This window comes from Bos indicus x Bos taurus, chromosome 9, assembly GCF_003369695.1.
Source record: "Bos indicus x Bos taurus breed Angus x Brahman F1 hybrid chromosome 9, Bos_hybrid_MaternalHap_v2.0, whole genome shotgun sequence".
NCBI lineage: Eukaryota > Metazoa > Chordata > Mammalia > Artiodactyla > Bovidae > Bos > Bos indicus x Bos taurus.
In genome coordinates this window covers 84,754,090-84,898,268 of record NC_040084.1, presented here as the reverse complement: position 1 = coordinate 84,898,268, position 144,179 = coordinate 84,754,090, and the positions used below count along the sequence as shown (strand labels likewise).

At 40.8% G+C, this 144,179-nt stretch overlaps 1 protein-coding gene across 2 annotated transcripts; it reads right to left on the bottom strand.

Annotated features, from left to right (window-relative positions):
* Window positions 1–27,502: 27,502 nt before the first annotated feature.
* On the bottom strand, window positions 27,503–89,243 carry SAMD5 (sterile alpha motif domain containing 5). Of its 2 annotated transcripts, XM_027551794.1 has the most exons (3): window positions 88,477–89,243; window positions 39,596–39,653; window positions 27,503–28,762 (listed from the first exon to the last, which is right to left on the bottom strand). In XM_027551794.1, the coding sequence occupies exons 1-2, from the start codon at window positions 88,939–88,941 to the stop codon at window positions 39,630–39,632; spliced, it is 489 nt and encodes a 162-aa protein (XP_027407595.1). In that variant the 5' UTR covers window positions 88,942–89,243; the 3' UTR covers window positions 27,503–28,762; window positions 39,596–39,629. The 2 variants fall into 2 exon arrangements, with proteins under 2 accessions (XP_027407595.1, XP_027407594.1); XM_027551793.1 differs by lacking the exon at window positions 39,596–39,653 and having other exon boundaries at window positions 88,477–89,233.
* Window positions 89,244–144,179: the final 54,936 nt, after the last annotated feature.

Below are 144,179 nucleotides of genomic sequence, written 5' to 3'. Positions count from 1 at the left end.
TTCTACCATATAAAATTAAACTAATAGCTTTACCAAGGTTTTCTTCTGTAGCTTTAGAGAAGCTACATTCTGTCCTCCATTTGTGCCTGGAGGAGGGACGTTCAACTGAGTAAATATAATAGAATTGTCACATTTTAAGGTACACACATTGACTTCTAGGGAAAGCGTGAAAGTGTTAGTCCCTCAGTCATGACCAACTCTTTGTGACCCCATGGACTGTAGCCCACCAGGCTCCTCTGTTCATGGAATTCTCCTGGCAAGAATACTGGAGTGGGGTGGGTTGTCATTTCTTCTCCAGAGGAAAATATACACACGTACTACACACACATTTTAAAATGACATAGAAGTTACTTCAGCGTTTCTGTAAGTCTTCGAAGATGCTTCAGGCTCTTGAATTACCCAAGGACCAGTCAGGTTGAACCTCAGTTTTCCTCTAATGGCCAGAATTCACAGACATGCAAGTTGGTGACAATTTCTGATTAACCGACTGTTAGTAAAGACTGTTCAGAGTTTCCTTTCCAGTAATATGTCTCAAGTGTGGATGAGCTCCGAACACCCACCTCCTTGCTCCATACTCCTGCCTAGTATCTTTCTCCTTTCACTTCTGAAAAGAATCAGCCATCATAATAACTCTCTGAAATCCATTTAATTATATACCTTCAAGTGGAAACAGCTATTTACCAATACCTACCTTTGTCACATAATGGATTAGATGAAAACTTGTAAAAATCCACTCAGTTTCAATTACCTCTGCTGCTCAGAACTTGGTATAATTAAAGTCAATGGCATTATCTGTAAACTTCATTATAATCTCATTTTACCTTCAATGTTCCCTGCCACCAAAACCTTTTACAAGAGCTGTTAATAAAAAGGAAAAGAGACTACTGCATTCTCCTCTTTCTGCTCTTCCCTAACCTCTGATGAAGTCTTAACAAGCAAAGAAATGAGAGAAAGAACAAGGGAGGGGCGCAAAGAAGATCAAAGTGCTCAGATAATACCAATGGATAATTAAGGCTGTGAAATGCAAGTGCTCGTGCTTGTGCTTTTCTCTTTGGCTTCTGGTGCTTTGTATTTTTACCTTCACAGAAATGAGTTTGCAGAAAGACTAAGTCAACCTCCTACAATGGATGTGTTTGCTAAGCCTCAGGACATAGAGGCGGAAAGTAACTACAAGAGATGATCTGGGAGAAGAAAGCACAATGGAGTCTGATGTCAGTGAATGATTTTGCAGTTTTAATTCTTCTGAAGTTCAGGCTCAAGTCATGCCAGTATCTAGGACAACCTTTCAGACACAGACAGCCTGAAAGTACTGCATTCAGCCAACTGCGGAGAAGAAATGGCAACCCACTACAGTATTCTTGCCTGGAGAATCCCAGGGACAGAGGAGACTGGTGGGCTGCCGTCTGTGGGGTTGCACAGAGTCAGACACGACTGACGTGACTTAGCAGCAGCAGCAGCAGCCAACTGCAAATGCCTGGTACCCAACACCACTATACAAAGCTTGGGCATTAGCTACAATTTCAAACACATTAACTATAAGGAATCCACCAGAAGTACTAACCAATCATTCTGTAGTACTAATAACAGGTCTATTAAATTGGCAACTTTTTGTACGGAAAGCCTTTCTTGTTTCCTTGGTCTAAAGTAGGTCACCTACCCCTCCTCCTAGTCTCCTGTACTTTGGTTTTAGTACACTGATCATATATTTATTTGAATATTTATTCATATCAGTATTTTGTCTGCCTCTCCCCTAGATGGTAAGCTCTGTTAGGACAGGGAACCAAGTCTATTTTGTTTGCCATTATAAATTCATATATTTTCCAGGGTGACAGAGGAGGCTCTCAATATTCAATAAAATAAATGAAAGAATGAATGAGTGGGCAAATACACAGGTACTAGAATTCAGCCCTGGCCACGAACTTCTGATGTGACCAAGTGAAGTCACTCCCCTTCACCACAATTTCTCTTCCCTCTGTTGTTGTTATTGTTGTTTAGTCACTAAGTTGTGTCTGACTCTTTTGTGACCTCATGGACTAGCCCACCAGGCTCTTCTGTCCATAGGATTTCCCAGGCAAGAATACTGGAGTAGGTTGCCATCTGCTTTTCCAGGGATCAAACCCACATCTCCTGCATTGGCAGGCAGATCCATTACTGCTGAGCCACCTGGGAAGCGCTCTTCCCTCTACACAGCCTTAATTACCTCTGCAGTATCCCAGGACATGACTTCATATTTTTAAAAAAATCATCATAAGCTGATCACAAAGAAAATTTCAAAACTTTTCATTTAAATGTCACTCAGTGAGGTCAAGCCGACTTCTGACTACTGAAGTTTGTTCCTGGTAAACAGGAAATGGGAAGAAAAAAAAAAAAAGACCATGAAATCAAGTAATGGCTGCACCCCACATGTGAGGTGTGACCTCCTTGCCTTCAGCAAATGCTCACTAGTTTCTGATATGTACAGGACCCATGCAAGGCACGTGAGGGATACGAAATACTTCATTCACTGAAGGAACTTGTATTCCACGGGAGTTATACCTTCTTTGAAGAATGCTAAAGAAAAATAATTTCTCCCAGTTTCTATGTGAAAATAGCTATGGGCCATTTAAGAGATAAATACAATCTTTCTCTCCTGGAAAAACCCAAAGAAATATTTGGGAGCATTAAACCATCACAATTCTGGCTCTGACTTCAAATAAACAGGATCAATAAACCCTCCCTTCTCTGCATTTCTAATTTAGCAAGGCCTTTATACACCCTCTAAGAGCAAGTGAATTTCACATTTGCATCTTATTCAAAATGTGTTGGCATTTTGCTAGATTTTTTAACTGTAGTTGGCAGCACTGAACCATCTATTTGGGAATATAGAGCAATATCTGCTCAGAGCTCCTATTCTGGGCCCATATACACACACACATGAATGTACATATTTAGAATATCTATGATGAATGTTTTTTTGATGGAATTAGGGAGGGAGAAAAACCAGAGACACATCAGGTTAGTGTCCAGTAATACCACTAGATCTCATTTACTGAGTGCTGACTATGTGTTAGGCACTTGCATTTATATCATATTTAATTCTCTCAGAGCACTAGAAACAATTACTATCACATACCTAGTACTGGTGGCTCAGGCAGTAAAGACACAGCCTGCAAGGCAGGAGACCCGGGTTCAATTCCTGGGTCGGGAAGATCCTCTGGAGAAGGAAATGGCAACCTATTCCAGTATTCTTGCCTGGAGAATTCCATGGACAGAAGAGCCTCACAGGCTACATTTCATGGAGTCGCAAAGAGTTGGACATGACTGAGCAATTAACACTTTTATTTTTCCATGAGCCAGGTTCTATTTTAAGAGCCTGTAAATATGTCGTCTTATTTAAGGCTCTCGTAGTCTTATGTTATGGCAGAGCACTCAGGCAGTTGGGCACGAGTCAAGGCCTGCAACTACCTTTCCACGAAATGCTGCTGTAATCCCACGTGCAAATGAAGGCTGGGGCTTGGCAGGCTGGCTGGCTGGCCCAAGGTCACGTACCCTGCAAGTGGCCAAGCTGGGCTCTCAAACTAGGTCATCTGTCTCCAGCTCCCAATCCTTTATGTCCTGGTGGTATGATGGCCATGCTAGATTCGTCTCTGTGGCATATATGAGGAAGAAAAGCTTGATGTTTGAGAAGCAGAGTTAGAGAAAAGAGGGACATGTTTAGAGTATGAAGAAGTTGTTCTAAAAGGTCTTACAGACTGACTAACCACAAAAGTTACTGTCCAAACTTTTGAAAGTGAAATGGATGCTGTTAATAATAATACCCGGACAACAGGCATAAACCAAGAGGTGTGATCACCCAAAAGCACTCTGATGCGATTCACCTTATTAGTTGAAGTGAGTAAAAAGATGCATAGGAAAAATAACCCACATACCACTTTCTCTAGGTTAGGTGATCCTTATGAGCAACAAAAGTATAAATTATGTTGACAAACAGATGATTTTTTTTAGTAGTCCTCTAAAATGTATTTCAAAATCATATCATAGAGTAAGAAAATGAATTTTATTCAGGGAACTGAAATAATTGCCTGAAACCAGGTAATATCATTCACATGATATATTTGTCTAAAATACTTGAAAACAAATTAGATGTTTCAGACTCCTAGGAAGACTTGTTAATTAGCATAAAAATGATTCTCAAGAATAAATGAGATAAATTGAAAGCAACTTTACCCTGGCCTTTGCTTCTCATCTTCCTATTGACTCACCTTATTGCTTGTTTCACCTTAATTTCTTGGCTTCCATTTTAAAAATCCTATAGTAGCAAGTATCTACCACTGTAAGAAATCAATAGAATTTTAAAAGTGGAAACAGATCTTCATTCGTTTTGAAAAATTCAAAGCTTCAAACATGGAAAGTTTCCAGGTTGTAGACTATCTTTCCAGCAAATGAGTCCTCACAGTCCAACTTTATTTGGTATTATAAACTCAGAAATGGAACAGAGGGAGAGGCTAAGTTCTAGGAGACTAAACAACAAAAATAAGTCATTGCTCTGGCAGGCTGAGAGGGGCAAAGCATTTTAGACAGTGGAAGGGAAAACACAGAAGCGGAGAAGTCCCATCAAGTCTGGAAAAGGCTGCAATAGAAAAAATTATCACACAGTCAGTTCAAGGGCTTACAGGTGCATCTCTGCTGGTGTTAGTAAATTCACCATGACTTGAGTGGAGAATATCTAACTATCTATATTCATTTATTTTACAAGATTTTAGATTTATTATACTTGATGATACTTTTACAGAACAGCATGTCTTCAAGAGTCATTAAAAAAATATCTTTAGCAAGAAATAGAGTTGTTTAAGGAATGACGCTGAGGCTGAATCTCCAGTACTTTGGCCACCTGATGAGAAGAGCTGACTCATTAGAAAGGACCCTGATGCTGGGAAAGATTGAAGGCAAAAGGAAAAGAGGGTGGCAGAGGATGAGATGGTTAAATTTCACCACCAACTCAATGGACATGAACGTAAGCACACTTCGGGAGATAGTGAGGGACAGGGAGACCCGGCGTGCTCCAGTCCGTGGGGCCACAGAGGCTGGACGTGACTTTGAGACTGAACAGTAACAGCATAGTTGTTGCAGGTGATGGGAGAATGGTGAAGAAGTTACAGGCCCTATCGCTAAAAGCTTACAGTCTAGCAGAGAAGACAAGAATTAAACAAGTGCACACTCCAGTGTTCTTGCCTGGAGAATCCCAGGGACGGGGGAGCCTGGTGGGTTGCCGTCTATGGGGTCGCACAGAGTCGGACACGACTGACGTGACTTAGCAGTAGCAGTTAGCACACACAAATAAAGACTGTCAAACTCCCTAAATCTAACAGGAAAACAACATTCATTTTATTGGCATTCATGTTACAATCAACGTCACAGGAAAACAGCTATTTTCTTCAAAGCTTAAAATAACATATAAAACCATAGACGAGGTGCAGCAGAATACATCATTTATGTGCTAATAACTCTTTATTATTTCTCATAATTGTTTTTTTTTTCAGCCTATTAGAGAAAGGCCAGTGAGGAGCAAAAAAAAAAAGGAAGAATGTTAATTTTTTTTTCATTTTGACTTTTATTAATTGGCCTTTATTTTTGCTGTCAAGGCCCTTTTCCATTCTTTCTGTGTCTTTATATTTATCTTTATATCACTTACATCTTTATATTATTGCAATATGAATTATAATGGCTAATACTTTAACCCCTATTATTTTCACAGAGTATGGAGGAAATGATAAAAAGAAAAACCTAGGCAGTATGGACTTATTTAGAGAAAGACCATGGTATTATTGATTAGTTTAAATGTGGGGGGATATTCAGGCAGAAATATTCTAGACTCTCCACTCGGCAATCTCTCTGTAAACACCCAAAGAGCTACTAACATCAACATTAATACAGATATCCCTCCTTCAGTTTGTTTCCCTTTCGAAAGGCAGAAGCATTCTTATTAAATATTTATATGAGTGAAATTTCAGAAGATTGGGTGTTTTCGAATATATGTACACAAGGATTCTTCCCCACCCTTTAAAAAATAAGTCAAATACGTCTGTTTCCAAAGCTTTCCAAATACACACATCCTAACAAATTGGTGTGTGATGATATGAAACGAGGCAGTTTGCCCATAATTGAAGACGTTTTGCCAACAAGCCCCAGGCTGCCAAGAGAAGCGGTGACAACACTCTGAATATGAGTGTATGATCCCTGTGTAAATATCTAGGCATTCTGCCCTTTTGAAGCCACGATACAGGCCCATATGACTGGCAGATTCCTTAATTAATCATGGCGCCCTGTGATGGCCACCCTTAAGGATGACTGCTACCTCAGCTCCAAGCTAATATTCACTTCCCACCCCATTCTCTGATCTGACCCATTTCTTTTTGTCATGACCACATTGTTCAGAAATGAGGCCCCAAGAAAATTTCACTTAAACTACAACTCTTATCTTTTTGTGGTCCTTACCACTAAAATAACTTTGATTTTCTTAACACGTAATTTTCACTTTTCACTAGCTGTTTTCTGCATTCATGGTGTGAATATATGTATATATTTCCTCTCTCAAACTGAGATGGTATTAGGACTTAAGAAAATCAAAGTTCTTTACAAATCCATAATTTAAGACCAAAAATAAAAATCCTTTAAATGACACCAAAAAATGGCAGGTTCTTCATACTGTATATAGGGTTTGTTCCTCCTGAAAAGAAGGAAGTAAATTGCTACTCCATTGGAACACTTTTTCAAGCTATGAAGAAGTAATTTCTTATGCTAGAGTAGTAATTTATTAAATGAATTCCTAGTGACCTGAACACTCAATGCACCTACTAACAGAAGCACTTTGCTGCCTTCTCATTAATAGTTCTTGCCCATTTCATAAAGTTCATAAGAGGCAGGAGCAAGCCCATTGCTGCTCTTAAGAGCAACACCTTACTCTCTTTGGTGAGATTAATTATTGACTTTGGGAGCATGTTTTCTGACTTAACAATCACTGGGGAAAGGGTTCATGCTATAACTCCATCCAGCCTCATCCTTTCCCTCTGATAATATTTACAGCAGCATTTGGAGTTATCTCTGTAGCTTTTTATTTGAAACTGTCAATGTTTAAAAATCCTCCACGGGCCTCCTGTGCTTAGTCACTCAGTCGTGTCCGACTCTTTTCAACCCCATGAACTGTAGCCCACCAGGCTTCTCTGTCAATGGGGATTCTCCAGGCAAGAATACTAGAGTGGGTTGCCATGCCCTCCTTCAGGGAATTTTCCTAACCCAGGGATCAAACCCAGGTCTCCCACATTGCAGGCGGATTCTTTACCATCTGAGCCACCAGGGAACCACTGGTCTCCATCCCTCTCCATTAATAGATCCTCAACTAGTTGCCACGACATTCTCCAGATTCTTGTATCACTATCAGTGGTTCTCAACCTTTTATCTGCACCATATACACCTCCTATAAATAAGAGACACTCATTCAAGGGCTAGGGCATTGGTGGTTGGGAATAAAACTTAATAAGTCAGTGTGTTGGTAATCTGAGTTGCTCAGTCATATCTAACTCCTTGAGACCCCATGGACTATAGCCCATCAGGCTCCTCTGTCCATGGGATTCTCCAGGCAACAATACTGGAGTGGGTAGCCATTCCCTTCCCCAGGAGATCTTCCTGACCCAGGGATTGAACTTGGGTCTCCTGCACTGCAGGCAGATTCTTTACTATCTGAGCCACCAGGAGTCAATGTGGATGGGTGCAATTTTTAGAACTTCCCCTCCAAAATATGGTTAACATAGCTATGCATTTATATATCCTTGATAATATTAAGAACCATTTGTTTGTTATAGCTATTTCTATCAGGAAGCTACTTTTGAAAACTCAATGATTTTCTCTCATGCTCTTTTCTTCCTGTCACATTTCCTATTAAGGGTTTTATAGTTGATAGCACATTTGCCAAAGATAACACACAAGTTACATTCTGCCAGGCACTCACAGAGCTAATCTAATTAGTGGCTTGAAACCCTTTAACGATAAGTATGTGTCCTCATTTATTTATTCTAAGAAGGTATGTTACACTAACAAAATAAGTATATAATTGGAATTTATATAATAATTCATCAGTGGTAAGACATTGTGTAGAATCAAGGAAGCAAATGTCACCCAAAGCCATGTTCCCACGCTGCCTGGCATGGTCGCTGGGCTTCATTATCCAGTAATAAGCAGAGGGGTGTGGGCCAGGAATTGGCCAGCGCAGCAGCTGTGAGTACAGAGCAACACTGGCTGGGCTAGAAAAGCAAGTGGAAGGCGTAGGCTCTGGGCAGCTTCAGGCTAAGTAAGCCCTACCCAGAACCAGCACTGGGTCTCTGGTATCTTAGGATAAGGAATATGAGTGGCAAAGAGTTAAAGAAGCAGTGGATCACACTATAGAGATTAAAGAATTCCTTTATAAATATAATGAAAAGACAAATGACAGTTCTTTGAAAAACAAAAGAAAGTCCTTAGTCAAGAACATCTGAATGGTCTCCATGAACTGTCCATAAAAATGTATGAAACAGGTTGGTTTGGTTTTTTTTTTTTTGATGGGCTGTCTTTTAGTAATCATGGAAGCAGTACACGCTCAGAGCTAATATTCATCAATAAAGGAAAAATCATAACAATGCCTATAAATCCAACCAATCAAAGATAAAAATTGTTACATACTGCCTGGTATTTTTCCTACATGGATAGGCTGTATAAATTTTTACTGAAATCCTATATGCTCTGAAACAGGTTAAAGTATTTTAAACTTGATAATATAACTGAACATTTTAAGTATATACATCTTAGACAAATATTCCAGAGATGTAGCTTTATTTGCAAAAAATAAAATAAAAAATGAACAAGTTTTTTTTCTAACAAGTTTCTTCCAGGTAAATTGCCAATTTTTGCAGACTTTTTTAAATTCCACATAATTATCAGGTAACTCATTCCAGAGCAACGGAATCCTTCCATAAATTTCCCTTGCTCTTCATTTTACCACTCTTCGAGCAGAATGGCAAGAGGTTATGGACTACTTTATGAGCAGTTTTTCATTTCAGTATAGGGCTGATGGTTCCTGCATAAAAATTACCTGTAACCTTCTGGATCTATCTTTCAAGTAGTTATGCATATGATTTAATATGCTGGCCCAGGCATACTAGAGTCAGCTAAATATATGGATTGTATGTGTCAGCTCTTTCTCATAAATAATAATGTTGTACTTTCTCTCTCAAAACAATTGGCTGCCACAATGACAACTGATTGTAGGAAAAACAAAGAGGGTTTCTTGCGATGGATCCTTAATAGGTTTTAAATAATAAAAATTAGAACATGATAAGCTCAAAAACATAGCGATTACATTTCCCTTGTTTAGAATGTAATCCAAATTCTTGCATTAATTCCGTGTTGTGTGTTTATATTTTGGTTCACTGAGGCTTACTGATTAGACCAGATACATCTTGTAGCATTTTTTTCAATATCCAGCTCACTGTGGTATTGGATTGAGCAACTATTCCCTCCAGAGCGCTGATCTGGCATCTGGAGAAACAGCTGCTCTGTTTCATATTGGAAAAATATTCACATAATGAAATGTTTATGCTTAAAACTGGATATGGATTTTATACATCCTGTTTTTATGTAATGAAAGGGGTATGTTATTTTAAGAAATCATTAAGTATTCTAATGTTTAGTCAGATTTTCATTTCGTGTAACAAGATTTTCCCAGAAGCTGATGCCACACAGACCCCAACCCACCCTATCCGCCTAAAGCAACTGTGTTTTCTAGCACCTGCAAAAACAATGAAGGTTTCAGCTGTGCACCACAGCAGGCAGGCAGGCAGGCACCACGGAACCCCATCGCACACAAGCAGGTGCAGCTAACACCAGGCCTCTGGATGCAGTACTGGTACAATCCAAAGTCTTGCTCACAGCTTTCGGGGCTCTGCACCTTAGAGACTCAAACTTGGGTTTCCCCGTTGGCTCAGTGGTAAAGAATCCACCTGAAACTGCAGGATTACAGGAGACATGGGTTTGATCCCTGGGTGGGGAAGATCCCCTGGAGGAGGAAATGGCAACCCACTCCAGTATTCTTGCCTGAAAAATTCCATGGAGAAAGGAGCCTGGTGGGATATAGTCCACAGGGTCACAAAAAGTCGGGCATGACTGAGCACACATGCATACTATGGTATGGTATGACTTAGAAACTCAGGGAGGTATTTTCATAGAGTTTTTAAAATTAAAACCACACATTTGCAATACAAAGTGCAGAGAGGAAAAGCCAAAACAGTTACTGTGCTCATTTTCTGCTTTTAACATACTCAAGGGGGATACCTAGAGCTCCCCTTGATTTGAGAGCCTGCATACTGCCTGCTGCCAAGAAGTCCTTCTGCAGAGGACAGCAGGCCAGGCCCTTTCGTAAAGCCCTGGACCAACTTCGGGAGCACAGCCTATTCCGATGGGGACTCTTTTGATGAGCATATTACTATTTCTATTAGGTCAAATATAAAGGTCACTTTAGGGATACAGAGAATCTTAGACATAAAACTAGCTTCACCAAAACCAGCACTCAGGATTTTCTCACTATCTACTAGCCTATAAACTTTCCACACTGGTCCTTTCTATCTTAGATGGAAAGACACCCTCCTCCCCCTGCCTAAGGTTGCTGTCTCCCCCTCTACCTGTACCCTTCTTAGGAGCCCCTCTCTGGATGATCTGCTCACTCTATTCCCACATCTCACCTTTAACCCCTCTCTACAGACCCTCAACCATCGCTAACCTACCTGTAGAACTAAACAAAACCAAATCCAAACACCTCTCCAGCCATCTCCCCACCGCAGCTCCAGCCATTCCAGCTCCCGCCCCTTCACAGCCACACTTATTCTAAGTGGACCCCTCTTGCAGGCCTTGTTTGCTCGTCTTCCATCCATCTGTCAAAGCCACGTCACCCTTTTTCATTGGAGTCTCTACCTTCCATGTCGTGGGACTTTATCTAATGGCTACTTTTCAGTCCTTCCTTACCTAGACCTTTCACAACACATGACATTGTCAAATGTTCTTTTTCTTGGAACTGTCTCTCTTTTTGTCTTTGGTGACCATCTTCTCTTGGCTGTTTCCTCCTACCTTGGTCAAAGCTCCTATGCTTCATGGGTTCATATGAATACTGATGCTTAGGGCTATGTGCTGTCTCTTGGCCTTTCCTTCTCTCACTCTCCACACTGTGCCTGGGCCACCCTATCTTTCCTGTGGTTTTAATTAGCATATGCCAATGACTCCCAGACATTTATCTCCAGCACAGATCACTCTCCAGAGGTGCAGAAATCCATTCTCCATCCAACTGCACATCTCACCCCAAAGACCTCAAACTCATTGCATCCAAAATGGAGTTCAACATATCCCTAGCCCTGCTAACAGACTCCTTATCTTGTGCATCCTTCACGAATGAATGACATCATTCATGGAGATACCTGTCAGGTCATATATGACCCCTCCCTCTCCTTCATCTCCCATCCCCCAACCAGCAGGAGCCAGTAAAGGGGAATCATATCACTTTTCAGAGTACCTTTTTGTCTCAACAGTACTATCTCTTCTCTCTTGCAACTCTTACCTTGAGGAAGCCTGTTTAAAAAGAGAGGAAGAAAAAAATGCTGTTCTTTTCCTTGGTGAGAGACTGACAAGAGGTAGAATAGAATAAAAAGCCACCACAAAGCTGTACCCCCAACATGGCATCTTTTTCCTGCCTGCTGCTATGGCTGGAAGGCCATGTGTAGACAAACAGCAAGAGGTAATGTCACCTTCCTGCTCCTAGATCTAGGTGAGAATTTTCATTAAAAAAAAAATCATAGATTGGCTGCAAAAAAGGAATTCCAGGTACATGAAAACTAGAAAAATCGAATGTATGAATTTTCCAGAAATATGATTGTCAACCAAACAGAATGTGGACTTGGATAGTTTTTATGAACATCTACTTCTATACTGTCTAACATGTTACTGCTAGCTACCTAAGACTATTTAAATGTAAGTTAATTAATTTTAAAAAATTAAATTAAATTTTAAAATGTTGAATCCTCAGTAGCATGAGCCATACTCCAAACAGTCAGCAGTCACGTATGGCTAGTGGCTACAGTATTGAATGGGGCAGAATAAAACATTCCCATCACCGCACAGAGTGCTACCTGACAGGGCCAGTCCAGACAAATATAATTAATGAGAATGGGAAATAAAATAGAGGGAGCTAAGATTGAATGAGAGGAAAAGGCCAGTGGTAGATTGGCGCTGACAAGAGCTGTGCCTTTGGCCTTTATAAAGGTGGTGACGACCAAATAAGAAGGAGGAAGTCTCAGGGGAGAACCAGGGAAAGGCTGTCATGAATTCTCAGAATAATGGTGCTCACAGGAAGACTAGCATTTTTTTTTCCTTAGCCGCAGAGCACAGCGTGCAAGATCTTAGTTTCTGGACCAGGAATCAAATCTGTGCGCCCTGCAGTGGAGGCACAGAGGCTTAACCCCTGGGCCACCAGGGAAATCAAGGCTAGCCTTAATATTAGCATGCTCTGGTTTCTTCTCAGATGACATCACTTCCCTCCTCAAAGACCTGAGCAGCAGTTGTCAGTGCTGGGAGCCAGACACCCAGAAGAGCTGGTGTGGATTTTCAGTGTACCAGTAATCTGCTGACAAGAATATTTAAAGCGGCAGTTTGTGCATAATTGGTGATTTTATGCACTAGGCTTTTCCTATCATAACCAGATTATCATGGATTTGCATTCTAATACAGCACTAAATGACCCACACCTATATTTCTTCAGAAAATCACTCTCCATGATGGCAGGATTATGTCTCGTTTTCCCTAGCACTTAGAACAGTGTCTGGCATGAGTAAGGCATCAATACACATTTGTCATATGAAAATACGTTGGGCATGTGAATGCCGACAGCCATACACCTTGAGAAACAAGAGCTTGAAAATATCCAGCCTAAAAAATAAAGTAGGGCCTCTCAGGATATTCATAATATTTAGGAATCAGAGACCACTTTCCAAGCCAACAGACACATCTTCCCTTTATTCACCTATTCGTCCTTACATGCCTAGGCTCCAGAGCCACTGGCCGACATCCTTTCCTCCACATCCCTTTAGGCCTCAAGCTGCTCAAGCAGCTCCCCTACTGGAGAATCCCTCCCCCTCACTCCTCTTTCACCCTCCCAAAAATCAAAATCCTACCCAGCTTTTAAGACTGTTCATCTAAATCATACACATCATGCAACAGGAATTTACTTGGCACAGCAAGATCAAGCCAGTCAATCCTAAAGGAAATCAGTCCTGAATATTCATTGGACAGACTGATGCTGAAGCTGAAGCTTCAATACCTTGGCCACCTGATGCGAAGAAGTGACTCACTGGAAAAGACCCTGATGCTGGGAACGATTGAGGGGAGGTGGAGAAGGGGGCAACAGAGGATGAGATGGTTGGATGGCATCATCAACTCAATGGACATGAGTTTGAGGAAACTCCAGGAAATAGTAACAGACAGGAAAGCCTGGTGTGCTGAAGTCCATGGGGTTCCAAAGAGTCGGATAGGACTCAGCGACTGAACAACAAGCACTGTTGTACACCCACCTCCTTCCTACACACAGTAAATACTTTCTTCATTCCTCCTTGGGGTCCCTTCAGGAGCCCACTGTGGTACCTGCAGGAACACTGCTCAATAAACTCTCCTCAAATAGCGTCATTTAGGAATTGGGCCTTGGTTCATCACACAATCTTAACAGCAAAGTTGTCAAATATGAAAGTGAATTATGATGGAAACTGCTAACATTTATTGGGCACTTACTATATGCATCAGTTCAGTTCAGTCGCTCAGTTGTGTCCAACTCTTTGCAACCCCATGAATTGCAGCACGCCAGGCCTCCCTGTCCATCACCAGCTCCCGGAGTTCACCCAAATTCATGTCCATCGAGCTGGTGATGCCATCCAGCCATCTCATCCTCTGTCGTCCCCTTCTCCTCCTGCCCCCAATCCCTCCCAGCATCAGGGTCTTTTCCAATGAGTCAACTCTTCGCAGGAGGTGGCCAAAGTATTGGAGTTTCAGCTTTAGAATCATTCCTTCCAAAGAAATCCCAGGGCTGATCTCCTTCAGAATGGACTGGTTGGACCTCCTTGCAGTCCAAGGGACTCTCAAGAGTCTTCTCCAATACCACAGTTCAAAAGCATCAATTCTTCGGCACTGAGCTTTCTTCACAGTCCAACTCTCACATCCATAAATGACCACTGGAAAAACCATGGCCTTGACTAGATGGACCTTTGTTGGCAAAGTAATGTCTCTGCTTTTGAATTGCTATCTAGGTTGGTCATAACTTTCCTTCCAAGGAGTAAGCGTCTTTTAATTTCATGGCTGCAATCGCCATCTGTAGTGATTTTGGAGCCCCCAAAAATAAAGTCTGACACTGTTTCCACTGTTTCCCCATCTATTTGCCATGAAGTGATGGGACCAGATGCCATTTTCTTCGTTTTCTGAATGTTGAGCTTTAAGCCAACTTTTTCACTCTCCTCTTTCACTTTCATCAAGAGGCTTTTTAGTTCCTCTTCACTTTCTGCCATAAGGGTGGTGTCATCTGCATATCTGAGCAAAGAACTACATAAACAGTTCATATAACCCTGACATAGGTGAGGTAACTCACCCAAGGCCACATGGATTTAGGTGGCAGAAAGAAGTCAAATCCACGTGTAACTCTTTTCTTTCCACTGACATTTGTGTTTTCTTTTCTTTGCACTGTGTTTTATGATCTGTAATAAGTGTGGATCAGCTTAATTTTTTCACTTTGAATATATGACTCTATAAAATATGAATGAGTGTTACCCACAGACAACTCTCAACCTCTGCTGTATGTTTTTCCTGTGGATGTTAATTCCAAAATGTTTGAAAGCATTTTTAACTACAGGATGTGGATTATAACCTATTAATATTTATCATGCTCTATGTCTACTGTAACCAAGTTTACCATCAAGGGGAAAATTATGCTTAATTTTTTTCTATAACCAGATAATGCCTTAGAATTGTTTTTGAATCATGCAAAAAATAAACTCATCCTTTATTGTGAAGACATATTTATACTCATGCAATTTTTCAATAATTAGAAGCTCCCTTGGGATCCCCAAGGTGAGCAGAGAGGTGTACTGGGTAGTCCAAGTTACTCTCCTAACTGGAAGTCAATCTTCGTTTGGGAGGTGGGAATGAAAATGGGCATAGCATTTTATTTGCCCAAGATTATTTACTATTTATGAAACAAGGTGAATTTATATATAAGTAGACCCCGAACGTGGGGCTTCCCAGGTGGTGCTAGAGGTAAAGAACCCACCTGCCAATGCAGGAGGCATAAGAGACTGGAATTCAATCCCTAGGTCACGAAGATCCTCTGGAGGAGGGCATGGCAATCCACTCCAGTATTCTTGCCTGGAGAATTCCATGGATAGAGGAGCCTTGTGGGCTACAGTCCATAGGGCTGCAAAGAGTTGAACACAACTGAAGCGACTCAGCAGGCACACAGACCCCAAACATTCTACTAACACCACAGCTAAGCAGCAGAGTATCAAAATGAGTAAACCTTAAGCAACTATTAATTAAGAGTTAAAAAAATCTAAAGGCAAGATTCAAAATATAAAGCAGAAGGGCAATAAACTTCTGATGGCAGTAAGCTTAATTCCCAGCACTTTCTTGTCCTTATTCCGTCAGCTGTACGTAACTCTGTGAAGCACGCTCTGTAAATGTGTTCCAACTTCTCCCCATTGAATGATACAGTCAGAGGCCTTGCCTTATTCCTATTATTGCATTTAACAGACCTATTATTTTGATAGATTGGACTTTTTAAATACTATACTCCATGCTAGAATATAGCCTTCATCAGTTTATTCAAGTATTGGTTGAGATTTATACTACGGTTTGTGTTTTAAAAACACCAAACACTAGATTTATATACAGATTTAGTTGCTACATGCTTTTTAAAAAACTCATTTCTCTAAATCACATACAACTGGCTGTTTTCCATACTACAAACACTATTTTGGTTTATATCAATGAGGTCTGGAGATTTTAAATCTAAGTAGAGATTTAATTTTTCATTCAAAAGTCACTTCTTTGCCAACCCTTTCCTCACACCTCTAAAATCTAGGAAATGTGCCAAGATTTTCAAAAAACATATTTACTTATTCTTTGAATGTACTTGGAGGGAGATTAAAGCATAGAAAAATAAAAGCAGATGAATAGGACTTGTGGGCTAAAAGAGATATATTTGACTCATTTTGTTGTCAGTTACAAGAAGGAAAGAGAGAAAAAGAAAGAAGGAAAGAAAACAGCCTCAAAAATTTGAGGCAATGAGTCCAGTGTTTCCTAACACTATGCCTTAGTCAATTACCTCTATCAAACTCTTCAATGAACTCCTTTGTCTTAACATGTACATAAATATTACCCTGTTTTGTATTTCATGGGGGGCAATAAAGTAATTTTCTAAAAATAATATTTCTAATGCTAATATTGGGATTTTATCAAGATGAGATCTATTGGAAGTTATAGTTTGTTATATGTCTAACTGAATGATCATCGGTTCATTCAAAGTAGAGAAGATACTACGTTTTCTCCCCAAAGGCCCAATTTAAAAAAAATTTGGTCACCAAATTCCTTCAGTTCAGGCATCATGGAGAATATTCACAGACATGTGGAAATGTTTGGATCTTGGTACAAAGCTGCCCACTGGGTTATATTAGTAAAAAAAAAAAAAAAAATTGACATGCACACACTGCTATACTAAAAATGTATAACCAACAAGGGTCTACTATATAGCACAGGGAACTCTGCCAAATACTATGAAAAACCTAAATGCAAAGAGAGTTTGAAAAAAGAATAGATACATGTATATGTGTAACTGAATCACTCTGCTATACACTTGAAACTAACACAATGTTGTTAATTAACTATACTCCAATATAAAAAAAGGTTATCAATTAAGACAAAACAAGAAGAATCAATATGTGTAAGAGAAAATTATTTGGGGGAGGGTCAAAAATTCCAAAATGTTTGTTTTCCTCTCAGATTGTATAAAGTGATTTCAAATGGAAAACTATTATACCTTAGGGGGCACTCATGGAGGAGGAAAAAGTAATTAAAAACCAGTGTAATAAAATCAGTTTCCATTTCAATCACCTGATATATGCAGTGTGTTTTCAGGATATGGCTAGTACTCACAAGCATACCTTTTATAAATCTAAGGACACCTGAAATCAAAGAGGTGAAATGAATTTCCTAAGACTTAAAAAGTCTCTGTGTCTTAGCTTCCTTACCTATAAAATGGAGCAGCAGCAGCAACTACCTTATTGGGTTATTATAAGAATTAAATGGAATTTGTATACCTTGCTCTGACCAGTGAAAGCACTGGGTATTTTTCCACCAAGGCCACTCAGTAGGGAGCTGGGGTTCCTTTCTCCCAATGCCCCAGCCTCTTTCTGCTTCACCACACATCCTCTGAGCATAAGGCATGGAAGACCAATAGTTCCTGTGGACATTTAGAAACTTCAAATATTTTAACAGGGTCCTAATATTTAAAGGTCAAATAGTAAATTATGAGCTGCCACTTGGAATTCTAATTACAACATAGAGTATTTCTTGCCCTGAAGCATTAGTGAGAACAAACTCCTGGTTTCAGCAGTGGTTGGGGACACTGGTGCTATGATGGTTAACTCTATAATAAGGCATCATCATTAAAGGACTCGGGCTTCCCTGATAGCTCAGTTGGTAACGACTCCATCTGCAATGCAGGAGACCCTGGTTCAATTCCTGGGTCGGGACGATCCCCTGGAGAAGGGATAGACTACCCACTAGTATTCTTGTGCTTCCCTGGTGGCTCAGCTGGTAAAGAATCCGCCTGCAATGAGGGAGACCTGGGTTTGATCCCTGGGTTGGGAAGATCCCCTGGAGACAGGAAAGGATACCCACTCCAGTATTCTGGCCTGGAGAATTCCATGGACTGTGTGGTCCATATGGTTGCAAAAAGTTGGACACAACTGAATGACTTTCATACACCATTAAAGGACTCAAATGAAAAATTATCATTCCATAGCAGAAGGTGCTACATTTTATAAAATATAATATTTAAATCATCATTTAAAGACTCTCCATGAACCAGAGATCCCCACGAAATACAGAATACAGTAAACCAAATTTACCAGTATGTATTGTGTGTGTATGTATGTGTGTGTTAGTTGCTCAGTCCTATCTGACTCTTTGCAATCCTATGGACTATAGCCCACCAAGCATCTCTGTCCATGGGATTCTCCAGGCAAGAATACCGGAGTGGGTAGCCATTCTCTTCTCCAGGTTATCTTTCAAACCCAGGGATCAAACCTGGGTGTGTCTCCTGCATTACAGGCAGATTCCTCACCACCTGAGCCAACAGGGAAGCTCATATATGCCATGACTGTAGGGTAAATCAGATCAGAAGACCACAGAATAATATTAACACAGACTCAACTACAAAAAAGGTCAAAAGAAATTCTTATGCAGTCTAAGGTAGTTACAGATGAAATTACTAATATAGAATTATCAAAACTTACTAATATATAATACAGAGAGGAAGAGAAAGTAAAATGAGATGGGTGGTCTAATTTTCCTCATAATTTTACAGACAAGTGTATTTTGTGGATTTGAAAGCACACTTTGTCCCGTTTCGATGACATCAGGACAGAGAACGATGGAAGGGAAGCTACAGCTGACGACCCAGGACTAGTGACACAATTGCTATGAGGTGTGCATATGCAAACTCGGATGCCGTTCCTGGTAGGACAATTGCAGAGACTCCAGCCTACACTTCAGCTAACAAACCATTTAATCACCATTTGAAGAAAGAATGAGACACTGTCTGGAAACCTTCTGCAGACAAGTAAGATCAAGATAGTACCACCATCTAAACTCGTATGAATAGAAGGGCTTGGATGAAATCCAGTGATGACAGGGGCTCTCAGACAGGCTCCGTCAGCCATCCTCCTGCGGACCAGGACACTGTGAAGACAGACCTGAGTCCAACCGTGACTCAGAAGAGTCTGCCTAGAAAAACGCTGGAGGATGACCTCATGCTTCCTTTGCTTTACTTTTACAGCTGCGTGTGTCTGAGTGATAAAGCATAAATATCAAGATAGCTCTGCCGATAAGCTAAAAAGAAAATCTTAATGAAAAAGCTGTATGGTGTACTAGTTGAACATTTCTTCTCTTCCAGTGGCACTTACCAGTGGCCTTACCCTCTACAGCACCTTAGACTGGCAGTATATTTCACCCCTTCTTCCCCTTGTCTCCTGACCCCTCTAACACACTGTCTTTTAAGATAAACTTTCTCTCATACATCTGACCCCTCCTGCTTCTTAATGTAAGGCCCTTATAACGGAGGAGCCTGGCAGGCTACAGGCTATGGGATCACAAGAATCAGACACAACTGAACGACTAAGAACATGTGTGGTCTCATAATAATTTAACCCTATAAAACGTAGATAAAGGTTAAGGAGCTCAGTCATGCCTGACTCTCTGCAGCCCCATGGACCACAGCCTGCTGGGCTCCTGTGTCCATGGCATTTTTCAGGCAAGAATACTGGAGCGAGTATTACTCACTCCATTTCCTCTTCCAGGGATCGTCTCAACCCAGGGATAGAACCTGTGCCTCTTGCATCTCCTGCACTGGCAGGCAGGTTCTTAGCCACTGTGGCACCTGGGAAGCCTCACTCTTTGTGTAGGACAGGTTATCAAAGTATCTTTGCATCTTCTCTAGTAACACAGCATACACTAGCATTCATGTGATAAGTACATTCATCAGAGTTTGATTAACTTTAATTGCAAGAATAGATTTATATTTTATTAACTTTAATTGCAGGAATAGGTGATATCCTTTTCACAATCCATGTTAGAAAAATATAACCAAAGGAAAATCATAATTCCAATAGTGTGGCAATTTGGTACTTTCAGACGCCTTCACAAATTATATTTGATATATTTCTGCAGAAGAAAACTTAAATGAGCATGTAAATTTTTATTTTATAAAATATTTGCATTTATAGTTTTATACAAAAGGAAACAGGAAACCCAGAGGATTTGAACAACAATAAACCCCACCTCAAGGTGAACTTCTGATAAAGAGAAATTTGGTTTCTTGGGTCCTGGAGTGAAAGGCACGTATGTGTGCTCAGTTGTGTCCGACTCTCTGTGACCCCATGGACTATAGCTCTCAAGACTCCTCTGCCCATGGGATTCTCCAAGCAAGAATACTGGAGTGGGTAGCCATTTCCTTCTCCAGCGGATCTTCCTGACTCAGGGACTGAACCTGGGTCTGATGCCCTGCAGGTAGAAGCTTTACAATCTGCGCTACTAGGGAAGCCCCAGTGAAAGGCATGCTCTCCTTCAAACACAAAGGCCATCAAGTTCCTGCAAGTTCCCCGAGACCAGAAGTGCCCTGGTAGAACCAACTGACACAACTTGACTTCAGTTTCCTTATGCATGTGAGCAATTCACTTGGCTCTTCATTCAACAACATTACTGAACACCTACCACGTACCAGAAATGCACCAGAACTACATAAGGATCAGTCATAAGCAGGGAACAACTCTAGTGGGGGTGAACCAGATGTGCTCACAGCCTTGGGGTGGTCACAGTCAAAAAACAGACCATGCCGCTCAGTGACTTTCTTCTCAAGGACATGATGTTATTCACAGATACCATCTGTTTCCCAGACCTTTCACAGGGTGTGTTTAGGCAACGCTATCCAGTGGACATGTTTACAGACCTGAGAGGAGCAAAGGGGTGAAAGGAAGTGGTTAAACAGCTACTCACCAGAAAAACCAAGACTAGATTGCAATCAGGGCTTCTGATTTACAGGTCAGGATTTAGAAAAAAGACTAAATGTATATTCTTCACTCAAAATGGCTATTTTTGCAAATGCTAGTATGTAGATTGATTAATTTCCAAAATGAAGTTGAAGTTGAATTGATGGAGCTCGGCAGATGTACAAGAATGCACACCGAATATATACAACCTATGATTGGTGTTCATTACTCAACCAAGAGACAGATGAGATTCCACAGATATCCTGTTAATGGTATGTGGATGTATTAAAGTGGAGAAAGTGGGCCAAAAAAGTGTCCATAATTATATGAAGACGCTCTGTCCTCAGAGTAACTCTAAGGTCAGGGAGGGAGGGAAGTAAGCTTTTCACTAAAATTGTTCAAGATTCCTCTTATAAATTAAGAAATCCTCAATGGGACAGCATATGACCTGCAATCAAACTAAAAGGTATTCATTTTCCGGATTCAGTTGACAGACTTTAAAGGCTGCCTTAGGCGAAGTGATTTTACTAATAACATAAACCATCTTATTTTCTATTAAATCCTCCTTACTTGGGATCACTACCGCATGCTCGTAGGGGAAACGTTTTTTAAAAAATACATTTTGCAGCTGCTCACCAACATTATTGACTTTTCTAAATAATGCTCAACAGATCAAGGAAGATTTGAAGCATGAGATTTTAGAGCTGAAAGATTAGGTTTTCATACCATAATGCTGGCTCCCGCAGAACCCAGGGGCTGGTTGGAGCTTTAGTTTATGAACAAAAGCATGTCTTGAAAACTTCTGAAACTAAGTTGAAATTAAAGCCAGTCTACAAAGATGGGTCTTTTTTCAAGATGCCACAGATCCCTGTAGGTATCTTTCTAGGACCTGACATCAGACAAAAAGCCAGGATTAGAGGATCTGGGAAAACCTCAACTGTCTATCACCAGCCCAGTGTCATGGTGGGCTTGTCACACAGTCCAGGCTCCAGTGTGTCTTAACTACACAATTTCTGAATCTGTTTAGGTCTTCCTCAGGTCCTTTTTCGTTTCTAAAAATCAGAAATCTGCACATTTCTTCCTAATATTTATTCCACATCTTCCTGGTTTTAAATTTACTTTCCTCTCATCTTGTATTCAGTGTGAATAAAAACAGCTATTCATTATCATCAAAACATACCACATGATACCATATATAGAGAACCCAAAACACTATTTCAAAACTTCTTTGAATTAATGTTGGGGGCTGCTTATCATGTGCTAATTAGTGTGCTAAGCATTTACAGTAATTATTCTATTTGTTCAAAGGTCCTGGAGGCAGAAAGTGGTAAGGCTGGAATTTAAATGTTTAGGTCTCATGACCCCCAAGATGCCGCTTATTTATAGTTGAATCACATCAACCTGTGGGTGATGGAGTTTCAGGGACTCTGGGAGCCACAGCAGAATCCATGGGAGAAACTCCACAAATGACCCCACTGACCCCCTAATATATCCCAGCACTCTCCCTCCCACTCTGGGGGGCCACAATAACTGGAACAGAATTGCATGCTATTTATCACCCTCAAAAGTACTTTTTTAATCAGAAGAGAGGTGGGGAGAGAAGGGAGAAGCCACAACACACATATACATAACCATCACATAAAAGCATCCAGGCAAACATCATTAAGGATTTATTTGAATTTTGCATGCAGTGTGGGGAGCCAGGCTTTCTCCTTTCTTCTGTGTTAGCACTCTGATTTCCCATGCTAACCATAATGCTCCAGTATCGTAAACATTTATATATCATCCATTTAAATAACGCACATACTAGGTCCCATTCATTGAAATGTAAATGATCACAAAAGAGCCAAGGCGGGAATCGCAGTGAAAGCTGTAACATTTATTGAACAGAGGACATATGTTTGCAGATCACAGCGTTGCATGAGCATACATTCCAGGATTCATAACATGGTTCCAATTCAGCTTTCTCACACAGTCCCTTTTTCAAACGGTAACTGAAAGGAAAAAGGTGTCAACTGCAATTACATATACAAAACCACAGGGCAACTTTCATTTAGAATGCATCTCTGCTCTACTGCCTAGACAGACACGAGGTGCTTTTTCAGGCCTGTGCACACATTTTTGTATGATTAGAACTTTTCAAAGAACAATGCTTTCATAACCCACAGGGTATCTGAGAATACTGTCCAGTTTATCAAGCTGAGCAACAACTTCAATGAACAACAGAATTTCTAACATTTGTCTTAATCAATATTCCACTTTGCCCTCAAGATACTCAATACAGCATCTCAGTTTTTGGAATAACAAAGGAAAATTCATCTGACAAAGGGCATGGTACAGAATATATCTATAAAAGGTATTTCTCATCAACATTAAATAGCCAACTTCTTTCCTTTTGTTCTAGTGGAAGAAATTTTGGCCAAATTGTAAAAAGAAAAAAAAAAAACCCACCAAGCTCTTGAAATAGTCTTTAACCTGCAATTTTCCTCTAAATATTATCTTTAAATAATAACAATAAAAAATAAAATTTAATTTCTAGGAATTTAAACAATTTAAAAGAAAATCTCTATTTTGATCAGTTAAAAAATAAGGTTGTTCATTTTTCTGAACTACTGTTCTTTTTTCTTTCCTTTTATGGAAACATCTAAAATAATGATCATGAAATACAAAATGATTATATTTTATCTCCTTAAGAGATTAATAACAGAAAACTGAAGAGGATTTTTGAATCAAAGAATCTGATAGGTAAGACATCTGATATAGGAATGTTTCATTGATCACCACTCAGACTATTAATAAGAATAAAATTAGGAAATTTAAAAGAGAAAGCCCAGCTGATTCACTTTGCTCTGCAGAACTAACTTTGTTTAATTTAATACAGCATCTATGATCTATGATGGCTTTCTTCTAAGCACAAGTTGTCAGCTGATCTACTCTAAGAATTCCCTATGACTCCGTCCTTGGTATGAATGGAGATCTGGCCATTTTTAAGGTGAAGCTCTTGCTTATGTCTTACATATGTCTCTGGATATAATCTTCTTCTCTATTTTGAAATTCAGAAATGCTATGCCTGTCTGAACATGATATTTTAACACATAATTAAATATTACATGTAAATATTAATCATTTTGTCCAAGAACTAAATTTTCTTTGACCTTTTTTTTGTTACTGCTCAGTGCTCATGCAAAGACCTTTTTATAACACCCAGACTCTTCACTGAGAACAAACCAGAAAGGCTCTTCTGTTTGCTGGCAGGTGCATCCCAGGCATAGCACATCTGGTTTCTCTTCATCTAGAAGATTTTGCTGATCCGCCATCATCTGCTTCGTGTCTTGGCTGGATTCATCTCAGAAAAGGCTATGGGGGAATGCCCACGTGCACTCCTAATTTGTAAATCACAGTCATAAAATGAAAGGAAAATGCACATTTGCCCTCACTAATTTGCAGAGCAAATTTATAAATCTAGAGCTGTTTTAAAAAGAGGTAAATTAAAGAGTTCCTTTATATGTGACTATTACCCCAGACTTGAAAAACACTGATCTTAGTCATTGGTTCATTGTTTTTAAAAATCACAGCCTTTTCATTCTATCAATAAACGCTTCTTCAACCCTACTATGAGCAGGCACTGAAATCCTGTTTTATCCTTCCTAAAAGAAAGCAAGGGTTTCCCAGGTGCCACAGTGGTAAAAAATCTGCCTGTAATGCAAGAGATGCAAGAGATGTGAATTAAATCCCTGGGTGGGGAAGATCACCTGGAGAAAGAAATGGCAACCCACTCCATATTCTTGGCAGGGAAATCCCACGGACAGAGCAGTCTGGCGGGCTACCATCCATGGGGTTGCAGAGTCAGACAAGACTGAGCAACTCAGCACACACACAAACACACACTCCAAAGAAAGCAAAGGGCCTTATTCAGTGGGTTGAAGACAGCCACAAGGACATGTCAATTTATGCTTGAGTGGTCTAGTTAGTTTCAAGGTAATCTTTTATATAAGAGAAAAAAAAGAAGGCAAGAGAGTGAGGCACTGTGCACCTACTATGCGTCAAACACCATGAACTGTGTGGGTTTGTTGCAGAACTCTTAAGCCGCCTAAGAACTAAGGAAGGGTATTTATTCTTCCCATTTTATGGACAAGGATTAAAAAGTCTTTGATGAGTTCAGTAATTGTTCAAGATCATTTCCCGTGCTAAAGTCTCAGCTTGTCTTCTTTTTTTTTAAATTTTTATTGAGGTATCATTGATTTACAATGTTGGGTCAGTTTCATGTGTACAGTACAATGAATCAGTTATACACAGGCATATATCCAGTCTTTTTTCTAGATTCTTTTCCCATATAGGTCACTACAGAGTATTCACTAGAGTTCCCTGTGCTATATAATAAGTAGGTCCTTATCAATTATCTATTTGTATATATAACAGTTAGCTTATGTTCATAACACAATCACCACAGGAAAAAGCTATCAACATGATTCTAGAATTTGAACTCGGATCTGAGGAACTCCAAAATGAAAACTCAATGCTTACTGTTTCTGTTATTAATTTCACAACATCAAGATGCTATAAATTTCTCTAGACAGAAAAAATGCCTGAGTAACAGCTATTCTAAATTGATATAATTTCCTTTGTGAGGAAAGAACTCTTAAAATTATGCATTCACTCTGCCAAGAATATGTGAGTAAGTAAAATCTTCATTTCAAAAATTTTAGATCAAATGAAGAAAATTTTGCTATAATCCTCCCAATTCCTCAATATTATGAAGTCTGTAATTAACCTCTCTCGATGGTCTAGGAAATACAAATCAAGATAATCCTCTAGTTTTGATAATATATTTATTTATCCCTCCATTATTTCCTTCTCCTTAAAAAATTAAGGATACCATGAATATTAGATAAAAGAAAAAAACACTGTGAAAAATTACTCTTCTTAAGCATTATTATCTCCAGATACAATTCATGGTAAGATTACTTCCTTTCTCATATCTATAGTCTAACTCTTAACTCATCTTCATTTAATGCAAAGGAATTAATGGGCTTCCTCCAATACTTTTCTGCTTAAAGCTTTCTTCCTCTACTTTCAGGTAAGAAATCTTTCAACTCCATAGGCTATTTCACTGTTCTAGATTGTGCCTCTTAATTTAGATTGCTGTTGTTGTTCAGTTGCTAAGTCATGTAACTCTTTGCCACTTTGTGGACTGCAGAACACCACAGCTCCTCTGTCCTCCATTCTCTCCGAGTTTGCTCAAATTCGAGCCTATTGAGTGGATAATGCTATCTAACCATCTTACCCTCTGCTGTCCCCTTCTTCTCTCGCCTTCAGTCTTTCCCAGCATGAGGATCTTTTCCTACGAGTAGGGTCTTTTCCAGTGAGTCAGCTCTTCGCACAGCTGGCCAAAGTATTGGAGCTTCAGCTTCAGCATCAGTCCTTCCAATGAATATTCAGGACTGATTTCCTTTAGGATTGACTGGTTTGATCTCCTTGCAGTCTGAGGGACTCTCAAGAGTCTTCTCCAACACCACAGTTCAAAAGCATCAATTCTTAGGCACTCAGTCATCTCTATGGTCCACATCCATACATGACTACTTATGGACTTTGACTTTATAGACTTTTGTTGGTAAAGTGATGCCTCTGCTTTTTAATAGGCTGTCTAGGTTTATCATAGCTTTTCTTCCAAGGAGCAAGCGTCTTTTAATTTCATGGCTGCACTCACCATCTGCAGTAATTTTGGAGTCCAAGAAAATAGTCTGTCACTGTTTCCATTGTTTCCCCATCTATTTGCCATGAAGTTATGGGACTGAATGCCATGATCTTCGTTTTTTGAATGTTGAGTTTCAAGCTAGCTTTTTCACTCTCCTCTTTCACCCTCATCAAGAGTCTCTTTAGTTCCTCTTCACATTCTGCCATTTTGCCAGAGTGGTATCATCTGCATACCTGAGGTTGTTGATATTTCTCCTGGCAATGTCGGTAGAGGATTATCATTTTCAAATTTTAAGAGCAAACCCAAAGAGAAGATTTAAACTTGGCAAAATAATTGAAGGTACATATTATACAAAAAGAAAATCAAACTTGAAATGACTGAAGAATTTTCTAGTTCCTGTAGGTCGCATCATAATGCCCAGGGTGAAAATAATAGATTTTTCAGAAATCGGGTCCTCTCCAGCAACAATTCAATAAATGCATGAAAATGTACATCTGTGAAATAAATCTGCCACAGATGCTGCACCTGGAAATGAGGTCTAGAACAGGAAGCCATTTATTATCACAATAAATCATATCTATAAATCTATAGAGATCCCCACTCCATGAAAAGAAAGAAAACCTAGTTTGGAAATTTTAAAGACTCTAGTTCACTTAAAAAAAATAATGATGAAAGATTGGTTGGAATATAACTCTTACAGAGCTGCAAGCTACAGCACGTTGTTTAAAAGACAATGGATACATACTTTCAGAGCTTAATTTCCTTGCATTTGTACTTAAGAATGAGACTGAATTTACCCAGTCTAAATTAATCTTTAGAAGTGGCTGAACTATGTAAACCTGATATTTTTAAAGTGATTAAAATGGCCCTTGGAGACCTTAACTGCCTACCCATTCCAGTATGCACCAGGAAAAAATGAAGGTAAATTTCTTTTTTTTTCTGAGAGTTTCCTACTCTTGAGTATTATGTGATGTAAACTTTTATCTCTTATGTATATCTAAGCAGTCCAGAGAAGATTTTGGAATACAGTTCTGCCTAGCTGTTCTCAGAAGCTGTTTGACCGTGGGGCTGGCTGTGTTTCTAGATCTTTTTGATTGTCTCCTTTCAACTAAGTTTTTGGTCTTCTCAACATGGTTGCATTTTCTAAGCAGAAAAGAAAACTGCCAACATCCAAAGGCAAGAACATCAGGAAGCAGAAAAAATTCAAGATTCATCTTCATTTCCTCCTCTCACCTCCTTCTACTCTCCTTTTAGTCTCTTGTTATAAAGGGCTCTTAATATCCACTCCCACTGCTCACCCCCCGCCAAAGGCCTGAAATCAGAATCTGGGGAGGCAGTCTGGGACATAGCAGCGTCCAGGGCTGAGGAAAACCAGCCATCAAGCCACACAGCTGGCCCTTGCTTAACGTACGTCAGAGTAAGACACTCTTACAGGTCCCAACACTCAAGTTCAGTCAGATGAAATTTAAAAACAGAAGTTAGAAAAAAGTTTCTTCCTTTGCTTTTCTTTCTTTATAAGTATATCTTATAAGGAACATAAATCTGTCACCTTTATCATTGTACTTATATGTGAAATAACTATATTAAAGCACCTAAAGTAAGAGCTCCTTCACCAAACTATTCTATATAGAATTATGCAAAATATCTCAACCTATGAAAACACAATCTTATATGAAGCAGAAAAAAAATGTTTAAATACAAAATTAAAATGACTGTTTTCAAGTTAAAGGCTAATTTAGAAATGATATAATATCTAGCTATTGCCAGAAACTTTTTTGTCTTGTATTACACACTTAAAATTAGTCAGATTAACCAAAAGCTTAGCCAGTCTCATTTGTTTTCATCAAGAATGTATAGTGTGGAGGGCAGAACCCTCAAACACGCAGAAGACTGTTTCTAACAATGGTATGTTTTTAAAAAAATGAATTCAGTACTTCTTTATATGTGATATTTCACTGCCTTTTGTCTAGCTATTATGAATGTGTTACCCAGTGTACTAAGTTGATAATTCCAGAATTTTTCCAAGCAAAAAGTTAGGCTGATGAGTATTTCCAGGGTCATCATCCATTTCCCTTTTTGAAAGAAGGTTCTAAATATGCCCTTTTCCAGTCTTCAGGCACCTTATCAGTCCTCCACGAGTTTTCAAAAATGATATCTAGCGGTTCTGTGATGACTTCGGCCAATTCATTAAGAACTCTAGGATGCCAGCCATTGGGACCTGTGGATTTGAACATATCGGGGTTATTTAAGTTCTCCTTTACCCATTCTTCCCCTAGTCCATCACGGATTTCTGCTCCATTTTTTAAGTCATATTTGTCCTTTTCTGGTTACCATATGGACTTTTGAAAACTAACTTTAAGACTGTTGTTTATCAATCAATTTTCTCTTTGAAGCTAATAATAAGAAAATGTATTTTATTCTTCTCAAGCCTATATCTGTTTTTTTAAAAAGGTCTACTTCTCTTTCCTTTAATGTTTCTTATGAGAATAGGAAAGTAAAACAAAATTAAATAAAAATATATCTTGTAATAGTTTGCCTTCCTAAATCACATCACTCAACTCTACACTTTGGTAGCCTTAGTCATAGAATATCAGTCAACATACCGCAGAATATTTGAAATATTTGAAACGCTACCTAGCTCGTGCTCAGGAGGTATGTATCTATCCAGCTTGTCTGTGTAAAGGCTAATTCAAAATGCACCTTCCTAAATAAAAGATTCACAATCATCTTTAATCATAATCATTTGTGTGCACAAACAGTAACTTTTTCACACAGGCTTTTAAGCATATTTGTGCATAAGCTGGAAAGAGATGAATAAGGATTTCCTACAAAGCAGTAACCTAGCAGAATTCATCTGCTATTGTGTGGTCGTCTGCACCAGTGTTCTGGGATTGATATTACACTAATTATCGCCAAGCTCTGATTGGTGTTGACACTTTTAACCCCTTCATGGTCACCATGATTCCTCCACAAATGAAAAGCAGCAACAGATTCCAGTTTCCTGCCCATCTGTCACTGTTGTGTCCTGGGCCAAGAGTCCCTTGACAGATCAGAATGGACAAAGGAGAAGGAAAAAAAAGAGTGTAAAGGAAGAATGAGGATGCCTGGGTCTCTCCCTTGATTTTTGATACGACAGGCAGACTGTGCTGCTTGTATTGAACCATTTACTTGTTTTTTGGTGTGTTTGTTTTTATTGTTGCTTAACTGAAAATGCTTTTGGAAAAGGCTGAATCACTTATGCTCTCTTTCATTTTTGTTTTTCTAGTCTACAACTCTCCAGTGTTACCCCCAGTTTTATCTCTTGCAGAAAAATTGTATTGCAGGCATTATCGAAAGACTTTAAAAAATGATTCTGCACATTTCTCTAGGGTACAATAATTTGTTTTAGCACAGGCTATGTTCACCCCTGCTCAAACAGCCACCTGCTGATAGCAATATGTTAACTAATGTGTCACTATTAATTACTTTGGGCAAAATCATCCAACAATTGCATCTAAATGGACAGAAAGTATTACTAGCCATGCTCAGAAAGTTTCTTTCCCCAGAGAATCAGGCTGTTTTGAGATCTTTTTGTCCCTGTAATACCAAGTAATAATATCTTAGTACTCACTAATATATTCAAATAGTCACTCAGATAAACCCATCTCCAAGCCAATCCATTCTTGAAAATTAAGCTCCTATTATAAACTATGTAAAAGCAATGTTCGATCTAACTTGACAAGCTAAGTTTTTTGGTGTTTTTTCTTTTGAGGGGAGAAGTGAGGGAAATTTAGCTTAACATGAAGGCAAAACTGTTTCATTTTTAATGCTCTAATAAATGAATAAATGAAAAAGAGCTGCAACAAAAATGTATTTGCTTTAGAGTGTGAGTTAACTTGCTATTTCTACCTGAAAAACCAGAAGGAGCCTCTGATTACAGCATTAGGGCAACTAAGAGCCGACTCATTAGAAAAGACTCTGATAGGAAAGATTGAAGGCAGGAGGAGAAGGGGATGACAGAGGACGAGATGGTTGGATGGCATCACCAACTCAATGGACATGAGTTTGAGCAAGCTCTGGGAGATAGTGAAGGACAGGGAAGGCTGGAGTGCTGCAGTCCGTGGGGTCGGAAAGAGTTGGACACTACTGAGCGACTAGACAACTGAACAGCAAAAGACCTTCAGGAAGACTACAGCTGAATTTTGACAAAGTCACCAAGGAAGGCGACACCATCCTGAGAAGACTCTTGTTAAAACAAAAGATTCTCAGGTGTTGCACCGTGCCTGATACAGCTCTGCCTGGAGTCAGCAAGATACCCCTGCCAACCATTAAAGGTCACTGTGTTAAAGATCATCGTCTTCCAGGAACCTATGGAAAGAAAGAAAACGCCTTGGCCAGGCTGTCATCTAGTAAACGCAGGCACCCTCCACATTAAACTCAGCTAAAGATGTGGGCCACGAAGTCATCCACAAATACAGCATCAAGCTAACAGCCCCAACTGAAACCTCTCGCATCTTAGGTTCAGCAAAAACAAATTGCATTGATTAAACAAGCCCAGCCTTGCCATTTGCTAGTTTTCATTCTTTGGGGGAAAGGGTGGGAGGCAGACAAACAGGATTTCCGCAGTTGGGTCATGGAGAGTTTCAAGATGTGAGAGCAGTCTCAGAGAACAGTAATTAGCAGAGCACATGTTGCTTCATGATCACAGGAGACATTAGTAATTTCCCTGCTAGGAAGGCTCCTTGGCGCTCTGGCACCTGGCATGCACCGTGACATCCTAGATCCTGCTCCTTATAGATCCCACTCTTCAAGCAGAAGAGAAATGAACACGTTTACAACTCTGATCAGCATTAAGGAGATAACTGCTAAAAAGACGTCTTATGGGCAAACAAGCGATGTCAGTCCAGTCTCACTTCACAGAGCTGCCCCTATCAGCTCACATTTTTCCATTTCATTTTCCCCCTAAATTGTCCAGCATATTCCTACAGAGAGGAAAAAAAAAAAAAAAGCCCTTTCTTCATTCCTCCAAGGAACAAAAATCTGTTTTATATAAGTTTGGGCTCTCCAGGTGACACTAGTGGGAAAGAATCCGCCTGCCAATGCAGGAGACACAAGAGACGCGTATTCATCCCTAGGTCAGGAAGATCCCCTGGAAGGGGAAATGGCAACCCTCTCTAGTATTCTTGCCTGGGAAATCCCATGGACAGAGGAGCCTGCCAGGTTATAGTCCATGGGGTCACAAAGAGTCATACATGACTGAGAACACACACATACACACACCTTATAAGCATTTACAGCCTTCTTTGGATATAGGACTAGGTTGACTTAGAGAAAAAAAATCATGAAAAAAATTGCCTCAAATCTGGTCCTTTCTCAAAACTCGCAAAATTCCATCTCTGGACCAATAAATAAGTGAGTGAGTGAGTGAAAGTTGCTCAGTTGTGTCTAACCCTTTGCGACCCCATGGACTATACAGTCCATGAATTCTCCAAGCCAGAATACTGGAGTGGCTAGCCTTTCCCTTCTCCAGGGGATCTTCACGACCCAGAAATCAAACCTTGTCTCCTGCATTGCAGGCGGATTCTTTACTAACTGAGCTATCAGGGAGACCACAAGACCAATAAATGGTAAATTATATTTTTGGTTCTACTAACGTTCTTGAAGCTTTACTGTTTTTAAAGACAGAGTTTATAAAAATTGAATGGCTGTAGTCTGTAATGTGCCAAATTATTATCTATTTCTGAGAAGATATTACTAAAACGTTTATAACCCTAGCTGGCCTAATTCTTCCCCGACCTGCTTTGAGACACTCAGAGTTCTTACCTCAGGGCCATACAAACCTAATTCCTGGGCTGAACTGTGGGTTTCTCAGTTTTATTTGTTCTAGGCTATTAAGGAGGGTGAGAGAAGAAGAGAGGAAGTCTTTCATTTCCCACATATCTGGCAATTCTAATCTGTTAGAGTTCCAATCGGAGAAACGAAGGGGGTGCACGATGGCACAGAAAAAGTTATTGATAGAATAAAAAACTATTATCCTGTGGCTAAATATTAAGTTTTATGAGATAATGTGTGTTTTTTTCTTAGCTGATTATTCTGATTTTTAACTGACTTCAGGTCTGCTACACTTTTTAGCTTCTAATTTCCCCCTAATTAAAAGGCAATCAGTGTCAGATGCAAGATAAGCCATTTAGAAGTTATTTTGCTATTGTGATAGTATTTAAAAGGAGGTAGCCCCACTGCAGATGTAGAACCAATAAATTCTCCACATTTGGTAGCTGAGATTTAAAAAAACAAAAAACTGGTGACTGTACAATAATAGTCCATGCAATTTCCTTACAACTGGGGGTGGGTCAACTGTCTCTCGAAGGCAATGGCACCCCACTCCAGTACTCTTGCCTGGAAAATCCCATGGACAGAGGAGCCTAGTGGGCTGCAGTCCATGGGGTCGCTAAGAGTCAGACACAACTGAGCGACTTCACTTTCACTTTTCACTTTCATGCATTGGAGAAGGAAATGGCAACCCACTCCAGTGTTCTTGTCTGGAGAATCCCAGGGACGGGGGAGCCTGGTGGGCTGCCATCTATGGGGTTGCACAGAGTCGGACACGACTGAAATGACTTAGCAGCAGTAGCAGCAGCAACTATCTCTTAGGAAAAATAAATTAAAAATAACAGTAAAAATTTTGCCTGGATGGCACACATGCACTAATCTGGTGATACACATGATTTTTTTTACCACATGACTTTCTCAACATTTAGCCATGTCACACTACCTATCATGATGGACCCAAGGAAGATTGGTAATACTCTAACAGACTGGGGAGGTGGCAGGTGTGTATAAATCCAGCCTCATTTTAGCTTCAAATTTCTCCAAAGGCATAACCACATTTTACACTTCTTTATATCCACTGCAGCCATGAAATTAGAAGATGACAGCTTCTAAGAAGGAGAGCTATGACAAACCTAGAGAGTGTACTAAAAAGCAGAGACATCACTTTGCAGAGGTCCATATAGTCAAGGCTATGGTCTTTCCAGTAGTCATGTATGAATGTGAGAGTTGGACCATAAAGAACACAGAGTGCCAAAAAATTAATGTTTTTAAACTGTGCTGCTGGAGAAGACGCTTGAGAGTCACTTGTCCAGCAAGAGATCAAACCAGTCAATCCTAAAGGAAATCAACCCTGAATATTCATTGGAAGGACTGATGTTGAAGATGAAGCTCCAATCCTTGGCTACCTGATGCTAAGAGCCAACCCACTGGAAAAGACCTTGATGCAGGGAAAGACTGAAGGTAGACGGAGAAGAGGGCAGCAGAGGATGAGATGGTTGGATGGCATCACCAATTCAATGGACATGAACTAGGGCAAACTCTGGGAGATGGTGAGGGACAAGGAGGCCTGCCTTGCTGCAGAACATGGGGTTGCAAAGAGTCGGACAGGACTTGGCCTCTGAGCAACAACAGCAATATCCACCCTGGGAATATTATAGAGCACATCACATACTACTGCTGCTGGCTGATTCAACTGTCCACAGTAAAATTTTTACATCCAATTTCTCAGTAAACTAAGTTGCTATCAAGAAATTTAAGTCTAGCAAGTCAGACAGGAGTATAGATACCTTTGCCTCCATGGCCAAGAAAAAAATATCAATATGTTCACTAATCCCATCAGTATCTTCATGGTCACCTTTCAGTTCCTCCAAAGGCTTCTGAGGGGTGCCTCTGAGCTCCTGGGAAGGTTGAGGCTGCCTCCCAGAACAACAGTCTGGAGTACACGATGTCGTGTTACACAATGAGCTGGCATGGATGTTCTTTTTCCTGCTACAGGAGTTCCACAGGGTAGATTTCCTAGGGATTCTATAGACCAGAAAAATGTTTGCCCGCTCCAGAATGATCTGTGTATACTTTCTTTTTTTTGACTGTAAACACAAATACCCAAATGCAATATAAACCGTTATTTATCACTATCCTGTCTTCATAGAAAAACATCTATTTCTGCTTTATTGACTATGCCAAAGCCTTTGACTGTGTGGATCACAATAAACTGTGGAAAATTCTGAAAGAGATGGGAATACCAGACCACCTGATCTGCCTCTTGGGAAACCTATATGCAGGTCAGGAGGCAACAGTTAGAACTGGACATGGAACAGACTGGTTCCAAATAGGAAAAGGAGTACGTCAAGGCTGTATACTGTCACCCTGCTTATTTAACTTCTATGCAGAGTACATCATGAGAAACGCTGGGCTGGAAGAAGCACAAGCTGGAATCAAGATTGCGGGAGAAATATTAATAACCTCAGATATGCAGATGACACCACCCTTATGGCAGAAAGTGAGAGGAACTAAAAAGCCTCTTGATGAAAGTGAAAGAGGAGAGTGAAAAAGTTGGCTTAAAGCTCAACATTCAGAAAACTAGGATCATGGCATCTGGTCCCATCACTTCATGGGAAATAGATAGGGAAACAGTGGAAACAGTGTCAGACTTTATTTTGGGGGGCTCCAAAATCACTGCAGATGGTCACTGCAGTCATGAAATTAAAAGACACTTACTCCTTGGAAGGAAAATTATGATCAACCTAGATAGCATATTCAAAAGCAGAGACATTACTTTGCCAACAAAGGTCCGTCTAGTCAAGGCTATGGTTTTTCCAGTGGTCATATATGGATGCAAGAGTTGGACTGTGAAGAAAGCTGAGCGCCAAAGAATTGATGCCTTTGAACTGTGGTGCTGGACAAGACTCTTGAGTGTCCCTTGGACTGCAAGGAGATCCAACCAGTCCATTCTAAAGGAGATCAGCCCTGGGATTTCTTTGGAAGGAAAGATGCTAAAGCTGAAAGTCCAATACTCTGGCCACCTCATGAGAAGAGTTGACTCATTGGAAAAGACTCTGATGCTGGGAGGGATTGAGGGCAGGAGAAGGTGTGACAGAGGATGAGATGGCTGGATGGCATCACCGACTCGATGGACGTGAGTCTGAGTGAACTCCGGGAGTTGGTGATGGACAGGGAGGCCTGGCGTGCTGCGATTCATGGGGTCGCAAAGAGTCAGACACGACTAAGTGACTGAACTGAACTGAACTGTCTTCATGTATGGAGTGTCCTTGCTAAGTACTGATTTACTAGCTAGTTCCTGGACAAAACTAAATGGGTTATAACAAACTGCACTGCTACTTACCACTTTCTCTGGACTCACAGAGTTCTAGGCTTCACTCAGGATTAAATTTGCAGGTTTTCAGCAAATTGAAATATACTGGAGAGGATGGAAATTTTTCTACCCCTTCTTATTCAGCAAACCCTCAGGAAAAAACTCAGAGGTTAAAAGACAAAAGTGTCTTTGTTTATTCTCTCCTCCAGGCATTAACTGGCTTTATAATTTTTCCAACTGAATAGCTATGTAAATTCCTGATTTCTTAAAAGCACATTGTTGCAGTCATTGCATATTCCAAATATGCTAAAATTCCCCCACATGGAGAGCAGCCCACAGGGCTGTGGTCTGCAAGCTGCAGAAAACTGGAGACAAGAGGCCTAGGACCTCCCTCACTGCCCAGAGTTGGTCCTGACTTATCTCTACCAGGAAGAAATTATCAGGAGTTGAACTGTTAGGAATTCTGAATTGTTCTTTCAGCAATTTTATAATAATTAACAGCCGGTCACAACATGAAGCTGGGGCTAGGTCACCACACTTTCAAGAAGTATAATAGCACAGTTAAGGAGGCAAAATAGTAGCTGGAGGGGACAGTGCTTTTAAGAACAAGGAAGGATCTGGGCACGTTTACAGAAGGAGTGGAAGGGTTCCATGGAGAGAGACCAAATGCAAGAAAACAAAGGGATAATTATGGGCCATAATTATGACTAGGGCCATGAGTAGATACCCAGAGGACAGATTAGTCTTAGAGGGGAGAGGGTAATTCTTCACCAGAAACAGGGAACAAAGAACAGATGGGCAAAGATGCCAACACACTTTGAGATGAAGGAGGGGAGAGGCAGGGAGCTCTTGTGCAGCAGACTCGATGTTCTAGGTAATGACGTAGCCAAGGCCGTCTGCAGAAGGGGAAGTGAGGGGGCAGGGGTAGTTTTAAGGCACCCGAAGGTGGCATGGGGGGATCTGGAACAGTCACCAAGAGAATTGTGACATGAAATCAGTTTGACAGTTCCAAGAGGACAGATTAGGCTGGGCTGGGCAGGACTGGTACAGAATTACAAAGAAAGGGCTTTTAGAGACTTTCTGTACTATGCTTCAAAGTCTCCAAATGCTACCCAAAATAGTGATCAAGACACAGGCCTAGAAACGCTCAATAGAAGTCCAGAACAGAAACAATGATAAATGCTACAGGATGCTGAATACTAGGGCTTCCCAGGTGGCTCAGTGGTAAAAAAGACCTGTAATGCAGGAGATGCAGGAGACATGGGTTCTCATGTCCATTGAGTCGGTGATGCCATCCAACCATCTCATCCTCTGTTGTTCCCTTCTCCTCCTGCCCTCAGTCTTTCCCAGCATCAGGGTCTTTTCCAATGAGTCAGTTCTTCACATCAGGTGGCCAAAGTATTGGAGTTTCAGCCTCAGCATCAGTCCTTCCAATGAATACTCAAGACTGATTTCCTTCAGGATGGACTGGCTGGATGTCCCTGCAGTCCAAGGGACTCTCAAGAGTCTTCTCCAACACCACAGTTCAAAAGCATCAGTTATTTGGCACTCAGCTTTCTTTATAGTCCAACTCTCACATCCATACATGACTACTGGAAAAACCATAGCTTTGTTGGCAAAGAGATGTCTTTGCTTCTTAATACCCTATCTAGGTTTGTCCTTACAAGGAGCAAATGCCTTTTAATATTGTGGCTGCAGTCTCCATCCACAGTGATTTTGGAGCCCAAGAAAATAAAATCTGTCACTGTTTCTACTTTTTCCCCATCTAATTGCCATGAAGTGATGGGACCAGATGTCATGATCTTGGGTTTTTAAATGGTGAGTTTTAAGCCAGCTTTTTCACTCTCCTCTTTCATCCTCATCAAGAGGCTCTTTAGTTCCTTTAGTTCTTTATCTTTATCGTACATACTATGATTATAAAAAGTCTACCTCAGTAACAGTCAACAGCTACTAATATTAACTGAATAAACTTCTTCTGTGCCAGGCACTGTGCTGAGGACACAGCATATTTAACATAATCTCCTTTACTTCTTACCATAAGCCCACATGATGGCTGTCCTGAACTCAGTTTTACAAAGAATCTGAGGCTTTCAAGTGTAGATATCCTGAGAGTGTCAAATTAGTGGCAAAACCGTTCTATCCAACAGTGAAGCTCACCCTTGTAAAAGTATGTCTGCACTCCCCATCATTTTTGTTTTATTTTATTTATGTATTTACTTATTTATTTTGGTTGCACAGCATGCAGGACTCAGCCAACCAGGGATTGAACCCATGCTCCCTGAAAAGGAAGTAAGGAGTCTTAACTACTGGGCCACCAGGGAATTCCCCCCACCATTTTTGATTGGGAATGTACAATAGTTGAATAACATCCCCCCAAACTCACAGCCACCTGAAATTCCAGAATGTGAACTTGGAAATACAGCCTTTGCAGATGATGTAAGCTCTGCAGATGCCATCACTGGTGTCCTTTCAAGAGGAGAGAAGACACACAAAGAAGAAGGCCATATGAAGATGGACATGCAGAATGCAGTGATGCAGCTATTAATACAAGCCCAGTGATGCCAGGAGCCACCTGACGCTGGGAGAGAGGCAAGGAAGAATTCTCCCTTCAAAGCTTTGGAAGGGAGCATGGCCTCACCAAAACTGTGTTTTCATACTTCTGGAATCCCAAACTGCTAGAGAGTGAATGTATGTTGCTTTAAGCCACTCAGTCTGTGGTACAGCCCTCAGAAACTAATATGGAACCCTTTCATAGAAATATATAATTTCTCAAATGAGCTTAGGAGTATTTTTAATCACTTCATTTTCAGCAGTACATGCAAATGTGATTTTAAGCAAAAAGTATTTCATTTTTATTCAGGGTAAGAAATGTGCATAATACTTACTTAGATATTATATTTAATGTCATTCATAATATATAAGAAAATTTTAACTTCATCCTATTAAATAAATGATGCCAACTATTTAATTATATAGGAAAAATATGATTTATAAAAAATACATTAAAAACTAAATACTGTGTTTCTGCATGGCCTCCACGTATATTAGGATGCAGACTGAGATTTAACTATTTCCTACAAGATCAAAAATATAAAATAGTCAGCAGTTGGGGTGAACGTTTTTATTTTGCTTGATGTCCACTAGTTTATATACCTGAATATTTATGATTTGCTTTAAATTGCAAGATAAGAAAAAAGGTTTCAGTGACTACCTGTAAGTATTTCTCTACAAATCACATACTATATACGTGGGCATTTTTATTTCCAATAAGTTAAAAATGAATGTAAACGCCAGTATTTTTCTATTCTGCTATCAGTTATTGAAGAATTGAAGAATGAGAGTTTAACGTGCAATGTAAGCATATTTGAGCTCCAAGAGGTCTTCATTTCACAGAGGAAAATATTTAAATAATTTCCATTGTACACTTAAAGATATGTAATGAAGGAGTTACTATTCCCAACCTGGAGAACTTTTTTGACTCCTTTAACAGTTCAGAAACCTCCAGCTAGTCAACATGGCAATTTCTATATTAGCAGTTCTCAAACATCTGGTTCCAGGAACAATTTGTAGTTTTAAAAACCACTGAGGATTTCAAAGAGCTTTTGTTCATGAATTGTAACTCATATATATATGTGTATATATATGTATTATATATGTATATATATGTATATATATATGTATTATATATGTATATATACACATATATAAATAAAATAACTTGATATTTACCATATTTGAAACTGCAAATGTGAAATATTTAAAATATTAAATTCATTTAAAAATTAAGATAGTACATTCATCATGTTAACATAAACAACATTTTTATGAAAGATAAATATATTTACCCACAAATTAATAATAAACATGGCATTGTTTTGCATTTTTGCATATCTCTTTAATGGCTAGTTTAATAGGCTACCGAGTACTTACATCTTCCACACTTGAACTGTGATAGTATGTTGTTTTAGTTGAAATATATGAAGGAAATCTGTCATTAGAAAGAGGAAAATATTTTAATAGATTTTCTAGGTAAACAATTGTAGACTTCTTATGATACCATGCCAAAATTGATAACGTATAGTTTCTTAAGTCAGTTACAATGTGAAATCTGAAACCGTATCAATAAACTTTTTGTACTCCATTAACTACATGAAAATCTGTCTGTCTTCTACTATTAACAGATCCTTTCTCATATGTGACTTGGTAATATCATGCATTAATCATCTGGAAAGTACTGGGTTCCTGAGTTATGCAAATCTTCTAAATGTTAACACTTAATCATCATTCAATGTCAAAAAAGAAACATATGCTACTATCACCACCCACCCCATCAAAAAAGGCTTCAAGTCTTGGGAAACTGTCAGTTTTACTGTGGCATACACAAGTTTTTAATGTACGTTTTACTTAAATATTCAAATTTTGTCATTAACATATATTGTCCATTGTTTTTCTTAAAATATTACTAGTTGCTCAGTAGTGAATGATTCTTTGTGACCCCATGGACTGTAGTCCACCAGGCTCCCAGGATTTTCCAGGCAAGAATACTGGGGTGGGTGGCCATTTCCTTCTCCGGGGGATCTTCCTAACCCAGGAATCAAACCTGGGTCTCCCACATTGCAGGCAGACTCTTTACTATCTGAGCCACCAGGGAAAGGTTCACTTTACTCACTTTCAAGAAATTTAGCTGCCAAATATCCAATAGGTAACCATAGTTTGTTCCATAGTGTTCTTCTAAGTGAAAATGATATTCCACGACTAAAGCAGCTAGTTGAGCTAGTAACTTAGACAACAATAGAAGGGATTGGTAAGAGAGACAAGGTTCACATTCATTTCCATTTGCAACAGAAATCTTTGTGAGTGGTTATCAAAAAACATGTACTCAAAAGTTGAGAGTTAATAAGCTTACTAATTTCTACTGCTTCATCAAGGACATTTTAAGAAAAATGGTCATTTTTTTTGGCATGTGTACAAGAATGCCGTAAGCACTACCGTAGTTTAGTGTCACTGCCTTGATTGGCATTAATGTGATAGCATTTTTACACTTAATGGCTTTTGTGCTACTAATGCAATTGTCCACAAGGTGAAAAAGGCAAATAATGTCAAAGAGTATTGTTATGAAATAATTATTACCTTGCAAACTTAGTCTTGGGGACCCCCAGGGAATCTGTGGACCACACATTGAGAACCACCAGAGTCAAGATACAGGCCACACACACACACACACACAAAATCACCAGTGGATCTCAGACCAGTGCATCAGTATGGAATATAATTCTGCCCTTTGCAATAACTCCTTCCTTCCAACCACTCTTCATTTACCTTCCTGGCTCCCTACCTGCCTCAACCTCTTGAAACTAGGAAGTCTGTAGATAGTCTTTCTGCCTTGAAGGTGAGTTGACTTTCCTCCTCTGGGGAGAGGGTTTGTAAAGACAGCTAGGCTGGCTTGGGTGGAAGGGGTGGGCAGGGAAACACTTCTCAAAGGGACTGTGCTTGCCAGCCTTTACAAAAGCAAGAGCTTTTGAAGTGACTTAGGCAATTCTGATCAAAAATAACCCTTTGTCTCTTGGCGTCCAGTCCCAGCTCCCTGAATACTGAAGCGTGGCCTCCACTGGGCTTTAACCTCACCTGCCAAATTGGAATGGGCAGGGAAGCAAGACAACTGTCATAATCCTCTTTAGCAATTCCTTGGAAAGCACATTTGCATGTTCAGTGGCAGCAGAGTGAAGCACTACTCAGGGGATCTCTGCTATTTTCCATCACTCCACTTCTCTGATTTTTGCAGGGGAAAGAGGGACACTTTCAAACATCTCAAGAAAGCCACAAACTCTGATGCCCTTGTTCTGGGTCTTAAGAACCATCAGCTAACTGTTTTTTTTTTTTTTAAAGAAATCAACAGTACTTATGAAGTCTTCTGAATAATCCTCAAAATGTTAGCCTTGTCCAAATGAACTCTGAGGACATGTAAATGGGTTACCTGAAGCAGCAAAACATGTAAATAGGACTGAGTTCCATCATACACTGAAGGTCTTTTGCACACATACACTTGCTGTTATGAAGTGGTACTCTGAGAAGGTTTGGGTGCAAAACACAAATCAGAGGGCTTCAAACAGTTACAGTTCAAGGTAGCCTAATGTCAGGTGTCCAGAGTAAGTCCAGGGTGGCTCTGTATGTGTGTATGTGTGTGAGAGAGATGTTGAGGCGGGGAGGGTGGGGGAGGATGGAGGAAGCATGGGTCTACTTCCTCAAACCAAACCAGCCTATCCTCCAGGTATTCCTCAGCAATCATCACATCCCTTCCTGCCAGGACAGAAGTGAAATCCTGGGGGAAGCAGTGCAGGGTTAGAGATCCATGCTCAGACTCTGGAAGGAAACTCCAGGCTGACGACTTCCTAGATGGGTAGCCATGGACACAGAGCTTCTCTGTGCTTCTTTCCCATCTGAAACGGGAACCACAGTGCTACCTACATTTCAGAGAGTTATTATCAGAATTAAAAGAGAAAATAGTTGCAAGACGGTTTAGAACAGTATCTGGCACAGTGTAAGCCGATATAAGTGTCTGAATGTTTTTTCTAACACATGCCCCATAACAGGCATGGAATTCTATTTCTTCATTCAATCAGGGAGTGATATAAACCCACCCCTAAGGAGGCACAGATACTTAGACACATCTTCAGAACAAAAACATAATGGATGTGCGGCAACATTATTAAGTTAGTCATCCACAAATGTTATTAGAATAAATCAGGAATAATGTGTATGCTTTAAGCACTGTCTAGCCATTAACTTTTAAAAATTTCATTTAGCTTTGTGAAGCATGCTCTATAGAACATAACTCCCATAGCAGTCGTTCTCGGCTTATTCAAGCATAAAAACCTCTTTTTAATTGTTTTAAAACATAAGACCGCCCACTTTTGCCATAGGGTATGTGTGTATGCACCCCCACACCCCCACTATACACCACAAAAAAGAGTAACTTCATATTACATTCTTCTTACTTTCTTTCCACTGTTTGAGAAAAATTGTTGCTTTAAAAGTGACCAAGAGGGAATTCCCTGGTGGTCCAATGGTTAGGACTCTGAGCTTTAGCTGCTGAGGATGTGGGTGAATCCCTAATCAGGTAACTAAGATCCCACAAGCCCCATGATACAGTCAAAAATAAGGAAAAATAAAATAAAATGTACATTGTTGTATAAAAAAGTGACCAAGAATTCAAGAACTCCTTCAAATAAATTTATATGAAACATAGTATTTATGTAAAAATCCACTGAGAATAGTTGGTACCCAAGTAGGTTCCAAGACCCTTGGATTAATTCCTAAGAGTCTCGGTTTCTCATGTTAGAAGATGCTTTCACAGAAGAAAGGGAATCATCAGAAACTAAGATCATGTTCTTAAAGAAATTCAAATACATTAAAATAAAAGATTAACCAAGTGAAAGTCAAATGCCAGAATTGCAACTTCTTTAATACTGTGTGGTTGCTCCAGTCATGCATGGGTGAGTATGCCAGTCAAGAAGTATTTCAGTACTTCTTGAATACAGTTCAGTACTGCTTGAATACAGCAGTATTTCAATAAGCTAAAGGCCAACATTTTTTATGACTTAAATCAGAATAGTTTGCTTTCATCTTCACACAATCTTCCACAGTTGAGCCTGACAATTTTTCATTGTTTACTCCTTTAGGAATCTGACCCACTGTAACAAAGATGTTAAAAAACAGAGAAACAGATAATCCCATGTAGTTTCTGCAAGAATCATGTCTGGTTCCAGAGATAATAGAAAGGACCGAAATTTCCTGAAACTAATACAGATCCATGGAAACATCCCCAAGCAAAAACAGAGAAGTTCAATGGACTGCACATCTTTCAGACAATTCAAAACTAGGATAACAAGAGATTTCAGAAACCCCCTATTGTTGATAGGAGTTTCCCTTGTATGACATGGAACACAATCCCAAGAGCTGACTTTTTGTCCCTCAGATAAAACTGTATTTAAAATATGTATAAAGTGAAGTCGCTCAGTCGTGTCCGACTCTTTGCTATCTCATGGGCTGTAGTCTACCAGGCTTCTCTGTCCATGGGACTTTACAGGCAAGAGTACTGGAGTGGGGTGCCATTTCCTTCTCCAGGGGATCTCCCTGATCCAGGGATCGAACCCAGGTCTCCTGCATTGCAGGCAGACACTTTACCCTCTGAGCCACCAGGGAAGCCCATTAAAAAATATGTATAAACATCTGCTGAAATCACATTTAGGAACCAGTTCTTCAGTTATTCTCTTCTGTGTTTCTCATTTCCTTTGGGACCTAATGTAAAATCACCTCTCACATAACTGCATTCTACCATCACTTTGAAGGCAGAGTTGTTTTTATTTTAGGATATCATGTGCAAAATCATGTTATTTGACACTACATTATATTCACAGATGATGCAAGTTAAATAAAGACACCTTGCTGATTTCTTAATATAGATTCAGCTAAGATTAGTTATGCATCTGCCACCTTAACATTCAGATTAGGGGGGAAAAAAGCCTTAGTTAAAAATCACACTTGCATCGGAAGCACTTAGAATTTCATGGTTCATTTAAGAGCATCACAATCAAGAATTTAATTATGTCAGAAAAGAATGGTAGCTTCTTAACAACCAAAATGGCACCCCCTCCATTTCTCTTGCTTCTACCACCAAAGTGGGTCATTTTCCTTAACCTTTACAGGCTTGTCCTCTGATCTATGGAACACAGAGTTTGATGAGATGATTTTCAGATACCCTCTGGTCTTATCATGCTGTGATTTTAAGACTTCTAGAGAACAGACTGACAAGGAGGTGAAGGGGAAACAGAGCCAAGACGCTATGGGACCTTGGCCAATTCAGTTCCTAAGCAAGGCAGTATCTCCCACGATGCAGACACACGTTCCACTTGTCTCTGTCAGTGGACTGGCCACTTGGAGCTCCCCAAAGCAACAGTTTCACCAAAACCACAATTCTGTATTAACATTTAAACATCTGCCTACTTTATTCAATCCATTCCATTGTTCATGCAAGGAACTCTGTGACACCTGTTATAAAAGAAAATTCAACTGAGGAAAGGTGAAGATCTAATTGGCTTTTAAAATGAATAAATAAAACTTAAACAAATAAACATTCGCCTAGTAGTAATAGTAGTAGTGTTAGTCACTCAGTCATGTCTGACTCTTTGTGACCCCATGGATTGTAGCCCGCCAGGCTCCTCTGTCCATGGGATTTTCCAGGCAAGAATACTGGAGTGGGTAGCCATGCCCTCCTCCAGGGGATCTTCCCGTCCCAGTGACAGGACTTGGGTCTCCTGCATTGCAGGCAGATTCTTTACCATCTGAGCCACCAGGGAACCCCAACAGTATGTTAGTCAATAAATCACTGAACCTCAAAAATACATGATTCCTCCCAAATAAAGTCTGTGTTACAGCATCAGAATGGACTGAGAACTCAGGACAGGAAATTAATCTCTGTGAGGTGGAGGGGAAAGTCGTGTTTTGGAATCAGCAAATCTAACAATAACTTCCAGGCTGAGTAACAAAGTGCTTATGCTTGCTTCACGAGCTTCTATAAATGTAGTAAAATCCTTTACAGTGTCAAGTTAAAGTTGACACCACTGAATTACTTAAAGAATTCACTCTAGTGGTAGATAATGTTCTAATTGGGTCAATTAAAAAAATGTCTGACTGGCTCCTCCAAAAACAGAAACTGAGATGAAAGCTTTAGGTACAGTCATTTATTTGAGAATGTGATCCCAGAGAGCAGAAATAGTGGCCAGGGAGAGTGAAATAAACACAAGGATGCAACTGACCACTCTGTGATGTGCTGTTTGATTCTGTAAGATGGTCAGAGGAACCTCAGGAAATGCATTTCAAAACCATGCATGCGAGAGAAGAAAGAAGAAACATTTAGCCCTCATCTTCTATTACCCACTTGTCAAGGTTTGCTTCGTGGGTGGTCATTTTTCTGCACTTCGTGTTTACACACGTTGAGTGCCCAGTCGGCTCTCATAGGAGCTACTGACAAAGTCAAAGGAGATCCTGGCTATAAAACAAGAAGCACAGGCTTGAGCCAATGAGCCGTCAGGCTACATCTCAGAGCTACCTGTTGAAGCTTGTGCAGAACTGTTCACTCAGCAGTGAGTGGGATAAGAAATAAGGCCAAGATGATTTGAACTGATGTACACAAGCGTCAGCATGTGTATGAGTGAGGATGGGCCACTTATGCTGCAGTAACAAATGACCCCATGATTTCAATGAATTCCAACTACAAAGCTTTCTTTTTACTCATGATGCAATTCCAAGGTGGGTATGCTATGATTCTGGGACATTTTCATGACTCCAGGACCAAAGCTGACAAATCAATCTCCATCAAAAACATAGCCGATTATTGCGGTTTGACGGAAGATATTAAATTTGTGAACTCTGCATGGTTTTATAAAGCTTTTGCCTGGAAGAGGTCCGTATCACGTCTACTCACCTTTCATTGACTAAAACATGCCATCTGCCTAAATTTAATTCAAAGGGCTGGAATATATAATCCTTCGGGAGAAAGGCATATAATGTAGCAAGGTGACTGAGAATACAGTAACACAGTCTATTACTCTATACTTTCATTTTCACAGGAGAAAAGCCAAGGGTAAGAGGAGCAATTCACTTTAAGGAACCCTGTGAAAATTCTTTCATGGTACCATCTTTTCTTTGAGCACATGGCAATCAATATTTAGGAATATTAAGTCTCAATCAAAGAAACTAAATCTTTTTCCAATGAAGAAGAAAAAAGCATGAGGGATACCTCACGGGGAAGGATAAGAAACCATCACACGTCCTATGCTGTGAATTTCTTCATCTTATGGATGTTGAAATGATTCTCAGAAATCACAAATAATGTTGACTTCTAAGGACATTAATGACAGACCTGGGCCGAGGCTTCAATTCTCTGTATTCCCATTCCAGGGCAAGGTTGATAGGGAACATTCATCATCATTTTATATTCAAGTTACCTGAAAAGTATAAACACTTTACAGAAACTCTCTTTTTTTTTAATTTAACAACTTAATGTAACAATGAAACAATTTAAATAGCAAGGCAAGCATTCCCCGACAAGACAAAATTCAATTTAATTTATTAATAAATACCACTGCAAGTAAGCATGTTACAGTTAGAACATTTGATATATCAGCCTGCTGACCAGAAACATCGAGGTCTTTGTATGAATACAAACTTAAGTATCATCAGAATTCTATTAGATGAAACAACCAAGTGGGAAGAGGGAAGAGGTTAGAAGAGCCTCATTGAAATAAAGGGAGTCCCTATTTGGGAGAGAAAACTGTAACCTCCAAGCCTTTATTTAATTTGATCTGCCTCAGGGGCCAATGATGAAAGGGTGGTAGACCATTCCAGTCATTTATTCATTCCATCTGTATTTCCTGAGTGCTCATCCTGTGCACAGCACAGTTCTAGGCACTGGGTGCAATGCCTAGAAGAGCAAGGCAGCTATGCCCCTCCCTTCATGGAGTGTACACTTTAGGGAGGGGGACGGGATAGAGAGAATAAACAATGAGATGTGCAAATAACCGAGACAACTTCAAATTAGGGCAGGTCTTTAAAGACAGTACTAGCAGTTTGAAGGGGAGAGGTGGGATGCCCATCTCTGAGTGGTGATCTCTCTGAACTGGCAACATGTAAGAAAATTATGACACTGTGTATGTAAAGAGCAACCTGGCTGTTAGACACAGCAACATTATCCTTTAAGGGCTATTGCTACTCTACTAAGATTTCTGAATGTTTCAGTCTCTGTGCTCTCCCCCATGTCCCATTCTCCACTAAATCTCTCTTTTAATTGCCCAGTATTTTATTCTTTCCTCGCTTTATTTATTAAATGCATTTTTATGATTATAGTCTTAATTTTTCCAGTGTTCTTGCCTGGAGAATCTCAGGGACGGGTGAACCTCGTGGGCTGCCATCTATGGGGTCCCACAGAGTCGGACACGACTGAAGCGACTTAGCAGCAGTAGCAGCAGCAGTCTTAATTTTAAAAAAAATAAGCTATTTTATATCCCCATTATCCAAATTAAGTTGCTTTTTAAGTATTTTGTATACATCATGAATACTTTGCAAGAAAATTCATCCTCCCACCTCACCAACCTCAGTTTCCTCCTCTTCCCCTACCTGCATTTAACTCCTGTTGTAGAAAGATTTCTTCCCTTTCAAAGCTGTGTTTGGGGGAGGAAAAAAAAACAGGTTCTGCACAACAAAAACTTCCTCTCGAACCTATCCTGGGCAGAAACACCTAAGGGAGACAGAATTCGAAGAATGTCATCACTGACTCTCGCCTTTGTCTAAACCCCTTGCCCTTTGAGTAAGGCTGACACCCATGAAAACATGATGTCACTCCCATGATTAAATTACACTATATGACAAAACGCAGATTCTTTGGGTTGGCTTAATCTAATTCTAGTCATTTTAAAACACAATGCTCCTCTGGCTAGAAGACAGAGAAACTGGGAGCAAGAGAAGGAGTTGGCTCACCACTTCCAGTGTGAAGATGGAAGGGCTTACATGAGAAGGAATACAGTCAGCCCCTGGTTGCCCAGCACTGCTGCTAAGTCACTTCAGTCGTGTCCAACTCTGTGTGACCCATAGACAGCAGCCCATCAGGCTCCCCCATCCCTGGGATTCTCCAGGCAAGAACACTGGAGTGGGTTGCCATTTCCTTCTCCAATACATGAAAGTGAAAAGTGAAAGTGAAGTCACACAGTCGTCTCCAACCCTACAGCCAGCAAAAATGTAGGAACCTCGAATCTACAGCTGAACAAATTGGATTCTCCCAACAACTTAACGATCTTAGGAGCAGATTCTCCCCCAAATCCTCCAGATAAGAGCCCAAGTTGACTGATACCTTGGCTTTGGCTTTCTAAGACCCTGAGCAGAGAATCCAGCCAACTTGCCCAGAGTGTGGACCTACAGAACTAACTGTGAGATAACCAATGAGGGTTATTTTTAACCATTAAGTTGGTGGAAACTTGTCATGCAGCAAGAGAAAACTAATACAACATGTAACCAGATTTATCAACCTAGTGTTCTATTGTTCAGTTCTGTTTCAGTCGCTCAGTCGTGTTCGACTCTGTGACCCCATGAACCGCAGCATGCCAAGCCTCCCTCTCCATCACCAACTCCTAAAGTTTACCCAAACTCATGTCCATTGAGTCGGTGATGCCATCCAACCATCTCATCCTCTGTCGTCCCCTTCTACTCCTGCCCTCAATATTTCCCAGCATCAGGATCTTTTCAAATGAGTCAGTGGCCACCTATCGATCTGGGGAGCTCCTCTTTCAGTATCCTATCTTTTTGCCTTTTCATACTGTTCATGGGGTTCACAAGGCAAGAATACTGAAGTGGCTTGCCATTCCCTTCTCCAGTGGACCACATTCTGTCAGACCTCTCCACCATGACCCACCCGTCTTGGGTGGTCCCACACGGCATGGCTTGGTTTCATTGAGTTAGACAGGGCTGTGGTCCATGTGATCAGATTGGCTAGTTTTCTGTGATTATGGTTTCAGTGTGTCTGCCCTCTGATGCCCTCTCGCAACACCTACCATCTCACTTGGGTTTCTCTTACCTTGGATGTGGGGTGTCTCTTCATGGCTGCTCCAGCAAAGTGCAGCCGCTGCTCCTTATCTTAAATGGCTAAATAATGACTCCTTCCCACCTTCAGAATGTGCATCATTAATTCTAATGAAATGAGGGGAATTTTCTGGGAACAAAAAGGGAGGAGGATCAGCGATGAAAAAGTGGGAGCCAATGTGGGACAGATTCAGGGCGAACATACTGTATGATTTACCCTGCCCAGGTGCAGTGTCTCAGCTGTGCTGGGTCACCAACTTCTCTAAAGGAAGGAAAGAGAAAAGCTAGGAAAAACTAAAATGTGCCGCAGCACAAGTGACAGGAAACTGGGTACAACCAGCTGATTTTCTTATCGATTCTTGGCACATGGAGTAGGGGGATGGGGGGATGATAAAACTGCTCAAATGATGTCATGCCTTCCTGGCATTTTTCCAATGATAAATTCACATGATTATACACAGAGTTCAGAAGTATTTGCATATTGCAGCAGAGGGAACACGCTGACGGCTCTGCCTTTTCCTTGGCACAAAGGAAGATTACTGCTTCAGGCTCCCCTACAAATATGTTAGGGATATGATGGAGTTCTGGCAAACAGGATTTAAGTAGAAATAATAGAAGTCATCTCCAGGTCACACTCTTTAAAAATAGCAAGATCCAATCTCAAGCACTCTTGTCCCTGAAGAGGCCTTGTGCTGAGATGACAGGACACTAGATAGAGGGAGTCTGGATCTCTGAGTCACTGTGTGGAAGACAGCCTCCACCAACAAATACTAGACTTTCTTGGGGCCATACATAAGTATCTGTTAAGGTTTTGAAATTGAGTAGGGGGTCATTTTCTCATTATGGCACAACTTAATAATATTAATTTATCCTAAATAATACATGTGTATTTGCTCATTTGATTTAATTTAACAAGTTTGGACAGAATCTCTTTATCTTAGACTTTTTCTTGATTCAGTGCAACATCTAAGCATTATACGAGGACATTAACACAGGAACTTGAATATCAAATTTAATTACTGTTATGAGAAACTCACATTCTGACACATCTGATATTTACACTGGATAATTTCTGTCTTACATAAAACTACAATGAGGAGCACATATACACATGCAAATTTATAACATACATGTAATTATCAGCAGTAGGAATAATGACAAACTCCTTCCTGCAGTACCAGTTTTAAAAGTGTATTGGCCTCAACCACATCTCTGTCCCACACTGACCCTCACGTCAGAAGATGGGGCTAACCCTATGATCTTCTCAGCCTAATTTAAGCAATGTCAACCTGGAACAAGGACAAGTTGAAAGTAAAAACAAGCAATTGTTTAGCAGAGAGAAGGACTCACAATGAGAAGTCAAATTATTTCCCTGAACATTCAGAAAAGGTGTTTAACCATTTAGAAACCAGGAGAAGCAGTGAATATACCAGGATTTCTAACCTAATCACCCATCTGCCATTTACTTGAAATGAATTTCAAAAGACCTAAGAAAAGACAAAGGGCTAATACATATTCTTAATGTACAAGATTATAATTAACCTAACGTCTGTTTCAAATTTACTATTATCTATTAAAGAATAAATAATTTCACAGCCCTCTAATACAGCTCTTAAGCTTTAAATCACTGACCATAACTAATAAGCAGCTTAATAGCAAGAATACCCTAAATAGAGCCACAGACCGCAATTTCACTGAGTGTAAATCATCATCATTTTTAATGCAAAGGCAACAGCAAATCTCTGTAATTACTGGGTGCATTTTGAATCACTTTTATTATTACTGCACTGGCCCCATTAAAAGTCCAAAACACTGAACTGCATGGAATATAAAACTGGAATTATGATACCCTACAAACTCTAATTGAAATCCATAAATTTTCTGCTAGTATTCAGAATTATTTTGTTGCCAAAGAATTTCAGCTATTCAGAATTAACTTTGAAAGCATTTGCTTTGTCTCAAGCAATAAGAGCATTTTACACTGCCAAATTAGGGGAAGTCAATTTTGGAGCAAAACTATGTGGATGGTTTCTTAATCACCAGGATTTTACATTTCTAAGGAAAATCATAATATGAAAAAGAAAAACAGAACAGATAAATAGAATATACCATCCACAAAAGCATATTAAACAGTGCATCCCTCCCCAAACCACATCAAAAAACTAAGATCATGGCATCCCATCACTTCACAGCATATAGAAGAGGAAAAAGTGGAAGCAGTGACATACTATTTTCTTGGGCTCTAAAATCACTGTGGATGGTGGCTGCAGTCACGAAATTAAAAGACGCTTGCTCCTTGGAAGAAAAGCTACAACAAACCTAGACAGGATATTAAAAAGCAGAGACATCACTTTGATGACAAAGGTCCGTATAGTCAAAGCTATGGTTTTTCCAGTAGTCATGTATGGATGTGAGAGTTAGACAATAAAGAAGGCTGAGAGTCAAAGAACTGATGCTTTCGAATTGTGGTGTTGGAGAAGACTCCAGAGAATCCCTTAGACAGACAGCAAGGAGATCAAACCAGTCAATCCTAAAGGAAATCAACCCTGAATCTTCATTGAAAGGTCTGTTGCTGAAGCTGAAGTTCCAATACTTTGGCTACCTGATGCAAGGAGCTGACTCATTGGAAAAGACCCTGATGCTAGGAAAGACTGAGGGCAAGAGGAGAAGGGGGCAGCAGAGGATGAGATGGTTAGACAGCATCAGTGACTCTTTACATGAATTTGAGCAGACTCCAGGAGATAGTGGAGGACAGGGGAGCCTGGCATGCTGCAGTTCATGGGGTTGCAAAGAGTCAGACAGGGCTCAGAGACTGAACAACAAACAACAAATCACTGCCACAGCCACCCTCACCAATCGGATGTGATGGGGACTGCAACAGTCCCAACAGCAGCAGCATCAATCTCCTTACTAAAAATGACCAAAGGATGTCACTCCATTTACAAAAAGTTTATAATGACAACATTCTCGTCAGCACACATATAAGCAATGAACAGGGCCACCAAGCCACTGGAAGGGATGGTGATATTATGAACATAACTTTATGTGCAAGTTTAATAGCTAATGATGTAATAACTGCCTCTTAAATATATTCCATAAATACTGGCATTCACATGAATGCACATATCTGTGTAGCTATAGTATTTACTATTACATCACAGGGTTCAGCATGCAGTGTAACCATCCTATTAAAATTAAATTTCCTATATACTAACTCCTACTAATTTGCCTAATGTCCATATAGAGGTTACAGCCCTGCAAAACTAACAATTTTCTTTTAATGAGGTTGTGCCACCATAGGGAGCCTTTTTATAAACTGCATGCATTATAATTTTCCAATCACAATGCACTGGCATCTGAAGGGCCTTAATCTCCTTTGAGTATCTTATTTTTGAATATACTTAAAAAAAAAAAGGATTTTGCTCTCCCTTGAACATTCCTTTCCCACTGCTTATATGTGTTTGCTTATATTTCAGGTTCTCCTGGAATGCTTCCATTCCTCCTCTCAATTCATATCTAAACCTGACTCAAATTTCATCCTTTATGTTAGAAATTCCCAGATCACCCCACCCTGAAGGATTCATCCTCCTTATTCTAAACTCAGTTCAACTAGCAGCCCCCCTGCTTTCCCCATCTTTGCTGCCTTAAGCTATCACTTAATTTACACATGTAATATTTCACAAATTTTTCTTATCAACTGTAAGTTCATCAACAGAAATCATGCCCTCATCGTGCTGAAGTATTTTTAAAAACTGCCCATAATTCCCAATACTCCAGAGTTCCATAATTTTAGGTTTAGATGTTCTTCCTCAAGTTATTTAGACCTAAATGTTGTCATAATATCCAGTTTGGCTCCAAGCAAATCAAACCTATAGACATGGCAAAGCAAAGACTCTGATAGTAAATTTTTTTTAATTAAAATTTTCTCACTTTTATATAAGTTCAAGTAAGTTCTATAATTCTGACTTTACTATCCAGTAATGACCTATACCGGAAAATAATAAAGAGTGGTTATATGCAGATGTATAATTAATTCAATTCACTTTGCTAGACAGTAGAAACTAACACATCTTAAATCCACTGTACACCAATAAATTTTTTTTTCTAAGTTTCTGACTTGCTCTCACTAGAACTTTCTCCAGAGGAGTGAGCAGAGGAAATTCTCATTTAAAAATCATAAAAAAATGTTTCTAGATGTCAAAATGTACACTTGTGTTTACGCAAATCAGTGCAAACCAGGGTAAATGACACAACTTTCAACAGAGAATTTTCTAGCCAATTTTGCAGCCAGGAGAAATGTGACTTCAAATCTTGATTTTGTCAAAGCCAGGATGGGAAAGAGGGTTAGAATGACATGAATCAGTGATTCTCAAACCGATGAGTTACCCAACCTGCTGTGTATGTGTTATCTGACTCTTACTCCTTGCCCTAACTGTTCTTTCAGACAAGCTCCTGTTAACTCTGCTTGGGAATTCCTTATGAGATTTTTGCTTCATAAAGGGTACTACAAAAAAATTGAAAACCCCAGCCATTTCACTTCTGACAAAGCATGTCTCTACAAAAACTGTCATTTTATAAGGAAGGAGACAGGCTGAAAAGGCTAAAGCGTTCACCTCACTCAAGACCCCAAACTAAAGTAGCCAATGGCAAAGCAGGGATCAACCCCCCCAAAATCCACCTGTGTCGTTCTGCTGCGTGCTAGGTATGGCAGACCATCACACTGTGGCAGGAGGTGACCTGACCCCCTCCCACCCTTTGTTGTGTCCAAGTGGGGAGTTCACATTGGGGTTTGCGATGGTTCATTTTCTGTATCAATGTGGCTTGGCTATGGTGCCCCAAGACAGTCTGGACATTGCTATGAAGATATTTTTTTTTAATGTGGTTAACATTTAAATCAACCTACAACAGACTAAAGCAGTTTTGCCTGAACAACATGGGTAGGTCTCATCCAGTTAGTTCAAAGCCTTAAGAGAAAAACCAGGTCTCCCAAGAATGAAGAAATTCTGTCTTCAGACTGACTTTGGACTCAAGACCACAACATCAGCTCTTTCCTGAGTCTCCAGCCTGGCCTGCAGGTTTAGACACGCCAGCCCCCACAATCATGTGGGCCAATGCCTTAAAATAAATCAGACTTTCACTCTCTCCTTCTTTTTCTCTCCACACATACATGCACAAACACACACACCATGCACACACCCTACTGATTTATTCTGATCCTCTAATACAGAATCCTCACCCTTTTTCAGTAAGTCTCTTACTGTCTTTTGCCACCACTAAGCTTCCTGGGTATCATGTCTTACAATCCTGTTGTCCCTGAAAGCTTTGCCTGATCCCTAAAATGCTCCCTTTACTTGATCAAAGTCAGGTCTGCCATGAAGGCTTCATTGGTGACTCAGATAGTAAGGAATCTGCCCTCAATGCAGGAGACCTGGGTTCAATCCCTGGATCAGGAAGATCCCCTAGAGAAGGAAATGGCAACCCACTCCAGTATTCTTGACTGGAAAGTCTCATGGACAGAGGAGCCTGGCAGGCTATAATCCATGAGGTCACAAAGAGTCGGACATGACTGAGTGACTAACACATACACACTGAAGCTTCTGGGCTTCATACCTGGGCTTTTCCCAGGGCTTTGACCTAATTGTGCATTTTGTTCCTTGAAAGTGGCCCACCCACTCAATTTGGCAAGCCTTCATCTCCAAAAGACCTGGCTCCATCCCTGGGTTCCACAGATGGGTGGGCCTGGGCCCCCAGTTAGAGTCTGAGCTCCTAACCTGCCCACCTCACCTCTGGCAGTGCCACCAGACTCCTCCCCTGCCCAAGGTCTGACCATTCCTGGGACCAAGCTGCATGGCAGGTGTGTAAAATCTCAGCTCAGAAGAATTTAAGTTAACTTTGACTACTTAAATTCCTAAAGGTAACTCACACAATAAGGCCTCCTCAGTGGAGTTCAGTTAATATTTAATAACTGGCTCCCCAGGGGTCAGGACAAACCAAGGCAGTGCGCAGGTGCCGGCAGGGAGGTGGTAACCGTGGTTGCAGCAGTGGGGACCCGGGGTGGCGACCATGACCCAGCAGGGCACGGTGCTGCTGAATTACAACAACAAGCTGGAAGGGCTTCCGTAGTAGTTCAGCCGGTAAAGAATCTGCCTGCAATGCAGGAGACCCTGGTTCAGTCTCTGGGTTGGAAAGATGCCCTGGAGAAGGAAACAGCTACCTACTCCAGTATTCTGGTCAGGAGAATTCCATGGGCTGTAAAGTCCATGGGGTCGCAAAAAGTCAGACATGACTGAGCGACTTTCACTTTCACAGGAGGGAAATGAATGCACACAGATACATTCATAAACATATTACACATGTAACTGATATAAATGATGCATAGCACATCACTTACAAAAAGATATCCAGTATCCTTGTCTGGAAAATCTCATGGACACAGGAGCCTGGTGGGCTGCAGTCCATGGAGTAGCAAAGAGTTGGGCACGACTGAGCAACTAACACTTACACCCCTTATGATAAATTCCATAATACCCAAGTGATTCTCACAGTATGCTTTTGTTGCTTTGGGCTGAATGCTTGTGTTGGAAACCAACCCATAATAATAAATAGCATGGTTCTGACTTGAATGTTGGTTGCTCGTTTGTTGAAATTAATCAGCAAGATGAAAATGGAGGCAAGTGTCCTCTTAGCGCACATTCCATTCAGTGGGTGCCTGCCAGGCACCGGGCATGGTGTCCTGCCTTGGGGTTGAAGAGGTAAATAAGACAAGGGCCTGCCTTCACATCTTATAGACTGAAGAGACTTAAAACAGCAATTATCCTGACAGTCATCTAAGATTACAATTAAGTACTGCAATTTCAGGCAGAATATTTTAAGTGTTGCGCCAAATTCACTTCTACAATTTACATAATCATAACTATTGTGACTTGGGTATAGATTTCATATGTGGACTGGACTTCATTCACAAAAACAAGTTTAAATTTTTTTCGGAAACATTAGAACAAAAACCAATTGAGCATTTTCAATCCTAAAGAATCTCTTTGGTTTCCAAAATGGAAAAGAAAAATATATACATTATTTTTAAATCCTTGAAAGTTCAAGTGCCCTGGGATAATTGAAATGTATATTCTGGTTTTGTTACAGAGACTTCTCAAGCCAGAAGGGATCTACAGTGGGGAGAAAAAGGCATGTTTCATAAACAGAACACTGTTTAATGTGCCACAGTCAAGACAGTAGTTTACAATTTTAAATAAGGCTAATTCTAAATGAAAGTAGGTCAAGTTCAGAGGTTAACTTGGATTAACTTGGATCTGTGTAATGTGATTTGGTAGTTCTTAGAATAACAGATTAAGACGTCAAATGGCAGAAATTGCAAAGAAGGCTGGTTATGCAAAATGCCCAGAGCTCAGAACCAAGGACTTTTCTCCCAGAGTTTAGGAAGCACAGCCCGGCCATGCATCTCGCCAACTCCTCAACTCCAGCCCAAGCCACTCTGCACCCCTGATTTCTGCCTTTTAGTTGGTGATCCTTAGCATTTACAGCAAAGCCTTGGTAAGGTTTGCTTCTCACTGTTTGTTCTGCTTAATTAATTAATTTCACAACCCTCAATAGTCACCACAAAGATTTAAAAAACAAAAACGACCAGCCAGTTGTGGTTGAGAAGGCAGGGGTGGGGGCTGGATGGCACATCTCTAGGATGCCAGCAAAAGGAGGGAGTTGGCAGGCCCCAGAGGGTACCGTGGGCTGTTTCACTTTGCACTTCTCTGCAGAAAGGAAATGAGAACTGACATGCCCTATCACTTACAAAAAGCTCTCTGCACCTGCCTCCTGCACACTGCCCACCGGCCCTGCTCCAAGGTAAATGCCAACAAGAAAAATGTGCATGTGTGTATGTGACACACGTGTATAAGATCGTGGTAAGTAATTATTACTGAAAACATTCCTACACTAGTATTAACCTGATTCCTTTCCTAGTCACCTCTACTTGTAGTTTAAAAGGTTAATTTTTTTTCATTTGTATTGGATGGCTAAGCAGCTAAAGAATCTGCCTGGCAAAGCGGGAGACATGGGTTCAACCCCTGGGTAGGGAAGATGCCCAGGAGAAGGAAATGGAAACCCACTCCAGTATTCTTGCCTGAAAAATCCCATGGACAGAAGAGCCTGGTGGGCTACAGCTCATGAGATCGCAAAGAGTCGGACACGATGAGGCACACACACAGCATAGTTGATTTTCAATGTTGTGCTGCTTTCTGCTGTACAGCAAGGTGAATCAGTTATACATATGTCCACTCTTTTAGATTCTTTTCCTATGGAGGTTATTACAGAATACTGAGGAGAGTTCTCTGTGCTATACCGTAGGTCATTATTAGTTATCTGTTTCGTATGTAACAGTGTGTATAGGTCATTCCCAGGCTATCCCTAACCTCTTTCCCCCAGTAGCTATTAGACTGTGTTCTACACCTATAACCCTGTTTCTATTCTGTAAATAAGCTCATTTGTACTTTTTCAGATTCCACATATAAGCAGTATCATATGATATTTGTCCTTATGGTAATTATTGCTAAAGAGAAATCCCAATCACAAAGAACAAATACTTCCTTTCCTGTGGCAGAACCTCTGAATATGTTTGCTGGATAGCTCTGTTTGTAGGATTGTTTAAAGGAGATGATAAATATTAGAAAAGTACCTTTTCCATATGTGGTAAAGACTAATCTATCTTAAGGGGAAAAAAAAAAGATGCTGAAGAGTCCCAACTATTTATGACATTTTTAAATGTCCTTTCAATCTGTTACTAAAACTAACAAACCTTTTCTGCTGACTTTATTCTTTTAAACATGCAATACAAATCATAAGTATCTCAGTTACCATTTGCATTGTATAAACTGGGCAACTTTTGAAAGAATTATTTTATGATACTATTCGAAATAGCCATATAGCTCTTTCCTTCTGTGGCCATCGCTGAAGCACGAGTGGCCAAAATGAAATCCAATCCCTTTGTTAAAAAAAAAAAATAGCCATATATTACAAAGTATTTATAAGTGCCCAACTCATTTTTATTGGATGTTTCAAAATATGCTAAAGTGAGTATAGGACTAGCAAAGTGGTATGAAAAGCATTAATAATAAATTGCTTTGCTCAAAGTGGGAAGAAGTAGGCAGAAAGCACAAAAGGTTCAAGAAAATCATTACCAGTGAGTTTATTCAGCATTTTCTGTGAATGCCATCCTTTCTTTATGCAAACCTTCCTATAACATTATCTGTAACAAAATGGTAATGGTATCCAATTGTTCTGGGTATCTTAACACAAAGAAATAACTTATTTGCATCTACTCCACATAAGTAAGACAATTAAATTTATACTGTTAACAGAATCAAATGTTCAATTCTAGAAGATAAATCTACCTAGGTCAATCCTAAAGGAAATCAGTCCTGAATATTCATTGGAAGGACTGCTGCTGAAGCTGAAACTCCAATACTTTGGCCACTTGATGCGAAGAAGTGACTCATTGGAAAAGACTGATGCTGGGAAAGATTGAAGGCAGGAGGAGAAGGAGACAACAGAGGATGAGATGGTTGGATGGCATCACCAACTCAGTGGACATGAATTTGAGTAAACTCCCAGAGTTGGTGATAGACAGGGAGGTCTGGTGTGCTGCAGTCCACGGGGTTGCAAAGAGTCGGACATGACTGAGTGACTGAACTGAAATTGAAGTTACATCTAAATTGATATTTCTCAAATTGTTGGATTAAGGCCAAGGAGAGTTATTTTTCAAAAATATTATGGTGTACACAAGAATAAAAAGTACACATTATTTGATAAGGTTACCAGAACTATATTTAAAATATTTTTTAAATATATAAGAAAAAGTTTACTTTATTTATACAAATATGGCTGGAAAGACAAATATTTTGCTAATAGTTCTCCTGTTAACATGCCTGTGAAAAGATTCACCATTTTTATCTCTAACAGCAGCTAAACATTGAACACATATTAGTTAACTTCCTGAATGCTTACTATGTACCAAGCACTGTGATAAATGCTTGGTATACATTTTCTCCTTTAATCTTCAGAACAATCTTATAAGGTAGGGAACATTATCTTTCATTTATAGATAAGAAAAGAGTGGCAGAGAAAGATTAAGCCATCTCTGTTGGAGGTTACACAAATCAAAAATGATGGAGCCCAGGGCATCTAACCTGAGCGCCTGAGATCTCATCAACTATACATGCTGTCGAGCACTTGCTTAGTTCGTTGTTCTCTAGTAAACATCATGCAATCGTGCTACGGACTTATCTTCTTCCTTTCCAAACTTACTTAAAACTATTGTAATAAGGACTGCTTCTGGATTTGGGAGAGACTGAGCTCTTCAGACAGAGAAGGCAATGGCACCCCACTCCAGTACTCTTGCCTGGAAAATCCCATGGACAGAGGAGCCTGGTAGGCCACAGTCCATGGGGTCGCTAGAGTAGGACACGACTGAGCCACTTCACTTTCACTTTTCACTTTCATGCACTAGAGAAGGAAATGGCAACCCACTCCAGTGCTCTTGCCTGGAGAATCCCAGGGACGGGGGAGCCTGGTGGGCTGCCGTCTGTGGGGTTGCACAGAGTCGGACACGACTGAAGTGACTTAGCAGCAGCAGAGCTCTTCAGAACGGATCACCTTCACTGAGCAACCACCTAGATCCATCAGCTTCTGAGCAACTAGCCACTTTCAGCCTTAGAGTCAAGCTCAGATCCCAACACATACCCAGATTGACTTAAACCCCAACAGCATGACTGCCTGTCAGGTAGTAGAATATAGATGCAACCCCTTTATGTCAGTGTTATGGGTTGAACTGTGTCCTGCCCAAAATTCACATGTTGAAGTCCTAAGCCCCAGAATTCCAGAATATGACTGTATTGAAGATAGGGCCTTTAAGAGGTAATTACAGGATAATAAGGTCATATGGGTGGGCTCTCATCCAATAGGACTGGTGCCCTTATAAGATAAGAGGCGATCAGAAGATTAGGACACAGACAACGCACAGAGAGGAGACCCAGGGAAAAGATGGCCATCTGCAAGCCAAGAAGAGTCCTCAGAATGGAATGAACCCTGCCCACACCTTGACCTTGGACTTCCAGCCTCCAGAATTGTGAGAAAATAAATTTTTGTTGTTTATATCACCCACTCTGTGGTATTTTGTTATAGCAGCCCCAGTCAACTAATGCAGTTTAGCAATTAAATCCATGTTCAACCCTTGCAGGAATATCCTGAATTATATGCTTTTGACCAACAAAAAAGGCAAAGTAGTTGATTACCATTAGAGAAATATAGGAGACAGTTTTTTAAATCAAAGCCCCAAAGTTGGAGGGTAGCAACCCAATAAACTGGTGCTTGTGGAGAAAGAGAATCAGAATTCCTGAGGAGATAACAGGGAAGAAAACAGAGAATGGTGAAAGCATAAAGAAGCTTTGTAAAATAAACAGGTTTAGGTAACTGTCCTGGTCAAACATATCTGACAGGTCCCACGCAATGGAATAAATTCTACACTCCTTAGCACTAAAGCAAAGCACCCCAAAAACCCAGCCCAGCCCTAAGCTGCATCCTACACTAAATAAGCCCCTGGAAGAGGAAATGTCAACCCACTCTAGTATTCTTGCCTATATAATCCCATGGACAGAGGAACCTGGCGGGCTACAGTCCATGTGGTCGCAGAGTCAGACACGACTGAGTGACTGAACTGAAATGAACATCATAAACCATCTAGCTTTCCAGATGGCATACTGGCTGTCTCGGTTGTGCTTTTCTACCTGTAGGTAAGCATATCAACAGACTGATCCTTCAAAAGCAGCAGAATTTGTCAAGCACATTCAGGGACACTGACAATAACCAGCACTTCTCTAACACAGGTTGACAGATGCTTCTCTCTTCATGAGACTCTGTGACACAGGTTTCAGCTGATTTTGCCCACACAGGAACCAACCACCATGGTTCACACCTCAACTTACAATCCTAACTGCTCTCTTTAGCAATTTGAGGGCTTTGGTTTAAGTCTGACCTTTCCATTATGACTAACAATGATGCCAAGTCACAAACGGGAAAAGGTTTGAATCAGATCCTTTGTAAGCTCTAGCTATGGACACTCTGGATATCAACTGATTTTACTTAAAGACTGAAGACTATTTATACAGATTGAGTTCTATTTTTTAAGGTTCTATTCTCTCTGTATGGGTGTTCCATGAAGTTTTAAAAATGTATTTCCACTCCCAAACAGGCCAACTGATGACTAGCTTGCATCAGGGGTCAACCACATCATCACCTCCTCCATAAGATCTTCCTGCTTTCCAGATCAGATACCCACTCCATTGACTCTCATAACAGGCTCCCACACCTTCTCACAGTACTTATCACAGTTAGAGCATTGTAATTCCTTATGGAGTGGTCTGTTCTCATAATAAGTTCTTGAGAGCACAGACTGAGTCTTATTCTTCAAGATAATTCCACCACCGAACAAACAAAGTCTAACAGACAGAGTCAAAAAATGTCAAATGAATGCAGAAATGAGTTTATGCACAGCACAAGCAAACATCAGTTTTGCAGTAAAACAGCATGGACAAAGAATGGCACCTGCCTTTCAGTAAACAAAGGGTGTTGCAGCCATCAAGTCATCAACCTCTTCAGCCACCCTTGATGGTGAACCTAAGGGGAACACAGGCTGGAGAAAAACAGGATACTGGCCCTAGATAGTTAAAGTGTATATCAAAGGAGTAATTTGAATAAGCTCAGACTCTTGCATCTTCCCATACAGAGAAAAGTGCTAAACTCATTAACTTGAGGTGTCTGTTTTTTCTTTAATTAGCAGTCATCTTTTGATACTTCGACTACCTGGATTTTTGTTTGGTTTGGATTTTTTTTTTTTTGGCAAAATCTCCTATATAGCCTGGCTCCTCACTTACCTCTTCAGACCCTTACCTCCCTTACCTCCTCTCCAAGTTATCTGAGAGGCTATATCCCATAAGGCCACTAAATAAAACATAATCCTCAACTTTTAGGTTGCAGTTTTTCAGTGATCAATAGTAACATTTATCTAGATTCTTACTTCAGGTCATCAAGAACACATGGAGATCTAAGTCTTCTGTCCCCTATTACATTCAATTGCTAAAGCAACACAGAGATAACATTATTTGAGTCCTTACTGTGTTCTGGGAATTTTTCTAAGTCCTTTATGTGTATTATTTAAATGCTCGCAAAAAAAATTCATATAAGGTATCAAGGATTGCTATCCCATTTTACAGATAAGGAAAATAAGGCCCCAAGAAGAGCGGTAACTTATCCAACCCTCCTCACATAGCACAGCATTATTGTAAACAGGAAGTATCACACGATCTCAAAATTATATTTTAAATTTTTTCTAAGACCTTACTATGTGTCCTTCTAGAGTATACTAGCATTTGGGGATAAGTCTGTTTAAATATAATTTGCATACAACAGTGTATCCTTTTAATCTATTTGTCTCAATGAGTTTTGACAGACATATACAGTCATGAATCCACAACCACAATAAAATATATAACATTTTCATCATCTCAAAAATTTTCTATGTGCCCTCTGGCAGTCATTCCCATCCCTCCATCCCAGCCCATGGCAATCACTGGTCTTTTTTTCTGTCACTATACTTCTGTCTTTTCTAGAATATCATACAAATGGAAGTATACACTATATAGTCTTCTGAATCTGGCTCCCTTCATCTTGCATAAGGCTTCCAAGGTTATTGCCAAGGGTCAGTTATTTGTTCCTTTTTCTTGTTTGGTAGTATCTCACAGTATGAATATATGACAATCTGTTTCTACACTCACAAGCAGATGAAGATTCGGGCTGTTTCCAGCTTGGGACTATTTTCAGTAAAGCTTCGATGTATATCCATGCACAAGTTTTCGTATGAACATACATTTAACGTCTCTTGGGAACAGCTATGAATGAGGCTGCTTAGTTGTGTGGTAAGCTTATGAGTACCTTCATAAGAATCTGCCAAACTGTTTTCCAAAGAGGTTGGACCATTCTGCATTATCAGAAACATGCATTCTACTTGCTTTATATTCTTAACAGTGCTTGGTTTTGACAGGCTTTTTCATTTTAACCATTCTAAGCTGGAATCAAGATTGTCAGGAGAAATATCAATAACCTCAGATATGCAGATGACACCACCCTTATGGCAGAAAGTGAAGAGGAACTAAAAAAAAAAGCCTCTTGATGAAAGTGAAAGAGAAGAGTGAAAGGGTTGGCTTAAAGCTCAACATTCAGAAAACTAAGATCATGGCATCTGGTCCCATCACTTCATGGGAAACAGATGGGGAAACAGTGGAAACAGTGTCAGACTTTTTTTTGGGGTGGGGGGTCCAAAATCACTGCAGATGGTGATTGCAGCCATGAAATTAAAAGACGCTACTCCTTGGAAGGAAAGTTATGACCAACCTAGATAGCATATTCAAAACCAGAGACATTACTTTGCCAACAAAGATCCATCTAGTCAAGACTATGGTTTTTCCAGTGGTCATGTATGGATGTGAGAGTTGGACTGTGAAGAAAGCTGAGTGCCGAAGAATTGATGGTTTTGAACTGTGGTGTTGGAGAAGACTCTTGAGAGTCCCTTGGACTGCAAGGAGATCCAACCAGTCCATTCTGAAGGAGATCAGCCCTGGGTGTTCATTGGAAGGACTGATGCTGAAGCTGAAACTCCAATACTTCGGCCACCTCATGCAAAGAGTTGACTCATTGGAAAAGACCCTGATGCTGGGAAAGATTGAGGGCAGAAGGAGAAGGATGAGGATGAGATGGTTGAATGGCATCACCAACTCAACTGTCACGAGTTTGAGTGGACTCCCAGAGTTGGTGATGGACAGGAAGGCCTGGCGTGCTGCGATTCATGGGGTCGCAGAGAGTCGGACACAACTGAGGGACTGAACTGAACTGAACAGTATCTCACAGTGGTTTTAATCTGCATTTATCTAATGACTAATGATGCTGAGCATCTTATCATGGGCATAATTGCAATCCATAAATCTTTAGTGAAGGTCAAAATGTTTGTCTATTTTCCTGCTGAAATGATTTTATTCTTATTGGTGAATTGTTAGAGTTCTTTCTATATTCTAGTCAGTCAGTTCATCGGTTCAGTAGCTCAGTCGTGTCCAACTCTCTGAACCCCATGGACTGCAGCACGCCAGGCCTCCCTGTCCATCACCAACCCCCAGAGCTCGCTCAAACTCATTTCCATCCAGTCGGTGATGCCATCCAACTATCCAACCATCTCATCCTCTGTCATCCCCTTCTCCTCCTGTCTTCAATCTTTCCCAGCATCAAGGTCTTTTCCAATGAGTCAGTTCTTCGCATCACGTGGCCAAAGTATTGGAGCTTCAGCTTCAGCATCAGTCCTTTAATCCGACAAGCATTTTTCAAATTCTTTCTCTCAGTCTCTGGCTTAAACTTTAATTTCCTTAATAATATATTTTAAATATGTTCTTTAACAATATAATTTTTAATAAAGTTTATTTTAGAAAAGTTTCAGATTTATAGAAAAATCAAGAAGGTAGTATAAAGAGTTTCCATATAATCCCATACCCATTTTCCCCTATGGTATTTTTTTTATAATTAATAGCCATTTTTTAACTTTCAGTTACAACATCCTGGTCATTCCTAGGTCTGGTTCTATTGAGTGCTTTTTCTCTGCTAAGTCAATTTACTTTTCCATTCCTTTTGCATATCTATGAGTTTTGATTAAATGCAAAACACTGTATGTAAAAGAGCAGCTGAGACTAAGGTAAATGAATTTACTTCTGGGAGGGGCACATCTCTTCTGTTATCAGGCTATTATTGTGAGTGGCTGTGTTAATCTAAGAGTACTGAAGTAGATGCGTGTTTTGTTGTTGCTATAGTAACAAGGTACAGCAAAAACTATGAATTCCTCTAGCAGTGGATTCCAGCTACCTTATGTTTAGTGAGAGATCTGGAGTAAGTAACAGAGGAGTTTTTCTTAGTGTTCCATGGTGGAGTCAAAAGGAGTTTTCTTTATTCTCCTGTTGCACATGTCTTTGACAGACCTTGTGCACCTAAGCTTCCGAGGTGAGGCTTTCTCAGCATCCCTTCCTTCTCTACCCATGAATGACAGCCAGTCTCTACCTTGCATTGCTGGAGGGCCGTGGGTCCATGCCTGCTCCTCCCCAGCTATGGCAGACCCCCGGTTAATGTCAGTTCAGATCCTGGGCATAAATGGATTTCCCACTCCTCCCTTGGTGGTGGTTGTTGTTCAGTCGCTCAGTTGTGTCCGACTCTTTGCGACCCCGTGGACTGCAGCACACCAGGCTCCAGTGTCCTTCACTGTCTCTCAGAGTTTGCTCAAACTCATGTCCTTTGAGTCAGTGATGCCATTCAACCATCTCATCCTCTGTTGTCCCCTTCTCCTCCTGCCTTCAGTCTTGTAGCTCCCTTGGTACAGATGGGCTTTATCCAGCATCAGTGCAGGGCTGGAACAGTTATTTTCTATACCTAAACAACTAATCTGTAAAAAAAGAACCTGGATCCAGGTGGTTGGGCAGCTTTCTTGCCCATCCTCTGCCTATGACACCTTTTGTATCCTATGACAAAAGTTCTGGGACTCTGGGGGATTTTGTGCCTGTCTCCCATCACCTGCATGCCTGCATCACTGACAGGCTCTCTCTGGTTTTCTGCCCCCTCCTAATCTTTCTCATGAGTATTGAGTGAAGGCCTATGGAAAAGAGTGGCAAGCATATACAGATCCTCTTTGTGTCTGGGGTGTGTTTGTGTTTGTGACCACTTAAAACTGTTCTGCTAGCCCATACTAGCTTTTTAAATTTTTCAAAAAATTTTGCTTGTTGTCTTAACATCTGCGTTGACAGCTGGTAAAAGCAGGGACATTACTTTGCCAACAAAGGTCCATTTAGTCAAAGCTATGGTTTTTCCAGTAGTCACGTATGGATGTGAGAGTTGGACTATAAAGAAAGCTGAGTGCCGAAGAATTGATGCTTTTGAACTGCGGTGTTGGAGAAGACTCAAGAGTCCCTTGGACTGCAAGGAGATCAAACCAGTCCATCCTAAAGGAAATCAATTCTAAATATTCATTAGAAGGAATGATGCTAAAGCTGAAACTCCAATACTTTGGCCACCTCATGCAAAGAACTGACTCATTGGAAAAGACCCTGATGCTGGGAAAGTTTGAGGGCAGGAGGAGAAGGATGAGGATGAGATGGTTGGATGGCATCACCGACTCAATGGACATGAGTTTGAGTAAACTCCCGGAGTTGGTGATAAACAGGGAGGCCTGGTGTGCTGCAGTCCACGGGGTCACAAAGGGTCAGACATGACTGAGCGACTGAACTGAACTGACCATGATGTGTCTCTTCTCTCCTTGGAATTTGGATCACCTGTTTGCCTTTAGAACTCAGATCTCTGATGGAACAAAAGATAGGCATGATATTGTACATTATGCATCTTTTTCTCATGCTTAAAGTGGGAGCAGTGTCTTCTTGTGGCTTTCTATACCTTAAATGAAAGCAGAACTATAGAGCTTAATATTATTTAAAACAAGTTATTGATCCTAATGGACATTACAGTATAACCAAAGGCTTTCTCATTATTTTGAAACTTTCCTTCTTTCCAACAAAATTAAGCCTCATATTCAGTATGTGAGTCTTTTTTTCAGACTGAAATGATCTGAAGGTTTCCTAGGCATATTCCAGTTAAGACACACATGGTGCTCACAGATGTAATGTGGGCTGAGCTTTACTGGAACTCAACAATATGTCAACTAGTTCTTCAGATCAAGACAGCTTATTTCCCCAAGTTTGGAACTGCTACTCAATTTCAAATATCCTTAATTTTATTGCAAAGTAAGACCATTAAAATGGATGAACCTAAGCAAAGGGGGTACTTATTATAAATGAATAAATATATTTTTTAAACAAACAAATCAAGACACATGTGCTAAAAAAAAAAGTATCCTTAAAAGTAATTTTTGTAAACAGTGCTGCAATGAACACTTGTGTGCACATATCCTTTGGGGCTATTTATAATAACGAAGACATGGAAGCAATATAAATGTCCATTGACAAAAGAATGGATAAAGAAGATGTGGTATACACACACACACACACACACACACACACACTGGAATATTACTCAGCTATAAAGAAGAATGAAACAATGCCATTTGCAGCAACATGGATGAGATTATCACTTCAGCAACCTAGAGATTATCATATTAAACGAAGTAAGTTAGAGAAAGACAAATAGTGTATGATATCACTGATACATGCAATCTAATTTTTTTTAATGATACAAATTTGTATCATTAAAAAAAATTAGATTGCACGTAAAATTATTTACAAAACAGAAACAGACTCACAGATATCAAAAACAAACATATGGGCTTCCCTGGTGGCTCAGATGGTAATGAATACAGGAGACCTTCAATACAGGAGACCTGGCTTTGACCCATGGGTTGGGAAGATCCCCTGGAGGAGGAAATGGCAACCACTCCAGTGTTCTTGCCTGGAGAATCCCATGGACAGAGAAACCTGGTGGGTTACAGTCCATGGGATCACAAAGAGTCGGATCCGACTGAGCGACTGAGCACAAGGTTACCAAAAGGGAAACACAGCAGGGTAGCAGGAAGGATAAATCAGGAGCTTGGGATGAACACACAGGAACTATTCCATAGAAGATAGATAACCAACAAGGGCCTACTGCACAGCACAGGGAACTCTGCTCAGTATTCTGTGATAACTGTATGAGAAAAGAATCTAAAAAAACAATGAATATATGTATAACAATCACTGCTGTGTGTCTGAAACTGCTGCTGCTGCTAAGTCATTTCAGTTATGTCTTGACTCTGTGTGACCCCATAGATGGCAGCCCACCAGGCTCCCCCGTCCCTGGGATTCTCCAGGCAAGAACACTGGAGTGGGTTGCCATTTCCTTCTCCAATGCATGAAAGTGAAAAGTGAAAGTGAAGTCGCTCAGTTGTGTCTGACTTGTAGTGACCCCATGGACTGCAGCCCACCAGGCTCCTCCATCCATGGGACTTTCCAGGCAAGAGTACTGGAGTGGGGTGCCATTGCCTTCTCCAACATCTGAAACTAACACATTGTAAATCAAACATACTCCAATAAATTAAATTTTTTAAATTTAAAAATAAAAATCTTTTAAAAAGTAACTTGTTGGGAGACAATGCTTATTACAACAGTAGCGCTATGTACATGATAAAAATATTAATAAATCATTTCTCCCTAGAATGCACATTTCTAAGAAAATCAGCTTTGTCTCGATACAGTCACATTTTTTGTTTGTTTGTTTTACTTTTTATTTTTTTAAATTTTATTTTATTTTTAAACTTTACAATACTGTATTGGTTTTGCCAAATATCAAAATGAATCTGCCACAGGTATACATGTGTTCCCCATCCTGAACCCTCCTCCCTCCTCCCTCCCCATACCATCCCTCTGGGTTGTCCCAGTGCACTAGCCCCAAGCATCCATTTGTTTGGGATTTGGAACTAAAATAGGACTACCCACTAACTAAATGGGAACCCACTCCAGTGTTATTGCCTGGAAAATTCCATAGACAGAGGAGACTAGTATGGGATTGCAAAGAGTCTGACATGACTGTGTGACTGAGCACACACTAACTAACTTGTTTACTAAAATGACTTGCAATTGTTTCAGAACCCCACCTCAAACACCAAAATGCCATTCAGTTCAGTTCAGTTCAGTCGCTCAGTCGTGTCCAACTCTTTGCAACCCCATGAATCCCAGCACGCCAGGTCTCCCTGTCCATCACCAGCTCCCGGAGTTCACTGAGACTCTCGTCCATCAAGTCGGTGATGCCATCCAACCATATTACAGATGTTCAAAACCTGTCTTGGAGGCTCCAAAAGCAACTCAGAAGAAGTATTCCAAGAAAGAAGAGAATCACTTGATTAAACGTCCGCTTCCCATGCTATTCTACACTTTTTCTAAATGAAGAAAAGCCCTGGATCTTAAGAACTTATCTTAAACTAAAATTGGGCTTCCCTGGTAGCTCAGTGGTTAAAGAATCTGCCTGTCAGCATGGGAGACATGGGTTGGGTCCCTGATCAGAGAAGATGCCACATGCCACCAAGCAACTTAGGCCAAAACTACAGAGCCACGTGCCCTACAGCCTCCACAAGAGGGGGAGCATGCTCAGTCGTGCCCAACTCTTTGCGACCCCAAGGACAGGCACCTTTGTCTACGGGATTATCCAGGCAAGAATACTAGAGTGGGTTCCTATTTCCTTCTCCAGGGCATCTTCCCAACCCAGAGACTGAACCCAAGCCTCTTGCATCTCCTGCACTGGCAGGCAGATTCTTTACCTCTGCACCACTTGGGAAGTCCCACAACAACAGAAACCACGGCAATGAGATGCCCAAGCACCACAAAGAAGAGTAGCCCCCACTCACCACAACTAGAGAAAGCTGGTGAAGCAACGAAGGCCCAGCACAGCCAAACATAATTAAGAAAAAAAAGAAACTAAAATCACAAGTTATATATATAGCAAAGACAGTAATACAGTAAAAACTGGGACTTCCCTAGTTGAGACTCTGTGCTCCCAATGCAGGGGGCCCAGGTTTGATCCCTGATTAGGGAACTAAATCCCACATGCCACAACTAAAGATCCCATGTGCCACAACCAAGATTAAAGAGCTCAGTTGCAAGCAACAACTAAGATCTGGCACAGCCAAATAAAAAATTTTTATTAAAAATACAGTAAAAACTCTTGAAAATCAGAACCAAAAAGAACTAGTATTTGCTGTGCAGAATATGTTCACAGTAACATTCACAGTTAATGATGACTAATTGCTTCATCAGTGGATTAACACTGATGAAGATTAACACAAGATTAACAGGGTCTTGTGTTACCAAACTGATGTGATTCAATTTCTATATGAGTCTCTTTCCAGTCTCCTTTTGCCAATCAGTATCTGTAATGCATGTTGGAAGAATGAAGGCATTCTCTTTGTCTTATCAAACATAAAATATGGATTCATTCTATCATGAGCCTGTGGAATTTACACTGATTAGCATGCTATTAAATTTTAAAAATAAAGTGAAAATCTCTAGGACATATCCACTGCCTTCCCCACAACTAGTCCTCATCTTCCTCACCTATAAAACGGATAGCACAAATAACGTTGCTCTCAGAGACCTGTGATGAGGACAAAATGAAATACTGTGATAAAGCACTCAAATAATATAGACTGTTACCACGATTATTATCCTGCATGAAGGAGGTAGTTCAGTCAAGAAGTCCCCTCCTGATTGAAGAGGAAAATCAGACATATCCATAATTAATTCATATAAGGTTAAATCAAGAATGTATATGTATTCAGTCGCTAGTCGTATCTGACTCCTTTTTGCAACCCTATATGGACTGTAGCTCACAGGCTTCTCTGTCCATGGGATTTTCCAGGCAAGAATATTGGAGTGGGTTGCAATTTCCTCCTCCAGGGGATCTTCCTGTCCCAGGGATCAAACCCACCTCTCTTGTCTGTGTCCTCTGCCTTGGAAGGTAGATTCTTTACACTTGAGCCACCTGGAAAGCCCTTGAACCAAGAATACGTCTAAATCTCACAATGAGTGAATCGAAGCACACTGAAGTGGTCATATTACAGGGTTAGCTCGCTGCTCTAGGAAGCTCCTGCTTTTTAAGTTTGCTGCCTCCAAAAGCACACCTCTCCTACTTTTCCTGCAAATCACTTGTAACATAATTCAGCATGTGCATCCCAAAACAGCAATCTTGGGGGTGATAAAGAAGATCATGCTTCCTGTCAGACAGCAGGACTAATATGACTCAGCAGGTCAAGCGTGTCACTGTCACAATGTTTTAATAAACGATTAGAAGATTCAATTCACCACTATTTTCAAGGTGAGTATATCAATATAAGGAACCATATTAACAGAGATAAAAACATGGCCCAAACTGCTCTGCCAAGAAGTGGCAGTAAAAACTCTGATTTAAAATGACATGGCAATAAAACTCAAAGTTAATGTCACCAACCTAACTCCAACTCTCCACCACCTCTCTATAATGAAGTCGGTCTCAAAAGAATAAATTACTTTGCATACCCCCTGGCTCCACTCTAATCTATAATGGATGTAATATGCATATCCTGAATTCTTCTTCTACTGCGCAAGCCTAAGCAAGCCGGAGATACAGGGGGTTTGTGGGACCCCAGACAGGAACTAATCCCATCTTTTCTTTAGATGCTTTACAAATGACGGTGACTAGAGCACTGGCTTTGGATGCAATTAACAACTCATCGAATTCTTTTTTTTTCTTTCACATTTAGGTAGAGCCAGAAATAGAGGAAAACAACAGAATGGGGAAGACTAGAGATCTCTTCAAGAAAATTAGAGATACCAAGGGAACATTTCATGCAAAGATGGGCTCGATAAAGGACAGAAATGGTATGGACCTAACAGAAGCAGAAGATATTAAGAAGAGGTGGCAAGAATACACAGAAGAACTGTACAAAAAAGATCTTCACGATCGAGATAATCACGATGGTATGATCACTCACCTAGAGCCAGACATCCTGGAATGTGAAGTCAAGTGCACCTCAGAAAGCATCACTACAAACAAAGCTAGTGGAGGTGATGGAATTCCAGGTGAGCTATTTCAAATCCTGAAAGATGATGCTGTGAAAGTGCTGCACTCAATATGCCAGCCAATTTGGAAAACTCAGCAGTGGCCACAGGACTGGAAAAGGTCAGTTTTCATTCCAATCCCAAAGAAAGGCAATGCCAAAGAATGCTCAAACTACCGCACAATTGCACTCATCTCACACGCTAGTAAAGTAATGCTCAAAATTCTCTAAGCCAGGCTTCAGCAATAAGTGAACCGTGAACTTCCAGATGTTCAAGCTGGTTTTAGAAAAGGAGAGGAACCAGAGATCAAATTGCCAACATCTGCTGGATCATGGAAAAAGCAAGAGAGTTCCAGAAAAACATCTATTTCTGCTTTATTGACTATGCCAAAGCCTTTGACTGTGTGGATGACAATCAACTGTGGAAAATTCTGAAAGAGATGGGAATACCAGACCACCTGACCTGCCTCTTGAGAAACCTATATGCAGGTCAGGATGCAACAGTTAGAACTGGACACAGAACAACAGACTGGTTCCAAATAGGAAAAGGAGTATGTCAAGGCTGTATATTGTCACCCTGCTTATTTAATTTATATGCAGAGTACATCATGAGAAATACTGGGCTGGAAGAAGCACAAGCTGGAATCAAGATTGCCAGGAGAAATATCAATCACCTCAGATATGCAGATGACACCACCCTTATGGCAGAAAGTGAAGAGGAACTCAAAAGCCTCTTGATGAAAGTGAAAGAGGAGAGTGAAAAAGTTGGCTTAAAGCTCAACATTCAGAAAACGAAGATCATGGCATCTGGTCCCATCACTTCACGGGAAATAGATGGGGAAACAGTGGAAACAGTGTCAGACTTTATTTTTTGGGGCTCCAAAATCACTGCAGATGGTGACTGCAGCCATGAAATTAAAAGATGCTTACTCCTTGGAAGACAAGTTATGACCAACCTAGATAGCATATTCAAAAGCAGAGACATTACTTTGCCAACAAAGGTCCGTCTAGTCAAGGCTATGGTTTTTCCAGTGGTCACATATGGATGTGAGAGTTGGACTATGAAGAAGGCTGAGCGCCGAAGAATTGATGCTTTTGAACTGTGGTGTTGGAGAAGACTCCTGAGAGTCCCTTGGACTGTAAGGAAATCCAACCAGTCCATTCTAAAGGAGATCAGCCCTGGGTGTTCTTTGGAGGGAATGATGCTAATGCTGAAGCTCCAGTACTTTGACCACCTCATGTGAAGAGTTGACTCATTGGAAAAGACTCTGATGCTGGGAGGGATTGGGGGCAGGAGGAGAAGGGGACGACAGAGGATGAGATGGCTGGATGACATCACTGACTCGATGGATGTGGGTTTGAGTGAACTCCAGGAGTTGGTGATGGACAGGGAGGCCTGGCGTGCTGTGATTCATGGGGGTCACAAAGAGTTGGACACGACTGAGCGACTGAACTGAACTGAACTGAACTTTTCATCTTAACTGGATCCTGTAGTTAGCAAGTCCTAAGAATTACTCAGGGACTTCCCAGGTGGCTCAGCAGTAAAGAATCCATCTGCCAATGCATGAGACACAGGAAACACAGATTCAATCCCTAGGTTGGGCAAATTCCCTGGAGGAGGGCATAGTAACCCACTCCCGTATTCTTGCCTGGGAAATCACAAGGACAGTGGAGCCTGGTGGGCTACAGTCCATAGGGTTGCAAAGAGTCAGATACAACTGAGCAGCTAAACACACACACGCACAAAAATTACTCAACTTTTTTAATGTAAAATATTTCCCCTTCATAAAGACCATCTACCACTTTATTACTTTCTGGCCATGAAAATATGCCTAATACTTAAAGCAGTACTACTTTTGTCAATCAAGAGTTTCCCAAGAACAGCATCCTAATCCAGCAGTATTTCATTTTGCATTGATACATGACTACCTTGCTATACTAATGCTAAGTCGCCTCAGTCGTGTCCGACTCTGTGCGACCCCATAGATGGCAGCCCTCCAGGCTCCCCCGTCCCTGGGATTCTCCAGGCAAGAACACTGGAGTGGGTTGCCATGTCGTTCTCCAATGCACAAAAGTGAAAAGTGAAAGTGAAGTCAGTCAGTCGTGTCCGACTCTTAGCGACCCCATTGGACTGCAGCCTACCAGGCTCCTCCGTCCATGGGACTCTCCAGGCAAGAGCACGGGAGTGGGGTGCCATTGCCTTCTCTGGTGCATGGCTACTTTAAAGTGCCTATATCTTTACTGCATGATTGATGGCCAGCTTGGGAAGCGTTGGGTGCATCCATTTCTACAAACTAAGCAGAATACAGCAACTGAGGTAGCTGTTTCATCTAGAAACATACCATTCTTGTATCCCATCTTTAATATTCGCTTCAATGGCCTTTTTAAATGAAAGTCATTCTATTTGACCTTTCCACAAATGTTTGTCAATCAAGGACTTGCTCCAATAATATTTCTTACAGAGTTCTCCAGTTTTATCTTTATTATAAGTAGACTGTTGTTTCTATACAAAGCCAAACATTCACATTAAAATGAATGCCACTTCCATTTCTTTTATAAGGGTTTTCTATTTAACATGGCATCTGACAAGCAGCCCCATCTGTATTTTCCACTAAAAGGGGTGGGGTGGGGTGGGGGCAGAAAGGGCGAAGACTAATTGATCAGGGAATACAAGGTATGTGGGGGAAGTGGAAGAGTAGGAGGAGAAGAATGTAATTCTAGAATCTGGGAGCAATTTCCTGAGCTGCACATGGTGGTGAGGGGGGGAGCCCATTTTGGCTGTGAAAACGGTAAAATCAATAAAGATTCAAGTTAACCCCTCACCCCCCTCAGAGTCTCTGCCCTCTGGTTCAAAGACAAAATGTCTCCACAAACCAGAAAACTAAATCATTACTCACAACTCCGTGTCAACTGCCTTTTGAGTAAGAAGAGTGTGGCACTGGTCCCCCCATCTCCCCGCTGTCACTGCCTCTCCTGCTTGTCTAGACAGAGATGACAACCTCCAAAAGCTACTGGCAGAAGTCAACTGTAATAATATCATGACAACAACTGTCGCAGCGCTTACCAAACTGAAGGTAAATGTCAAACATCATCGTGAAAGGAAAGATACGTAGTATAAAAGAATGTGACAATAATCTGGGCGTGAGATCACAAAATTCCTACCCTCACACCCAGGTTGCTTCAAAAGACATCACTTAAGGATGGTTTCATGTCAGGAAATCTGTTCATGCAATACATCAAGCAGCAGGCCCAAGAAGAAAAAGACTCTCAACTATTTTTAAGTTGCAAAAAAAGACATTTACTAGAATCAAATGTCCATTCCTAATAAAAAATGCCTACAAAGTTACTAAAACCAAGATGCTCTTCAACATCATGAAGGATACCCTAAGCTGAGAGCCAATGGCAGAATACTAACAAAATCCTTGTAGCACGTCCATTAAAATTTGGAATAAGACAAAAACATCTACTTACCATTATTATTTAGCACTGCCATATAAACTCTAGCCAATGCAATAAGACCAGAACAGACAAATAAAAGCTATAATTCCTGTGAAAGTAGGTGACAAAATTTTGTCTATATCAGATTACATATAACATTAGAACTTTATCTTATATCATGTCCCTAAATAAATTTCAGATGAATTAGAGAGCTTGGTGTAAATCTGAAACCAAAAAAATTAATTGGAGATATAGGTAAATATTAACTGATTTTTTTTAATAGAGAAGGAATTTAAGGATAAAATAATCACAAATATTATAAGGATAATATCATAAAATATTATAAGGATAAAAGTAATCATGAAAATAGAGATTGATTATATTTCTTCATTAAAAAAAGAGAAAACCATAAAAAGCAAACGGTAAATTGGGCAAAATATTTTCAACTGTTATACCAGACAAATAAAGTATATATGTTATTGATAGTATAAAAGCTTTTTGAAATTAGGAAAAGAACAACTAGCCTCAACAGAATCACAAGGACATAAACTAATAATTTAAGATAAGTCTTCATATTAAGAATAACCTCATAATCATACGGTTTTGTATTATACCACAAATATTACCCAGACGTTTTGAGGAATTACTATCCGTCAGTTACTCTCTGAGGTGTTTCTCATATACTGTCTCTGTATTCAACACTCTTTAACAAGTGGGTGATAGTGCACCCATTTTATAGATGGAGCAACTCAGTTTTAGAAAGATTAAATAATTTGTCCAAGTAAATGGTAAAAAAAAAAAAAAAGATTTTAAGTTCAATTCTAAGTCTGTATCCTCTATATTCCTTCAGTCTCAAAGAAACAACTAAAATTATTGATAAGGTAGAATACATAAGAGTTTAAAAATTTTGGACATCCAAAAATAAATCATAAAATTCTAAGCTAAACCAACACTCTGAAAAACCTCTGCAACCTTTATGCAACAATTATTATTTTCCTTAATATAGAAAGAATTCTCGCAAAGCAACCGGAAATAGTGTAAGACCAACAAAAAAAAAAATAGGCAAACACCATTAAAAGCACTACGTAATTATAAATATCGGAGCAGGCAATGGCATCCCACTCCAGTACTCTTGCGTGGAAAATCCCATTGATGGGGGAGCCTGGTAGGCTGCAGTCCATGGGATCACGAAGCAACTTCGAGATCTGAGCAACTTCCCTTTAACTTTTCACTTTCATGCATTGGAGAAGGAAATGGCAACCCACTCCAGTGTTCTTGCCTGGAGAATCCCAGGGACAGGGGAGCCTGGTGGGCTGCCGTCTATGGGGTCACACAGAGTCGGACACGACTGAAGCGACTTAGCAGTAGCAATTATAAATATAAAAGCTACAAATATAAAACTATGTTGATTGGTAATCTAAGAAATATCATTCAAAGAATGATGAAATACTACTTCTCAAACATGACATTTTCAAATAATAAATTAAATAATCAATAATAACATGGGTAAGGCTTCAACCCAATAAGAAAATGACTGAATTAATTATGGTGTTAAACTAAGATGGAATATGTCTTAGTATTAAAATCATCAAATGATATTTGCTAACACAAGAATAGCCTTACCCGTCTTCTTATCCAATACCAGATTTGTGCACGTGTATAAGACAGAAATTCTAATTCATGGGTAATTTTTAAAGAAATACACTATGAGGGTTAGAAATTGTACAGACCATTTTAAATTTCTTCTCAATCTGCTTTAGTATTTTCCAAATTTTCTCAATTCAGTGTATTCACTTTTCAATCAGAAATATTTTAAAATTGTATTAGAAACAATGATTTATACACTATCAATAAGAACACTTTAAATTTGTATAGTTCTTTTAGAATTTACAAAGTAACCTTATAAATATTATTCCATTTAATTCACACAACAGTCTTTTGAGATATATACTGGCACCATTTAACAAAATAAATAATTTTTATTAAACTAAAAAGATTAAGTTTCTTTATGTCTTCCAAGGACAGGGCAGAGAGAGGGGCAGGCAAAGACGAGCCCTTAAAAGAAAATGAAACTCTGAATTATGAGCATGCCCTAAAGAAACTCTAAACAATGTCAGTGATACAACATTTCTCCCTGAAAAAAATCTTTTGTTGGCCTAACTTCTAGCTGTCACAGTTACTGTCAAGTGATAATGGTATTACATTCACTTCAAACTAGCATCTTTTATTACCTGTCGTTTTATAAGCATCGTGTTCTACGTGGGAGTTAATTCACAGAACTCCTGGTTATATAACTGGGACCAACCCACAAACTGGGTTCTAAGAGTCCTTTTCTAAAATAAGCTGGTAAAAGTGGTCATGTCTCTCCCATGGTACTACATGAATAAGTCAAACAGACTGAAAATAAACAATGTTAGCACCATGATTGGTTAAAAAACAAACAAAACTTGAATTAGTTCAATTCTATTATTCTTATGTGACCACTTAAAGAGTTTTCATTTGTGTTGAAAAGTCAAAACGGGAACACAGTACAAACTGGTACAAACTGCAAGCGGGTCGTATGTTAGTTTGGTTAAGTGCAAATTCTATTCCATAGATGAAATGGTTTTACTAAATTTGAATTCTTTAAAACTGAAATGCATTCCTTATTTTAATTGTTAACTGTTTAAAACAAAAAATCAAGAAAATAAATACTGTACATTATTTTCTGACTTGTACTTAAAATAATCTTGTCAAATAGAGGTAGAATGCTAAAAAAATACAGGTGTCAAATCAACAGGCTCATCTCTAGTCTCATTATAAAGTTATGCTCTAAGAAAAATACCTTAAAATTGCAATAGCTGTTCATTAGGATTTTGGTAAAGAATACACACGAACTGTTTTCCTTGTCTTTTGAGCATGTTCCAAATGTGGTAGATCTTATTTTGCTGGTATTTATAACTTTATGGAAACATAATAGGAAGGTTTTAAGGGCTCATCAGACCATTTATTTCGATTAGAAGCGGTAATGAAATCTGTTTAAACTATTAGATATCACTTAGTCTCTATGTAAGACAGATAGTATACTTAATGCCTTTTGGCATGATCCACAATTCCTTGTCCTTAATACTTTCATATTGACTGAAAACAAGGATTCTCTTCCTACTCCACCCAAACCTCCTCAAGCCCAAATCAGCAGTTTGATCGCAAATAGCACTTTTCATAAACCTTAGAAAATAACTGTTATAAACCTTTAGCTCACATGCTGGCAGTAGCAATAATAAGCCTTAGCTATAAGAAGCCTTAGCTATAAGCCAAGGATGGCCTCCCTGGTGGTTCAGAGGTTAAAGCGTCTGCCTGCAGTGTGGGAGACCTCAGTTCAATCCCTGGGTTGGGAAGATCCCCTGGAGAAGGAAACGGCAACCCACTCCAGCATTCTTGCCTGGAGAATCCCATGGATGGAGAAGCCTGGTGGGCCACAGTCCACGGGGTCGCAAAGAGTCGGACACGACTGAGCGACTTGACTTTCACTTTCACTTAACTTTCATAAGCCAAGGATTCGATGCTGTTTCTAGCTCTACACAGACTACGACCTTGAAAAGTGACAACTATCACAGTCCTGGATATACCTGCCCTCACCATGGGCAATGTTCTTCCAAATGCCTTTCCTTTCTGAAAAATGACACACTGGACCACTATACTCATGACATCACGCTGCTTGAACCTAGTGGGCAAGATGTACCAACTACTCTAGATGTACTGGTAAGACTTCTGCATGTCAGAAAGTGGGAAATCTAACAAAAATTCAGGGGCTTTCTATCTCAGTGCAACTGTCAGGGGTCCAGTGGTGTGGGTTATACTGAGATATCCTATCTAAAGTAAGGATGAGCTGTTGCATCTGGCCACTCTGACAATCAAAGAAGGGGCACAGTGCCCCTTTGGATTCTGGAGAAAACCTATGCCCCTTCTGGATGTGCTGCTTCAGCCCTTTTACCAAAAGACCCCTCCAAATCCATTAGTTTGAGTGGGGCCCAGACCAAGGGATTCCTTGGTAGCTCAAACGGTAAAGAATCTGCCTGCAATGTAGGAGACCAAGTTCAATCCTTGGTCGGGAAGATCCCCTGGAGAAGGGAACGGCTACTCACTCCAGTATTCTTGCCTGGGAAATTCCATGGACAGAGGAGCCTGGTCGGCTATAGTCCATGGGGTCGTAGAGAGTCAAATACAACTGAGCGACTGACACTTGCACTTTGAGAGCAGGGGAAGGCTAGGCACCAGGTCCAGGCTGCCATGCAGACAGCTTGGACATCTGGGCACATGCTCCAGCAGGTTGGCAGTGCCTGTCCTCTCAGTGGCAGGGAGAGATGCGCTGTTTGGAGGTGCTTTGGGGAAACCTCCAAAGGTAAATCGGTGCAGACCTTTAGGATCTTGGAACAAGACTCTACCGAACCTTAGTTTTGAACATCTAGCCTCCAGAACCGGCAGAGAATAAATTCCTATTTTTTCACACCTCCAGTTTGTGGGAGTTTATGATCACAGTCCTAAGAAATGGATAGAAATTTTGTTCTAATGACTTCAAGGGTATTAGCTCATCTAATCACTTTAAGGACTACAGCCCACCAGGACCCTCTGTCCATGTGATTATCCCAGCAAGAATACTGGAGTGGGTTGCCATTTCCTCCTCCAGTGGATCATCCTGACCCAGGGTTCGAATCCATAACTCTTAAATTTCCTGCATTGACAGGCAATTCTTTGCCATTAGTGCCACCTGTACAAGGACCAATCACCTTAAGAGTCACGAGTATTACTACTTTTTAGAGAGGGGCTTCCCAGTTTGCTCAGCTGGTAAAGAATCCGCCTGCAATGCAGGAGACACTGGTCCGATTCTTGGGTCAGGAAGATCCCCTGGAGAAGGGACAGGTTACCCACTCCAGTATTCTTGGGCTTTCTTGGTGGCTCAGACACTAAAGAATCTACCTGCTAATGCAGGAGACGTAAGAGACTCAGGTTGGATTCCTGTATTGGGAAGATCCCCAGGAGGAGGGCATGGAAACCTACTCCAGTATTCTTGCCTGGAGAATCCCATGGACAGAGGAGCCTGGCAGGTCAGTCCATAAGGTCACAAAGAGTCAGACACGACTGGGTGACTAAGCACACAGCAGAGAGAGGAGCCAAAGGTAACCTTGCATGGGGCAGAGGTGGGACATGAACTCTGCAGTCTGCTTCTGAGCCTGTGCTCTTAACCACTAGACCATCATGTCAACAGAGGAGTAACAGGAACCCACATGCTTCTCTCACCTGGATAACCTGAATGGGCTGTCATCACCATAGAAACTATGTCCTCTTAGTTTGGGAGCTCAGCTCTCTAACTAGGCTCTCAGCACCCTGCTGTTGAAGGCAGGTTCTGAGTATCTGAAGGGTAGGTGACTGCCCAGCATTCGACTTGAAGGCTCCCTGCAATCCCCACAAATATCCGCTATTTTTTGGTAAGGGATTGATTTTGTTAATGGCAGACTGCCCAGGCTGGCACAACCCCGAGGGTGATCCCTTTCTTCAATTTTGCACCTTGGCACCCTACCTGCATTATCTTGGTCCTGGCCCTGCTGCCAATATCTTCTTTTCAAATGACTTGCAAGAATAGCACTTTAAGTCCTAGTTCTTCTTTGATACTACTTAATGAAGAAAAACATTTTGATTTTAAACTTCATTACCTGACTGGAGTCTCAACCACAGTTGATCTTGTTTTTTAACATCTGAAATGAAGACAAGCATAAAATTCTCCAATCCTTGCTAACTTTTGGAAGTAATATTCAACTTTTACATGGTGCATCCATTCAGCAATGGGATGGACCCTCAACATCAAGGTCCATTAAAGAGTAAGCAGAAGGATATCTGTCTAGTTCTCTACAATAAAGCCAAGGGCTTGGCACATGGCATTTGTTCAATGTTCATCAAGTACGGCGGGCGGATGGATTGATGGATGCGTGGATGGATGGATGGCTGAGGGTCCAGGGATGCTGAAACTCCATAGAAACTAAACTATGAGGAGCATGATGAAACGGGCAGCCCTGCCAGCACCCAAGCTCATCTCCTCTCTCTCTTTTTTATCCACAGTATTCTTTTCAGGGAATAAGACCAAACAAACAAAAAAACCTAGAAAGATCATATCTTGCCCAGATTGAGGATACTTGATGATATTGATTTGATTTGAAAAAGCTGAAATTTGCCAACGTCCAGGCTGTCCAAAGTAACTTCATAAAGGCAGAAATTCCTGGGAGAAGGGATATTTATTGTCATTTCAGCTTCTGCCAGGACCCAAGGCACAACTCCAAAGGACACAAGCCTATCTGTGCCAACCTCTTTCTAAATATTTCTTCTATATCCTTCACCCTGGTGCCAGACACAGGAGCCCTCATGCTACCTCCAAACACCTTCATCCCAAGCCATCTCTCCCAGACACCTATGAATAACCCTATTACCATGAAAGTCTGTGGTGTGAATGAAGTTTAACACTCCTATAGTATTATTAAGTAAGGTTATACTAACTGAAACAGCTCTAGTTGGTAGCGTGTGCCTAGGAGGTATTTTCCAGTGAAATCTATATACCTGCTTCATCCACAATCTACTTTAGAGCCCCCTTCCGCTTTCCCAAGTCTGCTAGAAAACAGGATACCTTTACAGTTCCCTACCATCCACATCTTCATGGCAAGTAGATGGGGAGACAATGGAAACAGTGAAAGACTATTTTCTTGGGCTCCAAAATCACTGCAGATGGTGACTGCAGCCATTAAATTAAAAGACGCTTGCTCCTTGAAAGAAAAGCTATGACCAACCTAGACAGCATATTAAAAAGCAGAGACATTACTTTGTCGACAAAAGTTCATCTAGTCAAAGCTATGGTTATTCGAGTAGTCATGTATGGATGTGAGAGTTGGACTGTAAAGAAAGCTGAGCGCCGAAGAATTGATGCTTTTGAACTGTGTTGTTGAAGACTCTTGAGAGTCTCTTGGAGATCCAACCAGTCCATCCTAAAGGAAATCAGTCCTGAATATTCATTGGAAGGACTGATGCTGAAGCTGAAGCTGAAGCTCCAATACTTTGGCCATGTAATGTGAAGAACTGACTCACGGAAAAGACTCTCATGCTGGGAAAGATTGAAAGCAGGAGGAGAAGGGGACGACAAAGGATGAGATGGTTGGATGGCATCACCAATATGATGGACATGAGTTTGAGCAAGCTCCAGGAGTTGTTGATTGAAAGGGAAGCCTGGCATGCTGCAGTCCATGGGGTCACAAAATGTCAGACACGACTGAGCAACTGAACTGAACTGAACCATCCACATCTACCATAACCCCCATGCACAAGCATGGCCAAACTTACATAACACAACATCATACATAGCTTATAACCTGCAGCACAAATATATGAATAGTGAGTGTGGTTTCTATTCATGTTTACTTATATAAATCCTTTTAGCATTGTTCTACAATATTTCTATTTAGGCAAAGGTGCTTCCCTCATGCCTCAGTAGTAAAGAATCTGCCTGCAATGCAGGAGACCCAGGTTCCATCCCTGGGTCGGGTAGATCCCCTAGAGGAGGGCATGGCAACCCACTCCAGTTTTCAGAGGAGCCTAGCAGGCTATATATAGTCCATGGGGTCACAAAGAGTTGGACACAACTGAAGCAACTAAGCAGAAGCAGCAGCATAAACACCAGATTCAAAATACCTAATATTTATCTATTAACACAATGTTCGCCAAAAATCTCTAATCTCTCCATCTATCCCCTCACTGGTATCATGTGGGCAGAGAGAGAAAGGAAGACTCTTCAATGTCACCCCAACAAAGTTCCCAGTCTGCTCATCCATCCTCCTCTCTACCCCTCTGTCACAGAGAAAGCGTCTCCACCCCCTTTCCTTCCAGTTCTCTGGACACAATTCCCTCCACTTCCTTGATCTCTTGGGTCATCTCCCTTCTCCCATTATCTTCACAGGCTCCCTCTCCCTGACATTCTCCCACCAACACTCGGACACGCTATAGCTTCTCTCATTCTTGAAAAAAATACAAATTCACAAAACTCCTCGCTTGACCCAAATTCCCCCTTCTTCCTCCAGATGTAGCTTCAGTTCTATCTTCTCAGTCTGACTTCGTTAAAAAGTTGTCTGCAGTACATCCAGACAATGGAATATGACTCAGCACTAAAAAGAAATGAGCTATCAAGCCATGAAAAGACCCAGAGGAATCATAAATGCCTATCGCTAATAAGTGAAAGAAACCAATCTGAAATGGCTACAGAACTCTTAACTATGTGATGTTCTGGAAAAGGCAAAACTATGGAAATAGCAAAAAAAAAAAAAAATCATTTGTCCCCAGGTGTTGGAAAAGAGAGGGATGAATGGGCAGAACACAAAGGATTTTTAGGGCAGTGAATATACCCTGCTTGATACCATAATGATGGCTATGTGTCATTCAGTATACATTTGTCCAAAGTCACAGAATACATACCATCAATAGTGAACCCTAATGTAAAATCTGAACTTTAGATGATTACAATATACTGATGTAAGTTTATCAATCATAACAAATGTACCACTTCTGGTGGGGGATGCAGATAAGACAGGCAACCATGCTTGGGTAGGGGCCGGGGTAGATAGGAAATCTCTGTACCATTCTCTCAGTTTTGCTGTGACCTTAAAACTGTGCTTTTAGAGACTTTCAGGATGGTCCAGTGGTTAAGATTTCACCTTCTAATTCAGGGCATATGAGTTTTATCCCTGATCGGAGAGCTGAGATCCCACACGCCTCATGGCCAAAAAACCAAAGCATAAAACAGAATCAATATTGCAACCAGTTCAATAAAGACTTTAAAAATGGTCCACATAAAAGAATCTTATTTTAAAATCTTAAAAAAAATAAAACTGCTCTTTAAAAAAATTAAGTCTTTAAAAAGAAAAAGTTTGTGCTCCCCATTTTTACTTCCTCTCTGTCCATCACTTTAACCTGCTATTTCAGAGGTCTCCGCTGGCATGGCTGCTACTTCCCATGGATACACTTATTTCTTATCCTGCTTGGTCGCACTCTGACCTCCTGACCAGTCCCTCCTCCTTGAAGTAACACTGCTTCCGAAGACTCACCCTTTCACCTCCCTCCAAGGTTCTTCATCCTCCGCCCATCTCTCAAATCCTGGTTTTCCCCAGGGTTCTGTCTGGGTCCCTTCTCTCTTCTCCCTCTACAGCTTACTCATATTTGTTGCTTCAACATGGGGACAACTCCCAAATCTGTATCTTTTGCCCCAGCATCTTTTCTCTGCTCCATAGCCATGTTTCTAACTGTTAACTAGATAAATATGTACAAATATGCCTCCGGCATTGGACACTCAGTGTGTTTAAACCCGAAGGCAACATCTTTGTTTCTAAACTTGCTTTTCTCCTGGGTTCCCTACTCAGGAGAGGGCTTCACAACCCTAGACTGGAACTCTCTACCTGTCATTTCAACCTCCCTCCTCTCTCACCCTTGTCATTCAAATAGTCATCCAATCCTGGCTCACTTACCTCCATGGCACCTCCCGCTGTCGCCAAGCAGTCCAGGCTGCAGCACGTGTCTCCTGACACTGCAACCTCATCCTAATCATTTACTCCATCTCTGGTCAGGATCCATCAATAGCTCCCCTCTTGAGATACAGTCCAAGTCCATTCAGGACCAGCCCCCGCCTGTCTCCACCTCCTACCACTTCCTCCAAGCACTCTGTGCTCCAGCCAGACTGAATCCCTCTACATCCCCTCTGCCCTGCTAGATGGTGCCATCCCTCGCCTTCTGGCCCTTGAGCACACCATTCTCTCTGCCTAGAACATTTGTTCTCTTTAGGTCGCTCCTCTCCTTCAGGCTAACCCCTGCATCCTTCAGTTCTCAGACTAAAGACAGGTTCTAGAGAGCCTGTCATGACCCCACCTCCCGAGACTAGATTGGAGGCACCTGTCCATGGCTCATGTGCCTCCCATGAAAGCAATCAGCATACCTTATCATTGTTGTTCATTCTATTCTGTCTTCCCCACCAGATCCCAAGTTCCTTGAGGGCAGGGCTGGTGCATTCTGCTTATCTCAGTAACCTGGAGCCTGGCAGAGCCTCCAGAGAGAGAAGCTTGGTATTGAGAAGGAGCTTCCCTGGTGGCTCAGATGGTAAAGCATCTGCCCGCAATGAGGGAGACCTGGGTTTGATCCCTGGGTTGGGAAGATCCCCTGAAGAAGGAAATGGCAATCCACTCCAGTATTCTTGCCTGGAGAATCCCACGGACAGAGGACCCTGGTAGGCTACAGTCCATGCGGTCGCAAAGAGTCAGACATGACTGAGCAACTTCACTTCCTTTTTTTCTTGTACAAGCTTTACCTAATACTTACTTTGTGAAAACATGTCCTCATTTCATGAAGGTAGAAAATCACCACAGTCAGAGAAGCTAAGGACAGGGCAAAGGAGGGAGTCATTCAATGTTTTTAGATTTTAAGCAGCGCTTTTTCCAAAGCTATACTGCCTTTGGAAAACAAAGAGAAACTTACTTTTCTTACACTTTAACTGACCTAAAAGAGGAAATTAACAACTGTTGATAAGATGTAATGAACATAGCAGTGTGGCAGAGTTCCTGGTAATATTATCTGTTATTGAGGCAAATACTACAATCCTACAGTCCTTTCAAGTAATTCTTGGGGAAACTCTGCAACTTACTTTCTTCTGCAAGGGCTCACTCTTCCTGCCTTGATCACCCTTGGTAAAATCTGCTTTCAAACCATCTAATAATCTCACCACAGTACAAAAAAATTACAAGGATCAGCCATGCAGAGACTATAAAGAAGAGGTGAGGCCTCTCTAATAAGCAGAATTCCAAATGCACATAATAAACATTATATTTTCTGATCATAACAGAGCCAAGGAATCTGAGGAAATTAAAAATTGGATCACATTTTAAAGAGGAGTCCTAAACCTGTCTGTAAAGAAACAAGCTGCATCCAAAAACATCTTAAATAAACTAAAATCCAAAACTGAAAGAGATAATGGACACATAAGCAACAAATTCAGAATGACCAACATAATCTGGCACTATACACGTGCATGCTCAGTTTGGACTATACTAATTATATTTTGGTTTCTAAGTATAATTATTTATAATTTAGTGTATGTTTTTCTTGCAAAAAATATATAAAGTAACAGAATATTTTTACAATTAAATTTGTCAGCCACATTTTTCTGGTCCCCAGTTGGGAGCATCAGTGGAAGTGGTTCAAAAACATTCTGGCCTCATTTTATTCTTCAGTTTGAGAAAGAGAATTACATAGGCATAGAAAGTGAAAAAGGGTACATTTTTATTATCGAACATTATTGTTATGGGATTTACATATAGAAGTTGACCAAAATTATTATTTACATGAAAAGTAAATCGTACTACAATGTAAGCTGAAATTTTCTTCATTAAATTGCTCTTACCCATATCATACACTGATTTAGGCAGGAATGCACAGTCCAAAGCCGATGGCCGGGCACTCATGAGCTTAGAATCCTCCTCCACTGATTCTTTTTAGATTCTGTTTGATATCTAGTCTGTCTTTTTAAGCATCAGAATCAAAATGTGTTACTTCCTGCACATCAACCTTGCCTACAGCCCATCCTCTCCTCTGTCCTCCCAGCCCAGCACCCAGCTCTCCTCCTGAAGCATAAGCAATACCAAGTGACATGAACTTGTTCTTGGCATCCCTTTCTGGCCAGGACTTGACCTGTGCTCTCACCATGTGCCCAGGTGCTCACACTCTCACAGCCCAAGCCCACCTCACTTCCTGGGCTGTTATCACAGAAGTCTGAGTGGCCTGAACTCCTCTGTCTACTTTCTACAGTTTTCTTTGGAACTTCCTTGAATCCAGACGTTATGGTCTTCAGACTATAAAGCAATGCAAGCGCCCCAGACAAGCACACAACGTGTGGATTATCCGCCTGGCCCTGTTTGCAGGCGGTGTTCACTCCTGGCCAGCAAGAGCAGCACCACCATCATTTCCCCCTGAGCCTCTCTCTGTCCTGACTTTCCCGTTGAGGCGCTCCTTTTCCTACAGTAACCCCAGGCAGGCTTGAGGATTCCATGTACTGTCTACTTCCTCCTTTCAAGTTAGGACCCCTCTACCTGGATGGCTGCAGAAGCCTAAGCTGAACAGTCTCAGCTGGAGGCCGAGTTCTCGAAAGAAATAATCATTAAACGCTCAAATCCACAGTTCAGCCTTCCTCACACAGCGGCTGCCACAACTTCCCTGCTTCTTTCCAGGCTCCTTCCCTAGGGAATTCCTCACTGGTGACGAAAAATCTCACTTCCTTGGGTTGTGCCCTCCTTTCCCACATTCGAACCCACTGAGAAGTCCGTAGCACCTGCTTCATCTCACCTGAATTAATAATCAACCAAACTGGTGACCCAGCACAGAACTCAGCAGCGCACCTTCAGTGGCCCTGGGACCTCCAACGCCCTGAGCACCCACTACCTCCCTCTACCTAAGTCGAAGGAACTTATTCCAAGTGGGCCGACTTGGTTTTCTGTTAACTTTTCCCCTACACTGTTCAGGCCAGTCATTCGCGTTCCAAATGTGCAGCGGTGCTGGGATGCGACTGAATGGAATTGAGAGCAACAGGGCATCAATTCTCACTCTTTGATGAAAAGAGTTGGCCAGTTTCCCTTGGCAGCTTCTAGAAAAGGCAAGGAAAAGAACGAGAAAAAAGAAAGGTCGAGAACCATGTGGGGTTTAACCATTCTTCTGGTACCCCTAGACCCAAAAATACACGGAGGCTATCAAGAACTGCCCGGGGCCCCACTGGGGGAGCACCGGGCGTCCAGTTGCTGACCGAGACTACGCGGGGGACTTGGTCCTAGTGGAGAATTATTAACACCTGGGTGAGAGGTCCTGTCTTAACACCAGGGAGGAGGGAATAAAAGAGCGAAGACAGAAAGAACACAGAAAAGGATCCCAATCGCCCGAAGCATCCTCGTCTCGCGTCGTCTCCCGGAATGGGCTGCCCCAAGCCGGAGCCGAGCGGCTGGGCGGGTCCCTAAGCCGCGCGCCCCGCGCTGTCCGGGCGGCGCCTCCTTACCTTGCGGGAGTACGGGGGCTTGCTCAGGTGGATGCCGTCGCGGACGAGCTTATCCCGGATCATGATCTTCAGCTTCAGTTTCGGGTAGCTCACCAGCTCCCTGCCGCGAGGGGCGGTCGTCTGGCCGCGGGGGTCCCCGCGGGGGCCCTGGCTCGGGCCGCCGCACGACTCCCCCAGGCGGCGGGTGGGGACGGCGAGCGGGGACGGCCCGGGTGGCGCGGGCGGCGGCTGCGGCTCCAGCGTGAAATAGAGGCCGGCGGCGGCGGCGTCCTGCTCGCGCAGCCGGCGCACGGCCTCCAGGATGCGGCGGCGGTGCGCGGGCGCCAGCACCCCGATGGCGTCCAGGTCCGGGTCCCCGATCTGCTTGCACACCTCCAGGTCATCGTAGCCGTTATCCACGAAGGACTCGGCGTACTGCGGGAGCTGGAGCGCTTTCAGCCACTCGTAAACTATGTTGGTGCACATGGTGGCACCGGAACCCCGCCGGCAAACAGCGCCCGAGCGGCACCAGTTCTGAGAACTTTTAATCCTCTTCCTCCAAAGGGGAAAACGAAATCTCGGTAAAGTTTTCCTTTTAAAGAGAGGGACAGGGCCGGAGACAGAAAGCCATCAGAAGCCTGAGGAGGGAGTAGCGGCAAAGCAGCCAAGTGAATTCCCCAAGCAACCCGGAGCTTGCAGGCACTGGCGGCTGGGCGAGCAGCTCCGCGCAGCCCCTGGATTCGCCGCCACAGCCGCCGCGGGGAGGAGCGCACGGCGGGCGCGCGAGGGGGCGGAGGCGGGCGGGGCCCGGGCACACCCCTCGGACCCGCGCGAGGTCAGCGGTGCCCGGCTCCGCCCCGGACCTTCCTCAGCCGGGACGGTCCCCCGGCTGCGCGCCGCATCTCAATCCCTGGCCGCTGCCGTGGGCGTCTGAATATGCTCCCGGCGTTGGAGAGACACCTCCTCCACGCAGACCCGAGGCCGCCCAGGAGCGCCTGGTCTCGGCGAGTGCGAGTCACGGTTGTCCTCCTAGCGGGAAAGGGGGTGGTCTTCCAAACTGCCGGGCTCCAGCGGCCGCCTTGGATGGCTTTTTACGTGTCTTTTTAATCCGTTTTCTCTAGCCCGTGAAAATCTCTGCGCTCACTTCCCGAGCCTGACTCCAGCCTGCGCGCTCGCCGGCCGCCCAAGGGCACTTCCCCCGGCGGGGCGAGGCTGTGAGGTCAAGTTTCCACTCTGGTTTCCCGATCCGTGTTGGATTTCCCCTTTCGTCCGAGCCCGCGCGCAGGCCGGAGCCCCGCGGTCCGGCTTCTCAGGTGGACCGCCGCTCAGCGCCGGGAGCAGCGGCGCGTTGGCTCGGCGAGTGGGCGCGACGCGGGGACCGCCCGTTTCCAGCCCGCGCTGCGCTCGGCCCCTCCTCGCTACAGCTGGGCGCACCGGGCGGTGGGAGAGGCTGGTGGTTCTGCCTGGCTCGCGCTTCCTAGACCCCGGGGTCCGCGAAAGTTTGGGTTGGGTTGTGCTTTCCCTCCGCTGGCGCATCCCTTGCAGTCCCCCACCGGGTCCTCTCACCCTCGTGTCCACTACGCTTTCCTTCCGGTCCCACCGCCACCACCCAGCATCCTGCCCGACCTCCCCGAGTGGCTCTCTCCTCCAGGGACGGCACTTCGAGGTGTTCAGTCCCGGAGCCTGGGCAGCAGAGCGCACGCCTCCCGCCCCGGGATCGCGTGGACCTCGATACACCACCACCCAGCTCGCGTTAGAGGAGACACGCGGACCTCCGCCCGCCACACTTTCTCTCTTGGGAAGAACGAAATCTACCGACTTGTCTCTTTCGCGCTCAATACCTGAACAGGCCCCTGGGGTGGGGACCCGAGAAGTAGGTTGAACAGCCCGAGTACCTCGCCCGAGTTTCCTTGAGTGTCTTGACCTCTTCTTGGGCTCGGGAAATTTGGGTCTAAGTACTCGGTGGGCAAGGTCACTGTCTCCTCTCTTTTCGGGGATGGGCGATTCAGCTACGCACCTGAGCCATTTCAGGACCTGAACTGGACTTTTCTCCTGGAGTCTCCGTGGGGACGTTCCAGCCACTAGCCCCGACCCTGGAGGTGGACCACGATGATTTCAGTGTCGTTTCCAGATCTGCACATTTGGTCTTTAGGGCGGGGAGAAGGTCCGCTTTACCTAAATCAGAAGAGTGTAACCCCTTTGGGGATGTAGACCCCTTAAACAATCAAATAGCTTTTGCCCTTTGAGGCGGGAAACTAACGCACCTAACTGCACCCAAAATATTCCCTATATTTGGGTGCGGAGGGAAGAGGATGACCCGGGTTCCCAAGCCTCGGGACTAGCAGATTAAGAACAGTTGCCAGGAAGGATCTGCCTGGAAGGAACCTGGTGAGAGGTGGGAAATCGAGCGCGGAGTGCCGTGGGGCTGCAAGTAGCCCTTCCCCATCCCCTCTGGGTCACCCGTGTCATCCCTTCCGGAGCTCGAGCTGGAGTCGTCGGCTCTGTTAGGATGCTAGTCTTCTGCGCGCTTCGGCGCTGAAATCACTAAGTCCTTTCCGCCCCTCGCGGCTCACCTCCTCTCTCGCTCCAAGGCGGACTCACAGTGCCCCCTAGCGATAGCGTGACTGAATTTTAAGGTGTTCTGCTGCTGCTGCTAAGTCGCTTCAGTCGTGTCCGACTCTGTGCGACCCGAGGGCAGCCCACTAGGCTCCCCCGTCCCTGGGATTCTCCAGGCAAGAACACTGGAGTGGGTTGCCATTTCCTTCTCCAATGCATGAAAGTGAAAAATGAAAGTAAAGTCGTTCAGTCGTGTCCGACTCCTAGCGACCCCATGGACTGCAGCCTACCAGGCTCCTCCGTCCATGGGATTTTCCAGGCAAGAGTACTGGAGTGGGGTGCCATAAGTTACCCCAAACTTGATTTAGTTCAGCGAAAGAAGTATCTTCAAGATTTTATACTAGTTCCTGGCCCCCTTTTAAAATATGAATGTTTATTTTTTGCATCAGATTCACCGTTGTACCCAGACACTGTTTCATAAGGACCTTTGACTTGTAGGAGGCAAATATTCCAGCACTTTGAATAATGCTGCTGAGAAAAGAAGTTATATCAGATATTTCTTTGGAACTTCCTATATGCCAGGAACCTACACATTTCTCTGTATATACGGCAAATATCGTATTATTATACAGTATGGGGCTTCCCTGGTTGCTCGGTGGTAAAGAATCTTCCAGGAGACAGTGCTTCGATCCCTGAGATGGGAAGAGCCTCTGGAGAAGGAAATGGCAACCCTCTCCAGTATTCTTGTGGGAAAAATCCCACGGACAGAGGAGCCTAGTGGGCCCTAGTACACCAGGGTCACAAAAGAGCAAGACATGACTTAGTGACAAACAACAACAACATCCTACAGAAGAAAGGGAGGCAGCTAAAAGAATCCCTGTTCCTCCCACCCAAGATGTCACCACTGTTCACAGGAGAGCGAGGGTTAGAACTCCGGAGGCATTGATTCAGTGCTTGTGTTCAGCCAGGAAGCTTCTAGAGAACATGCAGAAAACATCTGACTGGTTGTAATAAGGGAATGCATTTTGTTTTTAGAGTGGGAAAGTGAAAGGTCCATGTTGTACTGCTGTGATTTTTTTTTTTTCCTTTCCCCAGTTGTATGAAAAATCCAACAGTGTTACCAAGGGGTTCTTTGCTTGCTTATCTATAGCCTTTTCCCCTCTGTGAGCTGAGAGATGTTCACCTTGCTCATTAATCCTTAGAGAAGGGCAGCAGTGTTTTTATTTCCATTTTATAATTAGGGAAACTGGTTTGGGGAAAGATAAATGACTTGCCCAAGGTCATACAGTAAATCAGGGCAGAGACAAGAACAAACCTGCTACGTCAAAGTGTCTCCCCAGCCGGCGGCAGTGATTCTCCCTTTATTTATGGGCAAGTCAGTATCCAATTAGGAAATAAAGCATCCTGGTACTCTCTTTGGAAGGGAAGCCTTTTCTAAATTAATCACTTGCTAATCAGTCATAAATAAAACTTACTATTACCTCTAGAGAAAGCCTGCTATGTGGAGTCTTCACTAGTCCAAACAACACTTTCCAGATACTTCTAGTAACCTCTCTCCTTTCCTGCACTTGCTCAAGCCTTTTATGTGTGAGCCCTCAAGGCTCTTTCTTCTGCTTGCCTTGGCATATTGAACCTCTCTAAATAGATTTAGTTCCAAAGGCAACTATGTGTAATCTCAAATACAAAAGTTTTTTAGGTTTAAGGGGAGGGAGAGACACAAGGCTAAAATCCAAAGTAAAACAGGCAATTTTAAAGATTTAGAACTGTAGTTTTTTGGAGCTAGAAGGCCTTTCAAGGTCATCTCAAGCATCCATGTTTACATGAAGGAAGTTGAGGCTCTGAAAGTCAAGTCACTTACCTAAGGTCACGCCCCTGGTTGTTGACAGATCTAGGACAGGAACCCAGATCTGTTTCCTCCCCTGTTCTTCACAATGCCCTGCATTACCTCATTTTGCTGTAAGCGCCTGGCTACTGTCAAAATCATTCATTTACTCATCAAATGTTTATTAAGTAGGCACTTCAGTGCCAGGCACTGAAGCAAAAAGAGAAGAGTTTTTTTTTCATTAATTGGAACTGGAGAGATTTCAGCATTCTAAATATGCAGAGAATAAACCCATAGTTTTTTGTTTTTTTGTATGTGGGTTCATGAATTAAGATTACGAAGGTGATATTTTCTTCTATCTTTAATTAATTATTCAAATTCCATGAATCATTACATTAGCCAAAATTTGTAATTAAACTATTCTACATCCAGACAAAAATGTACTTTAAAAAATACAAGTGGCTATTATGCTTCTAGGCACAGCCTTAGAACACCAAATTAATTTACTCAACACACATTGTCAAGTACCTATAATTTTACAAGTATTCTCAAGTGGTATTGCTTTATTAGAATTTCTTTTTAAGAAAATGTCCAAAACATTTATGATGCTGATTATTATTTAATGTTTGGGGCCAGATATTTTTTTTGAGAGAGGACCCCTCACCTGATGAAAATCAAAAATAAAATAGGTTTTCTTTTTTAACCTATCTTAGACAAAGTTTCTAAATGTTTCTTTTTAGACATTCTTTTGAACTGTTTTGTAATGGTAATAACTGGCAAAATGCCTGTTGATACTCAGTGTAATAAATTAATGATAATTATATTCAAGTTTTAAATTCTAAATCTCAGAAGACAGCTTTTCTACTTTGCTCAGGCTCTGTAACTTGATTTAAGGATATAGAATGAAAAATAATTTGTTGTGAAATTTTCTTGGTGCCACATAAGGTTTCATGAGGTTTCACACCATTTTTTTTTTTTGAAGATAAATGTTCACACATAGGGTGTGTAAAAATTAAATTCCATTAACATCTATTAAATGTCAGTCCCCAGGGTGTCTAGGCTTGTAAAAGTCAAGGATATATAATATTAATCTTCAAATGCAGAATATGTCTTGCCTCTGTTTAAACTACGAGCTGAAAAGCATCTAGGAGGAGCATATGCCATAGGGAGAAAAAAGAATAATGGACTTGAGTGATGTAACAGGCAATCTGTTCAGTGGCTGGGAGTCAGGCATTGGGTTGGCAACTTAATTGGGGGCAGGGTGGGCGGGGATGTCTGTTAATATGTCTGAGCCGTATACATTATACTTGTGTGTGACAACACGTATATGAAAGAAGGAGAGACATGGAGCAGTAGGGAGCAGCAGCAGGATTCCATTAGATAATTCATTACTATTATAACAGGCCTTTCTTTCTTTAAGGAAGGAACAAAGGGTAAAAAAAAAAAAAAAAAATGTTCAAAAAGTCAGAGACCTGGAGATCACTAACAGAAAGAGCCAAGCAAGAGATTAATAGAGATAGAAAATAAAATGAGATATGTTTTTTTAACAATCTTATACTCTTATCTCTGGTCCACTCTCCTGCTGTTCAGTTGCTCAGTTGTGTCTGACTCTCTGTGACCCCATGGACTGTAGCCTACCAGGCTCCTCTGTCCATGGGATTCTCCAGGCAAGAATACTGGAGTGGGTTGCCATGCTCTCCTCCAGGGGATCTTCCTGACACAAGGATCGAACTCAGGTCTTCTGCACTGCAGCCTAATTCTTTACCATTCTGGTAAGCCCCCCAATTTCTATATTTTCAAATGCTCTCAGGAACCAGAAGAAAGAATTAGTTTGGTGTTTCCTAAGATAAAGATGGAGAAGGCAATGGCACCCCACTCCCAGCACTCTTGCCTGGAAAATCCCATGGATGGAGGAGCCTGGTAGGCTGAAGTCCATGGGGTCGCTAAGAGTTGGACACGACTGAGCAACTTCACTTTCACTTTTCACTTTCATGCATTGGAGAAGGAAATGGCAGCCCACTCCAGTGTTCTCGCCTGGAGAATCCCAGGGACCGGGGAGCTTGGTGGGCTGCCATCTATGGGGTCTCACAGAGTTGGACACGACTGAAGCGACTTAGCAGCAGCAGCAAGGTAAAGATGATAGGTGAAGCTATTTTGTTAAATGATAGGAAGCTCTTAGCAGTAACTTTTTTTTTTCTCATTTAAATCTGCAAAGTTAACTTACCACCTGAAAATTAGGTTATACTGATATAATCAAAATAATCTCAATACAAGTGAAATAATATTGATGAAAGCTATCTCTGACAAGTGCAAGTTATTTACCTAATCACAACTGTGAAATCACTCAGTTTATGAACAGGTGTCAGAAACTGAACAAATATTAGTTGTTCCCACCTAACAGTTGATTTCCAATCCGGTCTTAGGACAAATGATTTGGTGAGGCTACTTCCTGAGGTCTATTTGGCTCCCTATTGACTGAGAGGTTGTAGGTGTTCTTTTTTGAGGTAGATTAATTTTATATATTTGTTTTCACCTCTTTCTTCTTACTTGGTTTAAGTTTGCTGTTGGGATATACAGTCTAAAATTCTTGAACACTCTTGAACCTTTAACTTAAAGGAAACCTGCATGTAACTGGGGCCCCTATGGAAACCTTAGTTTGTTACCATAATCTTGAAAGCTTCTAAGACAGATTTTTAAAAAATAGCCAGTGGTTATTAATCAATGTGATTCTTTGATACTGAATAAAGAAATACATCAACATTTGGAAGTTCTACCTATATCAGTATATTTTCCGAATATTGTCACAAATTCATGCCTGCTGAGAGATCCACTAAAAAAGGAAGATAAACCTATCTGTAACTGAATAGGAAACGTTCACTGATGTGGTTTTAGATCTCACATTGCAACTAATCTTTAGAAGACTAAAGGTGTTCATCAAGGTTTCATATAGTACCAAGAAAAATATCTACAATTATCTGAAAAGGGTGTTAAAACAATCCTTCCACTTCTAACAACACATCTTTGTGATGATGGATTTTTTTTTTAATGTACTTCAAGTAAAGCAACATATTGCAACAGATTGAATACAGAAACAAAAGGAAGAAGCCAGCAGTCTGGCTTAAGAGATTAATAAATATATTAAACAGTGCTCTTCTTGCTAATTTTTTACTTTGGAAAATAGAGTTTTCCACATAAAAGCTATTTATGTTAACATATAATGTTTGATTATTGTTATTTTAAACAAATAACTATTGTAAGTTTGTGGGCTTTAGTTCCCTGACCAGGGATCAAACCAGGGCCCTTGGCTGTGAGAGTGTGGAGTCCTAACCATTGGACTGCCAGTTAATTCCCAAAAAAGAAATATTTTAAAGTTTTCTCTGTTTTACTTTCTAAAATAGTAAATATCAGTAGATAAAATCCACAAAAGCAAAAGCTCTGCAGGATCCTTGATAATTTTTAAGACTGTAATATACTCATAAGGCAAAAAATTCGATGACCGCTAATCTAAGTAGTATGTTAACAGCTGACAGCATCACTAAAAGAGGAACATCCAGATATTACTATTACTTCCAATTGGAAGTAGATACTACCTATGAAGAGGTTTTGCTAAAAGTTATGTTGAACTTGATTCTGATCAAAGCTCTGCAAATAATTAGCACTTTATCAGTTCAGTTCAGTTCAGTCGCTCAGTCGTGTCCAACTCTTTGCGACCGCATGAATCACAGCACGCCAGGCCTCCCTGTCCATCACCAACTCCTGGAGTTCACCCAGACCCACGTCCATCGAGTCAGTGATGCCATCCAGCCATCTCATCCTCTGGCGTCCCCTTCTCCTCCTGCCCCCAATCCTTCCCAGCTTCAGAGTCTTTTCCAATGAGTCAACTCTTCACATGAGGTGGCCAAAGTACTGGAGTTTCAGCTTTAGCATCATTCCTTCCAAAGAAATCCCAGGGCTGATCTCCTTCAGAATGGACTGGTTGGATCACCTTGCAGTCCAAGGGACTCTCAAGAGTCCTCCAACACCACAGTTCAAAAGCATCAATTCTTCAGCGCTCAGCCTTCTTCATAGTCCAACTCTCACATTCATACATGACCACAGGAAAAACCATAGCCTTGACTAGACGGACCTTTGTTGGCAAAGTAATATCTCTGCTTTTGAATATGCTATCTAGGTTGGTCATAACTTTCCATCCAAGCAGTAAGCGTCTTTTAATTTCATGGCTGCAATCACCATCTGCAGTAATTTTGGAGCCCAAAAAAATAAAGTCTGACACTGTTTCCACTGTTTCCCCATCTATTTCCCATGAAGTGATGGGACCGGATGCCATGATCTTCGTTTTCTGAATGTTGAGCTTTAAGCCAACTTTTTCACTCTCCACTTTCACTTTAGCAATTTATAGGAAACACTATATCTCCACACTTACAAGAGTGTGAGAATAAAAATGTGGAAGGTACAATCAGCAAAATCCAGAATGAAAGGAGATTGCAGGGGAAAAAAGGCCTTGTTTCTTCCACAAAAGTGGCAAAATAGAGAGTGGGTGGGGAGGGGAATTAGGAGACAGGGACTTTGACGAGGAACAAAAGGCAGATCAAACAATTAAAAAATACAGACTTTTTCTGGAACCTGATTCAAACAAACACTGTTAAATATTTTTATAAGAAAATGAGAAAAATGTGAATATTGACTAATTGTTGATATTAAGAAATTGATAATTTTAAGGTGTGATACCAGTATTATGGTTAAGTGTGTTTTTTGTGTTTTTTTTTTAATGTAACCACACAATAGAGATGCAAATTTTGCAGGTGAAATGAGATAATGCCTAGATTTGTTTCAGAGTTAACCTGGAGAAGTAAGAAGTTGAGATACAGAGCTGGCCAAAAAGTTTTGGCTAACAAACCGAAACAAACTTTTTGAAAAACTCATTACATGAAACAAGCTTAACGATTAATTAATTGTTGAAGCTAGGTGATATTAAATTGGGTTCATTATATTATTTTCTTTATGATTTTACATTTTCTGATTTTCATAATAAAAGGTAAACAAATATACAGGCAGCGCAAATTCCACATTATTCTGTGGGTGACTTGAAACTCTTAGATGAACACAAGGTGGTCTATTATAATTACAGTCCTTACCACTCTCACGGGGGCCTCCCGTGGTGGCTCAACGGTAAAGAATCCATCTGCAATGCAAGATACACAGGTTCAATCCCTGGGTTGGGAAGATTCCCTGGAGAAGGAAATGGCAACCCACTCCAGTATTCTTGCCTGGGAAAACCATGGACAGAGCAGCCTAGCAGGCTACAGTCCATGGGGTTGCTAAGAGTCAGACACAACTGAACCAACGGGGCATTCACGCCACTCTCAAGAGGTGATGTTGACATTGACAGAGATCAGAGAGATTATGTAAAGGTCCAGAGTTGCAGACAACTAGAACCATACCTGTGACAAAAGCTCCATTTCAAAGAGTATAATCAATGTCCAGTACGCAAGTAGGTGGAACTAGAACTAAAAAAATTTTAAATACCTTATTTCATTGATTAGTTTTTATCTTTTAATATTCATTGAGTGCCTGTCATGTTTCTCGCACTTTTTTAAGTGTGGGGATATAGCACTGCCTAAAGAGGGACACAGTTTCTGTCCTTGAAATGTTCAAATAAAACACTATATCATTTCAGATGCAGATAAAAATATAAAGAAAAATAAAGGGAAGAGAACATGTCATGAAATACCTCGAAGAAGGAGTGCTCTGGGTAGCCGCAACACCAAATGGAAAGGTACTGAGGCAGGATCAAACGTGGTGCATTTGGGGAGAAACGAGAAGGTTTATGAACTGTGGGGGGAAAAAGAAAAGCACAGGAGAGTGGAAGCAAGAGGAATCAGAGAGGTGAGGCAGGACCAAATTGCTGCAAGGTGTATTTGGCCCTATTTTAAACTGGGTGGTGATAGTGGTAAAGAAGTCGTCTGCCGGTTCAGGAGACATAAGGGATACAGGTTCGATTCCTGGATCGGGACCCACTCCAGTATTCTTGCCCGGAGAATCCCATGGACAGAGGAGACTGGCAGGCTACAGTTCTTACCGTCTCAAAGAGTCGGACACAACTGAAGCGATTTAACACACAGCACACAAATATGATGAAAAGTCACTGGAGGGTTCTGGGCCAGGAGAACTTGAGCTGATTCATAATTTAATAGGACTATTCTATCTACTTCATGGAATAGAGACCAGAGGGATCAAGGGCAGAAGCAGTGCTCAATAGGTCTAGCAAAGCCTTGAACTTGGTCCCTACAGAGGCAAATCTGGGGTGAGAAATGTTCAGAATTTATGACACAGACATACCTCATTTGAAGATATTGCATTTTTCATACATTGGAGGTTTGTGGCAACCCTGAGTTGCACAATTCAATCAGCATCCTTTTTTTCCCCAACAGCATTATCTTTTAATTAAGGTATGTACATTGTTTTTAAAGACGCAATGCCATCACACACTTAATAGACTTCAATATAGTGTACACATAACTTTTATATGCGCTGAGAAACAAAAAAAAATTCTTACGACTTGCTTTATTGTGATATTCACTTTATTGCAGTGGTCTAGAATTGAACCTGCAATATCTCCAAAGACTGCCTGCAGTAGGAATGCTTGCTAGATGTGGGCTGTGGACTCCTAAATATTTGACATGAGTAGGTGAGGGACCAGTTGCCGTCTTCTAAAATGGAAGAGACAGGAGTGAGTTTGGGAATGGGGAGGGAGAAGAAGCAAGAGTCCTCATTCTGACATACCAAGTTTCAGGCACCTGACAGTCATCTAAGTGGAGTTATTCAAGGGGTGTCTGCAGTCAGGGGAGAACAGGAGGTAGAAATATCATTGTTGTGTTGTTTAGTCGCTCAGTTGTGTTGGATTCTTTGTGACCTCATGGACTGTAACCCACCAGGCTCCTCTCTCCATGGGATTTCCTAGGCAAGAATACTGGAGTGGGTTTCCATACCCTCCTCCAGCTTGGTCCATACTCTCCTCCTCCTCCTCGTCTTCCCAACCCAGAGATCAAACCCAAGTCTCCTGGATTGCAGGCAGATTCTTTACCACTGAGCCACCTTGGCCATTTCAGCATGTAGTTGGTACATAAAATCATAGGATAAAGTGAGATTAGATTAAAGAAGGCATGCAATGAACATGTACCTCAACATGGAGACTCTGGGAGGGACTCCCAGGAGCCACAGGAGAGGAGAAGGATCAGTCGGTGAGCTCAGCATGGAACCTGTGAATAAAGCCATTTCAAGATGAGCAACTGCGTCCATTGCTGCCGAGGGATCCAGAGGTGTAAGGACTGAAGCTGACCTGGATTGGCAACAGGAAGGCTAGTTTCTGGCCTTGCCCAGAGCAGTCTCATCCATGCGGGTGGGCTCAAGGGACACTGAGGGGAGCAAGTGGCTGTGACAATATAGGGGCTGTAACCATAAGGGACCAGAGAAATGGGTGGGGGCTAGAGAATGTCATGCAGTATGGAAGGGTCTTTTTCAGTAATGAGAAATTTCTGCATGTGGGGCTGCCAAATGGAAGGATTCAGGAATCTGGGGGTGGGGGGGATGGGTGATACAGGAGCAGAGCGCCTGGGTGGCTGTGAGGGGATGTAAATGGAATCCAAGGCAGGCATGGGTGCTCTGGCCTTGGGTAGGAGCCCAGCTGGCGCATTTCATTTGTAACAGGTGAGAAAGCAAGTCTGTGGGGACAGACACAGGTAGCTGAGTAGATGTGGGGATGGAAGGATGTGGAAGTTCTGTTCTGATTGATGACCAAAAGCAAAGTCATCTGATGAAAAAGAAGAAGAAGGCAAGGGAGATAGGAGATAGTGTAAGAACAGTCATCCTAGAGAGTGGGAGAGTGAATTGACTAGAGAAATATAGCAGGGATGCCAGGAATCCCGGGGTCATATTTGCACCTATGGCCATACATTGAATGAGACCAGTTGGCAGCATTGTGTGTTCTTCTTCAGTGGCACTGAGGTGCTCTGGTGCAAGTGCAGAGCTGCTGGAAAATTCACTTTAAACACACTTTGACTTAGAAAAAAAAAAAGAATAAGATGCAAGAAAGGATTTACATATAGAAAATGAAAAAGTGGAATAACCCAACAAACTTAAAATTTGACAGTCTTTCTGTTATCCAACATAAAGCAAGGAAAGAACTGATCTAGTTAATTGAATAATCTGGCTAGCAGGACTCTGTTAAATAAGATTGTACATATTTAAAGGATTAGTATAAATAAAATAACTACTGAAACCATACTGGCAACCTTCTTGATTCAGAGGACAGTGTGGTACGTTGGGGTAATAAATAGGAGCATCAGTTACTTATTACAGTGTATCAGTACATGAGTACAGTACAGTACTAATCAGTACATCATTACTGTACTAATCTTGATATTAGAGTGAAGAGGAGAAAATGACTATACTTGATAGAATTCCAGATAATCCAATTTACATTCTAATCGAAATTATCTTAGTATAATCTGTCATCCTGAAAATGCTGCAGGAAAGGAAATCAAGACTCAAAAATGTTTTTCCAGTGTCTGAGATCAGTGGTGTGGATGGCGAAAATGATTTACAAATCCCTTTGAGCACATAAATTTCAGGTACAAAGGAAATAAAAGAAAAGAGCACAAATGCTCCATGAAAGGAAGAGTTTCTTCTCTAAATTTTGTTAGATTAATTTAATCTTATACCTAGAAATGATGGGAAATGACTTAAGCTTTTTCTTTCCAGAAAATTCTGAAATATTGTGCTGCCAAAGGTAAAAGGAAGGTGGGAATAATTTATATCGTGAAAGATTTATAAAATGTAAAAGCTATAAAGTAGACTTTTCCTGAAGACGTCCAAAAAGAAGAACTTTAAGAAAACTACTTTTTCCAAGAAATTTTATAAGATTAATGGGAAAAACTGTTTAAAAGTTTCTTGACAAAAAACTTAGGGTGTCCACTAAAGTAGAAATTCTATGAAGCAAATACTAAATGATAAATGTGAAGTGAAGTGAAAATCGCTCAGTCGTGTCCTACTCTTTGCAACCCCATGGAATGGAGCCTGCCAGGTTTCTCTGTCCATGGGATTCTCCAGGCAAGAATACTGGAGTTGGTTGCCATGCCCTTCTCCAGGGGATATTCCCAACCCAGGGATCAAACCCAGGTCTCCAGCATTGCAGATTCTTTACACTTTGAGCTACCTGGGAAGCCCGATAAATATGAATAAAATGATAAATATGCAATATTACAGGAACTTATGTCTGTGTATTTTCTAATTCCTTACGGAATTTCTGGGTAAGGGCAGAATTATTTGAAATAAATGTCATAGATGTTAGTGTGTAGTAGAAAGATACAGGGTCATGCCTTTCTTTAAAACGCACATAGCTCCTACACTTTTATGGGAATGCTGTGGGCTTCCAAGGTGGCACTAGTGGTAAAGATTCCACCTGCCAGTGCAGGAGACACAAAAGAGGCAGGTTTGATCCCCGGGCCGGGAAGATCCCCTGGAGTAGGAAATGGCAACCCACTCCAGTATTCTTGCCTAGGAAATTCCATGGGTAGAGGAGTCTGGTTGGCTACAGTCCATGGGCTTGCAAAGAATTGGATGTGACTGAGCGAGCAACAGAGCACAAATATGTGATATGATATGTCACAGAAATCACCTAAAAGTTTTTTTTAAGTGTCTCACACAGGACAGAGTAATTTGTAAGTAAAATATTTTAACATAACTTCTTTTTGTAAAATTCCATTTTTCTGTAATAAAATCCCAATCTGAATTTCCCTTTCATATAGATTTTTCATGTGCCTACATCAAGTTAAGACAAGAGGAAATTCAAAATATTCTTTGTACATAAGAAAAAAATGTCTTCTGCTTCTTAATATCAGTACAAATTAATGGGCTTTAAAGACACCAGTGAAAGATGAATTCTCAGATCCAGCAGCCCCTGCTTAGTACGATTATTAATAATAATGTTAATATTAACTTCTTGAGAGAACAAGTAGATTTTTATAGCTTTGTATATATCACACCAAGCTAAGCTCACCTAATACTGTTCATAAAGTTAAAGTAGGTCTTACGCTGGTTTTTATCACAATGTAGTTCAAGTGCAGGAACTAACAAGGCCTTGAAGCTCCAATACGTGACTGAGTGACTGAACAAAAACAACGACAAAGAATGAGTTAAACAAAAGACCACATGCTTTCTTCCAAAGTCACTTGCTTTGTTTCTTTTTACCATGTGATTCCAATGTCCTGCCCGAGAATGATATTCCCCATTTCTAGACATTTTTGCAATAAATATAATCTCACTATTTATGAGTCAGTACCTGACAATAATTTAGTTTTTATAATTAATGTATATAGTTATAATGCTAAATTAACTACCAATTTTTAATAAACTTTGACATAAACAGTCCTCTCCGTGTGAATGTGGATGACCAGGGCAGGGATCTGCTTTCCTGTCAAGGGCCAACAGTAAATGTTCTAGGCTTTGTGTTCCACATAAGTATCAGAAAACACTCTTCTAGACCATTCCACAAAGAGCCCGAAATGCATTTCCCCCTGAAAAAGTTTGTTATCTACATATACTTATATTGTATCCTTTACACAAATGTCTCTGATGTAAGTGAAGTGGAAACACATTCACATATTTCTATGATCCAAGGTCAACCTTCTTTTGAAAAGCCATAAGGTGATTTCCTGGGGCTTTTGCAGTGGCTCAGCGGTAAAGAATCTGTCTGCAATGCAGGAGACACAGGTTCAATTCCTGAATCAGAAAGATCTCCTGGAGGAGGGTATGGCAACCCACTCTACTTGTCTGGAAAATTCCAAGGACAGAGCAGCCCAGTGGGCTATGGTCCATGGGGTTGCAAAGAGTCGGACATGACTGAAGTGTCGGGGCATGTATGCAGGGGGATTTTCTGGGACCACCTTGAGAACCAAGGTCTTTTTTTTTTTCTTTTAAGATGTCTTTGACATAGACCATTTTGAAAGTCTTTACTGAATTTGTTACAATCTTGTTTCTGTTTCATGTTTTGGTTTTTTGGCTTCAAGGCATATTGAATCTAAACTCCCAAACCAAAGACTGATCCCACAACCCCGACATTGAAAGGTGCAGTCTTCACACTGGACCACCAGGGAAGTCCCTGAGAACCAAAATCTTTGAAGGTCTTCATGTGTTTGAGGGTTTTCTTTGCAAAGCTCAAGGCCGTGCCATCTTCGCCTTATGACCGAGCTAACTCCACTAGCTTTATCATGGAACTGACTATGTAGGTTGATATTCACTAAATGGAACACAGCAAACAAACAAACAAAAAGTGACCAAGAAAGAGTAGATGACAAGCAACACATGACACAGGATTCTTTTTCCTATTTGTCCCTGCGTTGTGGCAATGAAAAGTGCTCTGAGAAACAGCAGTAAGAAATATGGAAAGATGAGAGTAGTGGGGGTAAGCAGTGCCCATTCTAGTTGACTTCAGAAGCACCATTGCCAAACTTCCATGAAATCTTTTAAACGTAAAAGTTCGTGGTTCTGCCTTTGAATCTGACAAGTTCTTTAAGCACCTGAAAGATGAGAGTGGTAAGAGACTGTGGATTTTCAAATATACAATGTATTTTTTGTGGAGTGGTGTAGAGGTGTGTGGTCCTGTGGTGATTCTTAACTTTCCAAGAGGCACTGAATAGTAAAGATCAAGTTCGAATTCCCGTGGATTCTTGACAGCAAGATAAAAATACATCTGGTAAAAATAACACTTCTCTGACAAAAACATAGATTTGCTGACTTTTAAAAAATACAGTAGATTCAGTTCTGCCGTGTTTTAAAAAACAAGAGAATAGGCTGAAAGCATTACCAGAGACAGTAAGCAAAATTGAACAGTAGTGTTAACTTTATTATAAGTTAAAAAAGGTTTGAGAACAGCAGTTATATAGAGATTGAATTGAGGAAAGGGGTCAATGTACACCAGAAAAAAGTTCATGTCATTATTTTTTTAATTTATTTTTCTGATAATCAAACTAATCTATACAGGAAGGCAATACACAAAAAGGATCACTGTAATTATTTTAGGATGATGAGGTTATGAGGAAATTTTAATTTGTTTTATACTTTTCTGTATTTTTTTATTTTTACAATTACAATATATTACAAGCACAAACAAGAAATTGTGAGTCAATAAATATCATTTGCTAATATTTATATTATCTCTGGCATTACTTCTTCAGGAGGAGAAGTACCTTTTAGAGGACCCGACTTCTTTAAAACTGGGTTAGGGGCTATAATAAAGAGTCAGACTCCAATTTTGATGTTTGACTGCCCACAGCTTTTAATCCTTACCCTTCTCTCCCTGGTGTGTCACGAACTGGCAAGTTGATAAGAAAGAGCAAGTGGATCCAATGGGAAATTCAAACCACACAAACCTCTGCACATCCACTAGAATTCTCACCACCGTCCCAACACTCAACCACAATAAAAACCCTGAGTTAGTTTCCTTTCCTTCCGCTCTCAGGCCATTTTGACCTGAGAGACGAGCCTCCCCTCCAATCCCCTCCCCTCTAATTCCTGCTGCCCAGAAACCTCAATTATTTAAGCAACTTTTTCATAACCTTTCAGGGTATGTGTGGCATTATCAGTCTCGACATCTGAACCAAAATTTAGGTGGAGGTTCTAGCAGAGACCTGGACCTCTGGGAACTCTGAGACTATCTGGTTTCCTCTTCTTCTTCTTTCTATCTTACAAATACTCCCAGGATGGTAACTCAGTTGTGTCTGACTCTATGCAACCCCATGGACTGTCACCTACCAGGGTCCTCCATCCATGGAATTTTCCAGGCAAGAGTACTGGCGTGTTGCCATTTCCTTCTCCAGGGGATCTTCCTGACCCAGGGACTGAATCCGGGTCTCCCGCATTGCAGGCAAACGCTTTACCATCTGAGCCACCAGGGAAGCCCTTACAAATACAGGTGTTTCTAAATTGAATTATCTCCTTCTTCTCTGGCCACCATTTTGGATGCTTGCAATGACACTTTCAGGTAATCTTAGCATCGCTAGCCTGGTCCAGGCTTTCCATCACCTCTCACAGCAGCATCCTAACCCTATCTCCCGACTCCTGCACTTGCCCCCATCCCGTGTATCCACACACAGCAGCCGGAGAGATCCCATTCAGATTTAGTCAGGCCTCTGTTTGGTGCCCTCCATGTTTGTCCATCTTTTCTCTCAGAAGAGAAACCAATGGTTTCACGATGTTCTGTAAAGCCCTACTGGATATATCGACAGCTCCAGCAACCTTCCCACTGCCTTACTCGGCTCCAGGACAGTCATCTCCTTGCTGATGGTCAAGCATGCCAGATGCACATGCTGACCTTTGGAACCTTAACCCTGGCTGCTGCCTACGCCTGAAGAAGCTTCCCCACCTGACCTGCCAGGCCTGCTTCCTCACTTCTTCCTTCATCTTTATTCAAATGGGATTTTTTTGGCTACCCTAATTAAAGGGCCAAACAAACAAGCAAGTAAATAAGCAAAAATTCTCCCCCACTACCACACAGTTCACTCTCCTCCCTGATTTTATTTTTCTCCCTGGAACTTATTATCATCTGACACAATATTTAATGAGGTTCAATCAGAACAGAGATTGGGGGTGGGATAGTGGCTGTTTTATATACTGTTTATACTTATTTCCTAATATATGAGAGGTATTTAACGACTATTTTTAGAATGAATGCAGAAACGATGAGCAGTTCTTTAAAAGATCTGTAAAGATCTCCATGGTGGAAAAATCCACACGGCACTTCTAGACCTAGCAAGCTTGCGTTAAAGAGCATGCATAATTTCTGTAATTTCTTGGTAAAGATAATACTTTCATTATATGCATAATTGGAAAAATGTATGTTACTGTAATAATGTATATGTACATGACTCCAGTTATTTGGAATCCATTTGTAGATTGCAAAGACACTTAGTTATTAGGATTTTTAAAGCCCTCTAAGTTATCTGGCCCTCTTGGTCTGTTCCTTCAGATGATTTTATTTTGAAACATTGATTGCCTATTGTGTTTACAGATTTGCACCAGAATGATTAGAGCAGCCTCAAAGAACTTTGAAATAAAATGAAAAGTGGTCTTATTCTTCCCAGCTCTTCCTAGCACTTTTCTAATTTATCTCTGTCGTTTCATTGTTTAAAGTTAAGCGTGCTGCATTGCACGCTCCTCTGCCTAGAACCATGCGTGTGTCCTATAGATAAACTGGGAAAGAATAATGTGCTAATTTGTGGGCTCCAGAGCATGGTTGCATTTAGGTTTTAGCATAAACTTTAATTTTAACAAAGAGAAAATAGCAGATTCAATTATAGATGTGGAAAGCCTCAGAGACAACTAGGAGTAAAGGAAGACCAAGTCAGAACCATTACAGTTTTAAAATAACAATAGCGTTAGTATTTCACTGTACAAAGCACTTTTGAGAACTTTATCTTTTGTGCACCTCATTCACTATAAGCCTTGATATAAGTATTTTTATCGCTGTAAGATGTGGAAACCAGGGTTCAGAAAGGCTCTTGGTCATTTATAGTCACATAACTATTAAGTGACAGACAAAGGATTATCAACCCCAGGTCTCACAGCTCCAAATTGTATGTTCTTTTCATTGCATTACATTTAACATATCCTTGTGGATCCTTGATCAACAATTATCAAAGCACCTGAAATAATCTGATTTTTAAAAACTTTCCAGAGGCAGCTATGTAAAAGCAATGGCAAAAAACCTTGCCAAGAGTAGATGTTCCATAATTGAAGAAAGAGGTTGAGAAGCAGGCAGTAAACCAACTGTCAGTGTCAAAATCAGAAGAGATGTCAAAATAAAGTAAAATTAGAGACTTCACAGAAAGAAAGAAGGGTACTAACAGTGGAGATAAATGGCCTCTCCAGGTGCCGACAGCGTTTCTGTAGAGCCACAGTGTACCTCCTAACGCTCAAAAAATTATTGTGATTATTATTAAAGGTATAAGAAGGGGATTAAAGTTTAACAAGATCTTCTGTGTGGTTGGTAGTCAAGCAGTCTTAATAAGGTCACAGTCTATTGTGTATTTCTTGTGAAATGTTTCAGATTTTACTTTTCTTTATAAAGATATTTACTTGATTTTTAGCTATGATACTTGAAATTGGTGCTCATAAAAATAAGGGACACATGTTATAACCTTGGACATAACCAGAATTTCAAAAATAAAACCAATGCTTTGAAGATGGGAAAAATAGTTCACTAAGGAATTTACTGTCTTGTGAATTTTTAAAAACACAAGACAATAAATGTCATAAAAAATAAAGTAGCAGATCCTGCTGTTGTTGTAAATTGTATACCTAATAAAACATTTTTCTTCTTTAATATTTCAGGGAAAAAACAGTTGTTCCAGAAGATAATAATGAAAATTAAATTAAATATAAAATTGTGTTGTCTGTGAAACAAACCACTTTTAATAAAAATGAGTTTTTGGAATATGTATGGGCTTATTTCAAAATTTTCAAAGCAGAGCGGATCATAAATTAATCATATACAAGGATAAATTACACATTTGTATTCTAGGCATCTGTTTTGTCATCTGCTTCACTAGATTCTAATTATGAGTTTTAAACTGGACAACCTGCACATGTAGAGTTATTATACTTAAGATATTAACAGAAGCATTTCTTAAACATTTGGTTTACACACTTAACTTACCATGACGCATTTTATTCAATCATAATTTGCACACCTAATGCAATTTTTGTAAATGCACCTAAATCCATTTGGTTGAACTGTGTATTCATATGAAATGCTTGCAGGTCTAGTAGAAAGTAAGCAACTCTCTTTTTGTAAAAATAAATATTACCTGCAAATTTTATTTTTCCATCTTTAAAGTCATAGGCTAGGTTTGGAAATAAATATTCTCATCTTGAAATGGAGAATATAAAAAAATTTGAAATTCTTATAGACATATGTCTTTTCTGGCTTTCTCTACAAATAAGAATTTATTTCTCCTTAATCAGACTGTGTTAGATGTTATCATGAGGAATAATATCTAAACATATTTAATGGGGATTTGATACATTCACATATTTAAAAAGAAAATGTTTTTCTTACATTTATTTTAAGAGAAATATATACTCACATTGAAAATTTAGAAAATAAACAATGAAGGAGAAAATAATTTCTTACTTCTTACTTTTATCACTACTTATTCATAATTCCATCAACCAAGGATAACTGCTGTTGGCAGTTTGGCACATTTCTTTTCCACTTTTATACATTTTGTCACTAATTTAAATGGACATAAAATGAACATTTTTGTACATTTCTTTTTGTTCACATTTCTGATTATATTCGTAAGTTCCTAGAAGAGGAAATGCATTATTAATGTCCACTGGATTGTTGTCATCTGCACAGAAACTTCTCTGATGTTTTCCTTCTTAGGAGCACTTCCCTGACTCTCATGATCCTCTTGAGGTACATCCCTCCTTCCTATTATTCTTTATAGAATAAGTACCAGAGTTATCTTTACCTCTTGTTTCTCCTTAGCTCCTCCCAGTCAAATGTCTTTCCCCTCTTCAAAGATCACCCATGACTCCCTTCACGTTCTCAAATTTAAAGAGCTCTTCTCTGTTCTCTCAGCGGCATTCAATGCAGTTACCCACTCCCTTCTCTGGAAATACTTCTTTTCTTGGCTTCTGTATCACTAAACCATCCTGTGAAACACAGCAGGATGTATATCACACTTTCCAAAGCTGGGTAAAGCGAGTTAGAATTTAATATATGCCCAGGGACTTCCTCCCAGGTGATCACGAGGTATAGACAGAGAGAAAAGCAACATCATGACAGTCAGAAGCCTCCTTCCTGTCCTCACGTTTTGCGGCTGTGGCTCTGCCAGTACAACAAGGGGTTCTCGGGGCTTGGAGCGCCAGGCGTGGGCAAATTGGAGGTAGGAGAAGAAAACTAGATAAATCACTTCCTTCTGGGGCTTCTCATATTTGCTGAAAATAGACTTTGCCGAAACCATCTTGGAGAAGACAACTTTCCAACTTCAACTCGTGTCACAAGACTGACTCATGACCCACCAAACATGGCCAAATGGGTCTTTTAAGACTTTATGAATGGGTGACAGTCTAACGAATGTAGGCTAGAATCACAGATGGTGTCCAGGCTGTCCTTTAGGCGTTGGTCATAATTCAGGTTCAAAATCTTTTCTGAACCCACTTCGTCTTAGACCATCCTGTTATACTATTTATACTAGATGCTGTTATTACACTAATATATCCTAGACACGAACTAATTAAGTACCTTTTGATTTGAATGGAGTAACTACAGTTAAAAAGACTAGATTCTAATTTGCTTTTGAAGTTAATGGAGTCGTACACTGGAGGGAAGCAAAGGTGCGGATGGAGAAGCTCAGTGGGGACAGAGAGAAAGACCCCATCTCCCCCCAGATGAGGCTACTATCTTTGTTGGAGAGGAACACTTGTTAATTATGAACTGCTCATAAATCTGCCTCAACTTAAGTGCCCACGAGCCGAGGATAATGGAAGGAAAAACAATTTAAATCACATTATGTAGCAAGCAACTGAATAATGTATTTCATGCTGTCTCAGTGCATTTCATTTCTTCAAGGATATAGACTTGCTCCTGCAACTTCAAATGACAGAAGAAAACACCCTTTTGGTTTATATTGTTCTCTATCATTCATGGGTTCTTGGTAGTAAATAGTGTTTGCTCCAAGAGGATTTTTCCTTTTCAATGTCTGCTGCCGATTTATGGCTTGTTTTTTGAATGGCTTTGAAAGTGTTGAATTGGCTAAATATATAGTTATCTCTGAATGCTATCTGAAATTTTTGGAGAATTTCTATAACCAATAACTCTTCTAAAGAAAGCCAAACCATATCTCAAAAAATTTTAGAAGAATTCACTGGTTGTCCAGTGGTTAAGACTCCATGCTCTCACTGCCAGGGGTCTGGGTTTGATCCCTGGTCAGGGAACCAGGATCCCACAAACCATGTGATGCTGCCAAAATAAAATAAAATTTTAAAGTCATTAATAGTAATTACGGAACATCTTGCTTTCAAGGATATGTCATTGCTATTTTACCTCTTCTGGGTACGATTAAAATCGAAGTGAAGGAAAAAAACAATTTTTATTTTGGTGTATTTTTTTTACTCTTCTAATATTTTAAAGTGGAATTATAATAGTCATCAATCAGGTGTACAGGCCCCAGTACAAGAACTCCCACTATAGAAGAGAAAATGAATGAGCCACTCAGGTCAGAGAAAAACTATAGTTTTGAGTAAAACAATCTCATCCCTGCAATGTAAAAAAAAAAAAAAAAAACTCCCACTACGTGATTAATAACTATTGAAGTCTCTGCACAATTAAGAATTATTGCATCTGCAATGAACATTTACAGCTGAAAGGGTCCATAAGGATAATTTAGCCCAATCTCTTCATTTTTCATAGATGGAGTTGCTAAGACACAGAGAGAAAGAAAGACTAGCCAAAGGTCATGTTGCTAGAACCAGAATCAAATTCCCCACCTTCGCTGGAGTGAAATTAAAAAGACATTAATTAAAATCCACTGCAGTTAATATTGCAGAAGAAATGCAGTTCAGAAGAAAGGAAAATTGCTATATAATTTTAAGTATTTTATAACATATGGTTGATCTGATAGAAAAGTACAAATAATAATAAGAGCAAAAATGATAATAAAGTGTGAATTTGGTGTGGCATGTAAGTGCTGGAATCAGGTGTTTGTCCATGGTATTTGGCAATCTCTGGGGGACAAGAATTTGGGATTTAAAGAACCCATACAAGGACTTCTCTGGTGGTCTAGTGACTAAGACTCCACGCTCCCAATGCAGGGGTCTGGACTGAATCGTGGTCAACTAGAGATCCAGTTGATCTCACATGCTGCAACTAATTATACCCCATGCCAGAACAGTCAAATAAATAAATAAATATTTGAAAAATAAATAACATATGAGGCCTTAAAAAAAAAAGAGCCACAAACAAAACCTGGCACTTTGAGCAGAGTAGAGGTTTGTCTAGTTGATCCCCCCATGTAAAAATATAACTTACAAAGGATGATAACCTCAGTAATAAGCTAAGTCCGGGAACTATCACCATGTGAAGGGAGAGCATTGGCAAACATCTCAAATTTGGCTCTGAGTGTCAGAGGAAACACAGGTTTCCCTAGAAGATTCCTAACATCCAGGTAGGTTTGGTACAGAAATGCATACTTACCCTGGTGGTAAAGTAATTCCAAGTGATCAAGGGTTGTCGGTGTCCCCAAAGATCTGGCAGAAGCAATTCCAAAGGATCTCTGAACACTTTCAAGCTAAATCTTACATCATTCGTGCAATTAAAGGGGGAAAACAAAGGAGGAAAGAAATCTCTACAATAGAGACATAGATGAGAACAGATGAGCAAAATATACTTGCAGAGATTTCATATATTGAAATACCAAATCTGATCACCTTTTACATTAAAAGAATATATGGTAAAGCTTGAATTATTAGGTCACTATGAAAAAAGATACAAATGGGACTTTCAGGAATTAAAAATACAGTGTTGAAGTTAAAACTCAGTGGAACCATGCAAAATGAAAGCAAGAAGAAAAGTATCATTTACAATTGTAAATTACAATTTACAAAATACTTAGGAATACATTTCATGAAAGAAGTATAGAACTTATACTCTGAAAATTATAACACATTGCTTAAAGAAATTAAAGAAGACCTAAAGAAGTGGAACGATGTCCCAAGTTCTTGGTTCAGAAGAATTAATATTGTTGAAAAGGCAATATTTCTCAAATTGATCTACAAATTTTATTCAACCCAGAGTATGGTTGGCTTTTTTGGAAGAAATTAACAAGATGATCCTAAAATTTAGATGTCAATTTAAGGTACATGAAATAGAAATAAGCAAAAAAAGTATTGAAAAAGAACAACACTGGAGAACTCTTATTTATTTATTTCAGAACTTTTTACAAAGTTACAGGAATAAGACAAGGTGGTACCAGCATAAGGGTGGATGCAGAGGGTAGAATAGATCAGTGGAATAGAATCAAAAGTACACAAATAAATCCTCATATTTACAGTCAACTGCTCTTTGGCAAGGATGCCAAGTCCAATCAACAAGATAAAAATAGCCTTTTCAACAAACAGGGGTGCAACAACTGGATATACGATGCAAATGAATAAAACTGGACTCCTACTTGATGCCGTTTACAAAAATTAACTCAGAATGGTTCAGAGACCTCTGTATATGAGGTAAAACTTCAAAGTCTTAGAATGAAACATAGATATGACATTAAAAGTACAAGGAACTGAAGAAAAAGATGTTCATTAAAATTATAATTTTTATGTTTCAAAGGACATTACAAAAATGAAATACAACCTATAAATTGAGAAAAAATTTACCTGATTATTCATCTGAGAAAGGATTTGTATTCTGTGTATATAAAGAACACTCATAACAATAAAAAGACAAGTAACAATGGGTAAAAGATTTGAACAGACATTTCCTTAGTCCTCAGCAAAAAAAAACCACTGGCCATCAGGGAAAGGAACATTAAAGCAACAATGATACACGACTTTATATCTAAAATGACAGTGATGATGTGCAGAATTTGGAACACTTAAACAATGCTAATGAAATTGTGAAATAATGCACTTACTTTGGAAATGATTTTGGGAGTTTCTCAAAATATTAACATATATTTACCATATGATCCAACAGTTCCACTCTTAAGTATCTACCCACGATAAATTTAAACATATGTTTACATGAACAATTGTACAGGAATATTCATAGCAGCATTATTTGTAATAATGAATAACTGGAAACAACCTAAATTTTCATCAAGTGATGAATGCATAAAATAGCTTCTATCCATATAATGGAAAATTCAGTTCAGTTCGGTTCAGTCGTTCAGTTGTGTCTGACTCTGTGCGACCCCATGAACCGCAGCATGCCAGGCCTCCCTGTCCATCACTAACTCCCGGAGTTTACTCAAACTCATGTCCATTGAGTCGGTGATGCCATCCAACTATCTCATCCTCTGTCATCCCCTTCTCCTCCTGCCCTCAATCTTTCCCAGCATCAGGGTCTTTTCAAGTGAGTCAGCCCTTTGCATCAGGTGGCCAAAATACTGGAGTTTCAGCTTCAACATCAGTCCTTCCAATTACTCAGCAATAAAAGAATGATGTGTTGATACATGCTACAACATGCATGACTCTTGAAAATACTATAATGATGAAAGAGGCCAATAACAAAAGACTATATTGAATGATTACATTTATATAAAATATTCATAATAGGAAAATTTACAGAAGTCGAAAGTAGATTGCCTAGGACCAGGCCTGAAAACAGAGGAAATGGGAAATAACTGCTAATGGGTATGGGATTTCTTTGGGGGATAATGAAGAATCAGGACAGTTTTCACAGGGAAGGACAATCAACAGATGCCAATGCTGATATGACACAGATATTGGAAGGATCTGAGGAAGACTTGAAAGCAGTAGCTATACAAATATTCCAGCCAGCAATTGTGAACATTCTAGAAACTAATGGAAAAATAGCCTCAGCAAAGAAATTGAAGATATAAAGATGAACCAAGCTGAAATTTTGAAACTGAAAAAGTAAAATGATCAAGAACAAGGCAAGGGTGGCCACTTTTACCATTCCTATTGAGCATAGTACATCTTAAGTAGTACAATAAGACAAGACAGATTTTATATGGATGGATAGATAGATGATAGATCGGAAGGTAGCATACCAATTGAAAAGTAAGAAATAAAACTGCCCTATTTGCAGATGGTATGATTATCTACAATAAAAATCTCAAGGAATAAACAAAAACACTCTAATACTCATATGCCAAGTCATAGTATAAGATACCAGGTCAACACATACAACTGAATCATCTTCCATACAACTGAATCATCTTCCTATATAGCAGAAATGTATGAAAACTGCTTTTTACAGTACCATTTACAATAGCTCCAAAAACAAAAACAGAAAAATCTAGGGATAGATCTAGCAAAAATTATACAGAATCTGCTGGTTGACCATAACAAAATCCTGAGCAAATATAAGCAAAATATTTGACTTGACCATAAAAGAGATGAAAACAGCAAATAAGTGTGAAAATGTATTCAATCTCACTAGTGATTAAGGACATGCAAATTAAAATAAAAATGAGATTCCATCATATACCTACTAGAATGGCTACAATTAAAAAAAAAAAAAAAAACTGACAATACCGAGGGTTGACAAGGATTTGGAATAACTGGAACTGTCATACACTGCTGAGAGAAATGCAAAATTTTGCAGCCACTTTGGAAGGGTTTGTTAGGTTTGTACACAATTAGCCATACATTCATTATTCAAACCAGAATAACCAAGTGAAATGTTGATAAGTATCCTAGACAACTAATATGGCCAGATACTCCTTAGTAAAGAGACGTAACCAAAGAGACAAATCTGCTTCAGTCTTAGATGTATAGGAATGACTCATAATCTGACTTCCAAACTTAATTTACTTAAGTCATTCTCCCTCCAGAGATAATTATATGCCATATTGATGATGTGAACATTATGAAGTATTGCATTTTTCATTATAAATTGTCCCATCATGTTTCTGGTTTACCACTCCACTGCTTGTCAGTACTATTTGTCCAATTGCTTTTAGATGAACTGACTAAGCCATTTCTGAAACTGAAAATTTGAGAATTAGTCTGTAAGACACAGCCAACTAGTCAGTTACGGTAGTAAACCATTGGTCTGCAAGGTCCTACAACATGGCAGGACTCTTTAATCCACTGGACACCATAAACACAACACTGGAGCCTATGCACTTTTCATGGTACCATGAAATATTTGTGATTTTAAAAAAGAGAGATTTCATGTCTTGAAGGAATACTGCAGAATCAAATTAATAAATGTTAACAAATGTTTGACTAAGTATCTATAGAATATAAAATTATGTTAACTAATCACCTGTATCTAAATACATGTGAGTTTAGATACAAGAATATATGAGATGTGGGCTTCCCGCGTGGCTCAGCAGTAAAGAATCTGCCTGCATTGCAGGAGACCCGGGTTTTATCCCTGAGTCGGGCAGATCCCCTGGAGAAGGGCATGGTAACCCACTCCAGTATTCTTACCTAGAGAATACAACGGACAGAGGAGCCTGGCGGGCTGCAGTCCGTAGCATCGCACAGTCAGAGGTGACTGAAGCAACTCAGCAGCAGCAACATACACAAGCTGGAGGGGACATTGCCTGGGAGGAGTGCTGGGTGTTCACGAAAGTTTAAAAACAGCAGAGAGTTAAGTCATTTGTTTTAGAATACGACTTATGCGCAAAGGGATTGTCATTCCTGGGGTCTATAAACAAGTGCTCTTGTGCTTGTTTTCCTCTTGGCTGTGACAGCGTGAGTCACAATGAAACATCTATGTGGCCCAGCCCTCAGCATGTAGCCCAGCCCTCAGCATGTAGCCCAGCCCTCAGCGTGTAGCCCAGCCCTCAGCGTGTAGCCCAGCCCTCAGCGTGTAGCCCAGCCCTCAGCATGTAGCCCAGCCATCAGCATGTAGCCCAACCATCAGCATGTAGCCCATAACAGCAGACAACTATTGTGGTTTTAACTCTGTATTACCTGTTTCCTTCTTATAAACTTACCATCTGAGGGGCTTCCCTGGTGGCTCACTGGTAGAGAATCCACCCGCCAATGCTGGAGACATGGGCTTGATCCCGGATCCGGGAAGATACCATGTGCTGCAGAGCAGCTAAGCCTGTCCGCCACAAGTATCGAGCCTGTGCTCTAGATTCCAGGAACCACACCTCCTGAACCCATATGCCACAATTACTGAAGCCCAAACACTCTAGAGCCTGTGCCCTTCCATAAGAGAAGCCACCGCAACGAGAAGCCTACCTACTGCAACTAGAGGGTAGCCCCCGCCTCCCGCAACTAGAGCGAACCCGAGCGCAGCAGTGAAGACCCAGGGCAGCCAAATATAAATAAATAAATAAAGATACCATCTTCAGTGTATTCATGATGGTCATCAGCAACAATTCATTTTGATCTATACCTACTTGTGGGAAAACTTCTATAATTGCAAGAGATAGTGGAGGGCAATTCATAACTTTGTATTTCAAAAGTTATATTTATAGTCATGAGAAAACGAAATTGATTTTGTCAGTGCGTTTACATCTAAAGTCCTGAATGTATATGTGAAAGCATTCAGATCTCTAAAAGAACACATAACTTTGGAGTATACACCATTTGTAGTGTGCATTTTCCTTTCATATTTGAACATTTTTCAACTGTAGCAAAAAGAGATTGTTCTGAATCATTTTTAAAAGGAAGATGACATTTATGATAAGATGTACACTCTTGGAACCACAGATGATAATTTGATGCATAAAAACTTTCAACATATAACATACTCTTCCATATTTATTAACACATTCAATAGGCTAAGTCATATGCTAACTACTGACAGTAGAGAGGAGCTTTTTACAGGCAGGATTAATCTATGGAACTATTGAATTCTGATACTTCTGAAAGTTAATTCAGTAAGAGGTGAAATTAGTGTCCCTAAAATGTACTGGGTGTTCTTAAATTGACTACGCAGCTTAAACAACAGAAATTTATTTTCCCGCATTTCTGGAGGCTCTAAGTTTGAGACCACGGTGTCAGCAGGGTTAGTTTTCTCTGAGGGTCATCAAGGAGGGATCTCTACCTGGCTCGTAAATATTAACAGATGGTCATCCTCCTCTGTATTTTCCATGGTTTTCTCTCTGCGCTTATCTATGCCCTAGTCTCCTCGTCTTGTTAGGACACCAGTCAGACTTGAGTAGGATCTACTCCAGTGGCAGTATTTAACCTCAATTACCTCTTTAAAGACCCATCACCATGAACAGTCATATTCTGAGTCCTTATATTGAGGACTTCAACACATGGATTTTGAGTGGACAAAATTCAGCCCGTAACAATTTACAACAAAAAAGTTAAAAAAAATTTTTTTTTAAATCAAGACACAGTCTAATTTAAACACGAGCTCTGAGGGAGGTAGTTTGTCATCCTTAAAAAGTGAAGCTTTTAAAATGTTTTTCTACTTTCCCAATGTTTCTTTTGGGTTGACAAATTGTATCAAAAGACTTTATTCAACCAAGTGGCAAATAGAGATCATGCCTGGGGGGAATAAGATGCAATTTTAATTAACAGTTTTTATTTCTACTAAGTGTAAGTCTTGCAGTGTCATTCTAATTTAAACCACAATCCCTCCCTGCTAATGATTTCCTAATGATCCTGAAGCCAGGAGGCTGTCAGTGCTTTAGGGTGGATTCTCATCCTTGGGGCCTCATCTACTCTGCACTGGATGCGTCTCAGTGTGTGTTTTTTTTGGTGGGGGAAGGGGTTAGGGGTTTGTGTAGAGGGCACAGACAGCCCAGGAACCCCCCCAAAGCTGAGGCGTCCAAAAGTGTAATTGAGTTGAATGTGATCAGGTTTTTGAAACAGCAAATGCATCTTATTTCAATGTCTTTGGAGTCCATCGCTCTATCGTTGTCACTCTGTTTATTTCTTGGCTTCATCGGGTCTTAGCTGTGGCATGCAGGATCCTCGCTGCGGATGGCCTTCTCTCTAATTGTGGCTTTTATGCTCCAGAGCGCATGGGCTCAGTTGTTGCCGTGCTCAGGCTTAGTTGTCTTGCAGCATGTGGGATCTTAGTTCCCTGGCTAGGGATTGATCCCGTGTCTCCTGCATTGCATGGTGGATTCTTAACCACCGGAACACCAGAGAAGTCCCTACTCATCTTTATTAAGAAAGAGCTTTTGAGCACCCAGTACTATGTGAAAGTATATTTTGATTTTTACATTTATAAATATCACAAAAATGGAAACTTTAAAAGCAAATACAAGCAAACTACCTTATATTTTCTTTTTGCTCCTCCTTGTTCTGTCATACACATTTCCCAGAGAGTAGATGCCCCACTTTGGAGGCTATTCCTTCAGATGTCTTATGACATGAGTCCAGCTGTGAATATGGAAGTGGACCAGCAGCAGGAAGGAGTACACATGTCATTTGTTGAAAGGGGGAGATGAGTGTGCAGATTTCCTGCAGTCCATGTAGCTTTCTCCAGATCCACAGACTCCACAGGTGGATGGGACAAATGTTCTCTGCGCGCTAATGGTCTTCTCATGATTCCCGATGCCTTCTACATCAGGAGAATTTCTTGTCAGAAGCTTACATTTTCTCAGAGGCCAGTAAAACCCATGAGCACAGTGGAGTCCTGGCTCTGCAGCTGTTTACAGAACCAGGTTTGTATACTATCATCATGAGCTGCATGATTTGAAAGACAAGTCTTGTGGGTCAGTCTCTCAAAAACGAAAAAAAAAATTTTTTTTTTCCCAGACTCAGCAGGGGGTCTCTATTTCGCACTTACTTTGATTTGCTTTTTTTCCTAAGAGTTATCAGTAGGGGAATGATATGGACTTATCATGGTGATCATTTTGAAATGTATAGAAATATCCAATCACTATGTTGTGCAACAGGAATTACCATAGTGTTGTGGGTCAATTATAATTAGAGGTGGGGGTGGGCTGGGGAATGAGGGTAGAGGGAACTGGATGAAGGGAGTCAATAAATACCAACTCCAATTATAAGACAGATGAGTACTAAGAATGTAACATATAACATGATATCTATAATTAACATTGTTGTTTGCTATACATGAGAGTTTTTAAGAGCATCAATCCTAGGAGTTCTGATCACAAGGAAAATTGTCTATGTCTTTAATTTTGAAAAGATGAATGTTCACTAAACTTACTGTGATAATCATGATGAAGATGAATCAAGTCATTATGCTGTATACCTTAAATTTATACAGTGCTGTATGTCAATTATATCTCACTAAACTGAAAGGAAAAAGCTTAACAATAAAAAAAGAAGAAATATTCCTTTTTAAAAAGATAAGAAATAAGATAATGAAAATCACTAAAATACAGTTATTCCCTTTCTAAACTACATATTTCAATTTTAGATAGCATTTATTGTTACTCTACCAAAAAAAATGAGATTGAAATTTATACTTCCATTGACCTCTCTCCCCCACCATTCCAGTTTCCATTACTCACTGTATTATTTTCTGACATTTTGACATGTGTCAGGATCTGTGAACGTTCTGAGATTTTACTACTTGCCAATTAACAAGTCAGGGTGCCACTGCTGAGGGAAGACAGAACTCCTGGGTCAGAAACAAAGGATGTTATTACTCAGGAAATAAGCAGCATGAGTCAGCATGCTCGCATCAATTCCTCTTACCCTCAAGTCCCATGAAGGCAATTCAGATTGAAGGGGTGATTTCTAGGGATGTTTAGGAAGTAACCTATAAAACAGAGCCCAAAGAAACACTGCGTTAAGATTCCTGTGACTGTAAGAAATGGTTATGTCCATAAGTCAAGAGATGGATTGAAGTCCAGTTTTAACAGACATAGTTATTAGAGGTGCACAGTTTCTGCAAGATAAACCCTTGACTTGGGATGGAGGATTAGAGAGCCTGAGAGATTTGACTCAGCTAACCTTGCCTATCATAAATATGCTCTACAATCCATGATTTTGTTGTACCAGAAGAGATTAAAATCCTGGTGCCCTTTAAGCCACTAACATTATTATTTTGAAATGGCAGGAAAAAAAAGTATACAAAGAAGCAGGAGGTGGGGGGATATTTTCTGGTGAAAAAAATTTAAGAATTCATCTTTTGCAGGAAAATTTTTGCTTTGTGGGGGCATGGTGATCTTTTTTTTTTTTTTTTTTCCTGGCACAAAGTTATTTAAGAAATGGTTGATTTGTGAATAACCTCTATATGTCCTAATACCCAAAGGCACACTTTCATATCTGAGATTCTCCTTTAAAGATTCCTTTAGGAATTTCACTTCATTCAACTTTTTTTTTTGAGACTTTGAAATATACAACAGAAACTTATATGATGGAAAGCATCAACCCTGTTTTTTTGCATGCTTAGTCACTTCAGCTGAGTCCGATGTTTTGTGACCCTATGGATTGTAGCCTGGCAGGCTCCTCTGTCCATGAGATAGCAAGAATACTGGAATAGGTTGCCATGTCACCCTCCAGGGGATTTTCCTGACCCCGGGATCAAACCCACATCCTCTGCATCTCTTGCATTGCAGGCAAATTCTTTACTGTTGAGCCAAAAGGGAAGCCCTGTTCTCCCACTACCATTTACTTATAGTTTTACTTTAAATAAAATCATTAATTGGTATAAGTAAAAATCTCCATGTCTGGTTGCAGGAAAGTGCACATGAGCGATCTGACAGCCTAGGGCTTGCTGTGAACAGCATGGGTTCCAAATTTGACACATCTGCAATTATTCAAACACGGTCATCTTTCATTAATTACTGATAAATTAGGCAGGATGATAAAAGTTTGAACTAATTTCTCTGAAAGATGGATGATAAGTATCCACTGCAGGAACAGTTCTCAAGCCTGTTCTACAATTCTAGGGCTCTTCCCACCTGCCTCTTCGTGAGGCTGCTGCTGCTGCTAAGTCGCTGCAGTCGTGTTTGACTCTGTGCGACCCCATAGACGGCAGCCCACCAGGCTCCTCCGTCGCTTGGATTCTCCAGGCAAGAACACTGGAGTGGGTTGCCATTTCCTTCTCCAATGCATGAAAGTGAAAAGTGAAAGTGAAGTTGCTCAGTTCAGTTCAGTCGCTCAGTCCTGTCCGACTCTTTGCGACGCCATGAATCCCAGCACGCCAGGCCTCCCTGTCCATCACAAACTCCTGGAGTTCACTCAGACTCATGTCCATCGAGTCGGTGATGCCACCCAGCCATCTCATCCTCTGGCGTCCCCTTCTCCTCCTGCCCCCAATCCCTCCCAGCATCAGAGTCTTTTCCAATGAGTCAACTCTTCACATGAGGTGGCCAAAGTACTGGAGTTTCAGCTTTAGCATCATTCCCTCCAAAGAAATCCCAGGGCTGATCTCCTTCAGAATGGACTGGTTGGATGTCCTTGCAGTCCAAGGGACTCTCAAGAGTCTTCTCCAACACCACAGTTCAAAAGCATCAATTCTTTGGTGCTCAGCCTTCTTCACAGTCCAACTCTCACATCCATAGATGACCACAGGAAAAACCATAGTCTTGACTAGATGGACCTTTGTTGGCAAAGTAATATCTCTGCTTTTGAATATGCTATCTAGGTTGGTCATAACTTGTCTTCCAAGTAGTAAGCGTCTTTTAATTTCATGGCTGCAGTCACCATCTGCAGTGATTTTGGAGCCCAGAAAAATAAAGTCTGACACTGTTTCCACTGTTTCCCCATCTATTTCCCATGAAATGATGGGACCGGATGCCATGATCTTCGTTTTCTGAATGTTGAGCTTTAAGCCAACTTTTTCACTCTCCACTTTCACTTTCATCAAGAGGCTTTTGAGTTCCTCTTCACTTTCTGCCATAAGGGTGGTGTCATCTGCATATCTGAGGTTATTGATATTTCTCCCAGCAATCTTGATTCCCACTTGTGTTTCTTCCAGTCCAGCATTTCTCATGATGTACTCTGCATAGAAGTTAAATAAGCAGGGTGACAATATACAGCCTTGACGAACTCCTTTTCCTATTTGGAACCAGTCTGTTGTTCCATGTCCAGTTCTAACTGTTGCTTCCTGACCTGCATACAGGTTTCTCAAGAGGCAGGTCAGGTGGTCTGGTATGCCCATCTCTTTCAGAATTTTCCACAGTTTATTGTGATCCACACAGTCAAAGGCTTTGGCATAGTCAATAAAGCAGAAATAGATGTTTTTCTGGGACTCTCTTGCTTTTTCCATGATCCAGCGGATGTTGGCAATTGGATCTCTGGTTCCTCTGCCTTTTCTAAAACCAGCTCGACCATCAGGAAGTTCACAGTTCACATATTGCTGAAGCCTGGCTTGGAGAATTTTGAGCATTACTTTACTAGCATGTGAGATGCGTGCAATTGTGCGGTAGTTTGAGAATTCTTTGGCATTGCCTTTCTTTGGGATTGGAATGAAAACTGACCTTTTCCAGTCCTGTGACCACTGCTGAGTTTTCCAAATTGGCTGGCATATTGAGTGCAGCACTTTCACAGCATCATCTTTCAGGATTTGAAATAGCTCAACTGGAATTCCATCACCTCCACTAGCTTTGTTCGTAGTGATGCTTTTTAAGACCCACTGGACTTCACATTCCAGGATGTCTGGCTCTAGGTCAGTGATCACACCATCGTGATTATCTGGGTCGTGAAGATCTTTTTTGTACAGTTCTTCTGTGAATTCTTGCCACCTCTTGTTAATATCTTCTGCTTCTGTTAGGTCCATACCATTTCTGTCCTTTATCGAGCCCATCTTTGCATGAAATATTCCCTTGGTATCTCTAATTTGCTTGAAGAGATCTCTAGTCTTTCCCATTCTGTTGTTTTCCTCTATTTCTTTGCATTGATCGCTGAAGAAGGCTTTCTTATCTCTTCTTGCTATTCTTTGGAACTCTGCATTCAGATGTTTATATCTTTCCTTTTCTCCTTTGCTTTTCGCTTCTCTTCTTCGTGTCCAACTCAGTGACCCCATGGACTGCAGCTTACCAGGCTCCTCCATCCATGGGATTTTCCAGGCAAGAGTACTGGAGTAGGGTGCCATTGCCTTCTATGTGAGGAGACCTCCTTAAATACAAATGTGGGGCTTCCCTTTTTGCCCAGTGGTTAGGAATCTGCCTTGCAGTGCAGGGGACAGTGGTTTGATCTCTGGCCAGGGAGGATAACACATGCCGTGGAGCAAGTAAGCCCATGCACCACAGCTACTGAGCCCATGCTCTAGAGCTCACGCAGCATAATTACCAAAGCCCGCACACCTAGAGCCTGTGGTCCTTGACAAAGAGTAGCCCCGCTCACTGAAACTGAAGAGAGCAGGCAGCAAAGAAGACCCACCACAGCCAGAAAATAAAATAAAATACATCTTTAAAAACAAAACAACAACAACAACTACAGCCAATTTGGGATGAACTGTAACCATCTGAATTTTTTAAAGGTCAAAAAAGATGATTCTGTTCATCTTTGGAATTTGCAAACTACTGTTGTAATAAATGAATTTGCTAATTGTTCTATCCTGCTCAACAGATAAGCCCAGGCTTAGTTTTCAGTATCTATCATATATCACACATGACATTTATCATAAATCCTATATGATTTGACAAATGTGTCATACACCAGAGAAAAAGCTTAAATAACTTTCCTGGGGTTATAAATATGTGAACATCAAAGCCAGAGCCAGAATTCACAGTCTCTGAATTTTCAGCTCATTTTATGAGTAGATTTGCTGTCATTCTTCATTCCATCTTTGACACAGTCAAGTGGAATGAGGGTAAAGAAAAATAAATAACTTCCTGGATGCTTCTAAGTCTTCTTTGGTAAGTTTTAGGGAACAAGTTTAGAGTCCTGAACATGGAGGGCTTTTTAGGTTTTGAGTTATTTTGCAAATAGTGAAACTGAGTTGGGAATAATTACAAAGCAAACAGAGATCTAAAATCTGAAAAGACTCCAAAGCTTGATAATAAAGCAGGAAAGAAAACCAAAAAAGACACAACTTAAGTCTAATGACTGGATACGATTAGTCCAGGAGCAACATGGTAATAGTTGTGTCCAGAAGGATGATGCAAGGGCTTCCCTGGTGGTCCAGTGTCTGAGACTCAGCACTGTCCATATAAGGGGCCCTGGTTGGATCCCTGGTCAGGGAACTGGATCCCACATGCCATAACTAAGAGTTTGCACGCTTCGGCTAAAGATCCCACATGCCCCCAGTGAAAACTGAAGACCCTGAATGCTACAACTGGAACCCAGTGTAGACAAATACTTTTTTTTTTTAAAGAAAGATGATGTAAAGGAAGGAAGTTCAGAAGTTAAGCAAATCCAATTCAACTTGAAAAAAGGAATGACCATATTCTGTCTACTGTTAATAGGGATAATAAACACACTAATCTCTTGGCTACTGGGTATACTGTATACATATCTATGTGTGCGTCCTATGTATACACACACAACCTGTATTGAACTATGTTGATAAGATTAATGCAAAACTATTTTAAATTTCTTTGTGTGTTTGTGTGTGTGTGTTAGTTTTTCAGTCCTGTCTCCCTCTTTGAGACCCCCTAGACTGTAGCCAGACAGGCTCCTATGTCCATAGGATTTTCCGGCAAGAATACTGGAGTGGATTGCAAGTAGCCCCTTCCAGGGGATATTTCCTACCCGGGGATCAAACCTGGGTCTCCCGCATTGTAGGCAGATTTTTTTTTTTTTTTAATTGTCAGGGAAGTCATTTCTTTTAACTACAAAATAAAAATCCCATGAACAGAGGAGCCTGGCAGGCTACAGTCCATGGGGTCATAAAGACAAGACTGAAGCCAGTTGGACACAACGTGTCAAGGGAAGCCCCAGGGAAGGCAGTGGCAAAGTGAGAGAGGAGAGGCTCCTGGCTAGCTGATCATCGCGGGGTGGGGGACGGGAGTCGGGCTGAGATGGGGAGTGGGAGTGGGGTTGGGGAGGAATGCCTCCGCAGCCTGGGACCAGCAGGAGCAGTCTCTGGGAGCCTCCGGAGGAACAGAGCAGACACTGCGCAGGCTTGGCCGGCTTGTTCCTGGCAGGAGCGCTTTGAGTGGTCGGATGGGGATGGGGGTTTTGGGATGGATAGGCTCCAGGTGACAGAAGCAGCCCCTAAACTCCCCTCTGACAATCCCTAATGCAAAGATAGAAAAACTTGCAACCAACAAGCCGGGAGAATTTACCATCGGTGAGTGGGCGGAGAGGCCGGGTTCATAAAGCAAAAGCATTGCAGCTGGTCTTGGAAGAGGGGAGAGAGTGGCAAAGCGCAAAGTACGGGGGTGGGGGTGGGGAGGCAGTCAGGAAAGGTGCTGGGGAGGTTGCTGGGGGGATAGACTAGGGATGTGTTAGGAGATGACAGTCTTGTGACACTGTTTTAGGCATTGCGGGCCTAACCGAAGCAGCAAAAGGTGTGCGCTATGAGGAATAATACTTCAAGGAATTTTCCTTTGCTTAAAAAATACTCTTCAGTATTAAATATGTGGTTGCAGTACCAGTGTGAGTTTGAGCTGTACTCAGCCTCAGCTTCCAACACGCCAGGTTTTGACAGGCTCTGAAATTCACTCTTACCCAGCTTGTTTGTTTTTCTCTGGGATCTGTGGATTGGAAGGTCCCACCCCTCGGTGGGCATGGGGCTTCCCTTGTGGCTCAGCTGGTAAACAATCTGCCTGCAATGTGGGACACCTGGGCTCAATCCCTGGGTTGGGAAGATCCCTGAAGAAGGGAATAGCTACCCACTCCAGTATTCTGGCCTGGAGAATTCCATGGGCTGTATAGTTCATGGGGTCACAAAGGGTCAGACACGACTGAGTGACTTTCAAAATTAAAAAAAAAAGCCACTTCATTTAGTCTGCCAATACAAATATTAATCTCAAGTAGACACCTCCTAACTGATACACTCAGCTTATTTGACCAAATACCTGGGCACCTTTTGGCCCAATCAAGTTGACATATCAAATTAACCATCACAGCTGTATCTAGTCTGAGACATGGGCTATTTTTGGCAGATGAATGCTATCTTGAAAACTGGCAAGAGAGATGCTGAATGAGTTAAACATGAGACAAAAAGACTCAAAAATTAGCTTGAATCAGTTATACTTTATTTATATTCATTTAGAAACGTTATTAATTATAAAATAAATCACGCATTTCAGAGAGCAGAGGCAGAAGTGAAATACGGTAGTTGACAAGAATTGTATTGGACCAGAGTCATAATAGGGGCAAAGTACAATTTGTGCATTTTGCTCTTTCGGCAGCTGCATTAGAAAGAAGTCCATCAATCAGCTGGAAGAATGCAGGGAGTCAGCAGATCTGAGTCTCAGTTGAGAGATTTGAGGGCTGGACAGTCTATAATAGATGTAAGAGTCGTGAAGAGGCACAGTCAGACACTAAAGCGCATCTAATAAAGGAAATATTTTTAAAGGAACAATGTCATCCCTGAAGATAAATGAAGATTGTGTACTTTTATGGAAAGAGGATTATAGAAACATTTGTCTTCATTTGTTATCTGAACCTTGTGAAATCCTTTTCATTATCGTTGAGTAACACAGAAATGGTTTTGGTGACTAAATATACCTGAAGTACATTCAGTTAAGATAATATTTAGCTTTAGTGAAAGTGTTAATTGGTCAGTCATGTCTGACTCCTTTTGACACCGTGGACTATAGCCCGCCAGGCTCCTCTGTCCATTGAATTCTGCAGGCAAGAATATTGGAGTGGGTAACCATTCCCTACTTCAGGGGATCTTCCCAGCCTGGGGATCGAACCCAGGTGTCCCACATTGCAGGCAGATTCTTTACCAGCTGAGCCACCAGGTAAACTCATTTAGCTTTAGAGGGCTGAGTAAAGAATTTAAGAATTCTCTTCCCCCAAAGGAATACAAATTAATAAATGTATTAAAAGTTTTCTAATATTAACTATTGAGTTTTTTTTTCTGTAAATGTTAGAAATAAAGCACTGGAAAAAGTCATTAGACCTTGTCATCAGCTTATTGGACAGCTGAAAAAATTAAGGCCATGAGTGGTGATCCGGAATGGCCATAAGCACTCAGCTACGGTGATGGAGAGAAAAAACCTTTAGTTTCTGATCCTCACTCCTTTTCTCTTTCCATTGCATCTTTATTACGACGCTTGGAATGTAGCACATATTCTTACATGGCAGTCATAATTTAGATTTTTTCAACCACATTCTCTCATTTAGGTTTCCTAACAATCCTTGAGGATTTTCACCCTTCTTTTATAAATGAGAAAACTGAGCCTCAGAGAGAGAAATGATACCCTCATGAGTACACAGAGCTAGAAACCACACCACATGTGTGATGGGGTTCTCTTGATGCTGGTTCTGGTGGTCTTTTAGTTACCTCCCAGGGGTGGGGAATGGAGAAGGCGATGGCACCCCACTCCAGTACTCTTGCCTGGAAAATCCCATGGACGGAGGAGCCTGGTGGGCTGCAGTCCATGGGGTCGCTAAGAGTCGGACACGACTGAGCGACTTCACTTTCTCTTTTCACTTTCATGCATTGGAGAAGGAAATGGCAACCCACTCCAGTGTTCTTGCCTGGAGAATCCCAGGGACGGGGGAGCCTGGTGGGCTGCCGTCTATGGGTCCGCACAGAGTTGGACACGACTGAAGCGACTTAGCTTAGCTTATAATATATTCACTATTCCACTAGTGATGGGCCTTCATTTTTTTCACTAGTTTTTGTTTGTTTTTAATTCTGCAACAAAAATGCTGCAATGAATATTATTATTCATACATTCTATGTACTGGTGCTTTGATTTCCTGGGATAGATTCCAAGGAGTGATATTTCTGGTTTGAAGGGAATTGTATTTTAATTTTAGTTGTATTACCAGGTTACTTTACTGAATGGTAGTTCATTCCTGTTCTTGTTATCCATTGCTGTATTACAAACCACTTCAACTTTTAATGGCTAACACCACCACCAATTGATTACCCTATTTATGAATCTGCAATTTGAGTGACATTTAGGGGGCATCATTTAGTTTTTGCTCCTCATGTGTTTGGACCCAGAGCTGAGATGACTTGCATAGCTGGGGATGCACAGTTGGTGGCTTGCCAGACATCTCTGACTCTCCACGTATTCTCAGAGCCTCTTCTCCAAAATGTCATCTCCAAAATAGAGGTGTTGCCAATATGGCAGTCTCAGGGCTCAGGTGAGAGTTGTAGGTCTTTTTACAACCTATCGTTTGCAAGTTCTTTTAGTCACTTCTTCTGTATTCTATTTGTCAAACAAGTCACTGAAGGCCAGCCCAGATTCAAGCAGAGAAGGAACAGATCAGCTACAAATCTCATAGCCATTGAACAGAGTGAAAGTTGCTCAGTTGTGTCTGACTCTTTGTGACCCCATGGACTCTATGGTACATGGATCTCTCCAGGCCAGAATACCGAACTGGGTACCCTATCCCTTCTCCAGCAGATCTTCCCAACCCAGGAATCGAACTGGGGTCTCCTGCACTACAGGCAGATTCTTTACCAACTGAGCTATCAGGGAAACCCAAGTGAACAGAGTACTTATTCCTATGTCTTTCCCAGCCTGGACTTGTTCTTTAAAAGTTGTGTCAATTTGACAGATAACTGGCTGTTCATCATTTCTTTTGTATTTTCACAAGTATGCTGCTGCTACTGCTAAGTCACTTCAGTCGTGTCCGACTCTGTGTGACCCCATAGACGGCAGCCCACCAGACTCCCCTGTCCCTGGGATTCTCCAGGCAAGAACACTGGAGTGGGTTGCCATTTCCTTCTCCAATGCGTGAAAGTGAAAAATGAAAGTGAAGTCGCTCAGTTGTGTCGGACCCTCAGCGACCCTATGGACTGCAGCCTTCCAGGCTCCTCTGTCCATGGGATTTTCCAGGCAAGAGTACTGGGGTGGGGTGCCACTGCCTTCTCCGTTCACAAGTATAGAGGAAGATGAACGTCACCTTATATGGTTATTGGCCACTTGAATTAACTCTTCTATGAAATGCCTATTCATTTATTTGCTTGTTTGGAGTCATTATTTTCTTAATAGGAGCTCCTTGTACAATGGAAATGTCACTTTATCTTGTCATGTATGTTGCAAATTATTTTCTCTATTTTTTTTAGATTTGACTTTGTTTTACTGTGTCTTTTAATGTATAATAAATTTGTGTGTGTTTCTGGGCGCCTCAAATGTAAAGAGTCCTTTCTCAGGTCCTTCCCATTTCCAGAATTCTTGATTCTAAGAGATTGTTTACTAAGGGATCACCTACGTGTAGTTTGAAACAGTACCACGCTGAGTCTTTCAGAGGGCTATTGATAGGATTTCAATGTATCTTTGGATACTTTTACTTAAAATTCAATTGTGTTGGGACTTCCCTGGTGGTCCCCTGGTTAAGAATCTGCATTACCCACAGGCAGGGGATATGTGTTCGATCCTGGTCAGGGATCACACGTGCTCAGGATAACTAAGCCCGAGCCCCAGCAAAGATCCCACATACAGCCAATAATAAATAAAATTTTAAAAATTCACATGTGATAATACTAAAAAAAAAAAAGTCACTGAGGCAGTGCTGTAGGATGGAAAGACCACTGGAGTTTTGGAATCATACAGATTCTGTGTTTAAATCTAAGTTCTGTCCTTTACCAGCCGTGCAACCCAGGACAATTACGGAATCTCCTTCCTTGGGCCTCAGGCCTCCTCATGCATTCAGTCATTTCTCTCTTGTAAAAGAGTTGAGAGCATTACCTGAGGACATTGGAAGGCAGCTGGCACATTATGAAGGCGGGTTGGCTTTTCCTCTCTATTCTGAATGTAGAAGTCTAAGAGTCGTTTGCAAAAACATGAAAGAAATAAAGAACAGATCATACAGAAGGAATGACTTACAGGAAAAAGCGGTTGGAATGTTCTGAAATGACCTGAAAAGGGGGAAAGTAGAGCTCTCAGGGCGGCTGGCAGGACAGAGGTAGGAGGATTGAGTAATAGGCCCAGGAAAGCATGAAGGAAGAAGCGCTGAGAGGTAATTGCGCAGAGGAAGCTAAGTGCACACATATATTCCACACCATGGCAATTCATTTGGGAACATGCAATTGAAGGAGGGCCCATACAAGATATTAAGGCTGGAGTGAAGGAGGCGAGAAGGGGAGGATACATTCTTGAGTTCAAAGTCAGACTGACCCCTACAAGGTTGGGGGAGGACTAGGAGGGAGGCTGAGAATCAGATTCCCAGATGTGTTAGTGAGAAGGCCGGGCAGCTTAAGGTGGGTTCCTGTGAATTGCTGTAATGATTTGGATGTTTTGAATGGTGTTTAAGCCTAAGTAAACGTGTTAGTAACTGATGTGAGTATTATGTTCATGCTAAGTCTCTTCAGTCCTGTCTGACTCCTTCCCACCCTATGGACTGTAGTTCGCCAGGCTCCTCTGTCCATGGAATTCTCCAGGCAAGAACACTACAGCGGGTTGCCATTTCCTCCTCCAGGGGATCTTCCAAATCCAGGGACTGAACCCACGTGTCCTGTGTCTGCTGTGTTGGCAGGCAGGTTCTTTACCACTAAGCGCTATCTGGGAAGCACAATCCAAGTTTTAGGTTGTTGTTCAGTCACTAAGCTGTGTCTGACTCTTTGTGACCCCGTGGACTACAGCACGCCAGGCTCCTCTCCCCTCTACTATCTCCCAGAGTTTGCTCAAATTCATGTCCATTGAGTCAGTGATGCCATCCAACCATCTCATCCTCTGCTGCCCTCTTCTCCTTTTGCCCTCAATCTTTCCCAGCATCAGGGTCTTTTCCAGTAAGTCAGCTCTTCATATCAGGTTGGTCCAAGTATTGGAGCTTCAGCTTCAACATCAGTCCTTCCAATAAATGTTTAGTGCTGATTTTCTTTAAGATTAGGATCAGAGCATAATTTCTAGTTTGTCTTTTAAAAATGACAGATAAACCCTGATCACTATGGCTCTGGATTGTTCCTGGTCACTACAAGATGGTTAGATGGTTTCACTGTTGCTGTCATAGTCTGGGAGATCACAAGTAAGTTCAAACCTTGTGGGGGCTTTGCTCCATATGGCCATTGTAAAGCTTAAAGTAGAGCAAACCTCTAAAGCTTGCCACATGCATGTACCCCAGAGATGCACAACACAGGAGCCACCAGGAGAGAAGACAGTTTACCATCAGCTATTGGGGAAGAATTTCTAGAACTATGGATGTGATCTACCAAGGGAGCTGGCTTCAGTCCCTGGAGAAACTCAGGGGTCTCTATGGGGATCTCCAGTGGGGAGTCTTGCTGGGAAGATGTGTGGTGGAATCACATGCATTTCATAAAAGGACTTCAGAGGAAAGATCACTAACCCACCTCCTGCACAGTGGGAGGCTGCCAGGATACTCCCAGCTCCATTCTGGATTTCAGACTTCATGGAAAAAAATCAGGACTTTTGTACCTCTTTAGGAATACCTTCAGGCTTCCCTGGCGGCACTAGTGATAAAGACCTGCCTGCCAGTGCAGGAGACATAAGAGACTTGGGTTTGATTCCTTGGTTGGGAAGATCCCTTGGAGGAGGGCATGGCAACCCATTCCAGTATTCTGGCCTGGAGAATCCAATGGACAGAGGATTCTGGCAGACTATGGTCCATAGGGTCACAGAAGAATCAGATAAAACTGAAGTGACTTAGCAGTCATGCAGGGATACCTTTAACATGAAGTGCAAACATTGTGCCAAACGTCTGATCATGAGATTCTGGGGCAGGTGGATAACAGGAAGGAAATGAGCCAGATTTCAGTGGAAGAAGAGAAATGTATGCAGAGAGGAGAAGGCAAGGGTGGGGGTGGGCAAGCTGATGAATTTCTAATTCAAAAACTGACCTTCTTCCAGGCCCGAAGAACATGCAGGAACCTCCACCTCAGGGCTGCACCTGGAGAGGAAAAGATCCTTTGTGACCACAATTCTGTGATTCTCCTGATTCAGATCTAAGACCTATCTTTTGTTGTTATTGTTGTTGTTGGTAGTGGTGATTTGTTTGGTTTGGCCTAGTAGCTTGTGAAGCCAATAGCACCCCACTCCAGTACTCTTGCCTGGAAAATCCCAGGGATGGAGAAACCTGGTAGGCTGCAGTCCATGAGGTCACTAAGAGTTGGACATGACTAAGCGACTTCACTTTCATGCATTGGAGAAGGAAATGGCAACCCACTCCAGTGTTCTTGCCTGGAGAATCCCAGGGACAGGGGAGCCTGGTGGGCTGCCGTCCGTGGGGTCACACAGAATCAGACACGACTGAAGTGACTTAGTAGCAGCAGCAGCAGTAGCTTGTGAGATTTTAGTTCCCTGACCAGGGATCGAACTTGTACTCCCTGCATTGGAAGCGAAGAGTCTTAACCACTGGACTGACAGAGAAGTCCCCATCTAAAACTTGTTTTGATATCCTTCTGATATCACCAAGGCTCTGATCCTTTCTAGCAATCATTTTTCTCTCTGTTCACATTGGATTATTTCTCTTGACCTGTGTTCAACTTCTGATTTTTACCTTTGCCTTACAATTCTGTTCCATGAGTTTTCTATTATATCTTTTAGTCCTTTGTCAGTTTTTGTTTTTTATATCTTAAATTTTTTTTGCTATTTAAAAAAAAGAACCCTCTTAAAGGAGGTTTCTTGATGTTTGCTGGAGCATTTTAGTGGCTGATTCCAAGTCTCTGAGATCAGGAGCTCTGTCTAATTAACCATCTTCATAGGTGGATGGTTAAATGTATTGCTTGGTATATATTATATGCTCAAGTATTTGTTGAATGAATAAGTAAGTAAGTACATACTTTAATCAATGTAAGCTGCAGAATATATATGAAATATTCAGTGTGAGGACTTAGTTTAAAGTCAGCTCTCTTGGAAATGCACTGTGTTGTGCATATTTTATAATAAAGTAGACATTTTCTTTATCTTCAGATTTATGTAGCACAACATCCCCTGGTGGCTCAGATGGTAAAGAATCTGCCTGTGATGCAGGAGACACAGGTTCAATCCCTGGGTCGGGAAGTCCCCTGGAGAAGGGAATGGCTACCCACTCCAGTATTCTTGCCTGGAGAATTTCAGGGACTGAGGAGCCCGGTGGGCTACAGTCCATGGGGTCACAAAGAGTCAGACACAACTGAGCGACTAACACTTTTCCTTCAGACACCTTCAGATACTAGACTGAATTTTCTATGGGTCTTTGAAAGTCACTCAGTTGTCTTTGAAAGTTGCTCAGTCTATGAGTCTTCACATAGTAAAAATATAGTTAAATGGGGAGTAAGACCCAAACTCAATTTGGACTACTTGAAATGGTAAGAGAAAAGGGATTCCAGGCAATGAAATGAAAACAGGAAGATAAGCAGGACAGTCATGGGTGGGGAGAAAAGAGTTTAGGATGTTGTTGTACAAATGCCCTGATCTCTTCACCAACGAAATGACTCCCTGGCCACTGGGGGCCTCTCATGGTCCACATTCCCACCCCTCATGGAGACCTCCTGTTTTAACCACAAGGGTCCATTTCTTGCCTCTGGGCCTCCTTTCCGTTAGTGTTTTTACACACCATTTTGTCTCATTGGCCACAGTCGTCCTCTCCTTAGGCTGTTCACAAGTCCTTATCATTCTCCCAATGATATCCAAAGCCGACACTTGCTTGAATTTCCACACTTCAAAAAAATGACTGTTCAGAAACAGGCTTACAGACATTGAGAACAAACTTACAGTTATCGGAGAGAAAATGCAGTGATGGGGAGGGATAAATCAGGTTTTTAACCCAGCACATGAAACCACTTCTTATTAGTTTATTCCATTGTAGTTTCTACCTTTCTTTAGACTATAACTTTCAAATGAGGATCTCAAGCCTTTCCATGGGAAACTATTTCACAGACTACTGCAAAAAAAAAAAAAGAAGAGAAATAAGACTAGAATAATCTCCTGGATATTACAGCATTTTAGTTTCTTAGCTAAAAAGCTAAAGTTAATTGTTCCTCTCTGAATAGTTATATAGTGATCATGATATAGACTTAAGAATTTGATTACTTAATTTAGACCATCATATCACTTGATTTGGCATTGCTAGATTCCTGCCGCTGACTTATACATTTCACTTGTAACTTATTGACCATGTAGGCAATCTTATTGAAATTAAACAGAGTACTAAATATAATGCATAGTGCAGAACATAAAGTGTTATGGAATTAATAATAAGCTTCCAGGTACCAGTCAAGTTTTCAGAACTGTCAGAACTATAAAAGCCTTCAAGTGGAATATTAGTACATTTAAAATAAAGGACAATTTTATGTTTTATATTTAATGAGAAATTTCCACAGAAATAGCAGCTACTGAACATTCACAACAGAAGTACAGAGATATTAAAAATTAGATGAAATACAAAATATATAAAAATATATGTGCATGTGGGTATATCTGAAAGCTTATGCATATGTGTAAATATGTTGTATGTGACAAAGCTCTTGAGTTTTGGAGTTTAGCAACAAATATTAATTAGCACCTTGTACTTGACAGGTATTATGCCAGGTATTAGAGGAGTTACAGAAATGGATAAAACAGTCTTTTCTCAAGGATCCCATAATCTAGAGAGGAAATGGATGCATGAACAAATAGCTGGCCCACATTGTGATAAGAACCCAACTAGAAGTATGAGGAATGGTTATTGTAGCAGAGAGGAGAGAGCAATTCATCGTTCCCGGGGCATGGAAAGCTTCCAGTGGAAAATGACATTGTGGTTTAGCCATAAGGGATTGGTGGGATTTTTCCAAGATAAGAAAGAAATGAAGGGTATTCCAAGCATGAACAAGAGCATGGAAAGTTAACAGCCTGGGTTGTAAGGGCAGGAGGAAATGGCAGGAAATGGGTTTGGAATGGTATATGGTACCAGAACCATGGAACACAGAAAGTAGACTGTTAAGGAGCCAAGCTGACAATGAAAGCTTTGGACTTCATGGTCGGTCACCGCAGGAGTCTGAGAAATTTAAAAAGAGAACAGCTTTATGCGCGGATAGAATATACCAGAGGAAGAGGAGGTTGAAAAAGGAAGAGTAGATAGGAATAGAATCAGTAAAATGCTGAAGTAGAGGCAATCACTGAGCAGGAAAGAAAGAGGATAAATTTGGAAATCATTTGTGAGGTTAAAAAGGAAGCACTGGTGACGGATTAGATGTGGAGGTAGGGAGAAGAGTAGGTGCTTAATAAATATTTCTGGTGTGATAGTGTGGTGATGTTTTAAACGATGCATTCCCTCACCCCGCATACAAAATTCCTGTTGCCTCTCACTCAGGTGGCAAAGGCATGTTACCATCTGTGTCCTTAACTTACTGTTATTACTGAAGAAACAGAAAGATTAATGGCGGTGTCTCTGTATGTAACTCCAGGGAAGGGTTCTATCTTGTTCACTTTTCCATATCTAATATGTAGAACAGAATCTAACACATCCTGGTGTCCAATAAATATTTGTTGAATTAAAAAGAAAGCCAATATTTTGAATGTCAAAATGGAATTTTGGAGCTCATGGTATAGACAACAGCTTTTAGGCAAAAAAAAAAAAGTGGGAGGAGGGGCTTTGAGTAAATGGTTACTTGGATTTCCGTGTCAAGAGCTGAGGCCCTGGCTTAAGCAGGAAGCAGACTATGATTTTCTCCTGTCTGTCCAGATTAGATCAGAGTATTAGATGCTGGGATGGGGAGAGAAGGCAGAGCTCTGAGCCTGACACCCTTCAGGGATTAGCTCCAAGGAGGACAGAGGAAAGATGCAACTGGCTGAAAAGTTTGAGGGTTTAAGAGGAAGGAGAACTGAGACCCCATTTCCCTTTGGAACTCAGAGGAGTGCTCCACACCATGCTGGCCTGACAGCTGAGATTCTGGGATGGCACCCCCAGGCAGAGAGACTGGGAGAGCTCCCCCTGGGGTCCAGCAACCAGAGTGACATAGGACAGCATCTTACCTGAGGCTCAGGAGGAGAGAGGCGAGCTGAGATCATTCTTCAGGCACGTCTAGGAGCCAGCGTCTAATGGGAGAGAGAGAGGAAACATAAGAAGGTTTTAGCATCTGAAAGTCTTCGGAGAGCAAGCAGCTATGAAAAATTCTAAAGGCAAAAGGCTTTGAAAAGAGTTTTGGTATTATGAGTTGGGTTCCTTAGCATCTTCTGAGAAAGTTGAATTAAGTGTTGGATTCTTCTAAAATTATTTTTTATCTGTCATGTCGTGCTTTCTGGAACACCACCTCACCTGAGACAAACCTTGGAAGTTCTTGCTTCAGTAGGTTCATGAGAACAAGATCTATGCATAGGAACACACTGAAGAGAGAAATTATTAGAAGTTCTTTCCTGCACCTCCAGGTGATAGTCTAGAATTGCATATAAGTGGAAGGAGTCTCATTTCCTAGTTCTCTGGAAAATGGTAGACTTTTGAAAGCTTATTACCATATTTCATCAACTCTTAGATCCTTTTTCATATAGCTCACATCTTGGAAATCAGGATAGGTTATGCAAATGTAATTATTAGCATTGTTGTTAGTGGTACAAATACTGGTGCCTAATTTTCAGTGGCATCTTAGTTTAATGCAATACAATGTGCATCAGACACTGTCCTGAGCACTTGTATTAGTAATCACTACCATCATACGGCCAAGGAAACAGGCATGGGTAGGTTTCATAACTTGCTAAAAGCCATGTGTATCGTGCAGAAGGGATTTAAAACAGCTTTCTTCAGAGCCCATGCTTATCTGTACACTATGTCTCTACAGCTACAGAGGGTGCCCCAACAGCTAGGTTTCTCTGCTGTTACCTTACACATTATCACATGGAGTCATTAACACAATCATAAATTGGTGCTGTTTCTTTCCTATTTAATATCTGAGGAAAGTGTTTAAAAAAGGTTAAGTAACGTGAGGTCATATTGTTGGTAAGCAGCAAAAAAGGACTTGGGCCTTGACCTGATCCGGTCTCTCTTTTACCAGCTAAATGCAAACAAAGACTTCGAAAGGTAATCTGCACAATAAAGGGACAGGAAAGCAACATCCTAAGTTCAGACAATTCTTATTTATAGAGATATTTTATAAATGCTCTGTGAAAATATATGTTAAATCTGCTATGACTGAACCCTCCAAAGAATTTATTCTCTATACCAGGGAGAAACAAAATAACGTTTGTAAATTTGTATTTATTACAAAAAAGTGCCAGGCACTGGGATACTGGCTGTTTTATTTTAAAGGAAACTACATCTGAATTTTAATCCGATCCTATATCTGGATGATAGTTGGCCATAAACACATCCTGGTATGGCTTTCTGGAGTCTCACACTGCAAACACGAAATTTGGTTGGAACTAAAGGGGCTTATTAAATTCAAACATGATTAAATTCATTGATTCTCCATTAGGTACTGTGTTAAAGACGATGTGTCACTTTGCTTTCATCCTGATTGTAGCAGTTTTAATATTACCTGACTTGCTGATCCTGGTACCAGGCTGCTACTTGCTCTGTCCTATTCACATGTATTTCTGAATCACAGATCTTCTAAGGGACTAATATTTTTAAGGTCACAAAGCCTTGTGTTTGTGTGGTAATTTTGTTTTCTAACCATTTTCAGGGATTATTTTATTTCTACAAGTACTCTGTGAGGTAGGTAAGGCTAGTATTTGCATCCTAGTTTTACACATAAGGAAACAGGCAAATAGAGGTCAAGTGACTTGGAAAGGTCACTGGCATAGTACTAAACTTAGGAACGGAAGACTGGCTTTCATACTCACGTCAACCTGCACTTCTGAAAGGAGCTACATATAAGGCCCGTTTTTAATAAACTTGGCATTAAATGCAAGGTAAATCCACTTGCCTAATATTTAACCAATAACCACTCCTTGAGTTTTCATGATTGATCAGGAGGGATAAAATTTTCCAGTAGGCTAACCATTAGAAGGGTGTCCCAGGTAGCTCAGCTGGTAAAGAATCCACCCACAATGCAAGAGACCCCAGTTTGATTCCTGGGTTGGGAAGATCTCCTGGAGAAGGGACAGGCTACCCACTCCAGTACTCTTGGGCTTCCCTGGTGGTTCAGATGGTAAAGAATCCTCCTGTGATGGCAGGAGACTTGGGTTCGATCCCTGGGTTGGGAAGATCCCCTGGAAAAGGGAACAGCTACCCACTTCAGTATCCTTGCTTGGGGAATTCCATGGACAGAGGAGCCTGGCGGGCTACAGTCCATGGGGTCTCAAAGAGTAGGACTTGACAGATTCTCACTCCACTAACTGTTAGAAAAATTATATAATAGAACCTTATAAATGGATTCACTGCTCATCTTACCAAGAGGAGTTTTTGTTCAGAGAACCACATCAGGTGTTAAGATTTGTGAGCTTCAGCCACAAATTTACCTGGCTTGCTCACCCACTCTGACCAGTTCAAAAGCACAGATTAAATGTAAAAGAGGAAGCGAACTTGTAAGAGAAATTAATGCAAAGACACTAAGATCTAAACTAGCATTTAAATAGCCTGGACTTCTTCTCTACGCTTTCTTATATACACCATGGCAGAGCCATTTATGAGCACATTCTTGACAGCCCCTCGGAATGTGTCTTATTCTCTGGGTCAGTGGTTCTTGTGAGTGTGGGAGTGAGTGCTAGTTAGAAGGAGAAGAGGGCCAGAAAGAGGGACCACCCTATAGGGAGTGTTTTGGAAATTTGTGGGGCCTTTTGTTGTTGCTGTTCTGGCAGTGTATTGAAAAACAACTTTTAAATTATAAATCACATTCATTTCATACCTCTGTAGTTATTAGGCTATTTTATCAATTAAAAAGATTTATTGGAGTACAGTTGATTTACAGTGTTGTATTATGTCAATTAAAAAAAATTTACATATATAGGCAAGCAGGTCATCTACAGTCGACACATTGGAAAAGATTCTGATGCTAATAAAGATTGAGAGCAAACGGAGAAAAGGGTGGCAGAGGATGAGATGGTTGAATGGCATCACTGACTCAATGGACATGAGCTTGGTTGAGTGGCATCACTGACTCAATGGACATGAACTTGGGCAAGCTCCAGGAGGTAGGGAGGGACAGGGAGGCCTGGCGTGCTGCAATCCATGGGTCACAGAGTCAGACACAACTTAGTGACTGAACGATAACAATTATCTATGAATTCATTAGCGAGTATAGTAAAGGAAACATCCGAAATATCTGTGATGTAAATGCGAAACTGGTTCTAGGGCATGCTCTAGATTAGGCGTCTCCAAGTGTGGTGAGTGAGTCAGCAGTATCAGTTTCACCTGGGAACTTGCTGAAAATAGAAATTCTTATTACTCCAGACTTACTGAACAAGAAATTCTGGGGATGTGGCCCAGCAGTCTGTGTTTTATCAAGGTTTCCAGGAGATACTGATGCCCAAGTTTGAGCACAGCTGCTTGGACTAATGGTACCTGCAGTCACATTATTGTTAAAGGAACACAGAGGTTACTACCTTTTCTAATTTCAGTCTTTTGGCTTTTACACCTATGCAAAGCCAATGCTTTCTTGGTCAATCATTCTAGTGAAGAGGGCGGGGCTGGACCTGAGGGCTGTCAGCCCGGTGCTTTCTGTCACCTCACACCTCTCTAGCGCTTATGCTTCAAAATCAGCACAGGTCTTCTGTGAGCTAAACTGTTTTTATCTGTTGAGATTTTGCATGTCTGGAGATAACCATAAGGAATAGGGGTGGCATTATTGCTTATGAAAATTATTTACAAATTCACCCAATATTGAGTGTGGGGGACCTTGAGAAATATAAGGAATTATATTGCATCAGCCAAAAAGTTCCTTTGCGTTTTTCCATACTATCTTATGAAATTTTTGGCCAACCCAACAGTATTTTGGACCCAAATTGGCAAAGAAATGTGCTTGGTTAAAATAAACATTAATAAAGAGTAAAGAGATTTGGGGTGAGAGGCACTGGAGAGACAGAGATAGGGAAAAGAAATAGAGAAAAAGGGAGGGAGGAAGGAAGGGGGAGAGAAATATTCAGAGATAAATTCAACCAGTCTTCTATTTGGGAGCAGACACACACACTCACACACACACATGCGTGCGCTCCCACGCTCACTGTGGGATAGTAACACTGCTGGTTAACAGTCCCTTAGGATACCTGTTGAGAGCTGTACTTGGTCTTCCATGGATGACAAATATGCAACAGACAAGTTAAATGCTTGAGTTTGATGTTTAAATGAAGCTCTCAGACTTCTATACTGTAATAACATAGTCTATATTCCCTGAAAATGCTCTTATGAATTGTGGACCTTACTTTTATGTGGTTTTTAACAGTGATAAAAAACTATGACGTTTCGTTTTTAAAACAGTATACAATGAGACAATGTGACCAAAATTAAAGGTCAGAATATTTTCCTAAGTTTTGAGTGAATATATATATATATATATAGATAGATGTTAATTAAAATTTGAAAAAGTATGACGACTTTGAGAGGTTTTTTCTTCTTTAAAGGATAACATTTGTACAAAAACTAAAAAAAAGTATTATTACACCAGCAGTCATATTATCTTTTAAAATAATGGAAGAAAATCAGAATCGTCTTATATAGGCCTATGAAGACTGACAATGACAAGAATATTTCTATCTAAAACAGTGAAAAGCACTGTACCATTTAAGCAGGGCACACCCTAAATTAAAGTTCTTTAAAAAGCCATGAAAAAAAAAAAAAAAAGCCATGAACAGAGATATGAAGACAGTCTCTTTACTTTTCAAAATTTTATCACTTTATGCCTGTATTTTCTGGAGAAAATACTATTTCTTTGGATTACATAGAGGATCACTACCAAATGATCTACATCACTTTATAATAACTTAGATATTTCGTCTGTTCCATATCTAATAATTTTCTGGATGAAAAGTATCAATCGTAAAAATTAACCTTTGCAAAGTCGCACCTTTCCATTGTTATACCATACTGAAAACTCTTCTTAAAGGCTCAGATAATACGATGAGACATGACTGCCACCATGTGGGCAATAAAATGATACAGATTTCAAAATCAAATAAACCTTCAATTTAATAAGAGAATGACCATATTCTTTATTCTGAAAATGCAATGGAAACAATGATAAGAATGGTCAGTCCTCTGTGAGCTTCATGTTCTATATCCATCAATGTGATGTTCATTTTTGGTACAAGTAGGTGGGACACTGACAAAATTAACTAGCAAAATGCCATTACAGAAATTATCTAGTCTCACTACCTCGTGTGTTCCACAGGCCCACAGCATGTTATTACTTGGGAGCCTGTTGGAGATGCAAAGTCACGCCCCACCTTAGAAACTTGGAATCCAAATCTGAATTTTGACAAGATGCTGAGGACTGTCCTACATGCTCAAGGTCAAGATGCTTTCATCTGCAGCTGGACCCCCGCCCTTACCTGTACTTCCCACTCAATGAAGGGGCGGGTAACTTTCACCAAAAAGTTCAGATAGTTAAGAAAAGTATTGCTTGTTTTACTTGAATTATCTGATTAACTTGACTTTTCCTTTGCAGATGTAGAAATCTACTTCATTATTTGCTGAGGTTAAACTACTGGATTAATTCCACAATTTAGAGAAAAAATTAAAACAAATTTTTCAGAAAAAAAGGGCTTATTTAGTTTTCAGAGAGATTAGAGTATTTTATTTTGCCCAATCAGAGCCCTTCAGCATAAAGAGACATTCATATACATATATATGAACATTTTCCAGAAACATTAATTTATAATACATTTTTTAAAATACCAGCTTAACGGTATTTATTTACAAAAATATTTCATTACCTACTTTTAAACCTTTTGCTGTGATGACAGTTTGTAAAGTACAGGAATGCAAAATAACTACAAAGTTTAACACATTTTTCTGTGTTTGCAATAGTGCTTTTTTTTTTTTTTAATGAAACAGTACACAGAGATGGGTTTTTTAATCATATTGAAAATGCATATTCCAGCAATCACCTTTGAGATAGTTACTGGACTGAGCAAGATTTAAAAAAAAAAAAGTAAGTGCAGCAACTGAAAACTATCTGCATGTACATTTCAAGGTGGACCCAAGCTCGAGCTCTATATCAAGCATGCTCGCCCCTAAGTGGACAGTGTTAGCAAAACTTAATCTTGCTCTTTTTAACATTGTTTTTGGTGTTGCATTTACAATGAACCAATAGTATAAGTAGAAAGCAAGATGTTTTTCCAGTTCTATCATGTTAAGCAGAGGTCACACCTAAGGATCACAGTACCATTTATTTACAAAAAAAATTAAAAATTTAAAACATGATTTACCCTTTTTGCATTACTGTCTATTGGTATGTTGAATCTGTTTCCAATTCCTTACATTGTCTTCAGTGGAAGCAAAATTTAAACAACACAAAACACACTGCATAAAAAACCCCCCAAAACTCCCAAATAAATTGGATTCCATTGTCATTAGCCTATATCCATTTTAAATGCCCAAGCCAAACAACCTACAATAAATTAATACTGATTTATTTACATCACATACACTATAAAATTTTAATTTACCCTATAAGCCTCATTGTGAAATACTGGCAAAACTGACATTCATGATTTTTCTGATGTAAAGAGTGCAATAAAAAGAGCAATTACACACAGTCCTGGACTACTGCACTCCATTTGTAAATGAGTGTGTCTAGTAATTTAAGACTGTATTAGAAACTGAAGAGAGCAATGTTATAACCTTGATAACTGGGAAGTTATTAAAACCATTTAATTCAGCTGAGAAAGGTAAGCGAACGTTTTCCCTTTAATTTTGTTGTTGTTACCACTATTTTCTGTCCACAGAACCTTTAAAACTTCTGTGGTATAGTAAGATCATTAATATTCACAGGAAAAATAATTCCCATAGCACTTTACAAGAAATTGATCAGTGATAAAAAGTATAATTAACAAAAACTGTAAACAGTATCTTCACATTCATTTTCAAATGAAAAAAAAATAATTTATGGGCATAAATTTCAATTCAAGAAAACAAACACCCTGAAAGGGAAAAGAACAAAAAGAGGACACTTAAAGATAGAGAAGTGCTCTTTTTCAAAGTAAATACAGATATTCCTATGTCCAACTCTTGTGACCCCGTGGACTGTAGCCCGCCGGGCTCCTCTTTCCATGGGGATTCTCCAGGCAAGAGTACTTCAGTGGGTCGCCATTTCTTCCTCCTTGGGATCCTCCTGACCCCGGGATCGAAGCTGGATCTCCTACACTGAAGGTAGAGTCTTTACCGACTGAGCTACGAGGGAAGCCAAGATTTCCACGCCACCCACCACCCTATAACCACCCACACAGGAGAACTCTGAGGATCTCTTGAAAGGGCCTGAAGACAGCCCTTAACTGCAGTGTCATTAGCAATATGTTTTCTAGTAGTTTCTGCCCCAGAGTAGTCCTAGACCTTTGGTGGGCCAAGATCAGATCAGATCAGATCAGTCATTCAGTCTTGTCCGACTCTTTGCAACCCCATGAATCACAGCACACCAAGCCTCCCTGTCCATCACCAACTCCAGGACTTCACTCAGACTCACGTCCATCGAGTCAGTGATGCCATCCAGCCATCTCATCCTCTGTCGTCCCCTTCTCCTCCTGCCCCCAATCCCTCCCAGCATCAGAGTCTTTTCCAATGAGTCAACTCTTCGCACGAGGTGGCCAAAGTACTGGAGTTTCAGCTTTAGCATCATTCCCTCCAAAGAAATCCCAGGGCTGATCTCCTTCAGAATGGACTGATTGGATCT

Excerpts from the sequence above, each read along its gene's own strand:
- SAMD5 (XM_027551793.1), bottom strand. The coding sequence starts at position 88,941 with ATGTGCACCAACATAGTTTACGAGTGGCTGAAAGCGCTCCAGCTCCCG. Across the intron at positions 28,763-88,476 it reads AGCCCCCGTACTCCCGCAAG|GTCCCAATGGCTGGCATCCT; the intron begins GTAAGGAGGCGC and ends TCAAATCCACAG.